Source organism: Sus scrofa, chromosome 2 (genome assembly GCF_054392235.1).
Source record: "Sus scrofa isolate SSC_HxYL_T2T_F1_AM1 chromosome 2, Sscrofa_HxYL_maternal_Yorkshire_Landrace_v2.0, whole genome shotgun sequence".
NCBI lineage: Eukaryota > Metazoa > Chordata > Mammalia > Artiodactyla > Suidae > Sus > Sus scrofa.
In genome coordinates this window covers 86603626-86712295 of record NC_139384.1, presented here as the reverse complement: position 1 = coordinate 86712295, position 108670 = coordinate 86603626, and the positions used below count along the sequence as shown (strand labels likewise).

General features: G+C 51.2%; 3 protein-coding genes across 12 annotated transcripts; 2 read left to right on the top strand and 1 right to left on the bottom strand.

Moving 5' to 3' along the window:
* Positions 1-12035: 12035 nt before the first annotated feature.
* Positions 12036-16848, bottom strand: LSM7 (LSM7 homolog, U6 small nuclear RNA and mRNA degradation associated). Its single transcript, XM_003123024.5, has 4 exons — positions 16687-16848; positions 16504-16594; positions 13701-13772; positions 12036-12305 (listed from the first exon to the last, which is right to left on the bottom strand). The coding sequence occupies exons 1-4, from the start codon at positions 16831-16833 to the stop codon at positions 12163-12165; spliced, it is 453 nt and encodes a 150-aa protein (XP_003123072.2). The 5' UTR covers positions 16834-16848; the 3' UTR covers positions 12036-12162.
* On the top strand, positions 16815-33798 carry SPPL2B (signal peptide peptidase like 2B). Of its 3 annotated transcripts, none has more exons than XM_003123025.6 (15): positions 16815-16891; positions 22390-22509; positions 23211-23393; positions 23910-23999; positions 24609-24748; positions 25283-25425; positions 25543-25639; positions 26231-26347; positions 28108-28189; positions 28795-28869; positions 28947-29009; positions 29096-29195; positions 29538-29615; positions 31130-31290; positions 32137-33798. In XM_003123025.6, the coding sequence occupies exons 1-15, from the start codon at positions 16832-16834 to the stop codon at positions 32380-32382; spliced, it is 1755 nt and encodes a 584-aa protein (XP_003123073.1). In that variant the 5' UTR covers positions 16815-16831; the 3' UTR covers positions 32383-33798. The 3 variants fall into 3 exon arrangements, with proteins under 3 accessions (XP_003123073.1, XP_005654760.1, XP_084869632.1); XM_005654703.4 differs by having other exon boundaries at positions 31130-31357; XM_085013506.1 differs by lacking the exon at positions 16815-16891 and adding an exon at positions 20428-20534 and having other exon boundaries at positions 21642-22509; positions 31130-31357.
* Positions 33799-36016: 2218 nt separating this feature from the next.
* Positions 36017-106269, top strand: TMPRSS9 (transmembrane serine protease 9). 8 transcript variants are annotated; one of them, XR_014837850.1, is made up of 21 exons: positions 36017-36053; positions 59730-59896; positions 74021-74148; positions 78046-78113; positions 78221-78396; positions 79659-79700; positions 81398-81511; positions 83276-83447; positions 89606-89880; positions 91709-91845; positions 92501-92819; positions 93552-93723; positions 94183-94454; positions 95009-95145; positions 95697-95767; positions 102451-102841; positions 103352-103523; positions 104086-104351; positions 104492-104628; positions 105065-105318; positions 105892-106269. XR_014837850.1 is itself a non-coding variant. In XM_021084183.2 (19 exons), exons 2-19 carry the CDS (start codon positions 59755-59757, stop codon positions 105224-105226), a joined length of 3282 nt encoding a protein of 1093 aa, XP_020939842.2. In that variant the 5' UTR covers positions 36017-36053; positions 59730-59754; the 3' UTR covers positions 105227-106269. The 8 variants fall into 8 exon arrangements, 4 of the variants coding, with proteins under 4 accessions (XP_020939842.2, XP_084869552.1, XP_084869551.1 ...); XR_014837848.1 differs by lacking the exon at positions 95697-95767 and having other exon boundaries at positions 105895-106269; XR_014837847.1 differs by lacking the exon at positions 95697-95767.
* Positions 106270-108670: the final 2401 nt, after the last annotated feature.

The following is a 108670-nucleotide window of genomic DNA, read 5'->3' as shown; positions in this document are numbered from 1 at the left end:
CGCACCCGTCCTCATTCGCGCGAGTGAGGACCCCCGTGGCTATGGCCTTGGTGGGCCTGAAGAGGCTGAGGTGCAGGAAGGAGGGGCTCGGCATCTGCGCCCCTTTGGGACCTGTCCCCTCCTCGCTGCCCGCTGTCCAGGCCCCCACAACCTGGCACCTGGACATCGGTCCCAGCCTCTTCTGTTCCAGCCAGCCCTCTAGGCCCATTCCCCACAGGGGCCCAAAGGATGCTACACTGCTGACCTCCAGAACTGACTATAGCTCCCTGTTTCTCTCCAGATCATGTCTACACTTGGTGTATGTTTCTGGATCTTCCCTACCCATGCCTTTCTCCCACCCTCTGCCTCACTCCTTCCCAGTGCTGCTCCCCAGCTCCTCAAATGTGCCAGGCTCCTGCCTGTCTCAGGGCCTCCACTCTGCCCTTCCCTCTGCCTGGAATGCCTTTCCCTTCATCCTTTTTGGCTGGTTTGGAATCACTTGTGTTTATCTGCCCGGCATGCTGCAGTGTGCAGAGTACTCAGTGGACCTTTGTGGGAAGAATGGCTCTTCCACTTTTATATACAGTGGTGGTTTGGGAGCCCTGGGAACCCTCATACTTGTGAGTCCCAAGTTAGGAGGGGGGGCCACCTCATCCGATAAAAAGCATCTTGGGAGTTCCCTGGTGGCTCAGAGTTAAGGATCTGGCCTGTCACTGCAGTTGTTTGGGTCACTGCTGTGGTGTGGGTTAGGTTCCTGGCCCAGGAAATTCCACATGCCGGGGTGCAGCCACAAAAAAGAAAAAAAGGCATCTCATCAGAGCAGATGTCCTATTATCACTAAATGTTGGAGTGAAAAGGCTGAGATATTGTGGTTCTTGAGGGTAGACAGTCCAGAGCAGAAGGGGGACCAGGACTGGAATGTCCGGATCCCCAGGACAAGGCAAGCCCAGCATCGGCCCCGTAGGGAGTTCACCCCCTGGAGTCTGATGTGGGAGGCAGGACGTCACTGCAGTGTGGGGTGAGGGTATTAGTAGCAGAGGACAGCGCGGGGCGGGGGGCGGGGAGAGGAATCCATCCCCCACCTCGCCGTCATGCCGGTAACACCCAGCGGGATTACCCAGCGCTTACTAGGTGTTGGGGGCTGCATTCTAAACAGGGGCCCTCATGTGCTTGCTGCAGCCTCGCTGCTACAGGTGGACACATTCCCATTTCGCAGACCAGTATATCAAGGGTCAGAGATGTCCTTTGTCTCAAGGTGGGCCTGGCTACCCTAGGGGCCAGGCGTGTAACCTTGCTGGTCTCACCCGCCTCCCAGCCTTCCGCGCCTGCTGCGCCCTCCCGGCTGCTTCCTTGGTGGCTTGGCATCAGCTCAGCCACCTGTGACTCAAGCAGGCTCCGTTCCCAGACTGTCGCGTTGGCCAGAAGCCCAGAAACTGCATCCCAGGAGGCTGCAGGCCAGGTCCCCAGGGGACAAGGGGGCGGATCTCTTCCTGGCCTGCAGAGGTCCAGGAGGACGTGGGCTCCCCTCCCTTGTGGTTCCCACCCCCATGGCCAGCCCAGTGCCTGTACAGAGGAGTCACTGCGGCAGAGGCTGTGTGACCTCAGGGCGGTTATTTGCCAGCTCTGAGCTTCTGTCTCCCTTCTGTAAAATGAGGCTCTGATACCTGCCTCCCAGGGCTTTTGGAGGAGAGTGCGTATTGGGCACCTACTGTGTACCAGGTCAAGCGCTGGAGGGAGGAGAGGTGGCAGGGGTTAGCCACAGACCCTGCAGGGGAAGAGACTCAGAAGATAATGACAAAAGGGGGTGGAAAACTCAGCAAATAATCAGTACCTGACCTGGTCTGGGGGCCAGGGATGCTTTTCCCAGGAGGCGGCCTGTGAGATGGTTTGGGTTTGAACTTGTGTCCTGCCCCTTCCTGGCTTTGGGACTGTGGGAGAGTCCCCTCCAGCCTCAGTTTCCAAATCTGTAAAATGGGGACCTGAATATTATCCATCTTCTAGGGTCACTTAATGACACAGGGAGACACCAGGGTGCTTGACGGCTCTGCCTGGCTGAGGGGCGCTTCCTGCCTCAGGACCTTTGCACGGCTGTTGCTTCTACTTGCCCGGCCATTTCCCCAGACATCAGCCGGGCTGATGGTGGCTCCCGTCTCCACCCCTCCCTTCCTTCTGTCCCAACTCTGCCTACTTGCCACTCTCCCCCATTAAGACACTGTAATTTACTGATTTATACTGTTTATCATGGGCCCTGCATTCTTTGCTGCCGTGGTTGCGGTAGACACAGAGTAGGTGTCCAGTAAATACTGGCTAAATGAACGAAAGATGCAGTGACATTGAAGGCTGTCGCTTTTGTCCCCGGAGGTGGGTTTCTGGGGGTCTGTGTGGGAAAGCATCTCCTGCTCCCTGAAACCACTCTCTTGTCTTGTCCTCTCTGTGCTTGGCCGGCATCTCCCTGCTCTCTGTCCCAAGAAGGAGCCCACTGAGAGCAGTGGCCATGCCCGTCTTGCTCACCGTGATATCCCTGGAGCACATAGTAAGTCCTCAGCACCCGACTGGGATGTGCATGTAGGCATTGCTGTCCCCGTTTATTTATCAGGGAGAGGGAGGTGTGCTCAGCCACTGGGTGGCCCCCTCCAAGCCCAGAGCCCCCAAGTGGGATGTTGCCATGGTGGGCAAAGTGGGCGTGGGAAAGGGATACAGCCAGTGTTTCCAGCCTCCCAGGTGGTGGGGCAGTAGTACCTGGTTGCCAAGGTTATGATGGGGATGTTGCCATGGAGATGGACCCCCTGGGAGTAGAGGATGGGCCCAGATGGGGGAGCTGTGGACCTGGAGCAGAGGGCCTGGAGGTGGCTGCCAGCCCTCCTGGGTGGGGTGAGGGTGGGTCTTCCCTAGTCCCTGGGTGTCCCTCTGGGTGGGGTTGTGGTGGGGCCATGGCTCTCCCCATTCTGCACCCTAGGGCCTAGGAAAGCCAGCAGGAACCCTTAGGTGGCAATAATTATTTCTAAAATTAAAATTTTAATTTCTTCTCTTTTCTCCTCCTTTCTCTGACGAGATGTACAGGACTGGCGGTCGGGCCGGTGCCTCGGGAACCTCAAGGGTGGCCCTGGACTGGTGGGTCCCCTCCGAAATGGGAGGGGAGTCCTGGGTTTCTGGCAAGCAGGAGTGCAGAGGGTTTGAGGCCTTGGGATCCAGACCCCTGGGACAGCGCTGGGTCCCTGCTGGGTGACTTTAAGCTAGTGGCCTAACCTCTCTGAGCCCCAGTGGCTGTATCTGTAATGCGGTCATCATAACAACCTGTCCCTCTAGGCTGTTGGGGGTGGGGGGGATGTGGGCCTGTACTGTTTACAAGTCTCACTGATGCACAGTAAACAGCTGTGAGTTGTTAGCTGATGTTATTTACTGAGTCAGCATTTCTGCGGGCTGTGCATGGGGGTGCTAGTCTCCAAATGCCACTCCTGCTCTCAAGAAGGGTCCCAAAGCCAGATGCAAGGCAAATGACCCAGGACAAACAGGCCACAGTGGCTGGGAGAGGCCTGCCGGCAGAGGGCCTGTGGAGGAGAGCCTGGAGGGTTGCCCTGACATGGCATTGGGGCCTTAGCAGCCTTTGGTGTGGCCTAGAGGCTGGCAAGGGCCTCGAATGGACACTTGCCCCTCGTGAAATGTGGTCTTTGATGACAGTCTTCAGAGACCCAAGTCAGACTGATAAACGGCCCCCTCCCCCAGGGCCTCCCTGCAGAACTTACCAAAATCCTGCTCTTTTTTGGATGAATTGAGAAAGCTGTCCTTAGTGCGGGGGCCCCACAGCATCCCCCCTCAGAGCCCTGTGCCCCAGGTCCCGTGAGCTTTCTCTGTCTCTCCCCCACCTTGACCTCCCTGAGGGGCCCCCCAAGGCATGCAGTGATCCTCCTCCAGGACTTGTGAGTCAAAAACTCTATTTCAATTCCCTTGTGGTCCTCAGGTGAATGGAGGCTGACCCTTAGACACTCAGGGCCACCACTTAGTATTGACACAAGAAGGGGACATGCTATGTTCTTGGAGAGCTGTGAGCATGGAACGAGGAGAGATGAAGATGGAAGGGGCACTCAGCCTTTGTCTGAAGGGAAGGTGGGAGCCATAGAGGGGTCTAGGCAGGGAGTGTGAGGATCATGTTTGTGTGGCCACGTGGGAGGATTCTAGGTAGGGAAGGTAGGAGCTTTGAGAAATATCTCCCTGACAAGTACCCCCTCCCAAGCAAGTTCTGGATTCATTTAAAAAACTCCTCTGGGAGTTCCCGTCGTGGCGCAGTGGTTAACAAATCCGACTAGGAACCATGAGGTTGTGGGTTCAATCCCTGGCCTTGCTCAGTGGGTTAAGGATCTGGCATTGCTGTGAGCTGTGGTGTAGGTCGCAGACGCGGCTTGGATCCCGTGTTGCTGTGGCTCTGGCGTAGGCCAGTGGCTACGGCTCCGATTAGACCCCTAGCCTGGGAATCTCCATATGCCCTGGAAGTGGCCTTAGAAAACGCAAAAAGACAAAAAATAAAATAAAATAAAAAAATAAACAACTTCTCTGATACACACAGAAATGAATAGCCCCAGAAGATACCCAAGGAACTGTGGGCTTATGTTAACTTTTAATTATGGAGATTTTTTTCCTTTTCTTTCTTTCTTTTCTTTCTTTTTTTTGTTTTTTGTTTTTTGTTTTTTGTCTTTTTAGGGCCACAAACATGGCATATGGAGGTTCCCAGGCTAGGGGTCGAATTGGAGCTGTAGCCATGGGCTACACCACAGCCACAGCAAAGCCAGATCCAAGTCATGTCTGTGATCTATGCCACAGATCAATTTGTGTGTAGATCACTCAATCACAGCCAGGCTGGATCCTTAACCCACTGAGCAAGGCCAGGGATTGAACCCGTGTCCTCATGGATACTAGTCAGATTCGTTTCTGGTGAGACACGATGGGAACTTATTATGGAGATTTTCAAGCACAAGAAAACCGGAGCAAATCCTGCCAGGAACCCAGCCCTCCTGTTTCAGCAGGACCCTCCTTGTTCTCCCAAACTATGTCATGGCGCATCTTTGACACTATATAATTCTATCCATAAATATTTGTTTATCTAAAATATAAGGACTCAGGAATTCCCTGGTGGCTCAGCAGGTTAAGGATCCGGCATCATCACTCCTGTGGCGTGGGTTTGTTCCTAGGCCCAGGAAATTTTGTGTGCCACAGGTATGGCCGAAGAAATAAAAAATAAAATATAAGGACTTAGAAGAAACATACTTTCACTATTATTCTGTACAAAAATTAAAAATTAACAGCAATTCCTGATTATCCTCAAATGTCTAGCCAGGCACAATTTCCCCTGATTGCCTTGTAAATTTTTTCACACTTTATTCAAATCGGGATCCAAATTAGATCCATTCATTGCAGTTGGTTGGTGTCTGTTTTAATGTATAAGTTCTCTCTGCCTCTCTCTTTCTTTATCATGTATTTGTTGAAGAATCTAATTATTTCTGGATTTGTCTAATCATTCATTCAATGTACCTCCTGGTGACTGGTACCCCTAGGATACCTGGCATCTTGCCTGGGTTATAAGATGGACTAAGATAGGTGCAGTCCTTGACCTCAGGGAGCTTCTTGGGGGGGAGTGCACAGAATACACGGACACACCCATCTGTGTAACATCAGTGTGGATGGTGGTTGAGGATTGAAATCGCACCGTGGATAAAGCTGGATCTGTGGTGATCAGGAATTGGGCTGTTTGGGGAGGAGGGTCAGGGAAAGACTTCCATTGAGTGATGGCCTAGAGAAAGCAAGTGATGAGGTTTGCATGGTTCAGGAGCACTGACAGCATGTGCAAAGGCCCTGGGGTAGGACTAAACCTAACACCCTTGAGGGTTGGGGGGGTGGGGGCCGTTGCAGGATAATGTGGAGTGAATGTGGCTGAGGAGAGAGGAGGTGAAGGCAGAGACGGGGATAGGAGGGATCCTGCACAACTTTGAGGATCTAGGAGTGAGGTTTTGTCCTGATGTAATGGGAAGACCCTGGAAGGTTTTAAGTAAGGGACAAAGACATTCTCTGAGCTGACCTGCTGCTGAAAACTAGGGGATTGGAGGGGGTGCAGGGAGACAAGAGAAGGCAGGTACCATTGTGATCGAAGTGACAGGTGCTGGATCCTGAATCACAGCAAGTATTTTAAGCAAGTAAATAACACAGCAGCAAATAATTTCAGATTTTGCAAATAGGGACTGTCTTAGTTCTTTTTTTCCAACATATATCATTGATTTCATTTTCTTGCCCTATTGCACTGTTCAGACTCTCAAGTACAATGTCCAAGGAGACTGTGGAAATCCTTGCCTTGCTCCTGGTCTTGGGGGAAAGCATTGGTTTTTCCCCGTTTACAGTGATGTTAGCTGTAAGTTTTTCACAGATGGCCTTTATCGGGTTGAAGAACTCCCTTCTATTTTTTTTTTTTAGTTTTTAGGGCTGCACCCACAGCATATGGAGGTTCCCAGGCTAGGGATCCAAATGGAGCTACAGCTGCTGGCCACAGCCACAGCCACAGCATCAGATCCAAGCCAGGTCTGTGACCTACATCACAGCTCATGGCAACACTAGATCCTTAACCCACTGAGCAAGGCCAAGGATCAAACCTGCACCCTCATGGTTCCTAGCCGGATTGGAACTGTGTCTGCTGCACCACAACGGGACCTCCACTCCCTTCTATTTCTAGTTGTCAAGATTTTAATCTGAATAGGTATTGAATTTTGTCAGATGCCTCTTCTGCAGCTATGACATGGTTGTGGGAACTTCTTTATTCTATACATGTGGTGAATCACATTGATGGATTTTCTGGTGTTAAACTAACCTTGCATTCCTGGCACAGGCCCCACTTGGTGGTTATGTGGAACCATCTTTTGTGTAGAGGGCTGGGTCTCTTCTGCTGCCGTTTTGTGAGGGATTGATTCTTGCATCTATATTCATGAGAGATATTGGGCTGTGGTTTTCCTTTTCTGTAATGTCCTTTCGCTTATGCTGCCCTCACACAACAGGTGGGGGACATTCCTTCCTTCTCTGGTTTCTAAATTTGGATTGGTGTTATCTGTTCCTTAAAAGCTCTGGGATAAGTTCTAAAGTAGAATTATCAGTAGCTGCTGATGGACGGGATGTCAGGGGTAGCAGGGTCATGGGTGATGCCAAGGTTTGGGGCCTGAGTAAGTGGGGGAGTTGGGTCAGTGCATCCTGGGATGGGGAAATCTAGGGAGGTTGGCAGGCAGAAGGGGGGCATCAGCTTGGAGCATGCTGATTTGGGGATTCCTCTAAGACACACAATGCGTGTGAGTCTGGTGCTTTGGGGGAGTTGGGGTCAGGGGAAGGGAACTCAGATTCTCAGTTACCAGGGTGGCGCCCAAGGGCATGTCTTCCTGGAACCAAGGCCCCCCTCTCAGAAGTCCTGATCTATATGCTGGGAATGTTATCTGCCTGGGCTCCTCATTCCTGGGTGAGGCCTGACCTCTACTGGCTCTGGTCAGCCCGGCTGGGGACAGGGTGGGTGGGCGCTGGTGGGGATATGTCAGGAGCTGGCCTTGGCCCTGAACACAGGTAGAAAGCAGGAAAAGACCGGGAGGCCAGAGGCACTGTGAGCTGGGTTTATTGAGCGTCAACGAAACACCCAGCCTGATGTGGGGCGGGGGGTGAGGGGAGGAGACCTATTCCTGTGAACAGCGGGGGCTCTCGGTGGGCTTGGAGCCCGGGAGGACACAGAAAGCAGGAGGACCAGACCCCCGGGGCACCCCCACTCCCACCCTGGACCAGACTGAGCTCAAACCAACAGCCCCAGGGATCCAAGACCTCCCACCCCATTTGTAAAGTTGACAAAAGCTTCTTCCTTTCCCAGCCACCTCCGTGTCTGAGTCCAGGCGGGAGGACTCGGTTCCTCTTCTGCCTCACTGGCCAGGAGACTGGACATGGACAGCCAGTAGCCTCAGGCGGCCACTGGGGATCTGTGGCATCACTGGTGCTCCAGTTGCGCAGGGATGAGGGCTCCCTGGGGCTGTAGGCGACAGGACCGGACCTGGCTGTGAGGAGGAGGGGAGAAGGTTCCCTCCCTGTCCTGGTGCCAGGCTGGCCGGCAGTTCCTTCCATTCTCTGTTTGCTGTCCCTCTAATATGTGCTCCTTCCCTCTCCACCCAGCTTTAGGTCTCAGTTTCTGCACCCATGATAAAGGCTTTAGAGCACAGAAGGGATGTGGGGGACAGATAGTGCTGGAGGGAGCCTGCCCACCGGCTGAGGATCCCCCCTGTGTGACCCTGTACACGCTGCTCAACCTCTCTGGGCCTCAACTTCCTCACAATGAAGGGGGATAACAAAAGGGTTGGGGGAGGGCAAAGGGGACCAGAAGGTGTGCATCAGCCCATCCTGTTACCGAAGCTGTTTGGGGGACAAGGCAGCTGGGGGGAGGGACAGGGCTGACTGTCAGCAATGTCAGGGTCCTGTCCAGCTTCGGGAGACTCTGGAATCTGCCGTGGGGCGGGGTCCTGGGGATCACCGGCTGGGCTGAGCTGGTCTCAAGCCAGGGTCTGCCCGTCTCTCCCCGTCTGCCCAGGCGTCTGGCAAAATCTCCCAGAGTGGAGCCTCGGCGGATAGCACCCGGGACCTATGGGCCAGCACTCGGAGGCTGTGGGCCATGGTGACCGTGGGCACGTGGAGCAGGGCTGGCCCCGGGTCCGATGGCTGCAGCGTCAGCCTGCTGTTCCGGGGCCCGCGCTGACCGTGGGTAGGGAGCTCGAAGGGTGGGATCCGGGCTGGGGTCAGTGGGCAGCCTCCAGATGGCATGGTGGGCCAGCTGGTGGCCCAGCAGGGCCAGGTGGGGGATTTATACCCTGGGCAGGAGGGCGGGATCGGTGTCACTGGCCAGGTTACCGTGTCCTCCTTTCTCCTTCTTCCGGCTCTAGTCCCCGCCTCTGTGTCTGCCGTGCTTTGCCTCCCTCACTCTCCCTCTCCATCTCCCTCTCTGCTTCTGGCCTTCTCTTTCGCTGACTCCTTGTAAAATATTAAAATTTCAATATAACACTAAATGTAAAATATTAAATATTAAATCTCTCGTGAAATATTAACACCTTAGGAATAGGCTAACATTCCCCTCCGCCCCAGCTTTGATCATCATCTTCAATCCTGCATCAGCATCATCTTTCTAGAGCCTTCTCTATGTATTAAAAAACAGCATAAAAGCTTAAGAACTTCTTGAAAATGTCTTAAACAAATGGTGTGACAACACGCACATCAGCCTGCTACACTTGCTTTCACTGTGCCATTGGGCACAGCAAGTCTTAGTGACCTCTCACTGCATAACAAACATCCCCCAACTGGGAGTTCCCTGGTGGTCTAGTTATTAGGATACAGCCCTTTCAGCACTGCATCCCAGGTACAATCCCTGGTCTGGGGACTGAGTTCCCACATCAAGCCATGGCATCCCATGGTCAAAAAGTAAATTAGAAAAAAAAAAAATCCCCCAACTGAGTGGCATAAAATACTTTATTATTCCTTATGGTTTTGTGGGTTGGCTGTAAAGTTCCTATGCTGGTGTCACCTGGGCTAATTCAGGAGACCTCAGACACCTGCAGTGTTGACAGGGGCCAACACTGAGACCCTCACAAGGGTGTTGGGAGCTGGCTGTTGGCTGGGAGCCTCAGCCTCCACGGGGCTTTCATCATCCATAAGCTGGTCCAGCTTCCTTCTAACACAGTGGCCCCAGGGCAGCCTTCCAAGAGGACAGAGGTGGAAGCCGCAGGGCTCCCCTGCAGACTAAGGTCTGAGTGCCCACAGCATCACTCCTACCATATTCTTACCATTAAAGCAAGCCCCCAGATTCCCCCTACTGAGAGGGAAGCTGCAGGGAATATGTGGCTATATTTAATCTATCCCTGCATAGAGAGATCTGCCTGTCTGTGAAAAGTCGCTTGGTATTTGGCTGGAGGAAGCTGAGTTTACACAGCAGATCCCCAGTGGGGGGCACTAGGTTATTTATGGTCTTTTACAAACGAGGTCAAAATGACTCTCCAGGGTGGATGTGGTTCAGTGGAACAAGCTCATTTGATCCCCCTTTCTGGGGCATTCTGCCTGAGCAGCCAGGAGGTCAGGGTCTCCCTCTTTCGGGCCCCCACAGAGTTCTGTTCTGACTTGAACGCAAAGATTTGTGCTTTTAACCAACTCTTTGCCTAACTGCAGGCCACTGAGTAGATATTCGATGCTCTTTCTTGAGCTTAAGAAAGGAACTGGGAGTTCCCTTAGTGGTTCAACAGAAACGAATCTGACTAGCATCCGTGAGGACGCAGGATCCCTGACCTTGCTCAGTGGGTTAAGGATCCGGTGTTGCCGTGAGCTGTGGCGTAGGTCGCAGATGCAGCTCAGATCCTGCATTGCTGTGGCTGTGGTGTAGGCCTGCAGCTGTAGCTCCAATTCGACCCCTAGCCTGGGAACTTTCCATATGCTGCTGGTGCAGCCCTAAAAAGACAAAAAAAAAAAAAGGGAACTGGACCTCAGAGAGGTCGAGACAATTACTCTCAGCCACACAGCAAGTGGTGGGAGGAAGTTGGGGCCCCAGATTTTGTGGCCCTTGAGAATTTTCACCTCCATCATCTTGCTGGGAGGTAAGGGGTGGGCAGAGAATGGTGTGAAGCCTGGGGGCTGCTTTGAGGGTGGGGGGATGGGGTCAGGAGGCAGCCTGTACATGCCCCACTTCCCATGTGAGAGAAGCTGGGCTGGAAAGCCAAGCATCCTTGTCCTGGCCCCAGGCTGTCCCCGGGCTCTAACAAGGTCTGAATTGCCTGCAGCCTTGCTGTTCCCCACCCTGGGGTCCAGGCCCCTGGGCTCTCTAACCCCAGGATCTCAGCTTCAGACAGGGAAGGCTGGATGTGTGGAGAACAGAAGCTCTGGTGCCTGGGTTCTGGGTCCCTCCATCTATGACCTCCCTGCGAGTCCCCATCTCTCAACTGTCGAATGGCCCAGGGGAATCACTGACCAGGAGCAGGGCACAGTGAGCTGGATGTTGGCTGGCTGGGTGCGCCAGGTTCTAGGTCACAGCCTTCCCTGGGTCTGTGACCCCATTTGGTCCAGAGCCCCCATTGCCCAGCTGCTGGGGCTGAGGCTTCTGAAATGTAGGCTGGTGGAGGCAGGGCCACCAGATGGCAGGAGGGGGCAGGGAGGGTGGGGGCACGTGGGTGGGCTGCATGGCCTCACAGCTAATGCCTAGTAGCAGGGGGAACGCTGCTGGCCATCAAAGAGCTCAGATGCCGCGATAAGCCAGCTGGCTGCAGTTTATTGGGTGGTTGACAGTGAACAGGGGTTGCGTTCCCTTCTGCAGCCGCTTCCTGTGTCCCCAGCTGCTGGTGGAGGGGCCCTCAGTCTATAATTCCCCACTAGAACGACTCACACTTAGTCACAGCCTCCCTGTTCCACTCACTCAGCTCTCTTGAGGACAAGGTGGCTGTGCCGCTCTCAGCAGGAGAGTCCCATGGGGGTAGGATCCTAACACGGACCCTGGGTTCAGGAACAGGGGCCAGGAAAAAGCCCTGCTTCCTGAGGACGGGGCATCAAGGGCATTTGTGACAGTGGCCTGGAGTTGCAGGCTGAGGGATGGGAAGAGGGTTGGGCCAACTCGGATGTCATGGGGTGGGAAGACAGGGGTGGGGGCAACAGCAAGACTCCATCTGGTTTGTTTTTCCCAAGGTCATGGCTGTAAGCAGTAACAAACTGGTTTTGGTTCTGGCCCACTTGCGCTGGTGTACAGAGGCAATGAAGGGACAAAGAAGCAGGGACCAGTCACTGGGACATGCCCACTGAGAAGGCTCGCCTGGGGGGTCTGCATGGGCTATGGCCCCCAGGGGTTCTAAAGGCCTACTCATCTCCTGCACCCCTGCCCCCCGCCCCACCCAGATGGCACACTCAGTCACCTCCGAGCTCCCCCAGTCCTGGACATGAACCATGCCCTGCGCTCAACTCTGCTGGACAAACTGAATCCTCAGGACGGGCTTCTGCCAGGACACTGTGGCTAAAAGCGAGACTGTGGAGCTCGGGGATACTTGAGGTTTGCAATTTTATTAAGAAAACAAAAACATAACCTATACAAAAAGTAAAGTTCTGTCCCTGCAGATGGCCCGTCACGGGGGAGGGCAGCCCGAGTCCTTGGGCATGGCATGCTGCCTGCTACGCGTCCTGCTGCTGGATGAAGGGGTTGGGGATGGCCTCCATGCCGTCCTGCGGGCAGATGAGCACCACGGAGGTGCCCCGGCACACCACCAGGCCCAGCTGCCGGGTGTCCTCTGTGAGCTTGTACTGGTCGTCCGGGTCTGTGAAGAAAGAGGTGGTGGAGTCTCAGAGGCCCAGGTGTGGAGATGTGCCTGGGGAACTGCGGCAGGGGTGGGCTGGGGGAGCGTGCTGGCCGGCGGGTGGGTGGGCGGGAGCAAGTGCCCAGGACGCGCTCTGGAAACTGGCACATGCAGCCTACCCTCCTTCCACAACGAGAACACCACCCGGGGGACCGCATCCTCGGATGGGCTATGGAATCAAAAGCCATCTCTAAAATCTCAGAAACCCTAGAGGGCCACCATTCACCCTCGTGCCAATGGGCTGTTCACAGTGAGGCAAGGGACCCCAGGGAAGTGGTGACAGTGAGAGTCCTCCTGAGGTCACAACAGTTAAGCCTCCCTTACTGTTAGCCCAAGACAGTGGGGTGGGGGGGAAACCGAGTAGGGGTGAGGCCCCCCCCACGACCAGACCCTACAGAAGGACAGCTGTCCAGGCCCACCCCTCCTCTCCCTTCTTGGAACTGAGGAGACGGGGTAGGGTCTCTGCCCCAGGGCTGTTCTGGGGTGAGGAAGGGGCACATACTCTGCTGACAAGCAGCCAGGGCCCCAGTGGGAGCAGGCTCTGAGGCAGGAACAACAGGCATACTGTAGGGCATGCCCTAGTTCACTAGGTTCCCAACACAGAGGGCATCCTTTTCCAGAAAGTCATTCGCCCAAGGAAGCCAGGCCAGGATCCCAGTGGGGGACTCTGGGCAGACCCAGTGGGAAAGAAAATGAGGGCAAGGCAGGAGGCCCCACAGAATCGCTTCTCCCACAAGGAGGGCCTCTCTCCCTGGTGGCCTTGTGACCCTGCTGTGTGGCTGCAATCACTCTTCACCAGAGTAACTCGGGTCTCAACGTCCACAGTCCCTGGAGGAGCAAGACACTGCTTTTCTTCTCGGCCCTGACGTCCCCTTCACGCCTCTGTCAGGAGCTGCAGAAGTTGCTGGCTGAGGGGCAGGGACTGGCCTGACCACAGGTGGGGAGAGTCTGGGGACTTGGGGAGAAAGGGACTGGGGGCAGAGAATGGGGGGACCCTCTGTCAGCAGCAGGGAGTTACTGCACAGGGACAGCAGGAGGTAATGGGTCTGAAGGAACCCCAGGGCAGCTGGGTCTCTCATGGGGCCGTGGCATCTTTCTGGCCAGACCAGGCACACTCCAAACCCACTGGTGCTCAGGGTCAGTGATGAGCGGATCAGCAAATACTCCGCACCTCTGAAGGCTCAAGATGATGGGCTACTGGGCCTCGCCAGGACCGTGAGAGATCAAACACATCTGTCAGCCGTCTGATCCACAAGGCACAACATTCATGGTTAGCACTTGGGTGGCAGCTGAGTGACTTTGGAACAGTAAGGAAAGCCTGGCAAGGACGCTTGGAGCCCCGCCAGCTGCACTCACCTCTCATGTATTCGATGGTGCCATCCAGCACGAGGTTGAGGAGTGGGTCAAACCCTTTCAGGATTCCACTGGCTTGTCAGAATCACCGAGAAAAGAAGAGAGACAGAGAGATGGAAGATCAGTGGTCATCCTGGGGCAGGTTTGAACTGCATCCAGGTGTCGGCAGGATGGGGGTGCCCCACCGGCAAGGGGTCACCCTGCAACCAGATGCAGATGTGGGAGCAGCTGCTCTGGAGACAGGGGACCAAGGAGAAAGCGAGGGAAGGGCTCCCAGAAGGGGAGCAGTGTCAGCTGACCCCAAACCACCCCCACCAGAACAGTCAGCGAAACCTTGTGCCTGTTTTGTAAACAGTTTAACTGGCTCACAGCCATGTTCATTTGCTAAATGTCGCCTGTGGCTGCTTTCCTGCTGCAATGGCAGTTGAGTGGTTTCAAAAGAGACAGTCTGGCCTGCAGAGCTGAAAATATTCCATGTCCGGTCTTCTATAGAAAATGTCTGTCGGCCCCACCTGAGTTTGAAGCCCTGTCATTGCGTCCTTTTCCTGCTTGACCCTCCCCTACGGAACAAAGACTGTGATAGAACCTACTTCATGGGGTTATGGAGAGTGGACAATGCATTCGGGCACTTGGCCTGGGGGCCGGGAGCCCACACCTGTGGGTCTGCCCCCCTCAAGGGGACGGGTGCACTGTGGCAGGCGGGCAGGATTCTGAGACAGAACCGGCATTCCCTCACCCCGAGAACACGCCTGGGAACCCCCTCCCCTCAGTGTGGAACAGGAGCAACGATGGGACATCACTCTGTGGTCATGTGACAGAGACAGAAGGCTTCGCAGCTGTAATTAAGGTTCAAGAGTCGGCTGACTTTCAGTGAACCTAAAGGGAGGCTATGCTGGGTAGGCCCAACCTGAAAGGTGAGCTACTAAAGGAATGGGCACTTTCTGGACAAAAGAGATTTTCCTGCTGGCTTTGAAGAAGCAAACTGCTAGGCGATGGACAGAGCCCATGGCAAGGGCAGCAGGCAGCCTCCAAGAGCCAAAAGGGTCTCTGGCCCACTTTAGCCAGAATACGGGGACCTGAGTCCAACAACCAGTGGGCAGGCAGGAGGAACTGGGTCTCAGATGACAAGCTCCCAGAGACACTCTTTTATGGCCACCTTGTCAGCGACCTGAGGCACCCAGAGTATAGAAACCACGCACACTGTTGAGATAAAAACGTGTGTTGTTTAAGCAGCTAACTGGTGGCCGTTTGCTCCGCAGCGTTGCAAACATAAGCACCCCGAGACGAGACCTATCTCCTATGTTTCAGAGCTAGGATGGTACTAGCATGTTCAAATCCTCACTGTGCCAGGTACCTCGACTGGCAGGCACTGACTGTGCTTTTAGCCATTCTGATGCTACTCAACTGTCCACAGCTCAGGGAAGGAGGGATCTGGAGCACTGTTTAAGAAACTGAAGATCAGAGGAAGCTGAATAAGTGAAATGTTGACCTTGAATTATCTGTCAGGGACTTCCTATCGTGGCTGAGTGGTTAGCAAATCTGACTAGGAACCATGAGGTTGCAGGTTTGATCCCTGGCCTTGCTCAGTGGGTTAAGGATCTGGTGTTGCCGTGAGCTGTGGTGTAGGTCGCAGACACGGCTCGGATCCCGAGTTGCTGTGGTTCTGGCATAAGCGGCGGCTACAGCTCCGATTAGACACCTAGCCTGGGAACCTCCATCGGGAACCCTGTTAACACTTTACCTGCCTTGAACTCTTTAATCCCCACTGCTGAGGTGGGCGGAGTCAATAATAGCCTCTGACAAAGGAAGAGACTGAGGCTCAGAAAAGATAGTGCCTTGCCCAAAGTTCCACAGCAGCTGAGTGGACAAGAGGGCTCTGCCATGGACGGCACTGCCCGCATGACCCTGCAGTCTCCTTACCAGATTCCAGTAGGAGACGCAGAGTTAAAGCCTCACAATAACAGCAGAAAGCTGCAAACTGTGTGACAGGTACTAGTAGAAGCTCATAACAAAGAGGCCTGACCTGGGCTGGGGAGTCAGGGAAAGCTTCCCAGAGCAATGGTATTGAGCTGCCAGTGGGGAAATGACCAAGTTAACTTGGTAGCCAGTTAACCTGGTAAAGGTGCTCAAGACAGAGAAAACAAGTATCTTTACAGCCCTGTGGCGGTTGAGAACTCCCAGCATTACTCTGGAGCAAAAGGTTCCTCCTTTACCCTGGAACAACCGTGAACAAGGAGATGGGATTTCTTTATAACAGATCCCTCTGGTGGCTTCATAAAAATTGACCATAGGGCCATGGTTCTCAACCGGGTCAGTTCTGTCCCCCAAGGGACAGTGGGCCATGTCTGGGAGGTCTGTGGTCGTCACGAATGGGGGGCTCCTGGCATCAAGTGGGTGGGAATCAGAGATGCTGTTTCACACTCTACAACGCCCAGGACAAACCTCCACAGAGAACACTGCTGCCCCAATGTCAGCAGTGCCGAGCCTGAGAAACCCTGGTGCAGGAGCACGGTGAGGAGCTGGGGCAGCCACCTGGGTGAGAAAGAACCACAGCAGGCAGAGCAGTGAATCCCAGCCACTGGGTTTTGGGTTAGTTTGGGGCCTTTTCCCGTGCCTCAGTTTCCCCACCTGCAACAGGGCCGTAATCGTTCCTACCTCCCGGCGCCTTTTGCAAGCCGGCACGAGTTCTCCGAACTAAACGATTAAAGCGCCGCCCAGGTATTCGTCATCAGTACCGCTGCCCGTTACCCCGTGTGGACCTTAAGAGGGGGAGAGTGGGGGGGGGAGGCAGGGGGCGGGGCCTCACCTTCGCGGCCTCCCTGGAACTTCACCCGAATAGTCTTGTCGATGTACTTGGACAGGTCCAAGATGCTTTCCTTCTTTTTCTTCTCTTTGTCCTGCGAGGAAAGCACATTGCGTGAGGGGGGAAGCGCGGCCAGATTCTGCCCCGCCAGCCCCTCCAGCCAAGCCAGCCGCGCCGCACGCTCACCGCCATCTTGCCGCCGCCGCCGCGCCGCGCCCTTTGGCCTCTGCCCCCTGCACATGCGCGGCGGACGCCTGGCGCCTGCGCAGCGCGGGGCGCCAAGGCGTTGCTGGGAAACATCTGCCGACGCCTGCGGCGGGGACCGGGCGACATGGCGGCGGTGGCATCGCTGGCTCGGCTCGCGGCGGCCTTCGTTCTCCTCGCAGCCCAGGTGAGGGCGGCGCCGACCCTGGCGGCCTCGCCATCCGCGGTGCCATTACTCCTTGGCCCCCCGACCCCGCATAGGGGTCCGCTCGGCCTGGCCTGGGGGTCAACCTAGGGTGTCCGTGCCCCCTACGCGGTCGGCCCGCGGGCTCGGGGCCGGCAGTGACCTTGCCGGACTGTCCCCGGCGCGTCTGCCTTCCCTGCCTGGAAGCCCTTCCCAGCCGCAGCGTCACCAGGCCCCGCCGGAGTCTTAAGGGGGGGTTCCCCCTCTCCTGCCCCGAGCCCCGCTTGTCCACCCCGGGGTCTCCAACCGCCGCCAGAGACGCCCCTCTAGCTTCGTGACTTTGGTCTGGGAGCTACCCCTCTCCGAGCCTCAGTTTCTCCTTGAGTGCGACGCTATCTGCCTCGACCGTGGTTGTGGTAAACTGTCCAGCGCGGCACCCAGGGTCTGGCGGTGTTGGGACGCAGCCGGGAGCCCAGCCCCGAAGTGGGGTCGAATCGCCGCCGCATCTTTTGCTCGCATGACCTTGGCAAGGGAGTTCCCCGCTTTGAGTATCAGTTCCTTGTCTGCAAAAGGAAGATAAGTGTACAGTATAGAGTCAGCGAGATGATATATGGGATCATGAACGCGCAGCATGCTACTTCTCTGTCATTTAACGTTAAGGGTCTCCAGGTGCTAGTGGGGGGAACTACCACGAGGTGGCTGATATACATTGTCATAAGTGCATCTTTTATTACCAAATCCTCCCCCTCTCTCAGGTTCCACAGCTTAGGCAGTGGTGGCCCCCAACAGCTCCCAAAACTGGGTCATTAGCCTGCTCCAGCCCCTCCACCTCTGCTCCAGGCAGATGGCTTTCCTCTGTGGCCACTTTTGTTCTCTGCACCCCCGGTTCATTCTCAACACTGCAGGAGCGATCTTTCTCAAAGTGTGTCATGTCTTGTGCCCAGAGGAGAGCCTTCTGGCAGCTTCCTGGTGCATTCGTGAAGCCCCTGTGATCTGGCTGTCAGGAAGCTTCCCCTTTCCAGCTCTAGTGTATTGAAGGCTCCCTGCACTTCTCTCTTTCGCCCAGGGTCACAGAATGGTAGGGAGTGGGTTTAGGGCTGTGAGCAAGCAGCCTCCTGTCAGTGGAGAGCTGGTCTTCCTCTTGAGCGCCATGAAGAACCAGGCCCAGGGAGGGTTCTGTATGTAGGGTTGTGTATGAATTGCCTGGTCATACACTTAGCCTCAGCTTCATTGCCCCTCCCTCTCAGGCTCTCTGGGACGCCCCCCTAGCTGCTTTGCCAGCCCCCTGTACTTCCCTGAGCCCTGTTCACTCATTTTCCTCAGCTGTCTCAGCAACTCGAGGCAGGGACCTTGAGCTGTCTGGGTATTCCAAAGGAGTGCAAAGCTAGAAGCAGGGGGAGGGTCATGGAAACACCACAGAATGAGGGATGCAATTGGCCTGGGAATGCTTTTCAGGAGCAGCGGTGCCTGCAGGGTGTTCTGAAGGACGAGTAGGAGTTTGCTAGGTCAGGAGAGCAGATGGAGGGTGTTGCAGGTGATGTGAGCAGGGCCAGGCAGAAGCGTGAGAGCTTTATTTGGGGAAGCTGTGGCTCCGCTCTAACTGGTGTATTTTCAGTACAGTGGTTCCACCTGAGAATGGTGTCATCCCAGTGGAGGCTCAGGTGCACTGGCAGGGAGGCCAGGGAGGGAACGTCAGGGGAGTGGCTCCAGGCCGAGGGTAAAGGGCAGATGGAGCCTGTGGCCCTCCCAGGCTGGGGTCCAGGGAGTGGGCTGGACAGGTCAGAGCTGCATGCTGGAGGCCCACGTGATGAGGTGTTTGGACTTTATTCTCAGCTGACTGAACTTCATCCTGAGTGTGGGGAGCCAAGAAGAGTGTTGGAGAGAGGGAGGAGCTCTTGGGCCATTGCTTTCCGGAACAGAACCCTCCCTGGGCCTGGTTCTTCATGGCGCTCAAGAGGAAGACCAGCTTTCCACTGACAGGAGGCTGCTTGCTCACAGCCCTAAACCCACTCCCTACCATTCTGTGACCCTGGGCGAGGGGTTGCACCTCCTCAACTAGACAAACACACACTCCCCAGTTACTATAAGGCATGTACATAAAGGCCTATGTGGGGCCTGTTACTAAGCAGATCTGACCCAACATTGGTGCTGTCTCTGCCCCTGCCATTGCCCCACTCCACCTGGCCCTTTACCCATACACTTTCCCCCTAACCTGCCCCTTCTCCCCTCCACTGCCCGCCTCCGCCTGCCCCTTCCCCCTAACCCTTTCCACTTGCCCCTTAACCCTCTCCCACTTTCCTTCACCTGAACATCTTTCTCTAAGCATCCCAGGACCTAATTTTCCCCTCCTAGAACCCACCAAGTCTTAGGAAGGCTGCGCCCAACCTGGACCCTTGAGCTTCTCCCAAAGCCCTCTGACGTGGATGCTTTCACCATCATCATGAAGCATAATTTCCCTAGAGGCTCCTGAACTCACTTTATGATTGTGATGTGTTGGGAAGTGGCCTGTCTTCCATAGTCCCAGCTGTTCTTGGTTTTCCAAACTGGGATGGGCCACACTGGAAGGCAGGGTACTCACATCCCGGTGCCCTTTTGAAGAACTTCTCCCAGCGCTTAACTTTGGGGAGGAGACCAAATTCACATTGACAATGTGGTTTCTGGTATTTGATTCAAGCCCAGGTTTATTTCTTAACGGAAAGCCAGTTGTGCACATTGGGGGAGGAATCTGGGAAGTGTGTGCTTGTGCTTTTATTTTTTTTATTTTTTGGTCACCCTGTGTGCAGCGTATGGAGTTCCTGGCCCAGGGAATCAGATCCGAGCCACAGCTGTGACCTACACTGCAACTGCTGGATCCTTAACCCACTGTGCCAGGCTGGGAATTGAATCTGCATCCCAGCGCTCCAGAGACGCTGCTGATCCCAATCCTATTGTGCTACAGTGGGAACTCCTGCTCTTGTGCTTTTAAAAGACCTTAAACATTTTTTTTCTATCCATTCCCATTGTATATAAAGGACAGTTTTCACCAGCAACTCAGGTCCCCTAGGTCAGGGGGCAGCAGATGTTTTCCAAAGGGTCAGACAGCATTTTCAGCTTTCGGGCCACCTGGCCTCTGTTAGAACTCTGCAGCTCTGCAATTGCAGCTGAGAGCATCTGTAAGCCCTGCATGCCGGAACTAGGCTGCTGTGTTCCAATAAAACTTTATTGATGAATATAGAAGGTGGGCTGGATTCCCCCTGGGTTTGAGGGGTCACAGACTCCCTGAAGTGGCCTGGGGTGGGGGCGGGGCTCTGAGCGGGTATGAGCCATTAGAAGGGGCACAGGTCCAGGCACAGAACAAGGGGGCAGTCTGGTGGGGAGAACCTGGAAGAGGGAGATCCTAGTTCTGCCTCAGGTCGAGGGAATGAGGTTGGACAGGAAGGGGACGACAGGAAGGGAGTCACATGAACAGCCACAGGGCCCAGGCAGCTGACCGGATTTCCTCCCCAGCACATCTGGAGTGAGCAGTGCTTCTGACGGGCATGGTCGACGTCTCTCTCCAGGGGCCAAACCAAATCATGGAGCAGACGCATGTGGGGGCCACCTGGGCAGCGGTGGGACCCGGGCCTGCATCCTACGGGGACAAGCTCCCTGGCCTGAGAGCTAGTCTGTATCCTTCAGGCTGTGGTCAGGGCTACAGCCCCTCAGGAGCCCTGTCAAGTTAGAGGCCCCCACCCCCTGCAGCCCCCAGCTTGAGAAGGCCATGTTTTGGGGTGGCTGTAGGTCTGTCCCCAGCAGACAGGTGCCTGCCACCTGTTGTTTCTGTGGCAGGTTCTCGGGGGATGCTGAGTGCAGTTTCCCTCTCAGGCCCCTGGAGCCTGAGTGTTCAGTGCGAGTTTGGGTCTAGTCAGGCCCCTCCAGCTTTAAGAAGCCAAGAGGCCAGGGTAGGCTCAGGGCTTGAGGCAGGAGGCTCTGTCTTCCACCCCTTCCTCCCTCGCAGACCCTGCAGCCCGGGGAGCAGCCCAGCCCTGGGCTGAGCCTGCCTAGGGGCCCAGCAACCCAGACAGACATGGTCTGGTGCTGTTAGACCTGCTGGGGTGAGACGAGGTCCTCCAGAGGTGGAAGTTGTCCTCATGGGAGACTGTGGAGCCCTGGGAGGAAGGCAGCAGTTCAGGCAGGAGAGGGACAAGCAGGGAGTGGGGACACTTGCATGAAGTCAGTAGGTAAAGCCTTTTTTTTTTTTTTTTTTTTGCTATTTCTTTGGGCCACTCCCACGGCATATGGAGGTTCCCAGGCTAGGGGTTTGAATCGGAGCTGTAGCCACTGGCCTACACCAGAGCCACAGCAACGTGGGATCCGAGCCACGTCTGCAACCTACACCACAGCTCACGGCAACGCCGGATCCTTTAACCCACTGAGCAAGGGCAGGGACCGAACCCGCAACCTCATGGTTCCTAGTCGGGTTCGTTAACCACTGCGCCACGACGGGAACTCGGTAAAGCCATTTTTTACGTAGATAAAGCCTCTCCATGTTACACAGAAAAGATGAGAGCCAGCCCCTCCCGCCGCCTGGCCACCCCATTGCCCTGGAAGCGGGGGTCCAGTGTTCTGAGGACTCTGGTTCCTGCCCCTCTGCCTCACCTTGAATTCAGATTCGGAGCAAAGGTCCACAACGGGGTGTGGTCAGCTAGCTGCCCTCAACCTTCCTCCCGGTTAGAGTGGGCAGGGTCCATGTGGTCTTTTGTGTGGCTTCCCTGAGCAGCCTGCTGCCCAGTAGACCATGGCAGGAGGAGCTTGAGGCCGGCCACCAGCACCTTGTCCCTGTCCTGGGAGCAGAGGGTCGGGAAGCCCTGGGAATTCTGCTGCCCATGCCCATTAGAGGCACTGCTCGCTGGGGATGTACCAGGGAGGAGATCCATTCAGCTGCCTGGGCCCTGCTGCTGGCTGTGAGATGCTGTCTCTGTGACTCCATCGGCCCGCCTGGCCCAAGGCAGCTTGGCCTCTCACTGTCCACTTCCTATGCCTCTGACCCGGGGGTTCCCACTGATCTATGCCCCAGCAGGTGCTGGTCACATGACCCAGGCTCCACTATCCCCTGGGAAGGGAAGCGTCAGTCCATGGGGCCTGAGCTGTGCCTCAGTGGCCCATAGGCCATTCTCCCAGGGGCACCTGGGTCCAGAGTGAGCCATGAACCTGCTGGGGCGCTGGGAGACCCTCCGGGCCTGGGGACAGAGTTGCTGACTCACCCTGTCCTCTTCCTGCCCCATGACAGAGGCATGGGGCTCTTGTTCTCACCATCCCGTCAGTCCTAGGAGGGCTACCCTGTTCCTGCATTGGACCCCACAGGGCCACGGTCAGCACCCAGGTCTCCCTGAGGAGGCTCATCCCTGCCCTCCTCATTGTCTCCACTGTAAGATGTGTATGGTCGTGCCCATCTGTTCTGGAGGAGGGAGCAAACCATCCCAAACCAGGTCAAGCCTGGAGGCCGGGTGCCCAGTGCCCTGATGGCAACCCCTTACCCCCAGGTGGCCTGTGAGTATGGCATGGTGCACGTGGTGTCGGAGACTGGGGGCCCCAAAGGCAAGGACTACTGCATTCTCTACAACCCGCAGTGGGCCCATCTGCCCCACGACCTCGGCAAAGCCGTGAGTACTGCCTGTTGCCCTCGCGGCTGGGGGCCCCACCCCTGCTGCTCCCCCCAGTCTCTGAGGGCCCCTGGAGGGAGGCCTCCTGGCAGAGAGAGCACCGAGGACAAGGAGGGACCTCTCCTGGGAAACTCAGGAGGGATCTGGTCACTCTAGGGGCCACTGAGGCCGCTGGAGTTGGGGTGTCCCCAGAGGAGCTCCCCAAGCCCTGTGCTGGGCTAGGGTGGTTGTCCTGAGTGGAGTGACAGCAGAAGCCGTCCCTGTCACTGTCTTCAGGGACAGCTGCATGCACTGCTCCCTGGTCCAGCCTCACTCCTTCCAGAGGGACCCGGGATGCCCAGCCTGTTGCTTAGCTCTCACCACAGAGGCCAGTGCTCACACGTGCCCCTCGGGGTGTTTGTAAGAGACTCTGAGGGTTCCTGAGCAGTTCCTCCGAGCCCGTGCTGCCTTGCAACCCGCCCTCCTGCCCTGTCCTCAGCGTGCGTATGTGTGTGCACACGTGCACGTGTGTGAGGGTGTGTGTGCGGGGGGCCTCTTCTGGCGCTGTGTGTGGGGTTGAGACCTGGTGTGCTTGAGGTGAGGCTGTGGGGACAGTGGTTACTGCAGTGGCCTGGATGCCCCAGCATTGGTGGGTCCTCTGACACCTTGACTCTGCCCGGCCTGACTTTCCGAGCAGCTTGTGTGAAGGCCGCCCCTCTCAGTCTCTGTTGCAGGTTCGGGACTGGACGGGCTCCGTGCTCTGCTCTCCATCAGACCTGCCAGCCAAGGGCTTCAGCAACCAGATCCCACTGGTGGCGCGGGGGAACTGCACCTTCTATGAGAAAGTGCGGCTGGCCCAGGGCAGCGGGGCACGTGGGCTGCTCATCGTCAGCAAGGAGACACTGGTGCGGCTGCTGGGCACTCCCCTGGGAGCCTGGGACCCTGGGAGGCAGGATCCCGGCAAGGGTTTGAGGCATGGGCAGGGAGCTGGCCAGGGGAGACGAGGATTTGGTTTCCTGGCCATGAATGGACTTGAGTCTTTGGACTGTGGTCCTGGAGGGGGCCCTGCCCTGGAGCAGTCCTGGGGGGCCGACAGGGCCTGGGGCAGAGATCTGAGGGTGCTATCTGAGAAATGGGCATGGGCCATGTGCCAGCCTCTCCCCAGGCCTTCCAGGGCTGACTGGTGCCACCCAGCCCCAGGTTTGAGAGGGAAGGGGAGCTTTTCCTCCCCAGAAGGAGGGACTGAGCCTGCAGGCCTGCCCTCCAGCTGTGCTCCCTCCCTGCCTGTCCCCCAGGGACCCCACAGGTGTGGGACTCTTCTGCCCCCTCAGGGAGGGCTGGCTCTTGTGGGCTGTGCTGTCAGAAACAGTTGCCCCACCCTGGTGGCCTTGGTGAGCTAGACAATTGCCCTGTCCCCTCAGGTCCCCCCAGGAGGCAACAAGACGCAATATGATGAGATTGGCATTCCTGTGGCCCTGCTCAGCTACAGGGACATGCTGGACATTTTCGAGGTAGGGCTCCCCCCACCAGTCTGACCCAGGCTTAAGAAGACGGTGGGTCCACAGTGCCGTGCACATCAGGAGACCTCGGTCCCAAAGGTTCCGCATGGCCAGGGCCTCCTGGGCTCCAGAGAGCTCTCCCCTGACAGTCCCCGGCCTGGCCCCCACGCATACACATGGCCCTGTCTGCCCAGTGACCCTGTTCATCTTTGGGGAGTTGGGGCTGGAGCGGGGCAGCTTCAGCACAGTGACCTGGGAACAGTCAGGTTCTGCCAAACCCTTTGCAGTTTGCGGCAAATATCCCGATCCCACTCTCCCTGTGGGCAGTGCTGGCAGCTGCCAGGCCTCTGCCCAGGCACCTCCACTGGGTGTACACACATTACATTCCACCTGGGTGTGGGGTCTGTGCTCCCACCTGCATGGTTCGTCGCCTGCCCTGAGTGAAGCTTGTCCCAGCAGAGCCACCTTCCTTGGGGTCAGGAGTGACGGGTCAGGGCATGGGGCGAGGGCCTCCCCGGCCCCTGGTTCCCAGCTCCATGCACAGGCCGGCCCAGGCTCTTCTGGTAGGCAGGGGGCCAGGTAAGCCACCCCCACAGGAGCTCCCGGTGTTCTCCGAGGCAGACTTTCGGCCGGACGGTGCGGGCAGCGCTGTATGCACCCAAGGAGCCAATGCTGGACTACAACATGGTCATCATCTTCATCATGGCTGTGGGCACTGTCGCCCTGGGGGGCTACTGGGCCGGGAGCCGGGACGTGAGGAAGTGAGTGCCCACATGTGTGCCTGAGTGATGGGTGGGCAGCTCTAAGGCGGGGGAAATCACTACAAGAGGGGCTTCTGCATGCACAGAGAGCTTCTGGAAAACAGCTGCCGTGCACACCCAGGAGACCTATTGAAGGCCCTGAGTGTCCTGCTCCCCAAAATTCTGTTCTGCCACCAGGATTCTGGGCCCACCTGGCCAGGGGTGTCCACAGGAGACCCCCCTGGCAGCCCAGGGAAGCCTGTGGAGGGGTCAGCGCAGGGTTGGGGTGGTCCTGTGGGGCCCAGGGCACCATAGCTTTTCACCCAGCAGCTCTCACTGTGAGGACCTGAGCTCCTGGCGCCGTCCCATGAGGTCCTGGGGGCAGGGACTGGCCCATGGGGCAGGTGATGATCATAACGTCCTGACAAGCAAACCCCAGCTGTGCCAACCCCTTGTGCCGGGTTTACTGCCTGTCCTTCCCCCTACCCGTGGCCTTGGCCCTTGGGGAGTTGTGCCGGCTGGCAGGGCATCCCCGAACCATCTGTGTCTTTGGAGGAGGTACATGAAACACAAGCGGGACGATGGGCCCGAGAAACAGGAGGATGAAGCCGTGGACGTGACGCCCGTCATGATCTGCGTCTTCGTGGTCATGTGCTGCTCCATGCTTGTGTTGCTCTACTTCTTCTACGACCAGCTTGGTGCGCCCCTCCCCTACCCCACCTGACCCACCGAGGTCCCGTCTCTCCCCTTGGGGCTGTCACTGTCGGGGGGGACCTAGCGCAGAGCCCTCCCCTCACTGCCTGCCTGCCCTGCAGTCTACGTTATCATCGGGATCTTCTGCCTGGCCTCCTCCACTGGCCTGTACAGCTGCTTGTCACCCCTCATCCAGAGGCTGCCATTCTGCAAGTGCAGGTGAGCTCCTGGCGTGGCCCCCACCCATGGCTCTGCTCGTGGGGTTCCCACCAGGCTGCCTCTTGGCCCATCAGCTCCTACCTCCCGTTACCCAGCCCCTGGGGCTCCACAGCTCAGAGGTGCTGAGGACCCCTCACTCTCCTGCAGCCCCTGATCAATCTGGCACAGGGAAGGCATACAGCAGGTGCCCACTCGTTGATGTCTAGGGGCTTATGGGCCTTGGGTTCAGGGCAGAGTAGGGAAGTGGGAGTGGCTTTTGACTCCTGCCTCCCAGCCCCAGGGCAGCCTCCCTCTCCCCAGGTCCCGCTCTCTGTCAGGCCCAGTGGGACATGGGCTGAAATAGAGGGACGTGAGGAAGGGGAAGCAGGCCAGCCCCGCTCGGCAGTCCCTTTCCCCTAAGGCCTGCTCTGCCCTGCCCTTGGGAGCCTCCCTTCTAGAAATGAGAGGTGAGGGATGGGATGTTTGACAGGAGAGGTGAAGGGGAAGAAAGGGCAGGTCAGGTGGGGAGGCTGAGGGCTTTGGGTGCTAAGGAGAGACAGGGCTGGGGGTGGTGGTTGGAGGCCCCTGACGCCCCCACCTGCCTGCCCTCAGGGTCCCTGACAACAGCCTGCCCTACTTCCACAAGCGGCCTCAGGTCCGCACGCTGCTCCTGGCGCTGCTGTGCGTGGCAGTCAGCGTGGTGTGGGGTGTCTTCCGGAACGAGGACCAGTGAGTGCACCCCAGGGCCTGGGCATGGGGGTGGGGGTGGCTGTCCTCAGGTGCTCTGGCCTCCTCGCTGTCTGACTGGGACAGCTGGAGCTGGGCCAGCTCCTGGTTATGAAAAGCCTCCTGTCAGTGTCCTGGATGCGTAGCCACGTGCTGTCCAGGTGCCGACAGGGCTCAGCTGACGGCCGCCCGGCCATGGCTGCCCTGCAGTTTGTCCACTGCCATGGGCACTGTGATTGCAATCTGGCATGAGATGCCACCTCTGTGGCTCCATCGTGGCGCCTGCCTGCTCAGCCAGCAGCCCTCTCGGGGGGTGAGGGAGGTGGGCTCTGCTCCCCTAAACACCCACCTCTCCAGGCTGCATCCCTTGGCAGGCCTCATGCCTGCGGCATGGCCTGGAGCCCGGGTGTGTGTGTGTCCCTGCTGCCTGCCGTCACTGACACCATCTGGCACTTTCTCTGAGCTTCTTCTGAAGCAGTTAAACGCTTTTGGCTGTGCTGCTGGTTGGAGCCACAACAGATTTAACTGGCAGAAGGAAAATGTGAAAATATTTTGAGTCCTTTGTACACAAAGAGAATGTGAACTCTCACGGTTAAATCAGAGCCAAGAAGGCTGCTCCCTTGCCCGAACTTAGAATAGGCCTCGGTTTCCCCCATGTCTAGGTGCCCACGTGGCCGTGGCAAACCTCTTTGTTCTCACCAGTGCCCTGGCCTGAGAGCTTCTTATCCTGAGCCCAGGTGGAGCGCTCATGAGTGACTTGAGGGGCAGAGAACCTGGAGCCTGGGGTTACCCAGCTTTTTTTTTTTTTGGTCTTTTTAGGGCTTCACTTGCGGCCTATGGAGGTTACCAGGCTAGGGGTCAAATTGGAGCTGTAGCTGCTGGCCTACACCACAGCTCATGGCAACACACCGGATCCTTAACCCACTGAGCAAGGCCAGGGATCGAACCTTCTTCCTCATGGATGCTAGTCGCATTCATTAACCACTGAGCCCTGACGGGAACTCTGGGTTACCCAGCTTTAATCTTCAAATTCAGAAGTGGTTCTGATGGTGTTGGGCCTGGGGCAGCGAGGCCTGTTCCCAGGGACTGCGGACCCCAGTAACCCCAGCCCCTGTTTCCTGAGAGGGTCTGTGGCATCTGGCTGGGTGCAAGTTTGGCTTTTCTTTTTTTCTTTTTAGGGCTGTACCCTTGGCATATGGAAGTTCCCAGGCTAGGGGTCAAATTGGAGGTGTTAGCTGCCAGCCTGTACCACAGCTGCAGCAATGTGGGATCCGAGCCACATCTGTGACCTACGCTGCAGCTTATGGCCATGCCAGATCCTTTAACCCACTGAGCAAGGCCAGGGATCGAACCTGCATTCTCATGGATACTAGTTGGGTTCATTACTGCTGAGCCATGATGGGAACTCCCAAATTTGGCTTTTCTAAGTCATTTAAAAGATACTTTTGAAGAGAAATTTGAATCCAGTTGGAGGCACGGCTCCCTCCTCCTGCAGCCTTGCCCCATCCTGTGAAAGCCCTGCCGCACAGGGACAGAGGTCCTGGCATATGTCCACTCCCCTCTGCCCTTGTGGGTGGGGGAGGGCCCATTCACCCCTTGCACCTCCGGGCCATGGCTGCCCAGCTTGTCCCTGCCACACGTCCCAGGGTCTTCGCAGCTGGGCCACAGCAGGCTGGGTGAGGGATGGCTGGGGAGGGAGGGACTGGCAGGTCAAGGCTCCTGGCCGAGACCCTTCCCAAGGCTAACGCTGCGCTGCCTTCTAGGTGGGCTTGGATCCTTCAGGATGCTCTGGGCATTGCCTTCTGCCTCTACACATTGAAAACCATCCGCCTCCCCACATTCAAGGTGAGAACACAGAAGATGCGGGTAGGTGGGGGGAACTCTGCAGACAAGGGTACCCAGCCTCTTGGTGTTGGCCCAGCACCTCCCTCCAGGCAGCTCTGCCCATGGCCTTCTACTCTGAGCCTGGCCCTGTGTAGGGGACCTGGTCTTTGCTCATCTGTCCCCCTGGTGATGGAGCTTAAGTATCAGCTACAGAGTTGCAACAGCTCCTGTGACTTGTCTGTGGGGACACTAGGCCAGGTGCAGTGGGCCCACCTCCTCCCTGGCGATGGTGCTGTGCCAGTGAGGGTGAAACCAGGGGGGCCGAGGCCTGACCCCAGCAGAAGGAACTTAGAAGCACACAGGAAACGTGAAGATGGCTGTCACCTCCCCAAACCCGGGGCTGGCTGGTCACAGCTGTGTCCTCTCTAGTTTCCCATCAGAAACTAGACCTCGCCTCCCCGAGCCTCCACCTGGCGTTGCCCCAGAGGATGGGGCTGCCTCTGCTCAGACTTGCCCACAGGGAAAGTCTGAACGCTGTGAGGGGCGGGTACACATCCCAGTGGGTCTGTGCATCTGGGACCCTATGCCGGTCCCTGAGCCTGGCCCTCAGGACGCCCTGTCCCCAGGCCTGCACACTGCTGCTGCTGGTGCTCTTCATCTACGACGTCTTCTTCGTGTTCATCACGCCCTTCCTGACCAAGGTGGGCCCCTTCCCTCCCCACCCCCGCAACCCATAGGGCCCTGCAGGCCCCTTCTGATGCAGCCTTCCTTCTGTTAGAGTGGGAACAGCATCATGGTGGAGGTGGCTACTGGGCCGTCGGACTCGGCTACCCACGAGAAGGTACGTGGTGCCCGGGGGCCGAGGTGCTAGATGGAGCAAGCAGAGGTCTGGGCAGGTCCTGGAGCTGGTTGCCTCCTTCTCCCCAGCTCCCCATGGTCCTGAAGGTGCCCAGACTGAATGCTTCACCACTGGCCCTGTGTGACCGGCCCTTCTCCCTCCTGGGCTTTGGGGACATCCTGGTCCCAGGTACTGGGCCTGGGCTTGGGTGGACCGGGGTTGGGGGTCCTTGGGTTGTTGGGCAGTGTGTGCAGCCCGGGTGGCAGAGAGGCGGCCCCTCGGAGGTGTTGTCCATGCTACACAGACCTGCCCGCCTTGCCAGCCACACTGCCCCCAGGGTCCCTCCCCCCACCAGGTGGCCTCTGAGCTGGGGTTTGCACTCTCATCCATCTCTGGTTACCCACCACAAGTCCCGGGTGTCACCCCCAGCCCGGCCCTGAGCCAGAGAGGAATACAGGTCTTCCCACGGAAGCTCCTGGTGTGAGGCCGGGGCTGTGGCCTGGCCTCTGGCCCACGTCCTCTCTCCCACAGGGCTGCTCGTGGCCTACTGCCACCGCTTTGACATCCAGGTGCAATCCTCCAGGGTCTACTTCGTGGCCTGCACCATCGGTAAGCCCACAACCCCAGGGCCCCAGCCTTGCCCCATCTCTGTGTGGGCGGGGTCGGGCCTGTGTCCACCTCACAGCCTCTTCACCTTCCACAGCTGTTGTTGTTTCTCTTTTCTTTTGTCTTGTCTTTCTCTTTTTTCCTTTGTTTTCTCTGTTTCTTTTGTTATCAAAGCCATTTACACCAAAGGGATGTTTTCTCGTTTTCTGTTGGACCCACTTGTTTCTAAAAATGTCTAAACCAGGGTTATCTTGTGGCTCAGCAGGTTAAGGCCATTGGCATTATCACTGCTGTGGTTTGGGTTTAATCCCTGACCTAGGAACTTCCACATGTCCTGGGTGCAGCCAGGAAAAAAAAAAAAAAAAAAAAAAAAGTCCAAACCAATTCTGTTGTCCCTCTTGTTCAGCTCCTTAGCAAAGTGGGGGCGCAGAGTGCACAGGCCCCCTTCCAACACTGTTGACCACCAGCAGGATGCCGCCAGCCTTCCTGGCATATTTCGGGGCCATTACCTCTGCCCCTCCCTACCCAGGTTCCTACAGGTCCAGGCCCCACCCTACCTGGCCTGGCCTCTGGGCTTACAGTCTCCATGATGAGTCTGTCCAGATGCACCTGCAGAGCTTTTCTCGGTGTGAACCACAGTGTGTCACATCGTTCTGTAGTTCCTGTCATTGGAACCCTGTAGTTTGCTCCCGTTGAACCACTTTAGGACCTGTGGATAGTCCCTAGCCGATGATCGGGAACTCTCCCTGCACTGTCCTGTCACTGGAAATGCAGAGGTAAGGGTCAGAGCAGGTGGCCGGGAGTGGAAGTAGGTGCTGGAGATGGGGCTCTTGACCTTGGAGGAGAGGTTCCAGTAAACGGTGTGTTTTCTTGTAACTTTATGTTGGAATACTTGCACATCTTAGTTGCCAGATTAGTACAGAGGACTCCCACCCCGCCCCCCCCACCCCCTTTCCTCACCCCCCACCCCTGCGCTTAGGATGAGCATCTCTAACCCCTCATCTCATCTGCTTTGTTTTCCTTCCATCCACATGCTCTGTGTGCACGTGTGTATACGTTTACAGTCACACATCTGTAAATAACACATTTTATTCTGAACTTGAGGTCAAAGTGCAGATATGGTGCCTCTCCACCCCTCAGTCCTTCCTGGCTGAGGCACAGGATCAGAAACAGTCTTTTACATGATCACAGCTTGGGGAGAATTTGACTTCCTCCCGTACACACCTTACTTTCATTCAGATCCTTTCCAGTTAAAGGTTTATAAAAATGAGCCATTGGGTTATATTTCTAGCTCCTCCTCCAGCTCTCATGGATCCAGACATTCCTCCCTGCGGGGACCCAGTGTGCCCCCTTGCCTGCCCCAGCGGGTGGGGCGTGGCCTGAAAGGGGTGGGGAAGATGGTGCGCTTCTGGAAGCATCCACTCCCCTCAGCTGGTCCGCTCTCTGCCTCTCCTGCAACCCCACTGTTTCCAGCCCTGCAAACGGTGGTAACGCGCTGCCCATCTCTGTCCCCACAGCCTACGGCATTGGCCTCCTGGTGACGTTCATGGCGCTGGCCCTCATGCAGCGCGGCCAGCCCGCCCTCCTCTACCTGGTGCCCTGCACTCTCGTCACCAGCTGCGCCCTGGCGCTCTGGCGCAGGGAGCTGGGCATGTTCTGGACGGGCAGCGGCTTTGCGGTGAATACCAGTTTGCTATGACTGTCTGCAAGAAATAATAGCCTAATAAGCCCTAACTAGAGTTAAAGTTGAGTAAGACCTCCTAGTGTTACAACTAAACCCCGCAGCCCGCGCCTGTGGGCAGATCTCCCAGTCTCTTGAAGGTTTTGCTTGGGGTGCTGTACTTGCGTGGCCACTGGGACAGGGTGGGGGACCAGCGCTCTTGGTGGTGCTACTGAGGGTGATGCTGCCACCCCCTGGCTGAAGGCACAGGTGCTGCAGTTGGATTTGGGCTTCCTGCTGCTTCCACTTTGGGGAGGGGAGCCAGCTAGGCCTTTGGAACAGAGGACACTGTCCATGCAGCACAGGGCAATGGCATATCCCCATAACTCTGGAGGATGTTGCTGTTCAGTGGCATTTCTCAGGCCCTCTTAGGAAATCTGCCCTGTCCTGACGGGGCCCCTGAGCATTTCTTACGTGTGTAACTTGTCCACATAGATGCAGCCACCTGAGTGCCCACTGCAGATGGCATGACTGTTGTGGCCCTGGGTTCCCATCAGCTGCCTGACAATAGAACCCTCTCCCAGGCCCTCGGGCAGGTGTCCTGCAGAGGTCTCAGTCTCAGTGGGGGTCGGCTTTGCCATAGAGCAGGTGGATTAGTTCTGGGAGGTCCTGGAGGGAGAACAATTCCGAGAAGTCAGAGTGGCTGCCCCTGGGGCCCTGAGTGCTGGTGGTGGTGCTGAGTTCCTGGAGGGTGCCTCCCTCTCCTGGGCCTGGAGCCCACCCAGGTGGGGGGGCTCCCTGCCCTGTGCCCCTTCCCCACAGCCCCGCCCCCCGTGCCCCACCAACCAGGCGTCTCTTCTGCAGAAGGACCTACCTCAGCCTGCATGGGTACCTGCTGCGGCTGATGGCCCTCAGCCCCGGGCGGACTCGGATACCACCACCGCCCAGCAGCCTCCCGGGCAAGAAGCACTCCCGGCCTCCCTGCCAGCTGAGCAGTCCCCAGAACCTCCTGTACCCAAGGAGACCGAGGCCAGTGCACCCCCCCGGGAGCCTGAGAGCCCCACCGGCCTCACCCCCAAACCTGCAGGCCTACCTGACCCCTCGGCCTAGGGGAAGGCACACAGACTCGGACTTTCACCGCCGGCCCCCCGCGCCCGGGACTGGACCCGCCTGGCCCCCAACTTGGTGCTCTGGTCTGGCCGGTGCGCGCGTCCTCTTCTTCCCGTCTGGCTGCAACCCGGACCCCAGCCCTGCTCTGAGCCTGAGCGGCGCTGCACAAGCCCTGCCGGCCCAGGCCCTCAAGCTAGTGCCAGCTCCGCAGTCTTCCTGTCCGGGTGGGGCCCCGGGGAGGGTGGCGGCAGACATGCCCAGTTTGGTGCTTCCCTGGCTGCTGCTTCCCTTAGGTCCTAGGGCCTGAGAGGGAGGACCTCTGCCTCCTGAGGGAGGGACGTTTTTGTCCAGCAGGGCCCCAGGGGTTTGGACTCCAGTGTCGCCTGCTAGGTGGGGTCTGGACACCCCCACTCTGGGTTGGGGGCATGAGGAGGGGGCCCGCGGTGATCTCCAAGCCCTGCCCCACAGCCATTCATTGCCGGGAAGCGCCCAGCGCCTGTGCTCAAGCTCCTCCGTGTTTTAATAAACGGCCACGACTTTTTGAAATACTTGGTAGTGTCGCCTCTTGGGGCACGAGTCCCTGGGACTGCTCCTCTCAGGGGCAGGGCTGGCGCCAGGCCAGGGCCCATTTTGCCTTTCCGCTTAGAGGAACTTGGCCCCCACCCTCGCCATGGGCATCTGCACGCTCTCAGCCCCATCCAGTGCACGCACCTCAGCCTCCAGCTACAGCAAAGGCGGGGAGCTTCTGGAATGTGGGAGGATATTTGGAACTGGCGTTATGTCTTCTACCTCACCGACAGGGTTCTCTGAACCTCAGGACAGATGCCGCCGGCCCCCATGTCACCACCTGGCGACAGAGCCCTGCCTGCTCCTCCCCATCCATGACGAGAGGGAAGGCACAGACCCTCTGGCTCCAGGGCCAGCTCTGTGTCCCTCTGGTCCCGCCGCTGTGCTGCAGATGGCAGGTGGGGGCCAAACCACGATCCATTCCAAACAATACCAGCGCCAGACAGACTCACCCTCTCTGTCAGCCACGCCTTTCGAGAGAGAAATGATGTTTATTCCTAAAAAAATCAGACGACAACTTCCACCTGGTTAGGTATGTGTCTTAAAAAGAAACTGGTGTGTGGGTGGGGGTGGAGCAGCTGGACCTGCCAGGACCCACGGGAGACCGTGGCCTTGGAGCTGGACCTGGGCTGCAGGCACAGGGCAGCCTCGGGGGAGGGCCCCAGTCTGGCCTTCCTCTAAGCCATTTTGTATGGTGGTGTAAGAACACGGAATCTATTCTTTTCTGTTTTGGAAGTTTGACAAATGTCAAGGAATTCAAAGGCAGATGTTAGTTCCTGAAGTTTCCGTTTGCGGTTTTTGCCTTGCTTCTGTTCGAATCTTATAATTAAATACAGCTTTTGATATTTACACCTGAGTCTTTGCCTTTTCTGTGGAGCTGGGGGAGGCCTCGGTGGGCCAGGCCTGGGCGGCCTTCGTCCTGCAAGGGTTCCAGTGTGGAGGGAGGCGCCAGGAGCAAATCCACAGCCGCTAAGACAGGGTTCCAGCTTTGCTGCAATGCGGTGCCTTCCTTCAGGGAGGTGAGGGTCGCAGGAAGCTTAGAAGCTTTTGGATACTGCTAGCTTGTCTGTGATGATCTAAGAAGCATGGAATCACCAAGAGCAGGGCCTGCAGACTTTCTGGAAAGAGCCAGATGGTTGCTGTCACAACCAATCAGCCAGCTGTGTAGCTGGGAGCATCAGACAATGTGTAAACAGACAGGCATCAGACAACATGTTTTCGGTGTTAACTGTGGCCAGAAACTTGGTGGGCACCAAAATGTGCATTCATGCAGTTTTCACAGGTTACAAAATACTCTGTTAGATACTTTTCAACTATTTAATAACATAAGGCCCTTGCTTAGCCAGCAGCTGCCCAAAGCAGGTGGCGGCCGCAGCAGGTGGAGCACAGATCTCGAGGGTTGCAGGTTGCATGCATGGTGGGGCAGCTGGCCCTGTCCTAACGTGTGTCAGCTGATGCCAGCCCCTCCTTTACACATAGGGAAGGCAAGGCTCCGGGGCTGGCTCCCCCAGGTTCGTATCAGGCACTCGCCACAGTACCATCAGTGTTTTGCGTCTGAACTACAAAGTGGACCAAAAGTGTGAGCACAGTGATTTTCTTTCACTAAGCAGGGCAGATCTGACATATTTCTCATTCATTCACAGGCTCCTTCACTCATTTGTTCATGGCAGGCCTACTCTGTGCCAGGCCCTCTGCTCAGGCCCAGGACCCGTGTGTGAGTCTAGGAAGACAGCCCATTCTGGTGAGGAAGGATAGGACTCAGCACAGGAGAGGCCTCCGGCTCCGTCTTGTGGGGCAGGTGGCAGGGCAGGCTGCCTGGAGGAGGCAACTGTTGAGCCGAGAGATACTAGAAGGGCTGTTTCCCGCTGCAGCTGCGGTGGGGAGGTGAGAGGAGGGCAAGAAGCCTGGCTTGAGAGGGGTGGGGATGGTCAGCCACATGAGGAAGTCACCACCTGGATGTCACCAGCAGGTGAGGGGGCTGGTTTTCTAGAAAGAGCCTGGCGGCTTCCCTGGCAAAAAAAAAAGATAGCCCCCAGGAGTCATGAGCTTCTCCCACACAGCTGTCCAGCTCAAAGTGGGATGCAAAATAAACACCTGGATTCAATCACAGCCCAAGGGATTGATAAATATTGTTGGTGATTGTGGCCACGTATCACACTGAAGTAAACTGTCAGGAACGGGGAACTGGGGCCAGGTATGTGGGTATTATCTTCACAACTTTTCCATAAACGTGAAACTTCCAAAATTAAAATTCGTTAGCGGAGTTCCCGTTGTGGCTCAAAAGGTTAATGATCTGGCTTGTCTCTGTGGTGTTGCCAGTTCAATTCCCAACCCGGTGCAGTGGGTTAAGAAGCCAGCATTGCCCCAGCTGTGGCATAGGTCGAGAATGTGGCTTGGGTTCAAACCCTGGTCCAGAACTTCTATATGCTGCAGGTGTGGCCGGAAAAAAAGGAGAAAAGTTCATTTAATAATCACTGGGAGTTCCCAGGTGGCTCAATGGGTTAAGGATCTCATTGCCATTGCTGTGGCGCTGGTTAGAAATCATAATTATTCACACAGAACCCCTCCCCAAGCTCTTTCCTACCCTGAGCATCTGCTCTCACAGGTCCAGGGCACACCTCCCCTGCCTTCTGTCCAGGGTCATCTGCCCAGGCCAGTGCCCTCCACCCAGACCTCACAGACCTTGCGCAGCTCCCGAAAGTCCGAGGGTTCAGAACCCACCTCCCCACATGGCTCTGGGAACGGCGTGCCCACTCCCCTCCCCTCTGCTGGCCCAGCCCTTTCACACAGGGGGCCTTCATGGGACACACCTGGGCTCCCACAACCCCACTGTCCTTTCAGAGTCCCCCCCCACACACCGCAGGGTGTCAGAGGTGGGGGAGGGCCTGGGTGGGTCGCAGGGGTGCAGGGGAAGGGGCGCAGTGGGGGGCTGTCATGGGAAGCTGGGGAAGGCGGCGCCCCCAGCTCAGGTGAGGCCGGGGTGAGCGGGAGGGCGGGGCCTTCACTGGTGCCGCCCCCAGCCCCGCCCTGTCCGCGAGGCTTTAGGCTCCCGGGGTCGGTTCGCTGCGGGAGTGGGGCCGCGGTGCAGCGTCCGGCAGAGCGCGGTGAGTCTGGCGTCACGAAAATGAGGCGGCAGCCCTCTCCCTGCGCCTGGCTTCGTCGGGTTCTCGCGGGGGACCCGTCAGGCTGTGTAGACGCCGCAGGTGGTATAGATGTGGTTCGGGCTGTTGGACGCGTCGGACTGTGTAGACGCCCCCCGGGGTTGTGAATGAGGCCGGGCCCTGTAGACGCAGTCGGGTACCCGGGGTTTGGGGGGACCCCGAGGGCTCCCTGTCCCCGACGGCCACTCTCCCACCTTCCCACCCGGTAACTCGGGTAAACCCGCGGTGGTGCCTCTGCAGGAGCTGCGACAGGCGGTGGAGGGTGGGGGTGGCAGGAAACCATGGACCAAGACTGGGAGGTTTCTGGGGGTTTGCTGAGGGGACCCTTGCTTACCTCCCTGTGGCTCCTCTCAGGCAATCCCTTGCTTGTGAGTGAAAATATAACAAGGACTTGGGGGTAACAGTTTAGGGAGGGTGTGGTCACAGGGCCTTAATTTTGGGTGTGGGTCGTATGGGGGAGGGGCCGTAGAGTCAGTTACCTGGGGCTGGAAGCTTCCCCCACTCTCCCCCTACCCATTGCTGGGGAAGGTGGCTGCCCAGGGGTCCTCCATGGAGGGCCCTCCTGTCCCTGTCTCACCTGGGGTCAATCTGGGGCTCCCAGCCCAGGTGTGGTGTGTTTATAGTTGTGAGTGGGATTAATTGTAGGGCCAATGATGGATTGCCTATGGCTGTGTGTGGTTGTGTCCTTGCCTGTTGGTGTGTGTTGTGTGTGTAACTAGTATGTGACTACACATGTGTGTCACAGTAGTGTGTGGCTATGTGCATGATCACACTGAGATCCTGTATGATTTTGTGTGTATGTGTATGGGCCCTGCTTCCCAATTTCCTTGTTTGGGAAGTAGGGACAGGAATTCCTGATGCTCCACAGGAACCCCCAGGACGCAGCATGTACCCTCCTGTGCCACCACATCAGGTGTCACCTTGGACCTGCCCACCGTGTGGGACAGTGGTGGACAGGCCCCGAAGCCCAGCCTGGGTGAGATCCATGTTGTTCAAAGCACACTTGGCCAGATTCTGAATGATTAGGATACAATGTGTGGAGCTGGGAGAGACTTCACACAGATGGGCTGGGTGGCTTTTCCTTTAAGTGGGCACCCAGCTCAGCACAAGGCTGCGTGGAGTCGGGTCCACCTCTGGTACTGCAGCCACTGGTGCAGGCAAGTGTCCATCCTGGAGGAGGACGTGGGGGCAGAAGTGGTGGTGCCAAGGTCTGGGCATCTGTTCCTGTCTGTGGAGTAGAGGGAGGGGAAAGAAACTGGCAGGCAGAGCCTGTGGCCCTGTGGCCCTGTGACCGGTGTGTGGGGAGCAGGGGCCTGAACCCAGGTGTGGACACTGAACCCCCTCCCTTTGGCCACCCACCATCCGTCTTCCTGCCATGGGTGGGCTTTAGAGCTCTTGGTCCATGTCCCTAGGGCTCCTCTGTCTTACCTGGATAGCAGTGTCCTGGGGGAGCCATACCCAGTTCATGATGGAGAACCACCCAAGGCAGGGGAAATTCCTGAATTCTAGGACTCTGTGTAAGAAACAGGGGGGACAAAGAGGGAGACAGAAACAGAGACAGACAGGAACAGAGAGACAGAAATAGAGATGCAGAGATAGAGATACAGAGACAGGAACAGAGAGAAAAAGAGACAGGGAGACAGAGAAGATAGCTAGGGACGGAGGCGGAAAAAGAAACAGAGAAATAGACACAGAAACACAGAAGAGACAGGAACAGAGAGAAAAAGAGAGAGACACAGGAGACAGGACAGAGACAAGACAGACCCAGGGAAAGAGACACACAGAGACAGACAGAGATTGAAACAGAGATATAGAGAGACAGATACAGAGACAGGGAGATAAAGGTAGAGAAAGAGGGAGAGATAGAGAAGAGATGGTTTCTCCGAGCCTCAGTTTCCTGATCTGTAAATTGGGGACATCGGTGCTGGTCCCCACCATGGGAGTGACATCAGGGCTAAATTAACTGTCACAAGTCTGGGAGCCCCACAGAGGTTTTAGGCATGAACATTCTGCCTGTGACTTGTTCTCTCTCGCATAAGCACACCCCAGCCACAGAAAAGTGGGAGGAGGGAGAGATGGCTGTTGCCAGTTCTTTATTTTAGTATACATGGCTCTAAAATTAAGGTAGAGGACAACGCATGCTGGGTTGCTGGGTCACATCTGCCTCAGACATTGTTGTATTTCCCATTTTACCTCTACTAATTCGGAGAATGATTTCAGAATCGTCTTCATTGCAGAGACGATAACCCTTCCCCCAGGGTCTCCTAGTGTTCAAATCTTGCATGACCACAGCACAATGATCAAAACCAAGAACTTGACATTAAAATGACCATAGGGAGTTCCCATTGTGGCTCAGCAGGTTAAGAACCCAACTTGGTAGCTGGTTTGATCCCTGGCCTTGCTCAGTGGGTCAGGGATCTGGTGTTGCCTTCAGCTGTGGGCAATGCCACAGATGGGGCTCGGGTCTGGCATTGCTATGGCTGTGGCATAGGCCAGCAGCTACAGCTCTCATTTGACCCCCAGCCTGGAAACTTCCGTATGCCACAAGTGTAGTCCTAAAAAAAAAAAAAAAAAAAAAAAAAAAAAAAAAAAGGGAAATGAGCATTAAACACTGTCAAATGTCCTTTTTCTGTTCTGGGATCCCATCCGAGATCCCCTACTGTGTTTAGAACCTGTGTTAACTGTACAAGTCATAAGTGACTGGAGGTTTCTTTCTTTCTTTTTGCTTTTTAGGGTTGCACCTATGGCATGTGGAAGTTCCCAAGAAGGGGTCAAATCAGAGCTTCAGCTGCTGGCCTATGCCCCAGTTCATGGCAAACCTGGATTCTTAACACCTTGATTGTGGCCAGGGATTGAACCTGCATCCTCATGGATACAAGTTCGGTTCGTTTCCATTGAGCCACAATGGGAATTCCTGGAAGTTTCCTTTTTCAATCTTGTCTTTATCCGTTTTCCTGGGTATCACCCATGTTTATCAGTTTCTGGCTTCAACGCCCCACCCCCACCCCCACCCCGAGTCTCTGACTCCCTTTTCCTCTGTGCACGTTAAAAAGCTACAAAAACATGAGATAGCATCACTGCAAATAGTTTTCTCACAAACACCTCTTCCCTTGAAAACCTAACAAAAAGTCCACAGACAAAAAGGGAAAGAAAGAAAGAAAAAAAGACCAAGCTTATTAAATTTCCTGCAGACTTGCTGAGTGATTTATTTCATGAAGTGGGGGCAGTAGGGGAGGGGAGGTTTCCTGGCTGGATTTGGGCCTGAGGCGCAGGACCAGGAGAAATAGGAGAGGCTGCAGGGCAGACAAGAGATGCCTGTTCCATAGACCAGTGTGCTGCTGTGGAAGCAAAGAAGGGGAGATAAACGGGCTGGAAAACTGTGAGCACCTTGGATTAGTGGTAAGAAACAAATTAGGGAGGTGGGCGAAATGTTGAGACTGAGGAAGAGAAAACACTTTAGGAGCCCCAGGAGCAAAGCCAAGGTGAAGTTTGGGGTTTTACTGAATGAAGTTGAGAGTTGACCCTGCTTGGAAAAAAGTGACCCCAAGTGGTATATTTCCCTTGGAGAGGCTGAACTGCTGTTTGAAGCAACTGGATAAAATCAGCCATTAATGGGGCATAGGCCAGCAGCTGCAGCTCCGATTTGACCCCCAGCCTCAGAACTTCCATATGCTGCACCTGCAGCCCTAAAAAAAAGAAATAAATAAAAATACAAAAGACAAAAAGAATTTGGCTATTAAAGGCAAGCAGAGGATTCAGGGTGGGGCTTGTCGTGGGGGGCGGTGGCTGCAGGGGAGGATGCCGGAAGGGAACAGGATGGGCTGCAGAGAAGAGTGTGGTTTCTGAGAAGGAGAGTGGAAAGGTCCTGGGGCCTGCCTCATGTATCAGCTCTCAGTTGCTGCGTAACAAATGGTCCCCCAAATTAACAGATTAAGACAGGCATTTATTATGCCAATTTCTGTGGGTAAGAATTTGGGATGTGTTACAGAGGAGGGGGGCAGGTCCTGGCTCAGAGTGTCTCAAGGATGTTGTAGAGCACATGGCAGCGGGGCTGCCTCACCTGAAAGCTCGACAGGGTGGGGGAGCTGCTTGAGCCTCCTCACTGCATGGCTGCTGGTCCCTCGCACGAGGGCTCAGGAGGGAAGTCCTCTGTGCCTTTTACAACCTCAGATGACTCAGCCATTTCCTCTGGGATTTTCTATTTTTTAAGCATGAATCAAATGCAGCCCACACTGTAAGGGAGGAGAATTAGGCTCCACTCAAGAGAGGCGAGGCAGAGATCTGTGGATCTTTAAAACCCATGACCTTGGGCAAGTTCCACAGCTCCTGGTAGCCTCCATTTCCTCTTCCTTTAGAATACAGCCAGTCTTGTAGGTGGGTTGTGGTGCTAAGTTAGATAATGAAGGTAAATGTTGTTTAGTGCAGTGCCTGCCAGGTAGAACATGCTTGTTGACTTTTTTTTTTTCCCTAATCTTTATGGCTGTACCCTTGGCATGTGGAAGTTCCTGGGCCAGGAAATGAATCCAAGCCACAGCTGTAACCTATGCCACAGCTGTGGCAACATCAGATCTTATAACCCACTGTGACAGAGTAGGTAAAACCCACACCTCTGCAGTGACCTGAGCTGCTGCAGTCAGATTCTTAACCCACTGCGCCATGGTGGGAACACTGCTTGTTGACTTACTTATGCTGAAGGTATTTTTCTCTAGTACATGTCTGTTCTCTCAAGGGACGATATACCAGCTATAGTCACCAAACCAGAACTCCTGGAGCTGTGAAGTCAGGTTGGGGAGTGAGGTAACTTGCTCTCTCTGTCCATCCTGGGCTGGACATGCTCTTTCGCTGGCTCCCCTTCCAGTAGTCAGCCACTTCTGCAAAAGGGGCTCCAGGGGGATCCAGGCTTGGCTCCTTGGCAGAAACCATCTTACCTGGTTTTCCCACAGGTGCAGCCGGCACAGTTCAGGGGAAAACCCACAAAGCGGGGGATGCAAAAGTGGAGGTGATAGGCGTGAGGGTATAGACAAGCTCATCAGGCAGATGCAAAGGCCCTGAGGCAGGACAATGTCTTGTGGATTTAAGGAGAGGCTGGTGTGGCCAGAGCAGAGGGAAGAGCTGAGGACAGACAGCCGAGTGGGTGGGACCAGGTCTCTCAGGGCTTTTGCCCTGAGTGAGAGCTGGGGGAGGCCCGTGCAGAGGTGGACAGGGCCTGAGTCAGATTTCAGCTGGCTCCCCGAGGGTGCCATGTCGTGGAAGCAGCCAGCCCTACTGAGGGGCCTGGGAGATCTCTGTGTAGCCCAGTGTAGAAAGCATGAAAGTGACCTGGTCCTACAAGGATCTTGAAGGAGGAGCTGATGGCATTTGCAGGCCAACTGATGGAGAATGTGAGAAAGGCATCAGAATGGCCATGGGGGGTTGTGGTCTGAGTGGGCATAAAAGTGGAGCTTCCATCTGAGATGGGGAAAATGGGGGAACAGAGATTCCGGGGCTGAGAAGGGGTGTCGGACTGGTGGGAACGAATTATCCCCAATTTGGTGGCCTGAAATAACTCCTGTGTACTATGTCAGGATCTCTGTAGGTTGAGTCTGGGTATGACTTTGCCAGGTCCCCTCCCTGCTCAGGGTGTTTCAGGGCTTCGATGGAGTGCTGGCTGGGCTGTGTTCTCATTCCAAGGCTGGGCTGGGGAAGGATCTATTTGTAAACGCCTGCTGGTTGCTGGCGGATGACCACAGTTCTGGCTGGTGGACACCCTTAGCTCCCAGAAGCACCTGCACTTCCTTCCCATATAGGTCCCTCCAACATGCTGACCTATTCACCAGACCAGCCAAGAGGGTCTTTTAGCCCAAGTCTGCTAAGATGAGGGTCCTATATGATGTCATTTAATCATGACGGTGACATCCCATCACCTCGGCCATGTCCTATTGCTTAGGAATACACCACAAGCCCCACCCACACTCAATGCAGGGAGATTAGACAGGGGTGTGAGCACCAGGAGAAGGTCATCTTAGGTCACCCAGAAGGAGGTTCCAGTAGCCAACTGAATGTGAGTCTGGAATTTAGAGGATGAGTCTGGCTTGGAGATGTCAGAGATGTTATTAAAACCACGGACTGGAATGGGGCAAGGTGCATAGCTGCAGGTAGTCTGTGAAAATATTTACTTTTTCTTCTTGAAGTGGTCTCCTTTTTAAACCTAAAAAGGAAGCTTAATCGCTGACATGCACAAACAGCAAACAAGTAAGAGTGGAACTGAAAAACAAACTGGGTAGAAAGCCAAAGGGTGCTATCCATTCATGAATGTCCTCCAGGGCCCAGGCTAAGATGAAGCAAGCAGGACACTCACCTTGGGCCCAGAGTTTAAGTGGATGCCAAAAAACTCTAGATCTAGAGAAATGATATTATAGTGCAATCTTGGAAATATCAGGTGAATGCGGAGGAATTCTGGATATGCCGGGTATCAACGTTTTAAGCAAAGATGGACCTGGGCAGGGCCAGGATGGGGAGAAGAGAAAGATGCTTTGGGCGTATGCAGGATTGATCCTGTATTTTTTTTTTTTTGTTTGTTTTTTGGCCACCCCTTGGCCTATGGAATTCCCAGGCAGGGATCAGCTCCCAGCCGTAGCTGTGACCTAAGCCACAGCTGCAACAATGCCAGATCCTAAACCCGCTGTGTTGGGCCAAGGTTCAAACCTGAGTCACAGCACTCCCAAGATGCTCCCGAGCCCACTGTGCCACAGAGGGAACTCCTGGATCCTGTCTGTATGTAAAATGTTGATATTCTGTGGGTCGTAAGAGTTTTTTGGTGTTATTTTGATTTTTTACAAAATGTTGCGTAAACTATCATTTTTCCTCCTTTTTTTTTTGGCTGCCCCTTGGCATATGGAAGCTCCTGGGCCAGGGATCACACCTGAGCTGTAGTTGCAACCTCACTGGGCCAGAGATTGAACCTGAGTCCTGGCGCTGCAGAGACACCGCCAGTCCTGTTGTGCTGCAGTGGGAAAATCCTATTGCTCTTGTTGCAAGGGATTTGGTGCCCCAACCCCCCTGCCCTGGCCTAGCGTCCTGCAGCTAAGGTTGACTCTCTCTGGAAACAGGTTCTGGCAAGTGTTAGCATAGCTTCGAAGGCACGCTGGGCTTAAACTGAGCCTCTCTGTGCAGGTCAGGAGGCTGGAAACAGACACTTTCCCCGCCTCATTCACAATCACAGCTCAGTTCTCAGGGCCCCTTCCTTGAAAAGCCCTGAATGTCTCCAGACTTTCCCTGGCCTGTGAAAACAAAGTGGGAGGAGGGTGACCAGATGTCCCAATTTCCACGTTAAAACTGGAAGCATCCCAGGTGACCTGGGGTGACTGCCACCCCACATGGGGGGTGGCTTGCTCAGTGTTACCCCATCACTGCTTGGCTGAAGCCATGAGATGACAGTGGTGTGTGTTTCTGGGGAGGGGAGGCTGACGGAGCCTCTGGTTCAGCTGATATCTCAGTGCTGACCATTGGCAGTCTGGTTCTGCACCCTCTTGGTGCTTTGGTCATGTCACATAGCCCCTTCACTTTCTGTCCCTGGACGGGGGTGGACACTTCAGATCTTTGAGCAGGTACAGATCCTTCTGGAAGCTTTCAGGGATCATTCTGGTAACAGGGATGGCGTCTTCCGCCTCCACTCTGTCTTTTCTGCCTATTGCACAGTCATTCTTTAGATCGGCCTGGGTGTTCTCATGTATCTCTCAAGCTCAGGTAGTAACTTATCTTTGGACGTTGCTTTCAGAAAAATGAATTATGCCTCATCCTGTCAAGGGCGCTCTCTCAGCCCGAGGTCACCGCGTGGAGCCAGCAATCGTCTCTTCTCTTTTCTCTGATTTCTCTTAATCGGCTATCTTCCCTCCTTCCTGCTCTGCTTTTGTATTCCACCCTCAATCTTTGCAAAAAAATACAGAAGTAAAGCACATTCTAGAAGATGTTTTGCCATCTGAGATTAGAGGCGTGAAGGATCTTCTTGAAACTTCCATCCCTTTGCCTCTCTCTTCAGTAAAGTGCCCACCCGTCTGAGCCAGGCTGTCTCCATTATGTTTGAGTGAAAGGCGAAAGATACATTGAAACAGGCAGACTTGTTTTTTGATCTACCCAACACCAAATGATTTGTCTGAGGCACCTTTAAAAAAAATAAACAAAAAACCTGAAGTAGACTTTACATCTTGCTCAGAAATTTATTTCAATTTAGAAATGTGGATGTTTGGGGAAAGTCGGGTTTCAAATGGACTTACGTTATGACTAAAGAGGGATAATTAGCTGGCGATCAATCTAGCCTTCATCTTTTGAGCCTCAACATTAGATGGAAAATAAAGCAACACAGAGACGTTGCTACTTGGAGGGTCTTGGTCCATTTTCTGCAAAGCCAATAAGCACACTCCCATTTCACCTTTGGTAAAAGCATCAGCTTTTCACTCAAGCAAGAAACACCTTTTCTGTGCCAACCATTTGCAAAGACTTTGCAGGGAGATGAGAGGAAGGGGCAGGTGCAGAAGGCTTTTGCAGGGACTGCAGCGTGGGTTTAGTTTACAAATAGTTTGACACGCTTTGCCTTGTGGCCACTTGTGTCATCTCATCAAGATTTTGCCCCCAAGGGAGGCCAGTTGGTGAGAACACAGACCTCCCCCGAGGCTCCTTGGTCTCCAGGGACCCTTTTCAGAGGTGGAGGACAAACTTAGGAGGGAGGTCCTATCCTGACCGTGGGCAGTGCATGGGTCTGCCAGGCCTCATGGGAATGGGCATCCCATGGCATGCAGAGGTGACGCCATCTAGGATTCAGATAAGCCTGACATGGTGTTGATTAAATGGTCTCTTTTTTACAATGGCTGATAAAGTGGGTGAAGGCCTGTCGTGTCCTTGTAGAAGTTCCTGCTCCCCACTTTGGCTTGTCCAACAGCCGTAAATCTTGATCTCATAAGAGACACAACCCCAACTTTTACCAGGTCAAGCAAAGATTGGCTCCTGTGCCTGGGCGGTCAAGGATCACCTGGCCCCAGGAAGGGCTGGGTCACTCTTTACTGTCCCTGAGGTCCTTCCCTGGTTGTGACCCCCACCTCACAACATTCACCAAGCCTCTTCCTTCCTAGGGGAGGCCAATGAGGCTGCCAGTGCCCCAAGCCTAGCCATGGCAGCTTAGGAGGCCCTCTGGGAAGACTTTCATCCTGCCTATTATTAGTTAAAACCTATGAAATTGATCATATCCTGTTCTTGGGTACCTAAAATGACAGTTTCGTATAGTTGAAATTCAAGGAAGAAACGTGGTTAGCCACCTTCATTCATATGCAACCCTTTGGACAAATCACTGATGGGGATGAGGGGTGGTTATGATTGACAGGCCTGGGTCCTAGGGGGCAATCATCAAGAGGGATGGAGGGGGGGTACTGTGATTGGTAGGCCTGGATCCAGTGTGGACGAATCACTGATGGGGATGGAGGAGTGGTTACTGTGAGTGGCAGGCCTGGGTCCAGTGAGGACCAATCACTGATGGGGGTGGACACCGAATACTGTAATTAGCAGGGCTGGGGGCCGGCTGGGTGGGGCATCATGACTAGGGTGGGCCTTTCCCCAAAGAAAAGGATTCTAGGAATGCAAAAGAGGTTGTCACTCATGTGCCATAGAAAATTAGAACCAAAGGAACAAAACTGATCAGGGACCAGACAGGAACTGAAGCATTGAGAGGTTCACTGCTTTGCTCGGGGCTAGAGAACGAATTGGGTTGAAGCCATAATGTGGTCCTTGGTCTTCCAGTGATCTGCGTTCCTTCTACCTGACGAGAGGGGATGGTGGGGGAAGGGCAGGCCCATTGTCAAGGTGCTCATCCTACAAAAGATCTGCCCAGTGCCCCAACTCAACACACAGCTCTCTTCTGGGTCAGCGCTGAGTAGCAAGGCCCACAGAGAGCCTCTATTAGCAAGTGGGCCTATGGGGCTAAACCCAGGCGTGGGCAGGGCCGATCTCTGTGGAGGCTCCAGGGAAGAGTTGGTTTCTGCCTCTTCCACCTTCTAGAGGTGCTGCATCCCTTCCTCCATCCTCACAGCCAGCAGCGTGGCATCTCCCGTCTCTCTCTGCCTCTGTCCCTCCTGCCTCCCTCTTATGAGGACCTTGTGATGACACTGGACCCCCGGGGCATCCAGGGTCACCCCCACCTCAGGGGCCTTAAAGAAAAGTCTCCCTGTCACGTGAGATGACACATCCACAGATCCGAGGACCAGGATGGAGACGTCTTCCAGGCATTACCCTTCCTGCCACAGTATCCAAAAAAAAAAAAAAAAAAAAAAAAGCCATTTCTTGGAAGTGCCTAGAAATACTGTCAAATGTTTCAGACCAAACATTCTGCCTTTTCTGAGCTTTGCTTAGTTCCAAGGCTGATTTTGGAGCCTGATTTTTATCTGCCCTCCACCAGGCCTGCCAATGGCTGGATGAGGTTTCTCTACCCTTCGGGGAGGCCGCACCGGGGTCGGGCCAGGGCACGAATGCACTGGTGTGTGGGGCTGGGGCTGGGTTGGCAGGAGGCCTGGCCTCTCCTGAGTCTCTTCATTTGTTCACAGGTACTCAATCTTGGCCTCCACGTCTGGATGTTTCTGTTTGTGAACAGTTCTCCCTTCTCACATCTCAGTTTCCAGGACGTATCAGGTCCCCTCTCTCTCTTAATTCCCTTCTGTTTTTAGTGCGGTAAATTATACACAATGTAAAATTTGCCATCTTCACCATTTTCAAGTGCACAGCTCAGTGGCATTAAGCACATTCACATTGTCTTGTGACCATCCCCAGCATCATCTCTAGGACTTTCCCATCTTCCCAAACTGAGACTCTGTCCCCATGAAACACTGACTCACCAGCCTCTGCCCCACCATCTCCTTCCTGTCTCTGTGGATCTGACTCCTCTAGGGACCTCCTGGGAGTGGAATCAGACATTATGTGTCCCTCTGGCTTCTCTCACTGAGCAACACGTCCTCAGGGTCCATCCATGGTGCAGCAGGTGTCAGAATCTCCATTTTTTAAGACTGCATCACATTCCTCTGTATGGATGGACCACGTGTTTTTACCCATCATCCATCAATGGACACTTGGGTTGTTTCTACCATTAGCCACTGTGAATCATGCTGCTGTGAACATGGGTGTGCAAATATCTGTTTGAGACCCTGTTTTCTATTCTTTGGGGTGTACATATGCCAAAGAGTGAAAGTGCTGGAGCATATGGTTCTATGTTTAATTTTTTGAGGATCCTCCAGGCTGCTTTCTAGTCATCTGCACCCTTTTGCGTTCCCAGTACAAGTGCACAAGGGATCTGGTTCCTCTCCTTCCTTGCTGACACTTGCTATCTTCTGGTTTGGGGTGATAGCTGTTCTCCTAGTGTGAACTCTCTCTTTTCAACTCATCCTTCATGAGGCCGTGGGGGCTGACTGCAGGGTCAGCAGCCACAGTCCCCACGTAGGACCTGCTCTTACTTGTGACACCAATTGCAAGTTCAGGGATGTTCCGTATGAACTGTGTCCTCCCTTGAAATTTGCATTAGAGTCCTGACCCCCAGCACCTCAGAAGGTGACCTGATTTGGAAATATGGTCTTTGCAGATGTCGTGAAGTTAAAAGGAAATCAGGGTGGGCCTGAAGCCAATATAGCTGGTGTCCTTATAAAAAGGGGACAGTTGGACACAGACACACATGGGGAGAAGGCCGTGTGAAGATGGAAGTAGAGAAGGAGTGATACAGCCACAAGCCAAGGGACATCAGAGATCACCAGTGACCCCCCAGCAGCCAGGAGGGAGACTGGAACAGATCTCTCTTGGCCTCAGAGGGAGCTAGCCCTGTTGATCTGCTGACTTCTGACTCCTGGCCTCCAGAACTGGGAGATGACAAGTATCAGTTGTTACAGCTGCCCCGGGAAACTAATGGGGTGGGGTGTTTTCCCCAAACCACCCTGGGGTTTGACAGTTCACTAGAAAGACTCAGAAATCACTAAGAGCTGTCACAATCACAATTACATCTTTAAGATTAACCATAACAGCAGTTCCCATCGTGGCTCAGTGGAAACAAATCTGACTAGTATCCATGGGGATGCAGGTTTGATCCCTGACCTCGCTCAGTGGATTAAGGATCTGGTGTTGCCATGAGCTGTGGTTCAAGTCCAAGATATAGCTCGAATCTGTTGTTGCTGTGGCAAAGGCTGGCAGCTACAGGTCTGATTCTACCATTAGCCTGGGAACCTCAACATGCTGCAGATACTGCCCTAAAAAAAAAAAAAAAAAAAAGTTGTAACAGTCAGATGGATTAAGATTATGGACTAACATCAGCCAAAAAGGAGTTGCCATTGTGGCTCAGTGGCCTAAGGACCTGACCTTGCCTCTGTAAGGATCGGGGTTCAATCCCTGGCCTTACTCAGTGGGTTAAGGATCTGGCATTGCTGTGGCTGTGACATGCGCCAGCAGCTGCGGCTCCTATTCAGCCCTTAGCCTGGGAGTTTCCATATGCTGCAGGTATGGACCTCAAAAGAAAAGAAAAAAATATCAGCCAAAGAGAGAGACTCACAGGGCTGGGTCCAGCTGTCTGAGGCCCATCTGGCTGTTAGCACAGAACACTGAGACTGGGGGATCCTATACAACACACATTATTTCTCATGGTTCTGGAGGCTGGAAATGCAAAATCAAGGCACTGGCAGGTCTGGTGTCTGTGAGGCCTGCTTCCTGGTTCATAGAGGGCTGTCTTCTTACTGTGTTCTCACGTAGTAGAAGGATCTAGGGAGCTATCCTGGTTCCCTTATGAGGGCACTAATCCCATTCAGGGAGCTCCACCCTCATGACCTAATTGCCCCCAAAGAGCCCACCTCCAGATAGCAGCATGTGGGGGGTTAGGGAATAGAAATTCAGGGGAATACACAAACATTAGTCCATTGAATCGGGAGAATCAAGTCATCAACTGAAGTTCTGATCCCCTTCCTGTGCAGTCAGGGCACATCCTTCTGGTCAACAGGCGACAACAGGCACAGACTGTTGCCAATCAAGACAGCTGCCCCAGGCTCCAAGGTCTGGGGCTTTCACTGGGCACAACTGATTTATTCTAAGTCATTGATGGACCTCAGTCTCCCAGAGATCACTTCCCAGAACCAGAGGCAAAAGCCAAAGTTTTTTCTTTTTCTTTCTTTTACTGTGTCCACAGCACGTGGAAGTGCCAGGGCCTGAGACCAAACCCAAGCTACAGCAGTGACAACACTGGATCCTTAACCCACTGAGCCACCAGGGAACTCCCAAACCCAAAGTTATGACTCCCATAAGGAATATCTCTCCCCCCTTGAATCCCCACCCCTCTCTCTTCCTGATATATTTGCCTTCTCAGCTGCTGCTTAAGGAAAAACTAAGAGAAGGCAGGCATGATGGCCCATGGTGCACAGATGAGGTTTTGCTCTGGGACAGAAAAACCCAAGACGTGGGCTTCTCTTCCTGGGAATGCCAGGATCCTGGCGGTTGACCTCCATGCTATGAACACTGCTGGGGGGCTAGGCCCAGAGATTTGTGTTTTCCATAGAGTATCAAGATCCCAGTGACTACAGCACTGAAATCAGTGCCTGTCCAACTTGATATAACATGGATGGTTATCTCTGTGTCTTTGCCTATAAAGGCTGCATCCAGGATTTTGGTGTGAAGCATATCCAGTATCATCAGTTCTAAGTATTTTATTAATTTAGCTATAACTTCTTAGAATCATTAATTCATTAGAAGTGATTTTTATATTTTCAATCGTGATTTCCTTGTTATTTCTAGTGATCTGATTTAATTGCACTGTGGTGAGAGAAGTGGTCTGAGATTGAGCTTTGTTGATATTTGCTTTGTGGCTACTACATGGTTAATTTTTGTAAATAGGCCAGGTGTGTATGAAAAAGTAAGTTTGTTCTCTAATGCCGAGAATATATAAGTCCTTTAAACAAACTTGTGTCGTATTTTGCTATGTGGTACATATGAGTTTAGAATTTTTATCTCTTCCATTTTGTGACTTTCGCTTTTTACAAGAGACCACTTAAAGCACTTAATAGCTTAAAAAAAAAAGTCTTACCTGATAAATTCTTTTAGCTTGTAAGATTAGTACTTTTGTACTTTTTCTCTTTTTCTTTGTTTTCCTCCCTTTTCCTTGCTTTCATATCTTTTTCACTCTACTTATGGGAACTTATCCATTTTAATTCTCTTATTAAAGTTACCCTTAAAATGTTATCACAGACACTTAACAAATGTGGAATTTGTCCATAGTCTCTCCTTTTTTTTTTCTTGAACCTTAATGTCTTTTCACTGCAACCATCCCTTCTGTCTTGTGTGCTAGTTCAGCGTTGGTTTTTTGTACACCCACATTGCTCATTATTAGTATTTTATATACATAGAGCTTCTTTATATGTTCCCACATGTACACCAGTGTCTGGACTCACAGAACTACTTCTCACATTTTTCCTCTTAATTCAATTTTATTCTTCCCCAGATACATTCTTCAGTAGCTTTTTCAATGAAGGTCTGTTAGTGGTAAAGTTCTCGGTCTCTTCCTGGAAATGTCTGAATTTCATTTTCTTCCTTGACTAAGTTGGTTTATGCATATAATTGTTGGTTGACCCATTCCCTCCCACCAATCTGAAGATATTCTTCCCTCACTTCTGATTTCTTTTCTTTCTTTCTTTCTTTCTGTCTTTCTGTCTTTTAGGGCCGCACCGGTAGCATATGGAGGTTCCCAGACTGGGATTTGAATTGGAGCTGTAGCTGCTGGCCTATGCCACAGCCACAGCAATGCAGGATCTCAGCTGAGTCTGTGACCTACACCACAGCTCACAGCAAGGCCAGATCCTCAACCCACTGAGCAAGGCCAGGGATCAAACCCATGCCCTCATGGATGCTAGTCAGATTCATTAACCCCTGAGCCATGATGGGAACTCCGATTTCTTTTATTTCTGATGAGAAATCTGATGTCACTCTTTTTTTTCCTTCTTTTTTTCCTTTTCTAGGGCCGCTTCCCGCGGCATATGGAGGTTCCCAGGCTAGGGGTCGAATCGGAGCTATAGCCACTGACCTATGCCCAGCCACAGCAACGCGGGATCCGAGCTGCATCTGCGACCTACACCACAGCTCACGGCAATGCTGGATCCTTAACCCACTGAGCAAGGCCAGGGATTGAACCCGAAACCTCATGGTTCCTAGTTGGATTCGTTAATCACTGAGCCATGACAGGAACTCCTGATGTCACTCTTAATCAGCCTTCTGTTGTAAATAACCTATCTTTTCTTTCTAATAACTTCCATCATCTTTCCTCTGTTTTTATTCTGTAGATCATAGTGCTTTTCTTGCCCTTTTTCTTTTTTTCAGTCTTTTTAGGGCCATACCTGCAGCATATGGAGGTTCCCAGGCTAGGTGTCAAATCGGAGCTATAGCCACTGGCCTACACCACAGCCACAGCAACTGCCAGATCTGAGCTGTATCTGCAACTTACACCACAGCTCACGGACAAAGCTGGATTCTTAAGCCACTGAGCAAGGCCAGGGATCGAACCTGTGTCCTCATGGATACTAGTCAGGCTTGTTTCCACTGAGTCATTACAGGAACTCCCATAGTGCTTTTCAGATCTGAGGATGCATGTCTTTCAACCACTCTGGGAAATTCTCAGCTAATTTCTCTTAAAATATTGCCTCTCTCCCTTGTCTAGTTTCTCCTTCTGGAACCCCTATAAGATATAGAGTGGTACCTTCTGTTCTATCTGTGCTATGTATCAATTAACCTCTGTCACAAGTTTTCCCACTCTTCTCTTGCTGCAATCTGGGTAACAGATCTATCTTTTGAGTCATTTATTCTTTCTTTTCTTTTTTTTTTTTTTTTTAGGACTGCAGCCTTGGCATATGGAAGTTCCCAGGATAGGGGTTGAATTGGAGCCACAGCTGTCAGCCACAGCCACAGCCACGCAGGATCCAAGTCATGTCTGCAACCTATACCACAGCTCATAGCAATGCCAGATCCTTAACCCACCAAACAAGGCCAGGGATTGAATTTGTGTCCTCATGGATACTAGTTGGGTTCATTTGTGCTGAGCCACGGTGGAAACTCCTGAGTCATTTATTCTTTTTTTCTTGGCTTTTTAGGGCCACACCAGCAGCATATAGAGGTTCCCAGGCTAGGGGTCTAATCGAAGCTACAGTGGCCAGAGCCACAGCAACACCAGGTCCCAGCTGTATGTGCGACCTACACCACAGCTCATGGCAATGCCAGATTGTTAACCCACTAAGTGAGGCCAGGGATCAAACCCACAACCTCATGGCTCCTAGTTGGATTGGTTTCTGCTGCACCACAGTGGAAACTCCCTGAGTCATTTATTCTTTATTGACCTGCATCTGTTGTTTAACTCATCTACTGAGAATTTAATCCTAATGACTATAATTTTCAGTGTTAGAACTTCTACTTTCTAAAAAGTTGTACCCATTTTTTTATGAGATCATTTTTCATAGTTTCCGTTATTTTATGTCTGAAAGAATTTCAAACAGATCTGTTCTATAATCTAGGATAGTTTCACGTTCTGAATGTCTTCACTCAGACATGTCTGGTACTGCCTTCTTGTGTCTGCTGACTCTTTCTGTTAGTGTTTTTTTTTTTCCCTCTAGTGTGTTTTGCACTGTTGGGTTGCAAGCTTATTCTCAGCGTGCTTTTATCCGTGGGGATTCTGCAGAGCCTGGGATGAGGGTGTTTTTCTCTTGACAGATTTTGTTTTACTTTGTTTTTCTGCCCTTCACCCATTGGGTTCAACTTTTTAAAAGCAGAGGAGTAGCTGGGTTTTCTTGGCAAAAAATCACTCTGGCTCCAGTGTGGATTATGAAGTGGGGGGACCAAGTCTTGGCAACTATTCAAATTTGAGGTGGTGACAGCTTGTACTAAGCAGTGTGGATAAAGACAAGTGCTGGGTGCTAGATCAAGGGTCAGCACACTACGGCCCATTGCCTCTTTTTTTTTTTTTTTTTTTGTCTTTTTGTCTCTTTTAGGCATATGGAGGTTCCCAGGCTAGGGGTCCAATCGGAGCTGTAGCTGCCAGCCTATGCCACAGCCACAGCAATGTGGGATCCAGGCTGCCTCCAAGACCTACACCACAGCTCACAGCAGTGCCAGATCCTCAACCCACTGAGTGAGGCCAGAGATCGAACCTGCAACCTCACAGATGCTAGTCAGGTTCGTTAACTGCTGAGCCACAATGGGAACTCCTCCACTGCCTCTTTTTTTTTTTTTTTTTTTTTTTTTGTCTCTTGTTGTTGTTGCTATTTCTTGGGCCGCTCCCGCGGCATATGGAGATTCCCAGGCTAGGGGTTCAATCGGAGCTGCAGCCACCGGCCTACGCCAGAGCCACAGCAACGGGGGATCCGAGCCGCGTCTGCAACCTACACCACAGCTCACGGCAACGCCGGATTGTTAACCCACTGAGCAAGGGCAGGGACCTAACCCACAACCTCATGGTTCCTAGTCGGATTCGTTAACCACTGTGCCACGACGGGAACTCCCTGCCTCTTTTTTGAAAACACTCTCATGTGTGTTCATGTACCTAGTGCTGCTTTCATGACATCATAGCAGGGTTGAGTAGTTACAACACAGCCTGTGGGACTACAAAGCTGAAAGTGCTTCCTCTCTGGCCCTTTTTGCAGAAAACGTTGAGTGACACCTGTTCTAGAGAAAACTCAGGGTATAGAATCTGCAGGACTTAGTGCTGGATTAGTCTGATGGGGATAAGTTCACTCGTCCCTAAGTATCTGAGGGGAATGGTTTCAGAACCACTCGCCCCCAATACCCAAACCCGCATTTGCTCAAATCCCTTATACAAAATGACTGAGCATTTGCACATAACCTATGCACATCCTCCTGTATACTTTATATCATCTCTAGATGACTTATGATACTTAGTACAATGTAAATGTTGTGTAAATAGCTATAACTAGAATATAAAGGCTATGTGAATAGTTGTAGGCATGTGGCAATTTCAAGATTTGCTTTTTGGGACTTTGTGGAATGTTTTTGTTTTTGTTTTTGTTTTTCACCTGAATATTTTCTGTCAGCTCCTAGTTGAAGTTGTGGCTATGGAGGGCCAACGTTAAGTGAGAATTCAGGGCTTGGGCAACTGTGTGGATGAGAAGTTTTGGAGAAAGAAAAGTAGTTTAGTTTTGGACAGATTGTGTTTTGGCGTTACCTCTGTTGGCCTGGAATTGAGGGGTTTCCCGAGATGTGGGACTTTTCTGGGACTGAAAGCCCCGGGAAGACTGAGACAGTTGGTCACTCTAAGTGTTGGCAAGATATTGATAGAGTCAAGATGGGAGTTTGAAATGCGTTCTAAATTTGCTTGAAACTAAACAGCTCTCTGGTGCTGAGAGCAGCCCCTGGCCAATAGACAGATGGAAAATGGGACTCAGCCCTACAACCACGAGGAAGTAAATTCCGTCAACAACAGGGAGCTCAGAAGTGGATCCTTCCCCAGTTGAGCCTTCAGATGAGAATGCAGCTAACACCTTGATTGCAGCTGAGTGAGACCCTGGGCAGAGGAAGCACTAAAACATGCCAGAATCCTGATGCTTGGAAACCTGGATGAATGAGTGTGTGTTGTTTTAAGTGGCTACATCTATGGCAATTTGTTATGCAGCAGTAGATGACTGATACACTTCCTCGAAGATGACCCTTACTTGGTCCCTCCTGCCACAGGGATTTTACCTATTTTGTTCTTAGCATGTGGACACCTGTTGATTCCAATGGGAATTTACTGGATTCTTCTTTATCCTTCAGAATTCAGTTAACTCATCTCTCCATCAGGAAGCCTCCCCTAACCCCCCTCTCCAGGTCAAAGTTTCCTTCTTATAGACACTCAAAAGCCCCATGGAAAGACACATCTCTCCTTTCCAGCCTTTATTGTAGCTGCCATTTTAATTTACTTGGGTCCCTGTCACTAAGATTTACGCTCCATGAGCTGAGAATTGCAACTGTCTCATTCAGGGCTGGGTACCCAGCACAGAACAACCAGGCCTGGCCCAGCGTAAACGTCGGATTGATGGGAATGGAATGAATGGTGCTTCTATATTCAATGCTAAATAGCAGTAGGGGCCCTCCTGTGCTCTAATGATGGTGATGACAAGACAATTTAGAGAACACAGGAATCCTTAGAAAACCCATGGGGTTGGGGGTGGCAGGGGTGGCTGGGGTTGAATGAACACAGTGTGTGTGTTTGGGTGGGGGGGTCAGTGAGCTCATATACTAAATTTGAGTTTCCAGCCCTAATCACAGAAGTGAATCTCGGTGTCTTTGTCCCTAAAACATTTCATCAAGTGATTCTTAGAGATTCTCTGGCTCCTCAGAAGGCAATTCAGCTCAAGTGTAAGAATAAAGGGGTAAGTGTTGTACAGACTTGCCCCCCTACCCCTGCCACCCCAGCACAGCTCCCCTTTCTCACCAGCTCTGGATGGTGGCAGTGAGGCGCAAAGTGGCTGTTCCTAGCAGGGACATGTTACCATGATAGGATGGGACATTTGGCTGGGCCCTAGGATGGGATTCCAGGCTTAACAAGAAATATAAGCAATTCAAACAAATAACAAATACTTTCTTTTTTTAGTACAACTATTTCCTAGATTTTAGACAAGACTATTAGAGAGTCAGGGTTCTCCAGAGAACTAGAATCAGTAGCCTGGAGAGAGACAGAGACTGAGAGATTTTAAGGAATTAGCTCATAATCCTTGGAGCTAGCAAATCCAAAATCTACAGGGCAGGATGCAAACCCAGGGAAAAATTGATGTTGCAGCTCAAGTTCCAAGGCCATCTGGAGATAGAATTCTCTCTCCCTTAGGGGGGACCTTGGTCTTTTCTCTTAAAGCCTTCACCCGATTAGATATGGCCCACCCACACTAGAGAGACCATCTGCTTTACTCACCATCAACTCATTTAAATGTTAATTATGGATTTCCCTTGTAGTGGAGCAGGTTAAGGCTCTGGAGTTGTCACTGCAGTGGCTTGGGTTCAATCACTGGCCTAGGAACTTCCACACTCCACAGATGTGGCCAAAAAAAAATGTTGATTACATCCTCACAGCAGCTTCTAGAATCATGTTTGACAAAACTCCAGCACCATGGCCTAGCCCCATGGGACACACAGAATCAACCATCACAAGGTTTTTTATATCTACTTGATCTAAAATCCATTTCGCTAGGTGTCCTGTATTAGATCTGCCACCCAGGCCTGCCACCCATCCCTGTGGGCCTCCGAAGTAGCTCCACTCCCACCAGAAAAGCACTTGGCTGAGAGAGCACCTTTGTGGACCCCTGTCTGGGGAAATAGAGCAGGATTGCTCCCCCACTGCCTTCTCTGTGGTGCTCACATGGGGAAGAGTGTGTCGGAGGCCAGGTATGAATCATTTCCCTCCCACAGGCATGAAGCACCCTCCCCAGGCTCGGGGGCAGAAGGGGAGGTGATGAGATTCTGCACCCACCCACCCCAAAGAAAAAGGCTTTTCTGCAGGCTAAGAACATGCTGGGTTTGGCATAAAGGTCTGTTCAGGTCTTAGGAACATAAGAGAATTCTCCAGCAGGGAGCTGAGTGTGGCTTAACACATGTCAGACTCTCTGAGTTTTATGTGGTGGAAACCAGCTGCCTTACATGAATTTGCTGGCTCTTGATATGGAGCTGTTCCAGAGGTGGAAGTGCCGGAGCTCAGCCTATCCCCACCTCTCAGCTCTGCTTCCTTGGATCTGAGGTCCTAAGTCCCTGGGCCCTGGAGAGACAAAGGTCCACCAGATCAGGAGGTGCATTCTGCCTATTCGGCAGGGGAGAGAGCTGGAGGCCAGAGTTGTTAAGTCACACACCTTTTTTTTTTTTTGCTTTTTAGGACCACATCTGTGGCATATGGAAGTTCCCAGGCTAGGGGTCAAATCAGAGGTACAACTGGTGGCCTCCACCACGGCCACAGCAATGTGGGATCTGAGCCGCATCTGGGACCTACACCACAGCTCATGTCAACACCGGATCCTTAACCCACTGAGCAAGGCCAGGGATCAAACTCACATCCTCATGGATCCTAATTGGGTTCGTTAACCGCTGAGCCACAGAGGGAACTTCCTGAGGCCAACATTTTACTTTCAAGTAGGATTTAATGGATGAAGGAGTGTCATATGCACTTCCTATGCCACCTGCTTAGTGGCTTATATCCATGCAGTCTATTACCTCTTGGTGTTTGTGAGTCAGGAGCCCAGGAATAGCTTTTGCTGGATCTGCTGTTCATGGTCTCCTTCAAGTGTGCGATCAAGCTATCAGCTGGGGCTGCCATCTCATCCAACATCTCAGCTGGAGAAGGATCTGCTTCCCGTCTCACAGGCTTGGGGACTGAATTTGGTTCCCTGTGGTCACAGGACCGAGGACCTCAGTCTCTTGCTGGCCAGTGGCCAGAGGCCTCAGTTAGCACTGCCACATGGAGCTCCCCAAGGAGACAACTCAGCAAAGCCAGTGAGAGAGGGGTCCCCCACCAAGACAAGCCCTATAATCTGATGGAATATCACCCCGTACAGGTAATTGGGTCCATTCCATCAGCTTTGCCCTAGTCTATGGATCAGAAGCAAGTCACAGGCCTGCTCACCCTGGGGGAGGGTGGGGTGGGGCAGAAGGGGGACCTTCAGGAGGCAGGTCATGGCTGCCATCTTGGTTCTGTCTGCCATGGCGTGCATTCCACCTCTCAGGCTGGCAAGCATTCCAGTTGTGCTTAGTGGACCACTTTACTGCAGTACAACATTTCCTGTGCCACCCTGGAGTGAATCCACCACCCCCCCAGCAGCAGATGGAGAAGGCTACTTTGCCAGCACCTGCATGGTGACACCGGGGCAAACTCTGGCATTTACATTTGCAAATCCTCTTGCACATCAAAGCATTCGTGGTGACCTATCAGCTGGGGACAGCCTTATGCAAGAATGGGCAAATGTTTCTAATGGGCCAGAGAGGAAGTATGCTTAGCTTTGCAGGTCAGATTTGTCTCTGCCTTGATTAACCAACTCCACCTCAGCATCATGAAGGTGGCCAAAGATGTACATAACCCTGGTTTTCTCAGACTTGGCACCACTAATATGTTGAGCTGGATTGTTCTCTGTGGGAGGCCATCCTGGGCACTGTGGGTGTTGAGCAGCATCCCTGGCCCCCACCCCTCAAATGCTGGGAACAGCCCTTCCGCCAGGTATCACCAGAGCAGGCAACATTGCTCCCAGCTGAGAACCACTGATGCCACCAAATGGGCATATCTGTGTCTCAATAAAACTATTTATAAAAACAAGGCATGGGGCCAGCTGACCTTGGACTCAACATTTACCTTTAAGATGAGGTCAGTACGCACTGGGATTGTGTTGCCAGCCACAATGCATTTAGAAAATGGTTTGTGTTCTTTCAACCAACTTGGAAACCCAAACACAATGCTGGGGACTATCCCACAGGGTGTATTGGTCCCACAAGTGTCTGTGTGTCTTGTGGGTGTTCTGTGATGAGCATTTTCTGAGGAGGTGGACAAATGTGGAATCTTGGGGAAGAGCTGGTTGCAGAGAGGATGGTCCATGAATGCCATAGAAGAGGGTCTGTAGCTAAGGGTGCAAGAGGTCAGGAGGGCTCTCTGGAGGATGAGGCTGCTGCGGACACCCCGAGAGTGGAGGTGGAGTGGTGGATGGTGGGGCCTGGTGGGGAGGATTCCGCAGACACCCCCATGTCACCCTGGTCCCATCATGAGAGAAACACCAGACGGACCTCCAGAGATGGACATTCCACAAGATATTAAGACTGCTCGGGCATCACAAAGTGAGAAATTCATAGCCCAGAGGGGTCATGAGGAGGTCTGACAGCTGAATGTCACAGGGGATCCTGGGTGGGAGACGGAGAGGGACGTTAGGGGAAAACAGAAAATCAGAACACACTGTGGACCTAGAGTGAGGGCAGCTTGAGTAACAGACATTTATTCTCTCGGTCTGAAGGCTGCATGTCCTGGATCAAGGTGTCAGCAGTGTTGATTTCAGGGGTGTGGGGGTTGGGGGGGCTTGCCCAACAACACTACAACCCTCTATTACTCCTTCCTCCCTCCCTCCCTCTTTTTCGGCTGTACCTGTGGCTTGCAGACAGCCACCTCCAGAAGAAGCACAGCCCTCTATTCATTAATTATTTTTTCCTTTCAGCCATACCCGAAGCATGTGGAAGTTCCCAGGCCAGGGATCAAATCCAAGCCACAGCTGCTACCTGTGCCATAGCTGCAGCAATGCCAGATCCTTAACCTTCTGTATGACAGCAGAAACTCCCAGACCTCTATTATTTAGACTTCTGCCTCCAGTACTATAAAGTCATAAATCTGTATTCCTTTAAGCCTTGTTACAGCAACTGCAGGAAACTCATGCATATTCTTTCCAGCAAGGGACCCACAGGGAGCCCATTTGCATCAGTCCAGCCAGCAATCATGTTGAATCTGTTTTTTGACTGTTTGGGTGGAACCCTCTGATGCCTAGGGTGCAGTTGATGGCTGTCAGGTCTGCACAAGGAAGACCCTTGCTTAGGGGAAGAGAAACTAAACGCCCCCCTGCTCTGATCTTGTTTCTCTGTCTCTTTTCTCTTGGTTTCCAGGTCACTGCTCCCGGGTCTGGGAACCATGGAGCCCACCGCCAGTGACTTACAGCTGGTGCCCGGGGCAGCCAAGGATGTCGAAACTGCAGGTGTCACATGCTCCTGGGCTGCCCTCTCAGCTGTGGTGGCCACCAGCATCGTCATTGTCACCCTGGGAGTCCTCATGGGTGAGTGGCCATGGGCTTGCAGGGGTCCACACAGCAGGTGACTTGCAGAAAGTCCCAGAGCAAAGGGCCAGGCAGGCAGGCCATGAAGGCCCCCCAAGAGCAAAGCAATTGGGCTGGCTGCCGAGTATGACTGCACTTAGTTCCAAGATGGGCATTGACGTAATACCTGTGTATTTCAGGTGTCCCATTGCCTGGGTTCTTAAGGAAGAGTCATAGCTGGGGTAAAATGGAGACCAACAGGGAAACAAACTTTTTAAAAACTCTTGAGAAATTTTAAAAGTAGTAGAAAGTATAAGAAATTAACCATAGTTGACTTTCCCGCCTCCCACAGTCAACGGTGGCTCCCATTCCATATTTGCTTCCAGTGTATGTTCATATTGTTTACAGTGGAACATACAAAATGATGACCCATCATGAATGATGTTGGGCTGAGTAATAAAAACACACAAAGGAGTTCCCTGGTAGCTCAGTGGGTTAAGGATCCAGCATGGTCCCTGCTGTGGCGCAGGTTCTGTCCCTGGCCTGGGAACTTCCACACACCATGGGCTCGGCCAAAAAGAAAAGAAAACAAGCACCCACACAAAGAAAGCTCTTTTGATATTTTGGTAGAAGGATCCACAGACCTCTACTGACTGTGCAGGGTTCCAGGGCTGTCCCATACCAGTACTATCAGCACAGTAGCCCTGAGCCCCAGCACTACTTAGATTTCATCCATTTTTTTTTTTTTTGGTCTTTTGTTTTTTTTAAAGGACTGCACCCATGGCATATGGAGGTTCCCAGGCTAGGGATCCAACTGGAGCTGTGACTGCTGGTCTATAATAGCCACTGCAATATCAGATCCGAGCCACGTCTGTGACCTACACCATAGCTCACAGCAATGCTAGTCTAGACCACAGCCACAACAACGCCAGATCTGAGCCTCGACTCCTACCTACACCACAGCTCCCGGCAGCGCCAGATCCTTAACCCACTGAGCAAGGCCAGGGATGGAACCTGCATCCTCATGGATGCTAGTCAGATTTGTTTCCACTGAGCCACAACAGCAACTCTGACTTCATCCATTTAAATTAAAAAACTGGTAAAATTGAGTTCCTCTGTCTCCACCAGCCATGTTTCATGGGTGGCTTGTGGCTTCTTCAGGGGATGGCTCAGATCTAGAACCTTCTGTCATCACAGGAAGTCCAGCTGGGCAGCCCTGCTCTGGACAAGGCTCCTGAGATGATAAGCTTCTTAGTTCTGTGTCAGGATGTGAAAGTCACCTTTCATGTGTGAAATGATGATGGTAACAAAAGTATAAGTTAGCCATCCAATGTGGGTTACCCCAATATTTGGTGGCAGTGGGTTAAGGATCTGGCAATGTCGTGTGTGTGTGTGTGTGTGTGTATCATATAGATATGTATCTGGAATAGCTCACAGCCTGGCATGGCTGATGGACTCCCCCTGGTGGCTCTGGGGGGAAGTGCAGAAAGTGTGTGTGTGTGTGTGGGTGGGTGTGTGTGGGTGTGTGCGTGCGCGCGCGTGCGCTCACGTGCGCACACACATGTGCTCACACTAGGGAGAGGCAGGAGACAATTTCACACCTCCATTATATAAGTCAGGTACATTTTGGAAAAACACCTAGATATAATCTCCAGGAAGTCCTCTGAAATCAAGGCAGGCTTTAAAGAAGCACTTAACATTTATTTATCTTTTTTTTCCAATGAATTTTATTATATTTATAGTTGTATAGCCATCATCACAACCCAATTTTACAACATTTACATCCCAAACCCCCAGCCCATCCCTCCCCCTCCACCCCCACAACCTGTCTTCTTTGGTAGCCAAAAGTTTTTCAGTCAGTGAGTTAATTTCTGTTCTGCAAATAAGTTCATTGTATCCTTTTTCAAGATTACACATTTAAGTGGTAGCATATGACGTTTGTGTCACACTGTCTGACTAACTTAGCATGATAATTTCTAGGTCCATCCATGTTGCTGAAAATGCCGGTATTTCATTCCTCTTTATGGCTGAGTAATATTCCATTGTGTATATGTACCACATCTTTATGCACTCCTCTGTCGATGGGCATTTAGGTTGCTTCCATATCTTGGCTATAGTGCTGCAATGAAGATTGGGGTACATGTGTCTTTTTGAACCATGATTTTCTCTGGATAGATGCCCAGGAGTGGGATTGCTGGAGCAAATGGTAATTCTATTTTTAGTTTTTTGAGGATTATCCATACTATTTTCCGTAGCAATTGGACCAATTTACATTCCCACCAACAGTTTAGGAGGGTTCCCTATTCTCCACACTTCCTCCAGCATTTGTAGATTTTTTGATGATGGCCATTCTGGCTGGGTAGGGTGGTACCTCATAGTAGTTTTCATTTGCATTTCTCAAATAATTAGATAGTTTTGATGAGTTTTTTGGCCATCTGTATGTCTTCGGAGAATTGTCTGTAGCTCTTCTGCCCATATTTTGATGGGACTGTTTTTTTTGTTTTGTTTTTTGTTTTTTTGTATTGAGCTGCAGGAGGTTTTTATGTATTTTGGAGATTGATCCCTTGTCAGTCTCTTCATTTGCAAATATTTTCTCCCATTCTGTGGGTTTTCTTTTTGTTTTGTTTAGGGTTTCCTTTGCAGTGCAAAACCTTTTCAGTTTAAATAGGTCCCATTTGTTTTGTTTTTGTTCTTATTGTCATAACTCTAGGAGGTGGATCTGAGAAGATACTGCTTTGTTTTATGTCAGAGAGCATTTGGCCTATGTTTTTTTCTAAGAGTTTTTTAGTATCTGGTCTTATATTTAGGTCTTTAATGCATTTTCAGTTTATTTTTGTGTATGCTGTTAGGGAGTGTTCTAAATTCACTGTTTTATACATAGCTGTCCAGTTTTCCCAGTACCACTTATTGACGATACTGTCTTTTCTCCATTGTATATTCCTGCCTCCTTTGTCATAGATGAGTTGACCATTGGTGCATGGGTTTAATTCTGGGCTTTCTAACCTGTACCACTGATCTATATTTCTCTTTTTGTGCCAGTACCATACTGTTTTGATGACTGTAGCTTCATAGTATACTCTGAAGTCAGGGAGCCTGATTCCTCCAGCTCCATTTTACTTCCTCAGGATGGGTTTGGCTATCCTGGGTCTTAGGTGCATCCAAACAAACTAAAATATTTCGTTCTAGTTCTGTGAAAAATGTCATTGGTAATTAGGTAAGAATTGCATTGAATCTGTAAACTGCATTTGGCAGTATAGTCATTTTGACAATATTGATTCTTCCAATCCAAAAGCATAGTATATCTTTCCAAATGTTTGTGTCATCTTTGCTTTATTTTATCAGCATCTTATAGTTTTCAGAGTACAGATCTTTTGTCTCTTTAGGTAGGTTTATTCCTAGGTATTCTATTCTTTTTGATGTGATCATAAATGGGATTATTTCCCTAATTTCTCATTCAGATCTTTCATTGTTAGTATATAGAAATGCAGTCAATTTTTTTTTAAGGGCCACACTTGTGGCATATGGAGGTTCCCAGGCTAGGGGTCAGATTGGAGCTGGGCTATGCCACAGCCACAGCAATGCAGGATACTTAACTCACTGAGCGAGGCCAGAGATTGAACCCATATCATCATGGATTGTAGTCGGGTTTATTAACCACGGAGCCATGAAGGGAACTCCCAGTGCAGTTTATTTCTATATATTAATTTTGTATCTTGCAACTTCACCAAATTCATTGAAGAGCTCTAAGTTTTCTGGTAGTAGCTTTAATTTTTTTTTCTTCTTTCAAATTTATTGTAAATATATAGGTTGAGATAGAGATAGTGAGGGAGAAGGGAATACATGCCCTAAACTTACCAAAAAGAATTGGCTAGAGATGATAGTAGTATTAGATATATGATAGAACTATAAAATGTACTTGAAATCATCAGTACAGTTAAGGAACAGTGAAGAAAATCATGCATGGTTTTTGAACATTAAAGCAAAGACTCACACATGCTATGCGGGTCAGTGGAGGGAGAGAGGGAGAGAGAGAGAGAAAGAGAGGGAGAGAGAGATTGAGATTGAACTCAGACTTCTCCAGATGAGGAGAATGCCCTTGTTCTGGGAGACAGTGATTTCATCAGCACCATGGAGAGTGGCATACATTCTCTATTACTTGTTCTTTATAGAGATTATAGAGATGCATTTCCAGGGAGACTATTAATTATAGCCAATCTTAATTGAAAAGGCAATATTGATGTCTGTGACTACACATGTAGCTCCTAGGATACTCATTCATTCCTCAGATTCATTGCTTTTTTCTGGCCAATTCTCTTGCATTTAAGATTGGCCTACTTCCTCCATCCCTTCCCAATAAAGCCTTTGAGGTTCAAAGGTAAAGTTTTAAGGCCTCCTGTTGGTAATTTTTCTAAAGTCTCTGGTAAAATTGATCTCTAAGACTTGTGAGCATGGGCTCTGATTTCTGGCTGAGACACAGGATCCTTGGATCTTTCATGAAACCCATCTCTGAACTCAGTTTTGTGCCTGACTGACTTAGAAAGGATCTGTGGGTAGAGAGTCCATTTAAAAAAAAAAAAAAAAAAAAAGAGGACAGTAGAATTTTAATTTGGGGAGATTCCTGCTGAGGAAACTAGATCAATCTTTGCTAAATGACCTGTCTGATATCTATATTCTTTGTCTGGAGGATTAGGGGTATTTTCACTGTGGGAAGGAGGGTGAAGATTGTGTATGTATTTTGGTTCCTCTCTCACCTTGTCCAAGATCCTCTTAGTAATTTGTCTGGGGTCTGCATTCCCACTCCATCCCGCCCCCCCCCCTTTTTTTTTGGTCTTGTCTAGGGCCACACCCATGGCATATGGAGTTTCCCAGGCTAGGAGTCTAATTGGAGCTGTAGCCACAGGCCTACATCAGAGGACAACTACCCTACAGCAACATGGGATCCAAGCTGCATCTGCGACCTACACCATTCTGGTAGCGTCTTTAAGATTTTCTAGGTATAGTATCATGTCATCTGCAAACAGTTGATAGGTTTACTTTTCCTATCCAATTTGGATTCCTTTTATTTCTCTTTCTTCTCTGATTGCTGTAGCTAGGACTTCCAAAACTATGTTGAATAGTAGTGGTGAGAGCCGACATCCTTATCTTGTTCCTGATCTTAGCGGGAGTTATTTCAACTTTTCACCATTGAGAATGATGTTAGCTGTGGGTTCGTCATATATGGCCTTTATTATGTTGAGGTCGGTTCCCTCTATGCCCACTTTCTGGAGGGTTTCTATCAGAAATAGGTCTTGGATTTTGTCAAAAGCTTTTCCTGCATCTATTGAGAGGGTCATATGATTTTTATTCTTCAATCTGTTAATGTGGTATACCACACTGATTGATTTGTGGCTATTGAAAAATCCTTGTATCCATGGCATAAATCCCACTTGATCATGGTGTATAATCCTTTTAATGTATTGCTGGATTGGGTTTGCTAGGATTTTGTTGAGGAATTTTGCATCTATGTTCATCAGTGATATTGGCCTCTAATTTTCTTTCTTTTTTTGTGTGTGGTATATTTGTTTGGTTTTAGTATCAGGGTGATGGTGGCCTCATAGAATGAGTTTGGAAGTGTTCCTTCCTCTGCAATTTTTTTTGGGAATAGTTTCAGAAGGATAGGTGTTAACTCTTCTTTAAATTTTTGATAGAATTTGCCTATGAAGCCATCTAGTCCTGGATTTTTTTTTGTTGGAAGTTTTTTAATTACAGTTTCAATTTCAGTACTTGTGATTGGTCCGTTCATCTTTTTCTATTTTGTCTTGGAAAATAGAAATTCTTAGAAAATTCTATTTCTAAGAATTTGTCCATTTTTTTCTAGGTTGTCTGTTTTATTGGCATATAGTTGCTTATAGTAGTCTTTTATGATCCTTTATATTTCTGTGATGTCTGTTGTAATTTCTCCCTTTTCATTTCTAATCTTATTACTTTAAGCCCTCTCTTTCTTTTTCTTGATGAATCTGGCTAAGGGTTTATCAATTTTGTTGATCTTTTCAAAGAACCAGCTTTTAGTTTCATTGATCTCTTCTGTGTTTGTTTGTTTCTATTTCATTTATTTCTGCTTTGATCTTTATGGTTTCTTTCCTTCTGCTAATGTTGGGTTTTGTCTATTCTTCTTTCTCTAGTTGCTCTAGGTGTAAAGTTGTTTATTTGAGATTTTTCTTATTTCCTGATGTAGGCTTATATTACTATAAATTTTCTTAGAACTGCTTTTGCTGCATCCCATAGGTTTTGGATTGTTGTGTCTTTGTGGTCATTTACTTCTAGGTATTTTTATTTTTATTTATTTTTTTTTTTGTCTTTTTGCCTTTTCTACAGCCGCACCCTTGGCATATGGAGGTTCCCAGGCTGGGGTATAATTGGAGCTGTAGCTGCCAGCCTATGCCAGAGCCACAGCAATGAGGGATCCGAGCCGTGTCTGTGACCTATAACACAGCTCACAGCAACACCGGATCCTTAACCCACTGAGCAAGGCCAAGGATTGAACCCACAACATGGTTCCTAGTTGGATTTGTTAACCACTGAGCCACGACAGGAACTCCTACTTGTATGTATTTTTAAATTTCCTCTTTCTTCAGTGTTTAGTAACATATTGTTTAGTCTCCACGTGTTTGTGTTTTTTTTTTTTTTTGTCTTTTGTTGTTGTTGTTGTTGTTGTTGCTATTTATTGGGCCGCTCCCGCGGCATATGGAGGTTCCCAGGCTAGGGGTTGAATCGGAGCTGCAGCCACCGGCCTACGCCAGAGCCACAGCAACGCGGGATCCGAGCCGCGTCTGCAACCTACACCACAGCTCACGGCAATGCCGGATCGTTAACCCACTGAGCAAGGGCAGGGACCAAACCCGCAACCTCATGGTTCCTAGTCAGATTCGTTAACCACTGCGCCACGACGGGAACTCCTGTTTGTGTTTTTTAACAGATTTTTTCTTGTTGATTTCCAATCATATAGCGCTGTGGTCAGAAAAGATGCTTGATACGATTTCAGTTTTCTTAAATTTACCGAGGCTTGATTTGTGGCCCAGAATGTGATCTATCCTAGAGAATGTTTCATGTGCACTTGAGAAGAATGCATATTCTGCTGCCTTTGGATGGAATATTCTATAAATATCTATTAAGTCCATCTGGTCTAATGCATCATTTAAGGCCTATGTTTCTTTGTTGATTTTCTGTCTGGATGATCTGTCTATTGCTGTAAGTGGGATGTTAAAGTCCCCTGCTATTACTATGTTACTGTCAGTTTCTCCTTTTCAGGTTGTTAGCAGTTGCCTTATATATTGAGGTGATCCTATGTTGGGTGCATATATATATTTATAATTGTTATGTCTTCTTGGATTGATCCTTTGATCATGATGTAATGTCCTTCTTTGTCACTTATAATATTCTTTATTATAAGGTCTATTTTATCTGATGAGTATTGCTACTCCAGCTTTCTTTTGATTTCTGTTTGCATGGAATATTTTCTTCCATCCTCTCTCTCTCTTTCTTTCTGTCACTCTCTCTGGTTTTCTTTTCTTTTCTTTTCTTTTTTTTTTTTTTTTTTTTTTGGTCTTTTTAGGGCTGCCCCCGTGGCATATGGAGGTTCCTAGTCTAGGAGTCAAATTGGAGCTGTAGCTGCTGGCCTACACCATAGCCACAGCAACGCAGGATGCCAGCTGCATCTGCAGCCTACACCACAGTTCACAGCAACATCCCAGATCCTTAACCCATTGAGTGAGGCCAGGGATAAAACCTGCATCCTCATGGATACTAGTCAGATTCATTTCCACTGAGCCATGACAGTAACTCCTCTGCTCTCACTTTCAGTTTGTATGTGTCCCTAGAACTGAAGCAGGTCTCTTGAAGACAGCATATATATGGGTCCTGTTTTTGTACCCATTCATCCAGTCTGTGTCTTTTGGTTGGGGCATTAGGTCCATTTACCTGTAAGGTGATTATTGATGTGTATCTCCATTTTTTTTTTTTTTTGTCGTTTTGCCTTTTTTTTTCCTAGGGCCACCCCTGCAGCATATGGAGGCTCCCAGGCTAGGGGTCCATTTGGAGCTGTAGCCGCAGGCTTACGCCACGGCCACAGCAACGTCAGATCCGAGCCGCATCTTCAACCTACACCACAGCACATGGCAATGCCAGATCCCTAACCCACTGAGCAAGGCCAGGGATCAAACCCACAACCTCATGGTTCCTGGTCGGATTTGTTAACCACTGAGCCACAATGGTAACTCCTGATATGTATCTTCTTATTGCCATTTTGTTAATTATTTTTTATTTGGTTTTGTTGGTTTTTTTTTTTTTTTTTTTTTGGTCTTTCTAGGGCCGCACCCATGGCATATGGATGTTCCTGGGCTAGGGGTTGAATTGGAGCTACAGCTGTCGGCCTACACCACAGCCACAGCAATAGCAGATCAAGCCACATCTGCAACCTATACCATGCTCATGGCAACATTGGATCCATAACCCACTGAGTGATGCCAGGAAATGAACCTGCATCCTCATGGAGAGTAGTCAGATTTGTTTCCACTGAGCCACCATGGGAACTCCTTGGTCTTCATGGTCTTTTTTTCTTCCCTTCTCTTGTTCTCTTATGGTTTGAGACTATCTTCAGTGTTGTGTTTGGATTGTTTTTTCTTACTTGTGCATGCATCTGTTGTAGATTTTTGCTTTACATTTACCATAATGTATCGATACGGGATATATATACACAAGATTGCTTCAAGTTGTTCATCTCCTAATTGCAGGTGCATCTCCAGTATCCTACATTTGTACCCTCCTCTTCTCACAATTTCTGGGTTTTGGTAGCATATTTGTGTGTGGATGATTTCCTCCCTTTACCATATCTATGCCTTTACTGGTGAGCCTTGTCATTTGTAATATTTTTGTTTCTAGTTGTGGCCATTCTTTTCCACCCAGAGAACCTCCCTTAGTATTTGTTGTAAAGCTGGTTTAGTGATGCTGTATTCTCTTAACTTTTGCTTGTCTGTACAGCTTTTGATTGCTCCTTCAAATCTGAATGAGAGCCTTGCTGGGTAGAATAATCTTGGTTGGAGGTTTTTTCCTTTCAATACTTTAGTATATCCTGCCACTCCCTTCTGGCCTGCAGAGTTTCTGCTGAAAAATCAGCTGATAACCTTAGTGGGATTCTTTTGTGCCGGGGCCAGCTCAGCAGGATGGGGCTGAAGAACGGGTGCTGTGGAACTTAGGGAAAAATAGTTAACATAAAACAAGACACAGAGACATTTATCTTAAGTAAAGGTGGGAGCCAGGGACTCAAGGTCTCAGGGACCAAGAGCACCGGGGAACTCCAGATCTCAGGGACCAAGAGCACCCTGCCTCAAGAAACCACACTGCTTTTATTGTGAGATTAAGTGAGGAGTGGCTATGGGTGGATCATACAGGGTTTACTATTATATAAGTTCTTTTACTATTTAAAAAGCCACTTAGGTGGTAAAGGGTTAAGCTCTTACTCTGACCTCTAGGCACATAACAGTACTTAAGCTTAAGTCATTTATGCCTTTAGGTCTTTGCTCTTAAGCTTAAGTCATTTACCAGCACTGTGACTGTTTTTCCAAAGAAGGAAGATGGGATAAAATAAGACAAGAAGATGGGATAAAGTAAAGAAGGACAAGATGGAATTTTCAAGTAAACATGTCTTGCGACACTTTTGTATGTTATTTGTTTCTTTTCCCTAGCTGCTTTAGTTGTTTTCTTTTTTCTTTAATTTTGGTCAGTTTGATTAATACGTGTCTCAGGGTATTCCTCCTTGGGTTTATTTATTTTTGTCTTTTTAGGGCCACATCCATGGCATATGGAGGTTCCCAGGCTAGGGGTCAAATCAGACCTGTAGCTACTTGCCTATGCCACAGCCATAGCAATGCAGGATCTGAGCTGCTTCTGCAACCCATACCACTGCTCACTCCTTAACCCACTGAGTAAGACTGGGGATCGAATCTGTGTCATCATGGATACTAGTCAGCTTTGTTTCCACTGAGCCACAATGGGAATTCCCTCCTTGGGCTTATTTTATATGGCACTCATGTTCCCTAGGTTTTAATGTATGATTGCTTTCCCATGTTGGGGAAGTTTTTAGTTATCTCTTCAAATATTTTCTCTGGCCCTCTTTCTCTCTCTCTTCTCCTTCTGGCATTCCTATAACATGGATGTCAGTGCCTTTAAAGTTGTCCCAGAGTTCTCTTAGACTGTCTTCCTTTCTTTTTGATCTTTTTTTCCTCTTCTGTTCCACATCAGTGATTTCCACCAGTCTGTTTCCACCTTGCTTATTTGTTCTTCTGCCTCCTGTATTCTGCTCTTGGTTCCTTCTAATGAATTTGTTATTTCAGTGGGTTTTTTTTTTTTTCTTTTGCTTTTTTTTTTTAGGGCCACTCCTGTGGCATACAGAGGTTACCAGGCTAGGGGTCAAATTGGAACTGTAGTTGCCAGCCTATACCAAGCCACAGCAACGCAGGATCCAAGCCACATCTGTGACCTATACCACAGCTCACAGCAATGCCAGATCCTTAACCCACTGAGTGAAGCCAGGGATTGAACCTGGCAACCACAAATTCCTAGTCAGATTTGTTTCTGCTGTGCCACAATGGAAACTCCAGTTTCAGTTATTGTGTTTTGCATCTCTGCTTGCTTAATCTTTAAATCTGTTTGTTTGCTCAGTGTTTATCGATCTTTGCCTCCAGTTTATTTCCAAGATCTTGAATCATCTTTACTATCATCAGTCAAAAGTCTTTTTCGGAGTTCCCATAGTGGAGCAGTGGTTAATGAATCCGACTAGGAACCATGAGGTTGCGGGTTCGGTCCCTGCCCTTGCTCAGTGGGTTAACGATCCGGCGTTGCCATGAGCTGTGGTGTAGGTTGCAGACGCGGCTTGGATCCCGCGTTGCTGTGGCTCTGGTGTAGGCCGGCAGCTACAGCTCCAATTGGACCCCTAGCCTGGGAACCTCCATATGCCGCGGGAGCAGCCCAAGAAATAGCAAAAAGACAAAAAATAAATAAAAAATAAAATAAATTAAAAAAAAAAAGTCTTTTTCGTGGAGGCTGGTGATCTCCAGATCACTTAGCTTTTTTGGGAGGGGGGCGTTTCTTGTTCCCATATCTGAGTCATAATTCTCTGCCTTTTCATTTCGTATAGATTTTTGGTGTGGTCTCCTTTTTGGAGACAATAGGGTTTTAGCCTCTCTTGCCTCAGTGTCTGCCCCCTTTGTGACTGAAGTTGGTATGGGATTGGGAGGTGGTACTTGCTCCAGGCTTCCTGCTGGGAGGGACTGGTGCCTGCCCACTGGTAGGTGGAGCTGATTCTTATCCCTTGGTGGGTGGGGATCCTCTGTGTGTGTGCTAAGAGGCAGCTATGTGCCTGGGGGGTCCTTAGGCAGCCTCTTTGCTGATGGGCGGGGCTGTGGTCCCATTTGGTTTGTTGTTTGGCCTGGGGCTTCTCAGCCCTGATGGGTAGGGCCGGATTTTTCCAAAATGGCCACTTCCAGCAGAGTTCACACCGATGATTATTCCCGAGACCTTTGTCTCCAATGTCCTTCCCCTTCAGTGAACCACAGTCATCCCCCATTTCCCCAGAAGATCTTCCAAGAACTGCAGGCAGGACTGACTCAGATTGTTACATGCTTTGCCCTGGGACCCAGTGCACATGAAAGCCTGTATGTGCCTTTCAAGAGTGGGGTCTCAGTTTCCCCCAGTACCATGGAGCTCCTGAGCATAAGCCCCTCTGGCCCTCAACACCAAATGCCCTGTGGGCTCCTCCTCCCAATGCCAGATCCCCAGGCATGGGAGCCTGACTTGGGGCTTAGAACTCTCACTCCTGTAGGTGAGCCTCTGTGATACAGTTACTTTCCAGCCTGTGGGCTGCCCACCTGGGGGCTTGGGGTTGCTTACATCACATAATTGTCCCTCCTACAGTCTCAATGTTGCCTCCTCTGTCTTCTGGAGTAGAGTATCTTTTTAGATAGGTTCCAGTATATTTTGTTGAAGGTTGTTCAGCAGTTGGTTGTAATTTTTTGTTGTTATTTTGTTGCCTTTTTAATGTTTTTTATCTTTTTAGGGCCACACCCAGGGCACATGGAAGTTCCCAGGCTAGGGGTGGAATTTGCATCCTCATGGATGCTAGTCAGATTCTTTTCTGCTAAGCCATGTGAAAAACTTTGTAATTTTGTTGCTTTTATAAGAGAAGTGAGCTCCAGGGAGGTCCCAACATGGCTCAGCGGTTAATGAACTGTGGCTTAGTGGTTAACAAACCCGACTAGTATCCACAAGGACATTGGTTTGATCCCTGGCCTTGCTCAGTGGGTTAAGGATACAGCATTGCTGTGAGCTGTGGGTAGGTCACAGACGTGGCTCAGGTCCTGTGTTGCTGTGGTGTAGGCCAGCAGCTGCAGCTCCATTTCGACCCCTAGCCTGGGAACCTCCATATTCCACAGGTTTGGCCCTAAAAAGACAAAAAAAAGGGGGCGTGGGAAGCTCCAGTCCTTCTACTCTGCCATCATAATCCTGTCTCCAAAATTTAAATTTATTTATGTATTTTCATTTTTGGCTGCCCTGTGGCATATGGAGGGCCAGGGAGCAGATCCAAGCCATAGATGCAATGCTGGATCCTTTAATCCACTGCCGGGCTGGGGGGCTGGGGATGGAACCTGTGTCCTGGGGCTGCAGAGACATCTCCCATCCCATTGCACCACAGGGGAACTCCAAAATTAAAATTTAAAAACACCTTTTTTTTTTGGCCATGCCATTCAGCATGCAGAAGTTTCTGGGCCAGGGACTGAACCCATGCCACAACATGGTTCAGACCTGAGCCACAGTAGTGACATTAGATCCTTAACCCACTAGACCAGCAAGGAACTCCTAAAAACAATTTTTATTTATTTATTTTTTGCTTTTTAGGGCCGCACCTATGGCACATGGAGGTTTCCAGGCTAGGGGTCGAATCGGAGCTACAGCTGCCAGCCTACACCACAGCCACAGCAATGCGGGATCTGAGCCATCTCTGCAACTTACACAACAGCTCATGGCAATGCCAAATCCTTAACCCACTGAGCAAGGCCAGGGATAGAACCCACAACCTCATGGTTCCTAGTCGGTTTGTTTCCACTGTGCCACAATGGGAACTCCATAAAAACAATTTTTAAATTACAATTCAAATTTGTCCCCTTCCCACAACAGCTGAACATTTTTACTTTGGATTTGTTGGCCTTGGGGGAGTCTGGGGAGAGGGCATAGGGGCCTTGCTGGGCTGTTTTTCATTTCCTGGGAGCCTGTGGTTATTTCAGAGGAAGAGTCTGAGGCTTATCCAAATACCCCAGAGCATAAGCATTTGGGTCTACACAGCAGGCTTGTTTTCTTTCTTTTTATTTCCTTGCATGAGAGCACAAACTGTTTTAGAATTGCTTTTTATTCTATCCATTGAATAAACACATATCTAAATATCAATCTAGATGGATATTCACACAAAGTTGGGACCCAGCTTTTTTTTTTGCAATTATGATTGTTTTTGACTAGTATGCCCCTTTGCCAATTTCACACATTTTTGAAAGTTCGAAATCCCTGTGTTCATGTATTGTATAGGGTTGTAGTCTTTAAAACCTTTTAGGGCTGTTCCTCTTTGCTGTTGGGTACTTTAGAGACACAGTGTTTCCAGCAGTTGGAAACTGTGTTTTTCTGAAAGTGGCATCATGGTGCAGGGCCTGGAGTCTGAGGATCCTGGTGCCCCCAGCTGTGGTTGTGGCCCTGGGGTATTCAGTGACTTTTTCAGGGGAGGAGGTGGGAATTGTCCCAAAGCCAAGAGAAGGGCTTCTGAGGCCATTTCAGCAATTTGTGACCCTGGGCCAAGGCACATCCAGTTGGACGAGGATGGCCAGAGCTGGTCCAGCCCTCAAGGACATCGGGGGACACCTGGGGCTTTGTGCTATACCTGGGGGCTCAGGTGGGTGATGGGGGAGAGCTGGTGAGGCAGCATCTTTAATCACTCAGAACCTGGGAGTCAGGCCATCCTCATCTGTCAGGATGACCTGACCCTGGGGTGGTGGGGGCCTGGGCGGCCAGCTGAACTGGGTGCTGCCCCTGCAAGTGGGCGCTCTCACCAGGCTCTGGTCTCGCCCGCAGCCTCCCTCTCTACACAGGGCGTCTTAGTGGAGCACACAGCGGAGCTGCGAGGGATCCGGTTTGCCTGCAGCTTGCAGCAGGAGAGCTCTGATTACTACCGCATGCTGACGCCCACCCTGGAGGCACTGGTGAGGGTCCTGAGAATCAGGGGGCAGGGTAAGGGGGTGTGGCAAGTGGATGGCCAGGGGCTCTAACAAGGCAGCGCCCCCTGGCAGAGAGAGTAAAGCAGACTCTGAGTCAAGGATGTGGGGCATGGGCAGAGTGGTGGTGCTGGTGCTTTCTAGACCACAGGGCACACAGCATCTGGTGGGAACAGGCTCCTGAAGACCTAAAGGCCACATCAAGAGGTTGTAAATTTCAGTTCAGTGGAAAAATCAAACCAGTGGGAATGTGAAATTGTGCAGCCGCTGTGGAGAACAGCCTGGCATTTCTTCCAAAGTTTAAAAATGGAGTTGCCATCTGACCCAGCAGTTCTGCTCCTGGGTATCTATCTGCTCAAGAGAAGCAAAAAGTGTGTCCACACAAAAATTTGCACACAAATGTTCATAGCAGCGTGACTCATAATAGCCCAGAGTAAAGCAACTCAAATGCCCATCCACAGATGATGGATTAAACACACCCTGTTGGCCACCTACACACACACACACACACACACGCGCGCGCGCATTGTTTGCCATGAAAAGGGGTGAGACACTGACACTTGCTACCACATAGATGGACCTTGAGACCATGATGCTCAGTGAGAAGAGCAGACACAGAAGGACACATAGCGTGTGAGTCCATGGATGGGAAATGTCCAGAACAGGAACATCCACAGGGACAGAGAGTGGGTTCCTAGTTGTCAGGGGCTGGGAGGGGGGAACTGATCATGGCAATGGGATTTCTTTTGGGGCATGAGACTATTTTAAAACTATGATAAGGTTGTACAACTCTGTGAATATACTCAAATGCATCTAAAACACATTTAGGAGTTCCTGTCATGCCTCAGCAGTTAAGGAACCTGACTAGCATCCATGAGGACGCTGGTTCAATCCCTGGCCTCACTCAGTGGGTTAAGGATCCGGCATTGCCATGAGCTGTGGTGTAGGTCACAGATGCAGCTCGGATCTGATGTGGCTGTTGCTGTGGCTGTGGTGTAGGCCAGTGGCTACAGCTCTGATTGGACCCCTAGCCTGGGAACCTCCATATGCTATGGTTGCAGCCCTAAAAAGACAAAAAGGCAAATAAATAAATGGACACTTTTAAAAGGTGAGTCTTATGGTAGGTGACATATCCCTCAATTTAAAAAAATGTTTTAAATTTTATCTAAGAGAAATACAGGGGAGGCTAGATGAGAAATTTTTAAATTGTGGCATGTGGAGGTTCCCTGGCTAGGGGTTGAATCAGAGCTGTAGCCACTGGCCTACACTACAGCCACAGCAACTCAGAATCCGAGCCACGTCTGCCACCTACACCACAGCTCACGGCAGCACTGGATCCTTAACCCACTGAGCGAGGCCAGGGACTGAAGCAGCATCCTCATGGATCCTGGTTGGGTTCGTTAACCACTGAGCCACGAAAGGAACTCCCAGAATTTTTTTTTTTTCAAAGGGCTGCAATCGAGGATTGAATCTGAGCTGCAGCTGAGACCTACGTCAGATCCTTTAACCCACATGGAACTTCCATGTGCTGCTGGTTGGCCATTTAAAAAAAAATGTAACACAAGCCCCATGTGTACTTTAACATTTTCTGGTAGCCACTTTTTTTTTTTTTTTTAAAAGTAAACAGAAGCAGGTAAGATTGTTTGTAACAACACATTTTACCTGACCCAGAATATCCAAAATATTATCATTTCAACATGTCTTCAACATACATAGAGCAGTTATTAATCATATATTTCACATTCTCTCCTGTGCATTCTCTTTTCCAAATCTGGTGGGTGTTTTACACTCATATCTCAGTGTGGACCCTGAATTTCCATTGGGAACACTCCATCCATATTTAGATTCGGTAGCATTTACCCAAATTGCTCCAAATACACTTAAGTTTTCTGGTAACTGAATCAAATGTCTGTTTTGAAATCTAAGTGTGAATTCATTAAAATTGAACAAAATGTAAAAATCAGTTCCTCTGTGGCAATAGCCACATTTCAAATATTCACTAGCCTCCTGTGGTTGGGCGACTGCCATATGGGTGAGACAAATGTAGAACATTTTGGAAATTTGTAGAATGTTCTGTGGGACAGCATGGGTCTAGATGTGGGCGGTGGTGAGTGGACTCAGAGGGTGTGGTTCAGAGAAGTGAATTGAAGCATGTTTTAGGAGGGAAAGTGAACACACATGACTGCATCACCTGTGTTTAGGGAGCGGGGCATGGTGACCATAAAGTTTGGGACATAGGAGTTCCCACTGTGGCACAGTGGGTTAAGAATCCAACTGTAGCATCTCAGGTTGCTGTGGAGGCACAGGATCAATTTCCAGTCCAGTGCAGTGGGTTAAAGATCCATTATTGGCGTGGCTGTGGTGTAGGTCACAGCTGTGGCTCAGATTGAATCCCTGGTCCAGGAACTTCCATATGCCACAGGAGGGATCCTAAAAAGAAAAAAAACTGGGGGTGGGGGGGGCTGCACTTACAGCATGTGGAAGTTACCAAGCCAGAGATCAAACCCATGCTGCAGCTGCAACCCAAGCCACTGCAGTGACAGCACTGGATCCTTAACCCACTGAGCCACAAGGGAACGCCCAGATTTGTTTTGTTTTGTTTTTTTTTTTTGTCTTTTTAGGACGGCACCCATGGCATATGGAGGTTCCCAGGCTAGGCGGTCTAATCGGAGCTATTGCTGCCGGCCTATGCCAGGGCCACAACAATATGGGATCTGAGCCGCGTCTGCGACCTACACTGCAACTTAGGGCAATGCCGAATCCTTAACCCGCTGAGCAAGGCCAGGGATCGAACCCACAACCTCATGGTTCCTAGTCGGATTCGTTTCCACTGCACTATGACAGGAACTCCTCCCAGATTTTTTTTTGTCTTTTTTTTTTTTTTTTTAGGGCTGTGCTCGCGGCATATGGAGGTTCCCAGGTTAGGGGTCGAACCAGAGCTGTAGCTGCCGGCCTACACCACAGCTCACAGCAACACTGGATCCTTAACCCCATAAGCAAGGCCAGGAATTGAACCCGGTTTAAACCTGTTGGTGCTTCTCTCCTCGTCAGTCCTCGTGTCTACTAGTTGGTTTTGTTAACCACTGAGCCATGATGGGAACTCCCCAGATTTTTTTTTTTTATTTAAAATTTATGTAACAGAAAACTACCCATTTTTTCTTTTTCAAAAAAATTTTATTAAAGTATAGTTGAGGAGTTCCCGTATATAGTTGATTTACAATGTTCTGTGAATTTCTGGTGTAGAGCAAAGTGATTCAGTTTTTCGTATTCTTTTCCATTGTGGCTTATTACATGAAATTGAATACATCTCCCTGTGCCAAACAGCAGGACCTTGGATCAAAATAGCTGTTGATCTATTTTACATATAAAATTACCCACTTTTAAAGTGAAAAATTCAGTGGCATTTAGTCTAGTCACATTGTTGTGCAGCTGTCACCTCTAATTTCAGAACATTCCATCACCCCAAAGGGAAATCTGTCCTCATGAGCAGTTACCCCCTTTTTCCTCTCCTCCAGTCCCTGATAGCCAGGTGGGTACCTTCTGTCTCTGTCTGTTCTGGACGTTTCCCATCCAGGGAATCCCACACTGTGTTCTTCTGTGTCTGCTGCTCTCACTGAGCCTCGTGGTTGCCAGGTCCAAGCACGTGGTGGCGAGTGTCAGTGCTTCGCTCCTTTTCAGGCTGTGATGCTCCCATGCGAGGAGGGCCACAATTTATTGATCATCTGTGGATGGAGCACTCTTTTCACAGGCACGACCCCGATGTGCCCCTCCTCATCACTTCCGAGTATGGAGTTTACAAGGAGGTGCTTTCCCACCCCCTCCCCAGTTCTCCCCACAAGGGGTCTCTGCAGGGGCTCACCTTTACTGCTGTTGTTTCCGCTGCAGTTTGTCAGCAGCTTTGAGGAGACAGAGTTGGAGGCCAGCTGCCTGGGCTGCACTGTGCTGAGTTACCAGTGAGTGGGGGCCTCCCTGGGGTGAAGGCACCATGGTGGACCCTGGGGGGTTCCAGCGGATTCCGGCAGAGAGGCGCCCTTCCTCTCCAAGGGCCATCTCCCTACAGGGACGGGAATGGCAGTGTCCTCGTGCACATCCGGCTGCGCTTCCTGCTGCAGCCCCTGCGGACGCTGAGGCCAGGCCTGGAGGAGGAGTTGTTACAGCGGGGCCTCCATAGGAGGCTGCAGGGCCACGGCCTCCCCCTGGCCACCTATGGCACCATCGCGTCAGTGTGGCTCACAGGCAAGTGACCCCAGAGACAGGGCTGGAAGGGAGGGACTGCTGGGGCCGGGGAGCCTGGTGAAGTTGAATTAAACTTTAGGTTTTCCAGAGTTCCCTTGTGGCACAGTGGGTTAAGGATCTGGTGTTGCACAGCTGTGATACAGGCTACAACTCAGTACTAGTTCGATCCCTGGCCTGGAAACTCACATGCCATGGGCATGCCAAAAAAAAAATTTTTTTTTTTTTGGTGTTTTGTCCTTTTAGGGCTGCACCTGCTGCATATGGAGGTTCTCAGGCTAGGGGTCTAATGGGAGCTGTAGCTGCCAGCCTACGCCACAGCCACGCCAGATCCGAGCTGCATCTGTGAACTACACTACAGGTCATGGCAATGCCGGATCATTAACCTACTGAGCACGGCCAGGAATCGAACCCATAACCTCATGGTTCCTCATTGGATTCGTTTCTGCTGCGCCATAATGGGAATAAACTTTAAACAGAGTTCCTGTCATGGTGCAGTGGAAACGAATCCAATGAGGAACCATGAGGTTGAGGGTTCGATCCCTGGTCTTGCTCAGTGGGTTAAGGGTCCAGCATTGCCATGAGCTGTGGTGTAGGTAGCAGATGCAGCTCAGATCCTGAGTTGCTGTGGCTGTAGTGTAGGCTGGCAGCTGTAGCTCCAGTTAGACTTCTAGCCTGGGAACTTCCATATGTCATGGGTGCAGCCCTAAAAAGCAAAAAAATAATAAAAATTAATAAACTTTAAGAGTTTCCACTGTGGCACAGTGGGTTAAGGATCCAACTGCAGTAGCTCAGGTCCCTGCGAAGTTTCAAGTTCAGTCTCCAGCGTGGTGCAGTGAGTTAAAAGCATCTGGCTGTTGTCACAGCTGCGGCTCAGGTTCCATCCCTGGCCTGGAAGCTTCCATAAGCCACTAGTGCAGCCATGAAAAAAAAAATTGTTGCCTTGATCTTACCTGAGGTATGTTCCTGGTCCCCTCTCCACCACCCCTGACTTACTGGGCGAGTCTCAATGACCCTGCCAAATGCTCTCTGCAGTGATGGAAATATTTTAGGTCTGTGCCGTGCACCCTGGAAGCCCCCATGTGGCTGTTGGACTCTTATCATGAGAAACAGAATGTTTCATCTGATTTTATCTTCATGAATTTAAGTTGCAATTTCAGTAGCTCCTGGGTGGACAGAGTGGCTCCCTGCTTTGCAACACAGTGTTTTCAAAGAACCTGGCCCCTTGGTAAGTGAGCTTCTATTTTTTCCCTGTTTTGCTGCAGGAAGCCAGAGGGGGCTGCTTACAGAAAGAGACTTAAAATCAGGTATGTGTATCAAGCTCCTCTGAGTTCCCTCCCCTCTGCCCAATTTTCTCAGGGGTTTCCTGAGGGTTTTTTGAGACACAAAAATTGGAAATCCCTCCAACATAATAAGTTTTGTGCACCAGCCTTTTGTGGGGGAAATAGATTCATAATCCTGTATGAGCAAAGAATTTAAAAACAAGGCATTTTGGAATTCCCATTGTGACTCAGCAGGTTAAGAACCCAACTAGGAGTTCCTGTTGTGGCTTAGTGGTTAACGAATCTGACTAGCATCCATGAGGACGCAGGTTCAATCCCTGGCCGAGCTCAGTGGGTTAAGGACCTGGTGTGGCTGTGGTTGTGGCCGGCAACTACAGCTCTGATTAGACCCCTAGCCTGGGAACCTCCATATGCCGAGGGTGCGGCCCTAAAAAAAAAAAAAAAAAAAAAAGAACCCAACTACTATCCATGAGGATGCAGGTTAGATCCTTGGCCTCGCTCAGTGGGTTAAGAATCTGGCACTGCCACAAACTATAGCATAGGTCAAAGATTCGGCTCAGATCCTGCATTGCTATAGCTGTGTTATAGGCTGGCAGCTTCAGCTCTGATTCGCCCCCTAGCCTGGGAACTTCCATAGGCCACAGGTGAGACCCCAGAAAGAAAAGGCAAGGAGTTCCCCGGTAGCCTGGTGGTTAAGGATCTGGTGTTATCACTGCTGTGGAGTGGGTTTGATCCCCGGCCCAGGAACTTCAGCATGCCACATGCATGGCCAATAAACAAACAAAAAATAAATAAACCAAAAAACAAACAGTTTAGGGGGGAAAAAGAAAAAAGAATAGGTACCACCTGGAATTTCATTGTTTTTAATATTTTGGTGACTCTCCTCCCAGAGGGCTCACAACACATGTAGATACATTTATTTAGCTTTACATCAACAGTCCCCAACTAGGGATGATCCTGCCCCCCCTCCACGGGGACCCTAGACAATGTCTGGGGACATCTGTGGCTGTCACAACTGGAGGTGCTCCTGGCATTGAGTGAGTGGGGTTAGAGAAGCTGCTCCACCCCCAACAGCGCCCAGAATAGTTTCCTGGCCCCCAGAGAAAGACTGGCCCCAAATGTGAGCCTACACTTAAATTGCAAAGTTTCTGTTAGGTGTATTTTACCAGAACTTAAAAAAATTAATTTTGGAGTTCCCATCATGGCTCAGTGGTTAGCGAACCCAAGTACTGGCAGTGGGGACATGGGTTCGATTCCTCGCCTTGCTCATTGGGTTAGGGATCTGGCGTTGCCGTGAGCTGTGCTATAGGTTGCAGATGCAGCTCAGGTCCCGCATTGCTGTGGCTGTGGTGTAGACCGGCAGCTACAGCTCCAAATGGACCCCTAGTCTGGGAACCTCCACATGCCATGGGTACGGCCATAAAAAAGACCAAAAAAAATTTAATTTCACCTATATTTTACTTTTAAAAAGCATGACTGGTAGAAATATAAAAGTACATATATGGCACACTACACTTGAGTTGCACAGCCCTGGCCCCGTGCTCATTGGCATTCTCGAGTTAGGTCTCTGTCCTGATTATGAGAAAGTGATTTCAGAAATGCTCAGAGAAAAGAAAGCAGAAATGTTTCCCACACTCTGGAGTTTCCATGTGGAGGGCGGGCTCTCCCAGCAGCCAGGAAGGACGGCATGATGTCAGCAATGTGGTTCTTATTGGCCTCAGGTCGCTGTGTGGGGAATGCCTTTTCCTGTGGAAACAGCCAGTGTGTGACCAAGGTGAACCCAGAGTGTGATGACACCGCGGACTGCTCCGATGGAACCGATGAGGCCCACTGTGGTCAGTCTGCTTGTCTGGTCTGGTCTCCTGGCCACGTCCCCTTTCCAGAGTCAGTTGCTGGCCCTGCTCTCTGGCCCAGTATGCCCATCACCCGCAGACATGTGGGCTTGGCATTTGCTGGAGCTGGGCAGAGAAGGGGAGGAAGCACCCACGATACGATAAGAAACATGAGCAGCGAGCAGAGAAGGGAGACCTCGAGGTGCATGGAGTGGAGAGCCCTTGAGTGAGAGGGGAAGAAACCAGGCTGATAAGAGGTCCTGGTCAACCTGCAGGAAGCCTCAAGTGCAGGAACTGGAGCTATGTCTTGTATATGGTGGAAAGTCACAAAGAAGATATGAGAAAGGGAATCTTGCAATTGAAATGTTGCAAGAGTAGTCAGCATTTTTCTAGCAATACTAGCCCATTCAATACAGTAAGAACAGCAGTTTAAATATTGGAAAGGAAGAGAGAAAACCGTTGTAATTTGCAGTGGGTGTGGTTGTCTAAGTAAATCAATAAATTGACTAAAAAAATCTATTGGATAAATAAGACAGTTCAACAATGAGGGAAAGATAGGATAAATATTAACATGTAAAAAACTGTTGTTTTGCTTTATGCAAGTTATAATGGGTTAGAAGGTATAATGAGAAAAAATCCCACTCTTGGAGTTCCATTGTGGCACTGTGGGGTTAAGATCCCAACATAGTGTCTATGAGGATGCAGGTTTGATCCTGGCCTCATTCAGTGGGTTAAGGATCCAGAGCTGCCAAAAGCTGTGGCATAGGTTGCAGATGCATTGGACCTGGTGTTGCTGTGACTGTGGCATAGACCTGCAGCTGCAATTCTGATTTGACCTCTAGCCCAGGAACTTCCATACGTCACAGGTGCAGCCATAAAAAGAAAAAAAATTCCACTCTTGATCAATAGCAACACAGTATAACATAAAGATGTGACATGTCTATAATAATTGTATATAATTATAAAATTTTACTGAAGGACCTAAAAGACTAAACACACAGACATGTCATCCTATGAAAAGATGAACACACAAAGATTTTGAAACTTTCAAAATACATGGTGAGGGAGACGTTCACAGTGATGTGGAGGATGATCTGTGGAGGCTGATTGAAATTGCCAGGCGTGGTTGGGGTTCTCTAGAACTTCCTCAGGTTCAGTGGTTCACTAGAAGGACTTATAGAATTCAGTAGAGCTGTTACATGGGTGGTTATAACTTCTTACAGTGAAAGGATATGGATGAAAATCAGTAAAGCAAAAGGCACAGAGTCCAGGAGACACCAGGCTTTAGCAAGTCTCCAGTTATCCTCTCCCAGTGGAGTCACGTGGACAGCACTTAACTAATTCTCCCAGCAGCATATGTGACAACACAGGCAAAGTATTTCCATCCAAGGGAGCTCACCCAAGCCTTGGTGTCCAGGGTTTGTACTGGGGGTGGGGCACATAGGCATGTAGCACCCATACAGCTGACTTTAGGGTATGAGGGTCCTATAGCTGCTGAAACAAATCCCTGGCTGAGTGGATTAAACAACAGAAATTTATTCTCTCTCAGCTCTGGAGGCTAGAAGTCCACAGTCAATGTGTCAGCAGGGTCTGTTCCTTCTGAGGCTGTGGAGCAGAACCTGTCCCATGCAGTCTCCTTGCTTCTGGTGGTTTGCTGGCATCACTGGCATTCTTTGAACATGAGGGCTGTGGGGATGAGAGATGTGCCAGGATTGTGGCCAAGGTTCTGCCTTCTTGGGGTCCTTGTTGGTGATCTCTGTCTTGCAGACTGTGGTTTGCAGCCTGGCTGGAGGACAGTCGGCAGGATTGTGGGTGGTGTGGAAGCGGCCCCAGGGGAGTTCCCTTGGCAAGTCAGCCTCCGTGAAAACAACGAACACTTCTGTGGGGCTGCTGTCATCAGTGCCAGGTGGCTGGTGTCTGCTGCCCACTGCTTCAATGAGTGAGTCCATGGCCCTGACTCTCAGAGCCCACCCCACCCCATTGCACCTTCCTTCCACTCTGGGGACCCCACTTGCCTGAGTGTCCTCAAAGCTCCTTGGAACCTTTCCTCCTTCCCTCAATCTCCCCTCCCCTTTCCTCCTTCCCTCCCTCCAATCCTTCCTTCCTTTTCTTCCTTTCTTTCTCTCTCTCCTTCCTTCTCTTTTCTTTTTGTTAATCTGAATGCATTAAAATTTGTTTAAATTGTGGCAACGTATATATAACACAAATTTTCTTTGTGTGTGTGTGTGCTTTTTAGGGCCGCACCTGCAGCATATGGAGGTTCCCAGGCTAGGGATCGAATTGGAGCTGCAGCTGCCAGCCTGCACCACAGCCACAGCAACACAGGATCTGAGCCACGTTTGCAACCTACACCACAGCTCACAGCAATGCCATATCCCTAACCCACTGAACAAGGCCAGGATTGAACCCGCATCTTCATGGATCCTAGTTGGGTTCGTTAACCACTGAGTCATGGAGGGAACTCCCAAATTTACATATTAAGTATACAATTCAGTGACATTAAGCACATTCACATTGTCATGTGACCATCCCCACCATCCATCTCCAGGACTTTCTCATCTTCCCAAACTGAAACTCTGTCCCCATTAAACACTGACTTCCCCAGCCCCTGCCCCACCATCTACTTCCTATCTCTGTGGATCTGACTCCTCCAGGGACCTCAGGTAACTAGAATCATATAGCACTTGTCTTTTGAGACTGGCATTTCACTTAATGTGTTTTCAGGGTTCATGTACAGTGTAGCATATATCAATTGCGTCTTTCCTTTTCATGGCCAAATAATATTCCAGTATGTGGATGGCCACACTTGTGTTTATTCATTCATCCTATCCATGGACACTTGGGGTTGTTCCCTCCCACTTTTTTTTTTCTTTTTCTTCACTTTTTAGTGCCATACTGCAATCTATGCAAGTACCAGGCTAGGGTCAAATTGGAGCTGCAGCTGCCAGCCTACACCACAGTAACGCAGGATCCAAGCCACATCTGTGACCTACACCACAGCTCATGGCAACACTGGATCCTTAACCCACTGAGTGAGGCCAGGGATTGAGCCCACATCCTCATGATACTAGTTGGGTTCATTACCACTGAGCCACAATGGGAACTCCTTTTGACTGTTGTGAATCATGCTGATATTTGAGATTGTCTTACTCACTATTTCCAATTCCTTTGGATATAAACTTAGAGGTAGAATTTCTGGGTCATGTGGTGATTCTGTGTTTACTCTTTTGAGGAACCACCATCCTGTTTTTCTTAGTGGCTACAGCATTTTCTATTCCCACCAGCCATGTGCAAGGGTTCTGATTTCTCCACATCCTTGAGAGCTTGTAAAGCTGGTTTGGTTGTGTTGAGTCCTTTTAGCTTTTGCTTGTCTGTAAAGCTTTTGATCTCCTCATCTAATTGCAATGAGAGCCTGGCTGGGTAGAGTATTCTTTGTTGTAGGTTTTCCCCTTTCATCACTTTAAATATATTGTGCCACTCCTTTCTGGTCTGAAGAGTTTCTGTTGAAAAATCAGCTGACAGCCTTATGGGGGTTTCCTTGTATATTATTTGTTGTTTTGCCCTTGCTGCTTTAGCATTCTCTCATTGTCTTTAACTTTTTGTCATTTTGATTACAAAATATCATGGTGTGTTCCTCTGGGTTTAATCCTGAATGGGACTCTCTGTGCTTCCTGAACTTGGGTGACCATTTCCTTTCCCAGGTCAGGGAAGTTTCAAGCTATTATCTCTTCAAATATTTTCTCACGTCCTTTCTCTTTTCTCCTTCTGGAACTAGTAATGTGAATTATAGTGCGCTTGATGTTGTCCCAGAGTCTCTTAAACTGCCCTCATTTCTTTTCATTCTTTTTTTCTGTTCAGTGTCCATGATTTCCACTACCCTGTCCAGCTTGCTGTTCTGATCCAGCTCACTGATCTGATCCAGCTCACTGATCTGTTCTTTTGTATCATTTAGTCTACCCTTGATTCCTTTTAGTGTATTTTTCATTTCGGTTATTGTCTTCATCTCTAGTAGTTCTTTATGTTTTCTAAGTCTTTGTTAAAAACGTCTGACTTCTTACTCTTTGCATCCATTCTCTTCCCATGTTCTTTGACCATCTTTATGATCACTACGCCGAATGCTTTCTCAGGCTGATTGTTTATCTCTACTTCACTTAGTGATTCTTCTGGGATTTCCTCTTGTTCCTTCATCTGGAATGTGTTCCTCTGCCCTCTCATTTTACCTGAATTGCTTTTTGTATTTTTGCGCATCTGGTAGGCGAGTTACATTTCCCAGCCTTGAAGAAGTGGCTTCTATATATGTCCTCTGTGTCCAGCAGTGCACTTCCTTCTCATCACCCAAGCTAGACGTTCTAGAGATTCCTCCTAAGAGGACTGTGTGGTGAGCTGACTATGTGGGTGGTCTGGTGGGCTTGGTGGGCCCCTAGTCTACCTGGTTGCTAGACCTTGCCTTGTGTGGATGTTGCTGGCTGCTGTTTAGCAGGCCGTGGTCACAAGGATGGAGAACCCTAGGGGGGTCTCAGAGCTAATGCTGGCTCACTGTAGGGTGGACTCAAGGTCTGAAAACTCTGGGCTCTTGTCCACCCACTGGCAGTTGAAGCCAGATCCTGGGATTAATGACGACTCCTAATAGGTAGAGCTGGTTTCTGGAGTCTGGCTGCAGGGCCCAGGCACCCCAGAACTTGTTTCAGATCATTGGGTGTGGGGAGTGGGCAGTTCCTAACACAGTTGGATATGGGGTCCAGAGTGTCGGGAGGGTTGCATTGGCCTAATAATGGGCAGGACCAGGGCCCAGCTGGTCTCAGGATAGGGTCTGGCCTGTTGTTGGTGGACTCAATCCACAGGCTGTGGGATCATAGTTTTCTTGCATCTGCTGTCTGAGGCTGATCTAGAGGCTTGTGCAGTCTTGCTGGTGGGAGGAGCCAGTCCCTGCTCACGGTGGGTGGAGCTATGCCCTTTGGTTGGCTGGGTCATGTCTAGGGGCGTGTCTGGAGGCAACTGTGGGTACTTTAGTCTTTAGGCAGCCTATTGGCTGGTGGATGGGGTTGGCTGGTTGATGGGGCTGTATCCTTACCCATTTAGTTGACTGGCCTGAGGCCTCCCAACACTGGTACCTGCAGGCTGTTGGGTGAGGCCAGGTCTCTGAGCCAAAGAGCCAAGATGACAGCTGCCAACATCAGTGTTCATGATGCTGAATGCTTCCAAATCTGTCTGCTGCCAGTGTCTATGTCCCCAGGGTGAGCAGCTGTCACCCCCTGCCTCTCCAAGAGGCGCTCTAAGACCAGCAGAAAGGTCTGACCATGCTCCTGTCAAATTACTGCTTCTGCCCTGGCTCCTGGTGCACATGAGAGTCTGTGTGTTCCCCTTAAAAGTGAAGTCTCTATTTCTCCTAGTTTTGTGGGGCTTCTGCAGTCAAGACCCCACTGGACTTCAAAGCCAAATGCTCTGGGAGATTGTTTTCCTGCTGCTCAACCCCCAGGCTGGTGAGCCTGACTTGGGGCTCAGAACTCTTGTTTGCATCATAGAATATCTGCAATAAAATTGTTCTCCAGCTTATAGGTTGCACACCTGGAGGGTAGGGGACTTGATTATATTGTGAGTCTGCCCTTTCTTCCCATCTTGTGATTCCTTTCTTATGTTTCTAGTTGTTGATCTTTTCTGGTAGGTTCAGTCTTTTCTTTGATGGTTGTCCTGCAGATAATTGTGATCTGGGTGTGCTTGTGAGAGGACATGAGCTCAGGGTCTACTGCACCATCTTGGCCACTGTCCCAGCTTCTCCACATCTCACCATCATTTGTTACTTTGTTTTTGGTCATGCCTATGGCATGCAGAAGTTCTGGGGCCAGGGATCGAACCTGCATCACAGCAGTCACCCAAGCCATAGCAGTGACAATACCAGGTCCTTAATATGCTGAGCCACCAGGGAACTCCCACTCTTTTTGTGTGTCGCTGCCAGAGATTGAATCCGAGCTATAGCTGTGACCTACACCATAGCTGCAGCAATACCAGATCCTTTAAACCACTGTGCTGGGCCTCAGCAACTACTTGAGCCACTACAGTTGAATTTGGGTTTTTTTTTTTTCCTATCTTTTTTTTTTTTTTTTTTTTGTCATTTTAGGGCTGCACTTGTGGCTTATGGAAATTCCCAGGCTAGGGGTCCAGTTGGAGCTGCAGCTGCAGGCATACTCCGCAGCCACAGCAACTCAGGATCTGAGCCACGTCTGTGACCTACACCACAGCTTATGGCAATGCCAGATCCTTAACCCACTAAGTGAGGCCAGGGATCAGATCTGCAATCTTATGGGTATTAGTCATGTTTTTAACCCACTGAGCCACAACGGTAACTCCCTGTGGTTGATTTTTTTTTTTTTTTTTTTTTTTGCTTTTTAGGGCCTCGCCTGAGGGATGTGTAAGTTCCCAGGCTAGGGGTCAAATCGGAGCTACAGCTGCCAGCCTATGGCACAGCAATGCAGGATCCTTAACCCACTGAGCAAGGCCAGGGACCAAACCTGCAACCTCATGGTTACTAGTCAGATTTGTCAGATTTGTTTCCACTGAGCCATGACGGGAGCTCTTCTTTGCCCATTTTTGAATTGGGTCTTTTTTTTCTTGTTGCTGAGGAGGGTCACAATCTTTAACAACTAGAGTGGGCAATCTGGATGGAGCTGGCCAAAGGGTGGGAGAAGGTTCTGGAAGCCTCTGGCTGTGTCAAGCATGGCTGTTTGTTTGTTTCCATCTGAGGAGTCCTTAGGGAGAGGGCAGGAAGCATAGGCTTCCCTGGGAAACCATTGCCTAAGAATTGCCCCCAGGGGTCGCTAACAGAACAGCCTGTTGGGGTTCTGGGAGAAGCCTACTCCCTGCCCAGGAAGTCATGGTCTGGGGGACAGAGGTCACATAAGCAATGACATTCAAGGCAATAAGTGTTTTTATTATTATTATTTAAAATGTCATTCTAGGAGTTCCTGTCATGGCTTAGCGGTTAACAAACCTGACTAGTATCCATGAGGACGTGGGTTCAATCCCTGGCCTCGCTCAGTGGACTAAGGATCTGGCATTGCCGTGAGCTGTGGGATAGGTCACAGACATGGCTCGGATCCCCTGTTGCTGTGGCTGTGGTGTAGGCCAGCAGCTACAGCTCTGATTAGACCCCTAACCTGGGAACCTCCATATGCCCTGGGTGCGGCCCTAAAAAGACAGAAAAAAAAGTCATTACTGGAGTTCTTGCTGTGATGCAGTGAATTAAGTATCTGGCATTGTCTTTGCAGTGGCTCAGGTTGCTGCTGAGACACAGGTTCGATCCTCAGCTTGGGTACTTTCATATACTGTAGGTGTGGCCAAATAAATGCTCGATTAATTAAAATTTCATTCTTTTTGGAGTTCACAGTGGCCTAACGGATTAAGGATCTGGCATTGTCACTGCTGTGGCTCAGGTCACTACTGTGGCTCGAGTTCGATCCCTGACCTGGGAACTTCCGCACACCACAATCATGGTCAGAAAAATAAAATTTCATTCCTCTCAATATTTTATTATGAAAATATTTAAACAGAAAAGATTAAAAAACCCAGCCCAATAAGCACCCATGAGCCTGTGTCTAATTGCAAATGTTGTGAATATTTTGCCATAATTTGCTTTCTATATGTACACACACATATGTTTATATATTTTTGCCAAAACATTTGAAATTAAGTGGAAGGCATCATGAGGCATCACCTCAGAATCTCCTATACACATCTGTGGCTCGTGTGCCCAGAAAACCATTGTCACGTAAGAAAATGAGAAACGGCTGCACAGTGTGATCTAGCAGCCAATCCATATTCAAATGCCTCACTCGCCTCACCCTAATCCCAGCCCTGTAGGATCCTGTCTTTGTTTAAATGTTGATGATTCCTGCACCATGAATTTTTGGTTTGGTTTTTTGTTTTTTTGTTTTGTTTTTGCATTTATTCAGAGTTTTGACCATGTAGCATGAGAGTAGTATTATTAGTCTCAGTGGCTGAATTGTGGAGCGCTCTCCTTAACCTTTGCCTCCCAGGTGAGTGCCTAGCTCTTCTCACCCTCCAAGCCATCCTCTGAGCAGTGGGGGGTTGTTTGTCCTGCAGGTTCCAAGACCCCACCGAGTGGGTGGTCTACGCGGGTACCACCTACCTCAGTGGCCTGGAAGCCAGCACGGTGCGGGCCCGTGTGGTCCGGATCATCACACACCCCCTGTACAACTCCGACACGGCTGACTTCGACGTGGCAGTGCTGGAGTTGGGCGGCCCCCTGCCCTTCAGCAGGCACGTGCAGCCTGTGTGTCTCCCGGCTGCCACCCACGTTTTCCCACCCAGGAAGAAGTGTCTGATCTCCGGCTGGGGCTACCTCAAGGAGGACTTCCGTAAGTACCTGTTGCTCGCAGCCAGGCTGCCGGGCAGCAGGCAAAGCCAAGCCAGGCCATGCAAGCAACACACAGTCTGACCTCTTTAGCTGCAGATTTGCCTGCTCGCTGAGGTTTACTAATAACCCCGAGTGGCGGTTACAAATTCGTGGTGGTTTGTGGTCGTCCTGTGATACGAAGCTTGAGTAGTTCTAGGCGACATCCTGCCTTCTTGGTTCAGTGAAGACTGGAATCCATTGTCATTTTCATGGTCTATTTACAGCCACCTTTTATTTATTTATTTATTTATTTATTTATTTATGCATTTTTGTGCTTTGTGGCAGATTGCACAAAATCAAAACTGGCCCCATGTGTAGAGCTGTAGTGCTGGCTGGTGTCCCAAGCACAGGGGGCTGGGATGTGCCTTATGGGGAGGAAGTAGGTGTGTCACACAGCTTCATTCAGGCATCAGTTACAGCGCTGCAGGCTGTGAGCTCAGTGGGAAGGCATCAACGTGTATTAGAGGGTGTCTTTAGACAGAAACATATGTACTGTCACGAGGTTATGTGTGGGTCGGTTGTGACCAAAGGTTTGTGAGAGTCTGACCCTTTGTGTCCCCAGGAGCCATGGGGGCAGTGTCCACTCATTCAGTGTTTGGGTAACTTTACAGCACAAAATTGACTTTATGGCTCAAATTGACTGACATTTGATGGTGACAGTAATGGGAAGGAACCCAACAGGGCACAATAAAAATGAGCAAGGGACAGGGACAATTATAGGAAAGGGCCTGAGATGGTGATGCCTCAGCAAAAACTGGCTGTCCCCACTCCAGGGACTGGACAGGAAACATATCAGACAGAAGCCCCCGGCCACATGGAGCCGCTGGTCCAGACCAGTGCCAGCAAATGGAACTTCCCTTCATGGTGGTCACAAGTTACAACTCTGCCATCCGCTATGGGAGCCAGCTGCCCCATGAAAGGGGCCAGTGTGGCTGAGACAGAGTTTTACATTTTGTTTCATTGTAATGAATTTCAATGTGAGTTTAAACAGCCTCTTATGGCCCATGGCTACCATACCGGACAGCACAGTTCCAGAGGGCAGTAGATATTAAACAAGATAAGTGATGATGGGAAGTTCACTTGCGGCACAGCGAGTTAAGGATCTGGCGTTGCTGGAGCTGTGGCACAGGCTGCAACTGCAGCATGATTTTGATCCCTGGCCCAGCAACTTCCACTTGCCTCGGGTGTGGGCAAAAAAAGAAAGAGGAAAAAAGATAAATGACGAGTGGTGTGCACAATAGAGAAAAATAAGGTGGGGGGGCTGCAGTTCAATATGGGAGGGTTAGGAGAAGCCTCCTTGAGAAAGGACATGAAGGAAGAGGGTGGGCAGATTCACAGGGAAAAGCATTCTAAGCAGCTGGAACAGCATGTGCAAAGGGCCTGGGGTAGGCAGGCCAGGCTGGGGCTTTTGGATTTGAGCCAGGTGGGGTGGGGGGAGGGGAAAATGCCCTGGAGGACTTGAGGAGAATGCTACCTAATCTGATGTAATGTTTAGCTGAAATGGGGCTCCTGCTGGGCTAAGAAAAGACTCCAGCAGGTAAAGGGAGGCCCAGGGAGGGCAGGTTTGGGTAGGGGAGAAAGGGAGCCTCATTTTAGGGTATCAGTTTTGATGCCACTGAGCTGTCCAGGCCTAGCAGGCATTTATGGAATGTTTACTCCCAGCCCATTTCTGAGCTGGTGCTGCAGCAGCTCTATTGTGGCTGAGAACAATGAGGCACAGCCTCCCAGCTCGGGGTGGCTGCCAGGGTCCTGGAGTGCTCATCCCACTTGTCTCTCCCCATCCCGGGCAGTGGTCAAGCCAGAGATGCTGCAGAAAGCCACCGTGGAGCTGCTGGACCAGGCCCTGTGCGCCAATCTGTACGGCCACTCGCTCACTGACCGGATGGTGTGTGCTGGCTACCTGGATGGGAAGGTGGATTCCTGCCAGGTGAGCGCAGGGGCCTGGGAAAGAGGCCAGAGGCCCCAGACAATACCCCTTCCCCCCAAGTGGCTGCCTGAGGCTCCCCTCCCCCGAAAGGGAATCTTCTTGGTTTCTGGTCCATCACCAAGATTTCCTGTTTGGTTACTCACATGGTTGTGGGTTTCCTTTTTTAGTTTGTCTTTGCTCTCTTGTTAAGACCTGGTGGGAGGGGGAGAATGCTTAGGCTGCCACATCAGACCCAGGAGCTGGAGAAAATGGCAGGAAATAGAGCTTGAGTCAAGGTGAGCTGGGTGTGAGGAGCAGACAGGGGATAGCAAGACAGGATGAGTGCAGGCAGTGCTGGCAAGACTGGAGGACACAACAACTGCCGGTGAGACGTTTGGAGGCGATGTTGTTTATTTGGGTCGGGTTGGGTTTTTAACCACCAGTGGTAGAACTGAAAGAGGTCTTAGAGACCCCATAGTCCAGCTGTTCTGTTGTAATTTTAGGAGAAGAAACCAAAGTTCTGAGGTGTGAATTATCAGTCCATGTGTGCTGTCCATGAGCTTGTGGGGAAAGAGGTCTCAAATCAGGACTCCTCTTCTGACCCTGTGGCTCTGGGATTGGGACTGCCTGCAGCCGAAGTGCCCTGATCCCTCCTAAGGGTGTGTCTGTCTCCCAGGGTGACTCAGGGGGCCCTCTGGTCTGCGAGGAGCCCTCCGGCAGGTTCTTCCTGGCCGGCATCGTCAGCTGGGGAATCGGCTGCGCAGAAGCCAGGCGTCCGGGGGTCTACGCCCGAGTTACCAGGCTGCGTGACTGGATCCTGGAGGCGATCACCCTGACGAGCAAGCCTCTGGCCCCCACGGTGGCCCCCACCCCCCCTACCCCCAGCACTGCCTGGCCTACCAGCCCCAAGAGCCCAGTGGTTGACACCCACACCAAACCCACGCTGGCCCCCAGCACTGCACCTCTCCACTTGCCCACAGCTTCCAAACTGCAAGGTATGTTCTGGGGAGATAGCATAAGTCAATGTCTGCTCAGTGCAGGGTCTGATGTATTGGTACTGGCTTGCTGAAGCACTCATGGGAAAGAGCTAAGAGATTGATTAGTGATGTCTGCCACAGGCACAAGGGGAGGCACTGAATACCCTTCACATTTACTGCGTGATAAACTCAGGCCACCCAGGAGGGTATACATGGAATGTCCAGAAGGATCAGCAAGAGGCAGTGGGCACAGGGGTGAGAGAGAGTAATTTGGAGTTATCACAGACACACCACCCACCCCATCTCAACTTTGTGGCTTCTGAGGACCCAGGTCCCATCAGCCCAGATCTGATACTGGGCCCCCTTTACCGTCCCACAGACCTGCGAGGTTCGAAGCCAATCAAAACTCCGCCTCATTTAAATGGTGCCTGTACCTGCCCTGCCCACAACCCCATAACACCCCAACTCTGCCTTTGTCCAGGATATGGTGTATGTCAGGCTGAAGCTGGTGTGACTAGGGTTTTATTGCTGCGTTTTTACCTTCTTTTCCACTCATATCCCCCAGTCAGGCCAGTGCTCGATTGAGATCTTGGGGCACCTTTAAGCCTTGATTTCTTCAGCTGTCTGATGGGATGGTTGTGCCCTGGCCCAGCCAGAGCCTAGAGGCTGTGCTTGGCATCCCCAGGCACCTCTGGAACCAGGGTGGTTCCACCACAAGCAGGTGAGGACCCTCCTGTCTTGTCCCTGCAGAGTGTGGGGTCAGGCCAGCACTGGAGAAGCCCACCCGGATCGTGGGCGGGTTCAGCGCTGCCTCCGGGGAGGTGCCCTGGCAGGTCAGCCTGAAGGAGGGTTCCCGGCATTTCTGCGGAGCCACCGTGGTGGGGGACCGTTGGCTGCTGTCAGCCGCCCACTGCTTCAACCAGTAAGGCCCCCTCAGCCTGGCTCCCCAGCATCACCAGGTCCCCCCACCATCCAGCCCCCTTGCATTCAGACCGTTCACGTGGCCGTCCGTGTGCTGGGGGGCCTCCCTCTCCCCACCTCCCCAGGATCACAGTGTGTCTGGACATCCACCTGCAGATGGGTGGTGGGGGGCAGTGTGAAGGAGAAGGGGCTTTGGGCTGACTAGCGGGGGTCCAGGCACCTCCCCTTCTCTCAGAGGCAGGTGGCACTGACCTCTTCATTGTCACAAAGTTGCGGGAGCTTCTAATGCCACTGGGCCAATTTCCCCATGTCCCAGATGAGAGAAATGAGGCCCAGAGGAACTCTCTGCCTTACCTATGTCCCCTGGTGTCCTCCCGGAGCCTGGGCCCTGCAGTTCCGCCTGGGACTCTGGGGGCCACAGGGGTGGTGGTGGTGTGTCTGAGCGGCCCCTCCCCGGCAGCACGAAGGTGGAGCTGGTGCGGGCCCACCTGGGCACCGCATCCCTCTCAGGCATCAGTGGGAGCCCCGTGAAGATGGGGCTCAGGAGGGCGGTGCTGCACCCCCAGTACAACCCCAGCATCCTGGACTTCGACGTGGCTGTGCTGGAGCTGGCCAGGCCCCTGGTCTTCAACAAGTACGTGCAGCCCGTCTGCCTCCCGCTGGCCATCCAGAAGTTCCCCGTGGGCCGCAAGTGCATGATCTCCGGATGGGGTAACACGCAGGAAGGAAATGGTGAGCTCCCACCCGGGGCTCTGGCCTCAAGGCCCCCAAACCACCCACCTCTATGCTACTTCTGCGTAGCAAACTTCTGCCCGAGGACCCAGTGCAGCTGCTCTTTATAAATAAAGTTTTATTGGCACAAAGCCACAACTACTTGTTTACAGGCAGCCACAGCAGCTCTCTTGCTGCAAAAGCAGAAGTGGGTGGCCCATAAAGCAGAACATACTTACTCTGTGGTCCATTATGAAAAAAACTCAGGGGCTCTTGTGTTGTATCCTTTGGAAGCTCCCCAAGAGTTAACGTTTCTTTGAAACCTTAGCATAGCCCCCCTACAGGTCACCAAAGTGCTCAGGAACCTGCGTGGGGGGCAGAGGTGAGATTCCACGGCTCCTAGGTGGGCCCTGGGGTCCACTTTACATGCATCTCTGAGAATACATGCACCTCTGTGTCTGCAGGAGGGGGGTGGTACCTCCCTCTGGGGTTAGGTTAGAGGAAAGCTGGACACGGAGAAGGAAATGGTGATCATTCTGTAAGTGGCCTTGGTGCGGGTCTCCTCCTTCCCACAGCCACCAAGCCTGACATCCTGCAGCGGGCATCCGTGGGCATCATAGACCAGAAGGCATGCAGTGCCCTCTACAACTTCTCACTTACGGACAGAATGATCTGTGCGGGGTTCCTGGAGGGCAAGGTTGACTCCTGCCAGGTGAGTTCCTGAGGCCTGGGCCACACCCAGAGTGCCTCTCCCCCACTTCACCTCCCCCCCCCACCCACATTCAACATGCACTCCAAGTAGAAGGAAAAGGATCTTCCCTGTCTCGGAACTGGAATGGGGAAAACCTGGAGACCACTCACCTATCTAATCATGTTATTTAGAGATTGTACTTTGTCCACACAGATGAAGCAGCAGTTTTAAAGTATGCAGGTGGAGTCTCCTTATGGCTCAGAGGGCTAAGGATCTGGCGTTGTTGCTGCAGCGGCTGGGGTTAATACTGTAGTGCTGCTTCCATCCCTGGCCCCAGGCACTGCCACATGCCAAGGGCACGGCCAAATAAAAAAAAAGTATGGGTTGATCTATACAAAATGTATACATACTGATTTTAAAAGCTCTATAGTGTATATTAACTGAAGAAAAGCTAATTAACAGTGTATGTGTGTGTGTGTGTATATATATATATATATATAATATATAATTAATACATATAATACATATATGACCACCCTGTCACACTTGATATGTGGTTGATCCATTTTAAGGGGAAAAGAATTGGCTCCAGAACATAAAGAGGCTAGCTGAACCCTGCTGTCAAGGCCAAAGAAACACACAGGTAAAGAAACTCGGGAGTTTCAAGGTGCCTAGCAGTGTAGGACCCAGCATAGTCACTGCTGTGGCTTGAGTTCAATTCCTGGTCCAGAAACTTCTGCTTGCTGTGGGCTCAAATAAAGGAAAAAAAAAAAAATTCAGGGAATTCCCATCGTGGCTCAGTGGTTAACGAATCTGACTAGGAACCATGACGCTGCGGGTTCGATCCCTGGCCTTGCTCAGTGGGTTAAGGATCCAGTGTTGCCGTGAGCTGTTGTGTAGGTCGCAGACGCTGCTCGGATCCCGCACTGCTGTGGCTCTGGTGTAGGCCAGCGGCCACAGCTCCGATTTGACCCCTAGCCTGGGAACCTCCATATACCATGGGAGCGGCCCAAGAAATGACAAATAAATAAACAATTTAAATTAAAAAAAAAATTCAGAGGCCATTCTTACTTAGAAGTATATATGCAGAATATAAAATAAAATATCAGTAAATTAAATCCAGTAGTATATGAAAATACATCACAGCTAAGGTGAGTTGATCTCATAGAAAAGTTGGCTCCACATGGGAGAATCAATTAATGCTATTCATTCCATTAGTAGATTGAAGAGAAGAAACAGGCTCATCTTCAAAACCATAGAAAAGAGCATCCAATTTTTATTTTATTTTATTTTTTTAGGGCCAGACCCGAGGCATATGGAAGTTCCACGGCTGCAACTTACACCACGGCAACTAAACCCACTGAAGCCAGGGATCCAACCTGAGTCCTCATGGATACTAGTCTGGTTCTTTACTGCTGAGCCACAACATGAACTCTTGATAATATCTAACAACACTTTGGGGTTTTTTTGTTTTTTGGTTTTTGTTTTTTGGTTTTTTTTGTTTGTTTGTTTTTGTTTTTTTAGGGCTGCACCAACAGCATATAGAGGTTCCCAGGTTAGAGGCTGAATCAGAGCTGCAGGTGTTGGCCTACACCACAGCCATACCAGATCTGAGCCGCTTCTGGGACCTACACCACAGCTCACAGCAACGCCAGATCCCTAACTCACTGAGTGAGGCCAGGGATTGACCCTGCATCCTCATGGGTATTAGTCAGATTCATTTCTGCTGAGCCACAATGGGAACTCCTTGAATTTATTTTATCGAAGTGTAAGTAATTTACAGCATCATGTTTGTTTCTGTTGTATAGCAAAGTGACTGAGTTTGTGTGTGTGTGTACATATCTTTTTTCATATTATTTTCCGTTATAGTTTAATACAAGATATTGAATATAGTTTTCCCTGTGCTATGCAGTGGGTTCTCGTTTATCTATTTTTTATATTGTGTATCTGCTTAATCCTAAACTCCTAATTTATGCCTCCCCCCCACCTTTCCCTTTGGCAACCATAAGATTGTTTGCTATGTCTCTGGATCTACTTCTGTTTCATAAATAAGTTCATTTGCATCCTATTTTATTTTATTTTTTTTGTCCTTTTAGGGCCACACCCATGCCATATGGAGGTTCCCAGGCTAGGGGTTGAATCGGAGCTGCAGCTGCCAGCCTACACCACAGCCACAGCAACTCCCAATCCAAGCCTTGTCTGCAACCCACACCACAGCTCATGGCAACACCAGATCTTTAACCCACTGAGCGAGGCCAGGGATTGAACCCATGTCCTCATGGATGCTAGTCAGGTTCACTAACTGCTGAGCCAGGACGGGAACTCGTGTATCATATTTTAGATTCCACATGTAAGTGATATCATACGGTATTTGCCCTTCTGTCTGATTTACTTCATTTAGTATGATAATCTTTAGGTCTATCCGTGTTGTCGCAAATGGCATTATTTCATTCTTTTTATGACTGAGTAATATTTCATTGTATAATATGTACCACACCTTCTTAATCCATTCTTGTCAATGGACATTTAGGTTGTTTCCATGTCTTGACTGTTGTGAATAGTGCCGCTGCAACACTGGGGTGCATGGATCTTTTCGAATTAGTTTCATCTGGATACACGCCCAGGGGTGGCATTACTGGATCATATGGCAACTCTATTTTTAGTTTTTTAAGGAACCTCCATACAGTTCTCCATTGCTGTTGTACCAATTTACATTCCCACCATGTAGGAGGGTTCCCTTTTCTTCACACCCTCTCTAGCATTTATTTGTAAACTTTTTTTTTTTTTTTTTTTTTTTTTTTTTTTTTGCTTTTTAGGGCCACACCCGTGGCATATGGAAGTTCCCAGGCTAGGGGTTGAATCAGAGCTACAGCTCCTGGCCACAGCCACAGCAACTCGGGATCAGAGATATTTCTGAGACCTACACCACAGCTCACGGCAATGCCAGATTAACCCTCTGAGCAAGGCCAAGGATCGAACCCGCATCTTCATGGATCCTAGTCAGGTTTGTTAACCACTGAGCCACAAAGGAAACTCCAATTTGTAAACTTTTTAGTAATAGCCATTCTGACTGGTGTGAGGTGACATCTCACTGTACTTTTGATTTGCATTTCTCTAATAATTAGTGATGTTGAATATTTCTTCACATGCTTATTTGGCCATCTGTATGTCTTCTTTGGAGAAAGGTCTTTTTAAGTCTTCTGCCAATTTTTTGATTGTATTCTTTTTTGTTGTTGTCGAACTGTATGAGCTATTCGTATATTTTGGAAATTAAGCCCTTGTTGGTTGCACTGTTTGCAAATATTTAGCAACATGGGATCTGAACTGCACCTGCAAACTATACCACAGCTCACAGCGACACCAGGTCCTTAACCCACTGAGCGAGGCCAGGGATCGAACCTGCATCCTCATGGATATCAGTCAGGCTTGTAACCCGCTGAGCAAAGTGAGAACTCCCTTTTCTTCCATTCTGAGACTGTCTTTTCATTTTGATTATGGTTTCCTTTCCTGGACAAAAAGCCTTTAAGTTTGATAAGGTCCTATTTGTTTATTTTTGCTTATTTCTACTGCCTTGGGAGACTGACCTAAGAAAACACTGGTATGATTTATATCAGAAAATGTTTTGCCTATGATCTTTTCTAGGAGTTTTATGGTGTCATGTTTTATATTTAATTTTTAAGCTCTTTTGAGTGTATTTTATTTTTGTGCATGGTGTAAGGATGTATTCTAACTTCACTGATTTACATGAGGCTGCCCTGTTTGCCCAGCACCAATTGCCAAAGAGACCACCTCTTCTCCATTATATATTCTTGCCTCCTTTGTCAAAGATTGACTGTAGGTGTATGGCTTTATTTCTGGGCTCTCTGTTTTGTTCCATTGCTCCATATGTGTGGTTTTTGTGCCAGTAACACACTGTTTTGATTACTGTAGCTTTGTAGTATTGTCTGGGAGGGTTATGCCTCCAGCTTTGTTCTTTTCTCAGAATTGTTTATGAGTCCTATTAGGACTCATAAGAGTTTAACAACATGGCTTGATAGAGGCTCATCATACTAAAGTCAGGAACATCTCTTTCCCCAAAGTTGGTGGCATAGAAAAAGGAATTCCATTGATAATGGGAAAAGTCTGTCCAATGTCTGGGGAAAAAAACTTTAAAGGATGTTCAAGATCTTCATGGAGAAAATTATAAAGCTCTGAAGAAAATGACAAGTTCTGGGTGATCAGAAAAATACACCATATTCCCAGATGCTAAGACTCCATATGGAGATACTTTTCTCCCCAATTTTTTCCTATAAGTCAGTGCACTTCCAATAGCATTTTGGAATAGCCATACGGCTTTAGCTGGTTTTAAAAATGATACAGAGGAGATATGGAACAAGACAAGCCAGGATTTTTTTTTTTTTTGCTTTTTATGGCCACACTTGTGGCACATGAGTGTTCCCAGGCTAGGGGTTGAATCGGAGCTGCAGCTGCTGGCAATTGGTGCAGCAAGGCAAGATCTAAGCCACATCTGCAACCTACACCACAGTTCATGGCAACACCGGATCCTAACCCACTGAGCAAGGTCAGGGATCAAACCTGGGTCCTCATGGATACTAGTCAGGTTCATAACCACTAAGCCACAATGCAAACTCCCAAGCTAGGATAAATGAGGAAGAATCAAAGACATGTACTGCCAGCAACAAAGATGTAAAAGAACCCAAGACAAAAGAGAATGTGTCACTGGTCTATTTCTGTACAAACGCCCCATAAGCTTAGTGGCTTAAAACAACAGTTGTTTATTTGGTTCATGAACCTGCACTTGGGAAATGCTTGGTGGGGCTGGAGAATCCACTTTCACAATGGTGCATTCACCAAGCTGGGAGTTCAGCCCGTCAGGGCTGTAGGCTGTAGACTCCAGGCCTTAGGTCTCCTACTGGCTGCTTGGGCTTCCTCACAGCATGGCGGTGGCACCAAGCATGTGGATCCCGAGCCAACTGGCTGAAGCCGTACCATGTTCATGACACTGCCTGGGGAGTTACATCCAGGCACCTCAGCCCACCCACATCCACAGGTGGGAAACATGGCCTCTGCTGCTTGATGGGGGAGCATCCAAACAAACATGAACTGTTGAGCAGAGACCTCTGGAAATGGTCTGCCATGCAAAACAACAAAACCAAAAGGAGGAATGAGACCCAAACAAACCAACAGAAGAGGAAAAGGGAGGAAACAGAAGCAGTGATTCAGAGACAAAACTTACCTGAGAGTATAATGATTAACATCAGAGAGGTGAGAAAAGACACTGCCTCTGCGAAGAAAGAACAGGGTGCTGGAAGGGGTTTTTCAGTGGCTTAGAAACCATTTCTGTGGGGAAAAAGCCCTTAAAAAGAGAGATGAAGGTAAAATTTCTCAGAAAGCAGAAGAAAACTAAGAAATGAGAAAGGACTACAGAAGGAGGAAGGCAGAGCTGAGATTATCAGAGATAAGAGGACCTGCCAGAGGGAAGAGGCCCTTTGAGTGCTTGACAGAAACAAGACATCACCCGAAACTTCTGCCTATAGATGAAGACGTGATGCTGGCCGTTTCCATAGTGGGGCAGGAGGACAAAAAGGATTGAAACTCCAAATGGCATCAGACTTCAATGGTAACGCTCAAAGTATCACTGTTGCTAATATTGATTACAACATACATGTCCAATATTGATTACAACATACATGTCCATTCATAGGCAGTGGTTTAAAGACTGGTAAATATCTCTTATGGGAACCTAACCACTAGAGCTTCTGAAACCAGAATCCTGGACTCATCAAATCCTGGCTCAATTTCTTAATAGCTGTGTGACCCCAGGCAAGTTGCTCAACCTCTCTGGGCCTCAGATTCTTGTGTTAAATGGGATTCACAGCAATCTATCAAGGTTACCTTGAAGATAACTGCTGGATGAATGCTGCAAACTGTAAGATCTCACATGTGACATGCTTATTATATAATGGTAAAAACAAATATCCCCCCCCCTTTTTTTTTTGCTTTTTTTAGGAGCATACCTGTGGCCTATGGAAGTTCCCAGGCTAGGGGTTGAATTGGAGCTACAGCTACCAGCCTACACCAGAGCCACAGCAACGCCAGATTCTTAACTCAGTGAGCAAGGCCAGGGACTGAACTTGCGTCCTCATGGCTACACATTGAGTTTGTTACCTCTGAACCACAATGGGAACTCCAACACTACAAATTTTCTACAGATACATGTAAAGCAAAGTGAGGCTTTGGGATTAGCAGCAGGGCTGTTTCAGTCCCTACAGCCTTGTAACAAACTAACTCCCAAAGCTTGGTGAACAACAGCCATTTCATGAGGTCGCAGAGTTCATGGGCTGGGAATTCAGACAGGACGCAGCAGGGCTGGCCCCTCTGAGCCACCTGACATTTAAGGCCTTGGCTGGGCAGGTCCAGAGGCTGAAGCTACTCGTGGCTGGTGGCTGGTGGCTGAGACAATCTGGAGGCATTTCTAGTCGCAAGTCTGAAGCCAGATGCCAACTGGGATCTCACCTATACCCCACATGGTGGCTCCCCTGAGTGGCCTCCACCAGGGCTCTTGAGCTTCCTGACAACATGGCAGCCTACACCCAAGAACAAGTGCACCCCAAGAAAGCAAGAGGGAAGCAGGTGGCACTTTTAAGACCTGACTCTGGAAGTTGCCTGGAATCACTGCCCCCAAAGTCTGAGGGTGAAGGAAGTCACAGAGGTCTGCCTGGGTTCAAGGGGAGGGACAGACCCCCACCACTCAACAGAAGGAGCATCAAGGCCTCATTGTTCAAAGTCACAGCAGTTTTATGGTAATACTCTAAAAAATAGTAAAGAAATTCCGCTGTACATGGAGTTCCCATCGTGGCACAATGGTTAACAAATCTGACTAGGAACGATGAGGTTGCAGGTTCGATCCCTGCCCTCACTCAGTGGGTTGAAGATCCTCTGTTGATGTGAGCTGTGGTGTGGGTCGCAGACGCAGGTAGGACCTGGCGTTGCTATGGCTGTGGCATAGGCCAGCTGCAACAGCTCCGATTGGACCCCTAGCCTGGGAACCTCCGAATACCATGGGTGCAGCCCTAAAAAAAAAAAAAAAAAAAGAAAAGAAAAAAACAAAAAGGAATTCTTCTGCACAGAAAAGCCTGGACTATCCATGAAGGTAATTTTTTTCTTTAGGGCTTTCTGGGTTTTTGTTTTATTTCCAATACACACCTAAGAGGAGTGACTTACGCAAGGTCACACAAAGTTCCCCAGCCAGGCTCCTCTGAGGGGTCTCTCCCACTGGTGGGAGCAGAGGAGGGCCTAGCAGTGCCCTCTGTCCCTCCTTCTCAGGGTGACTCTGGGGGCCCCCTGGCCTGTGAAGAGACCCCCGGCGTGTTCTATTTGGCGGGGATTGTGAGCTGGGGCATCGGCTGCGCTCAAGCCAAGAAGCCAGGCGTGTACACTCGAATCACCAGGCTGAAGGGCTGGATCGTGGACACTATGTCCTCCCACCCCACGCCACCACTCGCCACCACTCGGACACTCGCCAGCAGTCTTGCCACCAGAACAACAGCTGGCCCCACAGTCCCAGGGATCACAGCCAGTAGACCCACACCTCTGGCCACCAGCAGGGTGACCAGCCAACCTGCCAACAGGACTGCCACAGCCATGACCACCACTGCTAGGGGAGAGACACCACTTCCACATGTCCCAAAGCCCACCATGGGCATCCAGCTGCCAGGTAACTGGAGAAATGGAGTGACATGTGGGAGGTGGGGGGACAGGTCCTGTGTTCACCTGCAAGGTCTGCCGCTGCAGCATCCCACAGTCTGGGGGGCTTAAGCAACATGTGTTGGGGGGAGGGGAGGTCACAGCCTGGAGGGAGTATCCTGGCAAGGACACTGGGTCACAGAGGGACCAGGTAAAGAACACCAGAAAGGGTACCCAGGAAGAGCAGCTGGGGTGTGCAAAGGCTTGGGGGCAGCAGGGGATGCTGGTCTGGCCTCCGGCTCGGGAGGTGTGGCCCCAAAGCTCAGGGCACTAGAAACCAGCTTAAACACATTTTGAGTATTGAGAAAAGCCCAAAGGAAGTTTGTAGGACCAGGCCCTGTGTCCCTTCCTGAGGTGTTTTTCCAAGGTGGGTCCCCCACTCCACTCCCTGCTCCTCCAGGGTGCCCCCACGCAGGGTTTGTGCAGAAGATACATGGTCCATCTGCCCTCCGACCTGACCTGGTACTCGCCTCTCCCACAGACTGCGGCCTGGCACCAGCCGCAGCACTGACCAGGATTGTGGGTGGCAGTGCCGCTGGCCGAGGGGAGTGGCCGTGGCAGGTGAGCCTGTGGCTGCGGCGGCGGGAACACCGCTGTGGAGCCGTGCTGGTGGCTGAGAGGTGGCTGCTGTCAGCTGCGCACTGCTTCGATGTGTGAGTTGCGCTCAGAAACTCAGTGGGGGCACCTCTGCACCTCTCCCATACCAGCACCTGCTGCCCCAGGCCATCCCCTCCTCCCTGCAACACCCCCTGCCCACCCACCACCCGAGTCTGGTCATGCGGGCATCCAACCTAGGGGCCCTGGGCCAGGCCTGCCAGAGACTCTGGGACCGAGGGTACTGCCATCCCCAGCCCACCTACCCTGATAATTGTCTCTGCCTTGAAGGCCAGAGCCCCACTGGTGGAGGGAACACAGTGGGAGGAACAGGCCAGAACAGGTGGGAAGGGTGAATGGGGTCCTCTGGCCACCAGAGCCCTACTGTTAAGTAGGAATGGACACAGACTGTAGTGTTCCCACAGTGCATGGTGGCTGGCTGGGCACATCTGGGTGTGCCCCTCCTTGTCCTCCCCACTGTTCTAAGAAAAAGGGAAGCAGTGATGGAAAGAGGCCAATTGCCCAGTGCAAGGTCATCGGCTGGCCGCTGACACAGCTCTGCTGGGCAGGGTGCAGGGGGGCCAGGGATCTGGGCAGATGCCTGTCTCCTATGTCCCACAGCTATGGGGACCCCAAGCAGTGGGCAGCCTTCCTGGGTACTCCGTTCCTGAGCGGCGCAGACGGGCAGCTGGAGCGTGTGGTGCGCATCCACAAGCACCCCTTCTACAATGTCTACACCCTTGACTACGACGTGGCGCTGCTCGAGCTGGCGGGACCTGTGCGCCGCAGCCGCCTCGTGCGGCCCATCTGTCTGCCCGAACCAGGGCCTCGGCCTCCCGACGGCGCACGCTGTGTCATCACGGGCTGGGGCTCCGTGCGTGAGGGAGGTAGGCACGGCCAGCCCCCTCGCCCCCTCCGAGTTAGGGGTTTGGGGTGCAGGGAAGGACCCCCTCCTGATCCACTGGGGGGGCGGTCTGCACTGCACAGGGCGGGCATGAGACCCCACCCGGCCCCGTCTTGCCCGCAGGCTCAATGGCAAGGCAGCTGCAGAAAGCGGCCGTGCGCCTCCTCAGCGAGCAGACATGCCGCCGCTTCTACCCGGTGCAGATCAGCAGCCGCATGCTATGCGCTGGCTTCCCACAGGGCGGCGTGGACAGCTGCTCGGTGAGCACACTGCAACAAAGGACTCTGCGGGGCCTGGCTCCACCCTCCGGTGCACCCCCTCAAATGGGTCAAACGGCACCTTTCAGGTCTCAGAGTTTTCACTGAACGACCATCTACTGGACATCCCTCCTGAGCTGGGTTCCACCCCACTGCACCCTCCCCTGGGCCAGGAGAAGGTCGGGAATGGGTCCCCACGGTGGCTGCTCTACGAAGCAGGTGTCCGACAACATCTGCTCACCCCAGCCCCAAGCCCATTCCCCAGATAACAAATGTGAGGCTCATGTGGGAAGCTGCTCACCTGAGGCACCCACGGTGCCCCAGCGACATTGTCTGGTGGCCAGTGGCCCAGGGGTATGCAGATGAGCCCAGCCTTCCCCTGGCCACTGTGGGGGAAAGTACTGGCCTGCTGAGTACCTCCCCCCTCTCCTCCCCTCAGGGTGACGCCGGGGGACCCCTGGCCTGCAGGGACCCCTCCGGCCGGTGGGTGCTAACTGGGGTCACCAGCTGGGGTTACGGCTGCGGGCGGCCCCAGTTCCCGGGCGTCTATACCCGGGTGGCTGCTGTGAGGGGCTGGATCTGGCAGAACATCCAGGAGTGACGACTACGTGGCTGCCCGGGCCTGGGACCAGCGATATGACGGCGCAGGAGTCAGCCAGCCATCCCACCCAAGATGGGGTGTCCAGGTGGCAGGTGGGGGGTGGAGGGGGCTGTGGGTAACTGGGGTGCAGTTAACTGCATAATCTGTTCCAATAAACACAGGTCTGTAGCCTGCTGGCTCAGCACCTCTGTGTCACAGCAACAACCCCCCTGTCCCCCCCTCACACAGGGCCTGGGGTGGGCAGAAGGATGGGGGAGGGGGAGGCCTTTCAGGGAGAGGGCTGCCTCCCCCTCAACAGCCTTTGGGCAGCCTCATCCTTAGGGCTCCCATTTATGTGAAGGATACACTGCCTGTCACCTGGGAATAGGGAACACTAGGGGAGGAAGGGCACAGAGGCTCTGTCCCCACAGAGGCCCCTGCAAGAAAGACTCACAGGGTTCTCTCCACCTTCCTCAGCAATCTATTTGTCCCCAGAGCAGAAGGGGTCTGGCCACACACACACACCGCCCCCCACTGCCAGGCCAAACCTGGACTCTAGGCCCGGGGCACAGGGTGACTGACCTGAGCATGTTAGAGCTGCTCCAGGCCTACAAGCCCCTCCTTTCGCAGGAGGATCCTTGCTCACCCAGCCAACCCTCCCCACCCCCTTCTCATTTCTGCTTTAGCAGGAGTAAATGTAAACATTTAAAGGGTCCAGAAATTTAAAAGCCACAAACAAAAACTTAGATGGAACCAATCCGGACCAAGACGGCAGTGAATCTGGCCTCCCGCACACCCCGATTCTCAGTACTCCCTGACTTTAGTATGTCTGCACATTAAAAACACACCCACCGGCGGCCAGGACCAGATGTTAAGGACCAAAAAAATAAAAGAGGTGGCACCCACTCCTTTGGACAAAGCCCTGCCCCTTCCGCATGGGCAAATGCACAGCCTGCCCCCCTCCCTTGGGCTTTATTTACTCCAGTTAACCCCTCCCGCCAGGTGGACCAGAGGCTGATCTATCACCATGCTTTGGCCACTGAATAAAGCTTGTGCCCTGCTGATCTCTGCTTCATTACTCACCTACCCAAACAGAAAAAGGACCCTTCCCTGCCACTGCCACCGAGGCAGCTGACCTGGTTAGAGAAAGAACCCTGACACCCAACCCCGGGGACTGCTGGCGGGAAGCACCCACTTCGGGCATCTCCAGGGCCCCCAGTGGGTCTGGGAGCATCTAGTCAGACTTCAGAGGAGACTTTAACAACCAAGACAACTTGGATAGCGTCTCCCCTTCCAGCCCCTGCGAGGACTGGTTCAGGTTTGTTAGAGCACCAAGCGGGTCCCCCAGGGAAATCGCTGCGAGGATGCATCCTCCTTAACTGTTAATCCCCCCAGGTCCGCCCACTGACAGACTGCTTATTTTCTTTTGCAATACCGTGTGCCCTGACATAAACTGGCAGACAGGGAAAAGCTGGCCAACTACTGGCTCTCCAAATTCGGCCGTTCTTCCATCTGACCTCTGTAATGTACTGCTAGCACTGGAGAAAAATGGGACAAGATCCCCTATCCAATTTTTCAGAGCTTTGCCAAAACAGCCTTTACAAGAAATTTGAGGCTAGTTCAAATCTCTCTCCCAGCCCTGGAATCTCTGTCTGAGGATCTTCCAGACTTCTTGCCACCACCCAGGGTGGCCCCTGCCCCTCCTACAGCTCATAGGACGCCCCTACTTCTTCCAACTCAGCATCCTTACCTGCTGCCCTCGCTGCCCCAACTCTCAGCACAGCCCCCAAGGGACTAGTCCAATGCACACCCGTAGTGGCGTCCAGTACCAGCTCTCTGGAAGCAACAGGCCATTCCCCGTTCAGGAGGTCCCCACTGGGGAGGGGGATGACCACCATGTATGTCCCCCTTCCCTCCCTCAGATCTACAAAACTGGAAGGATCGACCCAAGGGGCTGAAGGAAGACCCTCGGGAAGGCCTGAATTTAGCCCAGGGAATACTCTACACACGTTCCCCCACCTGGGCAATGGCCAAACCCTCCTGGACATCTTATTCTCCGGGGAAGGAAAGGCAGTGATTATAACTAGTGCAAGGGAGGAAGCCTGTCAACAACACCCTCTACACCAGCCTTGAATCCTGGCCATTCCTGTCACGGATGGGGGGGGACCATGGAGAAGAAAATGGTTGGCAGTGCCTCACATTTCAGGGATTTCATTCCTTTTTGTTTTGTTTTTTTCCTTTTTTTTAGAGCTGCATCCACAGCATATGGAGGTTCCCAGGCTAGGGGTCGATCAGAGCTGTTGCTGCCAGCCTACTCCACAGCCACAGCAACGCCAGATCCGAGCCACGTCTGTGACCTACACCACAGCTCACGCCAACACCAGATCCTTAACCCACTGAGCGAGGCCAGGGTTTGAACCATCCATCCTGCCTCATGGATGCTAGTCAGATTCATTAACCACTGAGCCATGACGGCAACTCCTGTTTGTTTAGTTTTTTTTTTTTTTTTTTTTTTTGGCCTTCCCCATGGCATGGGAAAGTTCCCAGGCCAGGGATCAAACTCATGCCACAGCTGTAACCAGAGCCACAGCAATGACAACACCAGATTCTTAACCCACTATGCCACCAGGGAACTCCACAGGATTTGATTCCTAAGGGCATTCAGTTGGCTGGGAAGAAACCTATCAACTGGAATAGGGCTCAGGGTGGTATCCAGGGGCGGGAGGAAAACCCCTCGGCCTTCCCGTGTACACAAATGTGAACCTGGGGGCAGTGGAAGGGAGGGCCACTTTAAGCTCCATTTCACTTCCCAGAGCACCCAGACAACAGGAGAAAGTGACAGAAGTTGGAGGGAGGGCCCGCCGTGCCAGAGGTGGGGTCTGCATTTTGGATGTTAGGGATCTGGAGGTGGATGCCAGGGAGGATAGATGAAGAGAAAGAACTGTCAGTGTTCTGGCTTCAGGGATTCAGGATCAACCAACTTCCAGTGATGATGCACCCCCAACCCAGTGACATGGACGAACTGCGCTGGGTTTCAAAGACCATGCCCACAGTGGAGAGAAGGGCTCCAAGCCAATCAGCATCCATACCGCCTGCAGGAGGGCCCCTGGACAGGGGTGCCCCAATGGTACTGGAAGGGAGCTAAGGGACACAGTGTCCTGGCTCATGCTCACTGGTCATACACGTGAAAGAAGCAGAGAACCTGGAGGAGCCTCGGCTGAACCTGACTGTGGGGGGTAAAAAGGCTAACTCTCTGGAGTTCCTGCTGCGGTGCAATTGGATCGGTGATGTCTCTGCAGCGGCAGGATGCAGGTTCAATCCCCAGCCAGGCACACTGCTGCCACAGCTGTGGCTTAGGTCCCAAGTGTGGCACAGATCTGATCTCTGGCCTGAGAACTCTATGGAGTATGCTCTATGGCCATGCAGCCAAAAAAGGAGGAGAAAAACCAAAAAAGGTTGACTTTC

Excerpts from the sequence above, each read along its gene's own strand:
- SPPL2B (XM_003123025.6), top strand. The coding sequence starts at position 16,832 with ATGGCGGCGGTGGCATCGCTGGCTCGGCTCGCGGCGGCCTTCGTTCTC. Across the intron at positions 29,010-29,095 it reads ACTCGGCTACCCACGAGAAG|CTCCCCATGGTCCTGAAGGT; the intron begins GTACGTGGTGCC and ends CCTTCTCCCCAG. Across the intron at positions 29,616-31,129 it reads CTTCGTGGCCTGCACCATCG|CCTACGGCATTGGCCTCCTG; the intron begins GTAAGCCCACAA and ends CTGTCCCCACAG.
- LSM7 (XM_003123024.5), bottom strand. The coding sequence starts at position 16,833 with ATGTCGCCCGGTCCCCGCCGCAGGCGTCGGCAGATGTTTCCCAGCAAC. Across the intron at positions 13,773-16,503 it reads GTTCCAGGGAGGCCGCGAAG|CCAGTGGAATCCTGAAAGGG; the intron begins GTGAGGCCCCGC and ends GATTCTGACAAG. Across the intron at positions 12,306-13,700 it reads CACCATCGAATACATGAGAG|ACCCGGACGACCAGTACAAG; the intron begins GTGAGTGCAGCT and ends CTTTCTTCACAG.
- TMPRSS9 (XM_085013425.1), top strand. The coding sequence starts at position 59,755 with ATGGAGCCCACCGCCAGTGACTTACAGCTGGTGCCCGGGGCAGCCAAG. Across the intron at positions 83,448-89,605 it reads GCTGCCCACTGCTTCAATGA|GTTCCAAGACCCCACCGAGT; the intron begins GTGAGTCCATGG and ends TTTGTCCTGCAG. Across the intron at positions 104,629-105,064 it reads GCGGCGTGGACAGCTGCTCG|GGTGACGCCGGGGGACCCCT; the intron begins GTGAGCACACTG and ends TCCTCCCCTCAG.